The 131,217-nt window shown below is 36.9% G+C and overlaps 8 protein-coding genes and 1 long non-coding RNA gene across 10 annotated transcripts; 6 read left to right on the plus strand and 3 right to left on the minus strand.

Moving 5' to 3' along the window:
• The first annotated feature begins 5,804 nt into the window (after window positions 1-5,804).
• On the plus strand, window positions 5,805-18,547 carry LOC107629520 (pentatricopeptide repeat-containing protein At4g01570-like). Its single transcript, XM_088507021.1, has 2 exons — window positions 5,805-6,126; window positions 15,356-18,547. Exon 2 carries the CDS (start codon window positions 15,499-15,501, stop codon window positions 17,878-17,880), a length of 2,382 nt encoding a protein of 793 aa, XP_088363147.1. The 5' UTR covers window positions 5,805-6,126; window positions 15,356-15,498; the 3' UTR covers window positions 17,881-18,547.
• LOC110269955 (uncharacterized) lies at window positions 12,204-13,976 on the minus strand. The gene is made up of 3 exons (XM_088507843.1): window positions 13,220-13,976; window positions 12,733-13,133; window positions 12,204-12,653 (listed from the first exon to the last, which is right to left on the minus strand). The coding sequence occupies exons 1-3, from the start codon at window positions 13,974-13,976 to the stop codon at window positions 12,204-12,206; spliced, it is 1,608 nt and encodes a 535-aa protein (XP_088363969.1).
• A 1,486-nt stretch (window positions 18,548-20,033) lies between the features above and the next one.
• On the plus strand, window positions 20,034-23,384 carry LOC107629518 (putative disease resistance RPP13-like protein 3). 2 transcript variants are annotated; one of them, XM_088507019.1, is made up of 2 exons: window positions 20,034-20,167; window positions 20,415-23,384. In XM_088507019.1, the coding sequence occupies exon 2, from the start codon at window positions 20,657-20,659 to the stop codon at window positions 23,195-23,197; it is 2,541 nt and encodes an 846-aa protein (XP_088363145.1). In that variant the 5' UTR covers window positions 20,034-20,167; window positions 20,415-20,656; the 3' UTR covers window positions 23,198-23,384. The 2 variants fall into 2 exon arrangements, with proteins under 2 accessions (XP_088363145.1, XP_020973811.2); XM_021118152.2 differs by lacking the exon at window positions 20,034-20,167 and having other exon boundaries at window positions 20,197-23,384.
• Window positions 23,385-25,248: 1,864 nt separating this feature from the next.
• On the plus strand, window positions 25,249-25,808 carry LOC148569856 (uncharacterized). Its single transcript, XR_015907007.1, has 3 exons — window positions 25,249-25,385; window positions 25,516-25,603; window positions 25,692-25,808. It is a non-coding gene; the product is annotated as an uncharacterized LOC148569856 (long non-coding RNA).
• A 648-nt stretch (window positions 25,809-26,456) lies between these two features.
• LOC148569857 (uncharacterized) lies at window positions 26,457-28,792 on the minus strand. Its single transcript, XM_088506678.1, has 3 exons — window positions 27,494-28,792; window positions 27,359-27,409; window positions 26,457-26,669 (listed from the first exon to the last, which is right to left on the minus strand). The coding sequence occupies exons 1-3, from the start codon at window positions 28,790-28,792 to the stop codon at window positions 26,457-26,459; spliced, it is 1,563 nt and encodes a 520-aa protein (XP_088362804.1).
• Window positions 28,793-29,359: 567 nt separating this feature from the next.
• On the minus strand, window positions 29,360-30,100 carry LOC148569858 (uncharacterized protein At4g02000-like). Its single transcript, XM_088506680.1, has one exon. It carries the CDS (start codon window positions 30,098-30,100, stop codon window positions 29,360-29,362), a length of 741 nt encoding a protein of 246 aa, XP_088362806.1.
• Window positions 30,101-40,784: 10,684 nt separating this feature from the next.
• On the plus strand, window positions 40,785-47,848 carry LOC110269956 (putative disease resistance RPP13-like protein 3). Its single transcript, XM_021118153.2, has 2 exons — window positions 40,785-43,548; window positions 47,370-47,848. The coding sequence occupies exon 1, from the start codon at window positions 41,024-41,026 to the stop codon at window positions 43,475-43,477; it is 2,454 nt and encodes an 817-aa protein (XP_020973812.1). The 5' UTR covers window positions 40,785-41,023; the 3' UTR covers window positions 43,478-43,548; window positions 47,370-47,848.
• Window positions 47,849-67,482: 19,634 nt separating this feature from the next.
• On the plus strand, window positions 67,483-70,659 carry LOC107629517 (putative disease resistance RPP13-like protein 3). The gene has a single exon (XM_016332327.3). It carries the CDS (start codon window positions 67,693-67,695, stop codon window positions 70,417-70,419), a length of 2,727 nt encoding a protein of 908 aa, XP_016187813.1. The 5' UTR covers window positions 67,483-67,692; the 3' UTR covers window positions 70,420-70,659.
• A 13,821-nt stretch (window positions 70,660-84,480) lies between these two features.
• On the plus strand, window positions 84,481-114,884 carry LOC107632455 (pentatricopeptide repeat-containing protein At4g01570). The gene is made up of 5 exons (XM_088506681.1): window positions 84,481-84,564; window positions 87,315-87,514; window positions 87,633-88,888; window positions 90,386-91,589; window positions 114,572-114,884. The coding sequence occupies exons 1-4, from the start codon at window positions 84,481-84,483 to the stop codon at window positions 91,528-91,530; spliced, it is 2,685 nt and encodes an 894-aa protein (XP_088362807.1). The 3' UTR covers window positions 91,531-91,589; window positions 114,572-114,884.
• Window positions 114,885-131,217: the final 16,333 nt, after the last annotated feature.

Genomic DNA, 131,217 nt, shown 5'->3' on the forward strand with positions numbered 1-131,217 from the left:
CGTTGAGTTTGATGACAACTGATTTTCAGGGCATTGTTATGAAAGGGCTAAAGAACTCTGGCTGCATGTGTATGCTCCATGTAAATCCCCAGGTATCACTTCATGATTATGCATTTTTTTTTTAGTTATGTTCAACCTGTGAAGCACTCATATCAGCAGTCAGCACTAACACATACTGACAATGGACACGGACACAAACATGCAGACGCACTAAAGTTTTAAAATGATAGGACATCTATGTATATGCCATAATTATAACAAATCAAGGCTTTCTATAGGAAGAACAAAGTTCAAATCTATGATCTAGAAAATTATGGTAGAATTCAGTAACTAATAAATAGCCAAGGTTATGTGTTGTTTGTTGCAAGCATATATAAATAATTGGAAGAGACCTATTGAATATGTGGAAGAAAATGAAGAGAAAGGCTGATTCTCATTGAGTAATACAATTTTAAGTGAGAGATATATTATATATATACAACGACTAAAAAATTTGGATATGGAAGTAGAATGAATGTTATACTTTAACATGATAATTTTGGTGTTTTTTAAAATTATGGGAGGTACACATTCGATTTGTGTTTAAAAAATTTTAAAAGTTTGGAATACACAAATCGGACCCAACGATTTGTGTTGAAAAAATTAAAAAAAATTTGGAGTACAGTACTCCAAATTTTTTTAATTTTTTCAACACAAATGGGACGATTCGAGTACAGAAATCGGACGGTCCGATTTCTGTACCTCTTAAAAATCGGACGGTCCGATTTGTACTCCGTATATTAAATCATCTCACATTTTAGAAAAATATCACAGTAGATCACAATTTAAAAAAACACAATTATTAATCCAATATTAAAAATAAAAAAGTGTATATACAACTATACATTTGAGCTAAAAACAACTAAAATCAAGTTAGGTTAGTCTATTTAAGTAAGTGTAGGTAATTCCAATTTTGTTATGCAACAACTCATTAGAAATGGAACTTTCATCCGTGATCGATTAGTTTATGGCGGTTTATCTTTAATTTGGTTCGATGTTTGGTTCTGTTATAAAAAAAACCCTTGAACTAAATCAAATCAAACCGGTAAATAACCCTAAATCACAAAAATATTATTACTGTTGTAAAATAAAGATGTATAAATAGAAGACTTTAGTATTAAAATAATTAACTCAATAATAATTTATATATATATATATATATATATATATATATATAATAATATTATATGTTGTAATGTATATATATATACAAAGATAGAAAGGAGTATAAAAAGTAAAGAGAGAGAGAATTGCATAAATATATATATAAAGATAGAAAGGAGTATAAAGAGTAAAGAGAAATAGAATAGCATTTGCTTTTATTATTGCTATATGTATAAAGGGAGAGAGAATAATATTCAGTTGTTGTTGTTGTATAAACTGAAGCGAGGCTTCACCTATTTATACAGGTGATAGGCCTTAATTTTCAACCTTCATTAACTACTAATATGTTTTGAAAAGCAATTCCTTCAGTTTAGGAAAAGTTAGCCGCCCAATCTCATAAATGGGCATTCAATTTGTTGTTATCATAACACTCCCCCTTGAATGCCCATTTAGGATTATTGCCTCGTTAAAACCTTACTAAAGAAAAATCCAGTGGAAAAAAACCTTAGTGAAGGAAAAAGAGTACAATATCCTTTAATTATGGGGCTGCCTCGTTAAAAACCTTGTCAAGAAAAACCCAATGGGAAAAAAACTTGACCAAGGAAAAAAGAGTACAGACTCCCCCTCTTGCTGACATTATTTAATGTCTCGAAATCGGCGCATTCCAATCTCATGTACCAGACTTTCAAAGGAGGATTTTGGGAGTGACTTTGTGAATAAATCTGCCAGATTGTCACTTGAACGGATCTATTGGACATCAATTGTCCCTTGATTTTGAAGGTCATAAGTGAAGAAGAATTTGGGAGAAATATGCTTTGTTCTATCACCTTTGATGTATCCACCCTTAAGTTGAGCAATGCATGCTGTATTATCTTCAAACAGGACAGTTGGAGCTATCATATGATCAATCAGTCCACATGATGATAGAATATATTGAATCAAACTCCTGAGCCAAAAACACTCGCGACTAGCTTCATGTATCGCAAGTATTTCAGCATGATTAGAGGAGGTTGCAGCAATCGTCTGCTTCGTGGACCTCCATGATATAGCTGTTCCACCATATGTAAACAGATATCCTGTTTGAGATCTCCCTTTATGTAGATCAGACAAGTATCCGGCATCTGCATAGCCAACTAGTTGTGACTTGGATCCATAGGGATAAAACAATCCCATATCAACCGTCCCATGAAGATATCAAAAGATTTGTTTGATTCCACTCCAATGTCTTCTGGTTGGAGAGGAACTATATCTTGCTAGTAAATTCACAGCAAATGATATATCGGGTCGCGTATTATTAGCAAGATACATTAGCACTCCAATGGCACTAAGATATGGTACTTCAGGACCAAGAATATCTTCATTTTCTTCTTTAGGACGGAATTGATCCTTTTTCACATCCAAAGATCTTACGATCATTGTGGTACTTAAGGGATGTGACTTATCCATATAAAATCTTTTCAATATCTTTTCTGTGTATGTTGTTTGATGAATAAAGATCCCACCTTTTATATGCTCGATCTGCAGGCCGAGACAAAACTTGGTCTTTCCAAGATCTTTCATCTTAAACTCTTCTTTTAGAGTTTTTATAATTGTTGGAATCTCTCCAGGAATCCCAATGATATTTAAATCATCAACGTACACAGCAATTATAATGAACCCAGATGTAGTTTTCTTTATGAAAACACATGGGCAGATATCATCATTTTTGAATCCGTTTTTGGCCAGATACTCAGTAAGACGATTATACCACATTCGTCCAGATTGCTTTAGACCATATAAAGATCTTTGCAATTTGACTGAGTATAACCCTTGTGAATATTCATTGGATGGTTTAGATATCTTCAGTCCTTCAGGGACTTTCATATAGATATCCCGATCTAATGAGCCGTACAAATAGGCTGTTACCACATCCATTAAATACATATGCAGTTTACGATATGCAGATAAACTGACCAAATAACGCAATGTTATCGCATCCACTACAGGGGAATACGTTTCTTCATAATCTATACCGGGCCTTTGTGAAAAACCTTGTGCCACAAGTCGGGCTTTATAGCGCACAACTTCATTTTTCTCATTTCGTTTTCTCACAAATACCCACTTATATCCAACAGGTTTTACATCTTCAGGTGTATGGACTACAGGTCCAAAGATTTCACGTTTTGCAAGTGAGTCTAATTCAACCTTCATGGCTTCTTTCCATTTTGGCCAATCATTCCTTTGTCGACATTCTTCGACTGATCTTGGCTCAAGATCCTTACTTTCATGCATGATATCTAATGCCACATTATATGCAAATATTTCATTGACAATTGTCTTATTTCGGTCCCATTTCTCTCCTGTAAAGACATAATTTATCGAGATCTCGTCATTTTCACAATTTTCAGGTACCTGAACGTCTTCTGGCGTTATATCAGAATTTTGGACAACTGCAGGTGTCCCTACTATGTCTTTTTCAACAGGAATATTATTTACCTCTTTTCTCTTTCGAGGATTTTTGTCTTTGGAACTGACAGGCCTGCCACGCTTCTGGCGTGAATTTGCTTCAGTGGCTACTTGTCCTACTGGGACATCAATTCGAATTGGGGCATTTTCTGCTGGTATATAAGATTTAGTTATCCTCTTTGTATCGGAAAATGCATCAGGCAAATCATTTGCTATTCTTTGCAAATGTATAATCTTTTGAACTTCTAGTTCACATTGCCTTGATCGAGGATCTAAATGCATTAATGATGATGCATTCCAGTTAATCTCCTTTTCAGGAAGCTTATTCTCTCTCCCTAATGTTAGAAATTTTGATTCATCAAAATGACAATCTGCAAACCGGGCTTTAAATACATCTCCAGTTTGTATCTCAAGATACCTCACTATAGAGGGAGAATCATATCCAACATATATTCCCAATTTTCTTTGGGGTCCCATTTTAGTGCGATTAGGTGGTGCAATGGGAACATATATCGCACACCCAAATATTCTTAAATGGGAAACATTTGGCTGCTGGCCAAAAGCTAATTGCATAGGAGAGAATTGATGATAACTCGTTGGTCTCAAACGAATAAGTGCTGCGGCATGTAAAATAGTATGCCCCCAAATCGAGGTTGGAGATTTGTTCTCATAAGCAAGGGTCTAGCAATTAATTGGAGGCGCTTAATAAGTGATTCTGCTAACCCATTTTGTGTGTGAACATAAGCTACTGGATGTTCAACACTTATTCCATTAGCCATACAATAAGCATAAAAAGCTTGGGAAGTAAATTCACCAGCATTATCAAGACGAATTGCTTTAATTGGATTTTTTGGAAATTGTGCTTTTAATCGAATAATTTGAGCCAGTAATCTCGCAAACGACAGGTTGCGAGAAGATAATAAGCACACATGTGACCATCTCGAAGATGCGTCTATCAGGACCATAAAATATCTAAAAGATCCACATGGTGGATGAATAGGTCCACATATATCACCTTGAATCCTTTCTAGAAATTCAGGGGACTCAAATCCAATCTTTACTGGTGATGGCTTTAAAATTAACTTTCATTGAGAACATGCAGCACAACAAAATTCACTAGTTTTAAGAATCTTCTGGTTCTTTAGTGAATGTCCATGAGAGTTTTCAATAATTCTCCTCATCATGGTTGTTCCCGGATAACCCAAACGGTCGTGCCAAGTTATGAATTCATTTGGGCTAGTAAACTTCTGGTTTACAGTGGCATGTGATTCAATTGCACTAATCTTGGTATAATACAACCCAGATGAAAGTGAGGGTAATTTTTCTAATATAACTTTCTTATTTGAATCATGAGTTGTGATATATAAATACTCATGATTTCCCTCATTCATAGTCTCAATATGATATCCATTTCGGCGAATATCTTTAAAGCTCAACAAGTTTCTTCGAGACTTGGTAGACAATAATGCATTATTTATTATAAATTTTGTTCCTCAAGGAAACAAAATTATAGCTCTTCCGGAGCCTTCTATCACATTGCCTGAGCCAATAATAGTATTAACATATTCCTCTTTTGGCACAAGATGGGTAAAATATATATTGCTTTTGAGAATAGTGTGCGAACTTGCACTATCCGCAAGGCATACATCTTCATTACATATCCTTGCCATTCTTCTGAGTCTTCCTAAAAAATTTGATCAGAGTCTCGTGCTGATAACGTGTTGTAAAATAAAAGATATATAAAATAAAGATGTATAAATAGAAGACTCTAGTATTAAAATAATTAACTCAATAATAATTTATATATATATAATAATATTATATGTTGTAATGTATATATATATATATATATACAAAGATAGAGAGGAGTATAAAAAGTAAAAAGAAAAAGAATTGTATAAATATATATATAAAAATAGAAAAGAATATAAAGAGTAAAAAGAGATAGAATAGCATTTGTTTTTATTATTGCTATGTGTATAAAGAGAAAGAGAATAATATTCAGTTATTGTTGTTGTATAAACTGAAGCGAGGCTTCACCTATTTATACAAGTGATAGACCTTAATTTTCAACCTTCATTAACTACTAATATGCTTTGAAAAACAATTCCTTCGGTTTAAAAAAAATTAGCAGCCCAATCTCGTAAATGGGTATTCAATTTGTTGTTATCATAACACATACGTATTATTATCTCTAGCGTCTCCATCCAAACTGCCTAGCCCTCCCCCACTCCTCCAGTCTTCGCCGCCGAGCCCCAGTGGCTCCAGTGCCCTCACTCCTTTCCATTTTTCGCTGCGCTATCGAGCCAGCAGGTAGCAGCATCTTCATCCCCTGCGCTGTCGCGTCAAGCCCCTTCGCCCTGTGTCGTCGAGCCCCTGTGTCGTCGTCCCCTGCGCCGTCGTCGCGTCGAGCCCCGTCCAGCCATCGTCATCTAGCGCGTCTCCCTCTGTGGCAGCCACCGCGTCTTCCTTCACTCCTCCCTGCAGTCTGCCACTCTCTGTCTGCATCATCAAGAATGGAGCCTCTGACTCAGGTTGGTTCTTGATTTTTTTGTCTGATTTTTCACTGCTGCTATTTGTTTTTCTGTTCTGTTCCTGAGTTAATTCTGGTCTGTTCCTAATTATTTCAGTTCTTGAGTTTTGTTATTGATGTGGACCATAAACCTCGGCCCAAACAAACACAACGGCTACCACAATAGCTAGGAATCAGGAAACAGATCATCCAATAACAGAAAAGATTCTAAAAACTAACCACGGAGAGATCTGCGGAAGAGTACAAGATATCAGATGCTGCGCACAACGGCCTCTCTATCTATATAAACAACACCGAAGCAACAGAGTAAAACACACAAGCACAACACAACATCACTACTTCTTCTTTCTTTTACTTTATTTGCGGTTTACTTGAATGCCTCTTCTAACTTGAGCGTCGGAGATTCTTTTGCAGGTGTTCCACCCGCGTTGTTTTGAAAGAGAGCCGACCTATACCTCGCCCAACGAATAGTAGCACTACCAATCTGAAATTACTAAAAGCTCGGATCGCTAGGAGGTCGGCCTGGGTATCTCGGACGGAACATTTGGCGCCCACCGTGGGGCCGAGGAAATAACAACCCCACTAAACCTAAGTTTCTTTTTTTTTTATAGATTTGTGCTCTCTCTCTCTCCCCCTCCCTCTCTTTTCTCTTTTTTCAGGATTCCTCGAATCTCAGAGAATGGCTGACAACGGAATGCAGCAACCCACGCAAGCTGAGCTCTTAGCCCAGATTTCTGAGCTCCAAGCGGAAGTCCGAAGGATAGCCGAGTTGTCGTCCAACAACCGGACAGTAAAACATGGTGAGGGAGACCCCAAGAGCTCAAACCAGAATGACACGGAATCTCAAAAGCTCACCCCACCAAAAGAGAAGCTGACCATAGACAACCCCTTCTCAGAAGACATCATGAAATTTCAAATGCCAAAAAATTTTGTGCTGCCTACTGCCCTTGAACCATACAAGGGGTTCGGTGATCCTCGCGTTCATATCAGAAAATTTCAATCTATGATGTTTTTTAATGGTGCCTCTGAGCCCATACTTTGTCGAGCTTTTCCTACCTATTTAGATGGTTCTGCATTACTCTGGTTCTCTAAGTTGTCTGCAGGTTCAATCTCTTCTTTTGAAGAACTGGCGAGATCCTTCATCGATTATTTCGCTGCGTCAAGAATATATGTGCATGGGACAGACTATCTGAGCACCATCAAGCAAGGGCAGCACGAGAGCCTAAAAGATTACATGACACGGTTTGCTGAGGCAACCATGGAGATTCCAGATTTGAGCCCAGAGGTCCACCTACACGCCCTCAAAAGCGGCCTCAGACCTGGCAAGTTCCAAGAGACGATCGCAGTATCAAAGCCGAAAACATTAGACGAATTCCGAGAAAAAGCCGCTGGCCAAATGGAGATTGAAGAGCTTCGGGAAGCTAGGAAGACAGACAAACAACAACCTAGAAGGGAAGAGGAAAAGACCTTTAGATCACAAAGCAGCAAAGAGCTGAAGAAGCCTTTCAAACTTAACCCAAAGTTTGACAACTATACCCGGTTCAACACAAAGAGGGAAGACATTATAAAAGAAATTCTACACGCCAAGATGATCAAACCTCCAAACAGGGCAGGTAATTATCAAGATCAGAGGTTCGTGGACAGAACAAAGCATTGCGCCTTCCATAAAAAATTCGGCCACACAACAGATGACTGTGTAGCAGCAAAGGACCTACTGGAACGGTTGGCAAGGCAAGGACTCTTACACAAATATGTTGATGGGAGGAAGAATAGAGGAGGAATCAAGACACCAGAAACGATTAATCAAGGGAAGGAGGAGAATGACAAAAAACAGTGGACAAACCAAAGCCAACCACGAGGAGTCATAAATTGCATCTCAGGTGGCTTCGCCAGTGGAGGTACAACAAGCTCGGCTCGAAAGCGAAGCTACAGAGCAATGTTGGCAGTTGAGGGGACGACCTTTATACCCAAGGATGCACCCACTGGAGAAATCACTTTCACAGCCTCGGATTGCAAATCAGCAAGCCCAAACCTCGACGACCCTGTTGTCATCTCAGTGCAAGTGGGAGACCTATTGGTAAGAAAGGTCTTACTAGACCCAGGTAGTAGTGCCGATGTTCTCTTTTACTCCACTTTTCAAAAAATGAACTTATCTGACAAGGCCATTCAACCTTACTCCGGAGATCTGGTTGGATTCTCAGGAGAAAGGGTACAGGCAATGGGAACTATTTGGTTAAGAACTGTTTTAGGAGAAACCCCGCTCACAAAACAGTTGATATTAGATACATCATAGTAAATTGCATAAGCCCATACAACATCATCTTACGCAGACCAGCTTTAAATACTTTTGGTGCAATTGTATCTACTTTACATCTGTGCGTTAAGTTTCCAGTACAGGACGAGCTCATCGCTACAGTACACGCCGACCACAAAGAAGCACGGCAATGCTACCATACTAGCTTAAAACAACAAGAATTGAACAAAGCAATTCCAGCACGGGTACAAGCCGTGTACAGCTCGGACAACCCCCCTCTCCTTAATGAGCTCGACCCAAGGGAGGAATTCCGAGAAAGACCCCAAGCACTGGACGAGCTTGAGAAGGTAACGTTTTATGGAAACGCTAACAAGTTTACATACATAGGTAATGCACTTTCAGGTAAGGAAAAAGCTCGGCTAATAAATCTCCTCAGAGACAACGCTGACCTCTTTGCGTGGACACCAACGGATATGCCAGGCATCAACCCCAGCATTATATGCCATAAGCTAGCTGTGGACCCAACAGTCAAGCCCATGGCTCAAAAGAAGCGCAACTTGGGAGAGGAAAGACGACAAGCATCTTTAGAGGAAACCAAAAAACTGTTGTCAGCAGGATTTATCAAAGAAGTAAGGTTCACAACATGGCTATCTAACGTCGTAATGGTAAGAAAGAACACAGGTAAATGGCGCATGTGCGTCGACTTCACAAACCTTAACAAGGCATGCCCCAAAGATGCATATCCACTACCTTGTATTGACAAGCTGGTAGACAGCGCATCCGGTTTTAATTGTCTAAGCTTCATGGATGCCTATTCTGGATACAACCAGATTCTAATGCATCCTGAAGACCAACATAAGACTGCATTTATAACAGAATTTGGAAATTATTGTTACACAGTAATGCCTTTTGGCCTTAAGAATGCAGGCGCAACATACCAACGACTGATGGATAAAATGTTTAGAAAACAAATTGGGAGAAACATGGAGGTCTATGTCGACGACATGGTGGCCAAGACGTCACAAGGGAACTCACATTGCGATGACTTGACCGAGGTCTTTGGTCAGATCCGAGCATATAACATGAGGTTAAACCCGGAAAAATGTACTTTCGGTATACAAGGTGGAAAGTTTCTGGGATTCATGTTGACATCCAGGGGAATCGAAGCAAATCCTGAGAAATGTGCCGCAATCCTTAACATGACCTCGCCGAAGACTGTGAAGGAGGTACAGAAGCTCACGGGAAGAATAGCGGCCTTGTCGCGGTTCCTGCCAGCAATATCAGACAGATCTTATCATTTTTTCCAAGCAATATCAAAGCATAAACAGTTCACTTGGACAAATGCTTGTGAAGAATCTTTCAGGAAGCTAAAAGCAATGCTGACGTCTCCCCAGATACTACAGAGTCCGGAGGCTGGTAAACCATTATATTTGTATTTATCTGTATCTAGTCACGCTATAAGTTCGGCTCTTGTGCTTGAAACAGGAAAAACACAAAAACCAGTATATTTCGTCAGCAAGGTCCTACAGCCCACCGAGCAAAGATACCCAATGGTAGAGCAATTGGCCCTGGCACTGATCACCACAGCTAGAAGGCTCAGACATTATTTCCAAAGCCACACCATTATCGTGCGGACAAATCAACCACTTCGGCAAATATTAGCAAAACCGGAAGTAGCAGGAAGGTTGATTAAGTGGTCTATTGAATTATCAGAATTCGATATCCAGTATCAACCCAGGCCAGCTTTGAAGTCACAAATCTTGGCCGACTTCATTGCTGAGTTCACCTGTCTACACAACATCACCAGGCCGAGCACAGGGATGATGTATGTTGACGGAGCATCAAACAATAAAGGTAGCGGAGCAGGAATTATACTTGAATATGAGAACACAATCATAGAACAGTCCGTAAGATTCTCTTTTGAAGCTAGCAATAATCAAGCGGAATACGAAGCTCTACTAGCCGGATTGAACCTCGCCATCAAACTACAGATACCAAGGATCGTCGTACATTGTGATTCGCTGTTAATAGTACAACAGGTGAATGGCTCTTTCCAGGTAAAAGACCCCTTACTGGAGCGATATTGGAATATGGTAAGAAATCTTATCTCGACTTTCGATAATTTCAAAATTATTCATGTCCCAAGAGGAAATAACCAAAGAGCAGACATATTATCTAAGTTGGCAACAAGCAGAACGGGCACTTCGCCCAAACTATCACAATTAACGCTAGAAAAACCTAGCGTGAACCTAACATATATTTTAAGCATGTCACAGGAACCAGATTGGAGAGCACCCATTACAGATTACATCCTCCACGGAACAATACCTACCAGTGAGACAAACCCAAAACTATTCCGAAGACAAGCAAGCTTTTATGTGTTGGTCGGCGCCGAGCTATACAGGAGAGGATTTTCACAACCACTCCTCAAATGCCTAAGCAAAAAGGAATCAGCAGAAGCCATGGATGAAGTCCATGAAGGAGTCTGCGGAAATCACATAGGGGGGAGAAGCCTAGCGGCAAAGCTACTCAGAGCAGGTTACTACTGGCCGACCATACGAAGAGATTGCATAGACAAAGTAAAAAGGTGTGACCACTGTCAAAAACATGCAACGATAATGCACAGCCCTGCCGAGGTGTTACACAACACGGAGGTAAGTTGGCCATTTTTTAGATGGGGAATGGACATCTTAGGACCATTTCCAACAGCACCAGGTCAGGTAAAATTTCTCTTAGTATGTATAGATTACTTTTCCAAATGGATTGAAGCACAGCCACTGGCACGAATCACTGCAGAAAAGGTACAATCTTTCCTTTGGAAAAACATCATTTGTAGATATGGAATTCCAGGTGAGCTCATTACTGACAATGGAAGGCAATTCACTGATTCAAAACTTGCTTCTTTTCTACAGAATTTTCATGTTAAACACCATTTTAGCTCCGTAGAACACCCTCAAACAAACGGGCAAGCAGAAGTAGCTAACCGAATTATTTTGATGGCATTAAAGAAAAAGCTCGGAGAGGCAAAGGGCCAATGGGCAGATCTAGTGTCTGAGGTGCTATGGAGTTACAACACCACTATCCATTCGGCCACGGGAGAAACCCCTTTCAAACTAGTATACGGGGCAGAAGCAATGATTTCAGTAGAGATCGCCACTCCCACAATCAGAGCCGAACACCACACACAGACCTCAAACGATCAAGCTCGAGCAACTGAACTTGATACAATAGAAGAAATAAGAAACAGTGCGTCGCTGAAGCAAAGAGCTCTACAACAATTGACTCAAAGACAATATAACAGAAAGGTGATCCCCCGGGCTTTCCAAGCAGGAGATCTAGTCTTGCGGAAAACAGAAGAAGCACGACGAACTCAAGGACATGGGAAGCTCGCGGCTACTTGGGACGGACCATATCGAATCGACAAAGTACTCGGCATGGGGGCTTATACACTACAAACACTAAAGGGAAGCACAATCCCTGGAACCTGGAATGTTTCATCTTTAAAATTGTACATATCATAATCACATAGGCGCATGATGGTACTCTTTTTCCTACTCATGAATTTTTTCCCACATTGGGTTTTTGCTCAAGAGAAGGTTTTAACGAGGCCGGACGCCAACATCAGACTTTGTACGTCTTTTACAATAAAGAAATAAAGTCATAAGGAAAACATAATTCAAATCCTACCATTCTACAATATGCAGTCAAATAAAGCCGAGCTTCTTACTCGGTACACAGTCATTAAACCAAAATAACCGATGATAGTAAATCTCGGAATCAAACATTCACAAGTACAAAAACAAAATACAAAACAAAAAAATAACATATTCAATCATCTTTTTCTCCGATACTGGAATCCTCTATTAACTCTTCAGCTGGAGTCTCATCATCAACTAACTTTCCTCCAACAACAATCTTGGTAGCATCCAGTTTCTCTACATCAACTTCAGGAAACAATACTTTAACCTGGGCCACCGATCTTTCAAAACCTTGAGCAAACGACTCATACACCTCCATCTCCAATTCTCCAACACGAGCAGCCAACTGGTCATTACGAGTCTTCAGATCCTTTATTTCCTCTTCAAGGGATTCTTGCCGGCTTTGAAGATTCTCAACCTCAGACCCTTTTAATCTCAAAGAAGAGGAAAGTTCCTCCACCAACTTTTCCTTTTCCTCTATAGTTCTTGTTAGTTCATTAACAACGACAACATTCTTCTTTTCTGTTTCTAAAGCAACCTCCTGTGTCCGCCCAATAGACACAAGCCGAGCCCCGATTACCTGCAAGTGAAACATGCACAAAAACATATGACAAGATGACAGAAAGAAATAAACAAAAAGGTAAAATAATTCAATTTACCTGTAAAAAGCGACTAACACCAACCGAACCAATCCTGTTGATCATCTCAACATCAACAGGAAATTGACCAAACTGTTCAGAGAGAGTGACAAACGGAAACAGTTTGCTCCACAAAGACTTGGCGTGATCATCAACACAGTACCCATGAAGCTCTTCTTGAGACTTATATGAAGATTCTATCAACTCAAATTTTACCCTGTCATCACTCTTTAAGGTACCCAGGTTAGTCCCTTTCGTTGGCCCTACTCTTTTCCTTTTCACTCTAGGTTGAAGTTCTGATTGAATAACTCCACCTCCGACCTCTTTATCAACATTAGTAGTCGAACTTTCTTTTTCAGCCTTTTTTCTTTGATTAAAAAATGTTTTCAAACCAGCCGAAGTAATAGTAGGAACCTTCTCACCTAACAAAACAAAAAAAAAACAGAACATGCTATTAAAAACATAATAGAACAAGAAGCCATTTTCCATTTTTTTGAAAAAGCTTTACCTAGGTAATCCAATACTGATTGCTCATCAGAATCCCATTTTAGAAGTTCAGCAACAGATAACAATTCTTTAGAATCCATTTCACTAACTAAAAACTCCAAAATGTCATTATCACTAGGACACCGATCTTCCACATCTAAAACCTGTACCGTTTCCGAACACCACGAAATAGGAAACCTCTCTTCCAATGTCTCATTAATAAAAAAGGGAAATTGTTCAGGAATACTCCTAACCTTCACGAACATTTTCTTAAAATCTTTGAAAGAAGATTTGTACAACGCGAAAAGGGACCTACCAGGATGGCTACTTAGGTTAACCCACAAACCCCTACGAACACCCTTAGCTTGAAATAGAGAAAAAAACACCCTCAGAGAAGGAGCTTGCCCCAGAAAATCCATTAACACCTCGAACGCTCTAACAAAACCCCAGGAATTAGGGTGTAACTGTGATGGAGCACAGTTCAACCAACGCAATACACCACATTGAAAATCGGTAAAAGGAAACCTAACTCCAAGCTCTGTAAGAACACAACTATAAACATAGAAATAGGACCAGTCACAAATTTTTTCACAAACACGATCATCAACCCCACACGGAAGCACCTCAATTTTAACTTCACTCCCTTCCCGAACCCATACGTTAGAACCAAGAACCCCTACTGACTCCACATCATTAAAGTAAGAAGAGTGACACCTAACATTTTCATGCACCCAACTATACGGATCGCTCTCGCTAACAATGACTTGAGTTTTCTCCATTTACAGTAACGCATGCAAAGAATAGATACAGCAAAAAGAAACTAGACATTAGTCAAATAGACTAACCTTTTCTGATCATTTTCTTCTTAACACAAAGGAACTTCAGTTTTTGGCAAGGAGTCCACTAAACCACCACAAAAATTTAATATGACAAAAACGGTTCATTGACAAGAAATAGCCTTGAAAAATAATAACCATTCAACATTTAACTTCAAAATCAAAGGAGCTAGATCAAGCGGTCAGGGATACATAGAGGAAAGTGCCACGGTCATGTCCATTAAGTGTTACAGGTGCGAAAAACTAGGAAACATGATAATAATAATAATAAACAAATAAATAAACAAATGAAACATAAATAAAATAACATATCAAACAAAAACAAACACTAAAAGGAAACAGGCCCAGCTTGGGGGCTGAGGAACCACCCAATATAGTCCAACAAAGTTTTAGGGCCGAGATAGTTCCGAAGCTCGACCCGTTTCCTTCCTCCCCCTATTTTTCTTTAACAGGTCAAGCTTAGGGGCTGTGATGTGGACCATAAACCTCGGCCCAAACAAACACAACGGCTACCACAATAGCTAGGAATCAGGAAACAGATCATCCAATAACAGAAAAGATTCTAAAAACTAACCACGGAGAGATCTGCGGAAGAGTACAAGATATCAGATGCTGCGCACAACGGCCTCTCTATCTATATAAACAACACCGAAGCAACAGAGTAAAACACACAAGCACAACACAACATCACTACTTCTTCTTTCTTTTACTTTATTTGCGGTTTACTTGAATGCCTCTTCTAACTTGAGCGTCGGAGATTCTTTTGCAGGTGTTCCACCCGCGTTGTTTTGAAAGAGAGCCGACCTATACCTCGCCCAACGAATAGTAGCACTACCAATCTGAAATTACTAAAAGCTCGGATCGCTAGGAGGTCGGCCTGGGTATCTCGGACGGAACAGTTATGATCTTTAATTTGTTCTTGATTCTTGGTTGGCATATTTTCTGCAGTTCTCTAGTATTCTCTTGGTTGCTATTCTTGATTCTTGATTTTTGTTATGATTTCTTACTGCTTCTATTTTTTCCTGTTCTGTACTCGAGTTGATTCTGTTCTTGATTTTTGGTTCTTGATTTTTCACTGCATCTATTTTTCATTGTTCGTTTCTGTTCTTGATTTTTGTTCTTGTATTTTGTCTGCATCTATTTTTCACTGCCAGTTTCTGTTCTGGTCTTCATTCTTGATTTTTTGTTGATTTTGAATTTGTTCTCTAACTTCTGTGGTTGTGGTTTTTTAATTATTTTATTTTAGTTCGTTGTTTGGTGTTCTCATTTCAATTTTGGTTTAGTGTTCTCTTTTCTTATTTTATTTTATTTTGATATTTCAGTTTGATATTAAAACATTGAACCAAATCGAATCGAATATTTATGTACAATTAGAATGGATGACTTTTCCTCTAAAAACTGAACCAAACCGCATCGCTAACAACCTCTATTGAGTAACTCTGAATGGGCGGCAGGCGGCTGAGACATGGTGGATTGGTGGCAAAGAAACCGTGCATCAAAAAAACTGGGAGACATTCTCATTGTGGCCTCCATCACCAAAGCTCTCTCCGAATCAGGAGGAACACGCAACCTCTCTCCCTCTCTCAAACTCGCACATTCCATCATCCTCAACGTCCTTTCCAACCCCTCCCTCCACCCTTCCAACAAGCTTCATTTCTTCTTCTGGTCTCGTTCCCATTCTTCCTCCCCTCTGCCCTCCGTCACTGCCTACTCCACCCTCTTCTGCACTCTCTCCCACCCCGCCCATCTCCACCATGTCCCAGCCCTCCTCCACTCCCTCAAACAAGGCTCCCTCCTTCTCGATTCCCACTCCTTCAAGCTTCTCCTCGATGCTTCCATCCTCTCTTCTAACTTCGATTTGGCTCTACAACTCTTGGATTACATGCAAGATCTTGGCAGCAACTTGCAACCTCACATCTATAGCTCTGTCCTCGTTGCTCTCGTTAGGAAGAACCAAGTCCCACTGGCTTTGTCCATCTTTTTCAAGCTTCTTGATTCTACTGCGGATGGTTTTGATTCCAACACAGCCAATGAGTTGTTGGTTTCTCTTAGGAAAGCAAGCATGAAGGTGGAGTTCAAACAAGTTTTTGATAGGCTTAGAGAGAAGAAAGGTTTTTATTTTGATACTTGGGGCTACAACATTTGCATCTATGCATTTGGTTGTTGGGGTGATCTTGGTGCTTCTTTGACCCTCTTCAAGGAGATGAAGCTGAAGGATAAAGAGGAGTTGCTGGATTATGGTTCCCGCGGCCACACTTGTTCTTCTGTTGGACCTGATTTGTGCACTTATAACAGTCTCATTAGTGTGCTTTGTAAGGTTGGCAGAGTCAATGATGCACTTAAAGTGTTTCAAGAGCTTAAAGAAGGATCTGGCCATGAACCTGATAAGTTCACTTATAGGATCCTTGTGCAAGGTTGTTCCAAGACTTACAGAGTACATGATGCCACCGTGATTTTCAATGAGATGCAGAATAACGGATTTCGCCCCGATCCTGTTATTTATAATTCTATGCTTGATGGATTCTTGGCCAGGAAGGTTAAAGAAGCCTGCCAACTGTTTGAGAAAATGGTTGAAGAAGGCACGAAGACATCTTGCTGGACATATAACATTCTGGTTGATGGCTTGCTTAAAAATGGGAGACCTGAAGCCGCGTATACTCTCTTCTGCGACCTCAAGAAGAAAGGCCAGTTCGTCGATGGGGTTACTTACAGCATCATTGTGCTGCAATTTTGTCGAGAGGGTCAACTTGAGGAGGCACTACAATTGGTGGAAGAGATGGAAAGCAGAGGTTTTGTTGTTGATCTCACTACGATAACATCGCTCTTGATTAGCATTCATAGACATGGTCGCTGGGATTGGATGGACAGGCTTATGAGGCATGTGAGGGAGAGTGATCTGGTGCTTAGTGTTCTCAAGTGGAAAGCTGGAATGGAGGCTTCTTTGAAGAACGCAAAGAGCAAGAGAAAGGATTATTCGCCAATGTTCCCTTCCAAAGGAGACTTTAGTGACGTCATGAGCTTCATAACTAATGCTCAGGACGTCACCCTTGATTCACAGCACGGTTCAGATTTTCAAGACAAGGAGAGTTCCGATAACAAATTTGATGAGTGGTCATCATCCCCACACTTGGATAAATTGGCCGAGTCCTCGCTTAGCACTTCCCATCTATTTACTCCTTCTCGTGCTCAAAGAGTTCAAGAAAAGGGGCTAGATTCTTTTGATATTGATATGGTGAATACTTTCTTGTCTATATTCCTGGCCAAGGGAAAGTTGAGCTTGGCTTGCAAGTTATTTGAAATTTTCACTGATGCAGGTGTGGATCCTGTGAGTTACACTTTTAATTCTATGATGAGCTCCGTTGTCAAAAGGGGTTATTTCACTGAAGCTTTGGCTATCCTGAACCAAATGGGAGAAAATCTTTGCCCAACTGATATAGCAACATACAATATGATAATTCAAAGTTTAGGAAAGATGGGAAGAGCAGATCTGGCCAGTGCTGTTCTTGATAGGCTGCTGAAGCAAGGTGGCTATCTCGATGTAGATATGTATAACACAGTTATCAATGTTCTGGGAAAGGCAGGCCGAATTGATGGGGCGAACAACTTCTTCGAGCAAATGAAGAGCAGTGGGATAAATCCCGATGTTGTCACATATAATACATTAATTGAAATTCACAGCAAGGCAGGACGGTTGAAGGATGCGTATAAGTTCTTGAAAATGATGTTGGATGCTGGGTGTCCTCCTAACCATGTAACGGACACGACATTGGATTATCTGGGAAAGGAAATCGATAAACTGAGATACCAGAAGGCATCAATTTTGAGTTCAAGAGATGATGCTTCTTGAATGTAGTTCTTGTTTTGGTGTTTTCACCCCTTCTTTGATCACAGGCAGTGTGCTTTGTTGTTATGAAATCACAGCAATATTAATTGAAGCTTAAAGACAAGAATTCAGGTCTCAGAACGACTCAGATTTGATTCTAGTACGTGAGGCCACTATTTAGTCATGTGGTGGAGTTAAGATGAAATTCATGTACTGTTGTTCACCATCAAAAATTGGTTATCCATACTTGTCTATTTCAAGCATAATACAATATTGGGGTGAGACTAGTATCCAATTCAATATGCAGGCCCGGATCCGTAATATCTTTCCCAGTGGCCAATGTGAAAGATGCCTAAAAAGTGTTTGATAATCTCCATCTGCCAAATCCATGATGCAGTGAGGATCTGTGCGAGCAAGGAGGCACAGGTTTCTTTTTCCCTCTGCAAGTGATTAGATTTAAACTCAATACTATGTTTAGAGTACTCATTATCGTGTGTCGTACAAATTATAAGCAAACTTCTTAATTACCATTATCTGGATCCTTGTAATTATTATATCATTCTTTGGTTTTTGTAACTGAATATGCGAAACTGCCATTGATATAGTTACTGCTGTCTTTAGGATATAAATATATATAATATAATGCAAGTGACCATATAATTTGGAGAAGGAACTTTCCTTAGCTGCGTATGTTATGTTTGCCTTTTGAAAATTTTATCAATACATATTGGCTTATCCATTGAAGCCCTTCAATCTCCATGCAAATTTGTTAGCAAGTTTTGATCCGAGACTTGTATTAATATAATGAAGAATGTTAGAGGGTCAGCAGAATTTATTATTTTTGACCCGCAGTTAACTAACAATTAAAAATGTAGGCTAAAAGTAAGTTGTTGGATTGCTAGACTAAAAAGATTGGCCTGAAGGCTAAAAATGTTGATAAAAAATAATAAATTCTGTTGGTCCTTGAGTTTTTCTCTAATATAATCACAACATTATTAGTTACACAGTTGAATTATGTTGCTGGTTTTGGTTTTAGGTAAATAAACCAATTTTCAAATCGTTGTTACACAATTGAATCTCTCAGCCATGCTTTTTATTATTTTTGTTGTATTCATATCCTTGCTTGAGGTAAAATAGGTTAGATTCAGTAGTTTGTAGGTGTCTTCAACCAATCTTATGGAGTCTACATGGCATAAATAGTCAGTTTGTGTGGGATTGAACTTGAAGCTTAGCCATATCTATCTATCAAGTATCATGATCATTTTATTTAGTTCTTGGTTATCACTTTTCGGCCAAGATTTCTTATGACCTTTTTTGCAGCACTTTTAATCTATTGTTTATGAATTGTTGAAAATTGCTGGGAATTTGATATTTAACTAAGATGATGTGAACAATTTTATGAATTGTTAAAAAATTGCTGCAGAAACTTGGTGACCAAAGAATTTGTTGTAGTGATAAGATGATTCCCAAATAATTTGTGGCCTTTGGTTGCTCTAAGACAAGTGCATATTTAGCTACCTTCTGAAGCATTGTGTATGAGACTAAAAGATATGGAAATGAAGGATGGGCATGAGCTCATAATCAGAGAGGGTAATTCCTATTTTTATGGAATTCAGAACCAGAGATTGTTGTGTTTGAACCACTTTTCTTTCACTTTCATTTTCTTTTCTTTTTTATTTTGGGCCAGAATCAATAACATATGTATTATGAATTCTTGATACATTTATTAATGCATTATGCATCCCAGGAACTCATTATTTACCTGCGTGTTGCTATGGAATGGTTCTTTTCAATGTTCACTTGAAAATTCATCCTTAATTTTGCTCGTTTATTTATACATATAAATAGATATACTATAATAGTAGTGTACTATTATTTCAACCCCCCCCCCCCCCCCCCAAAAAAAAAAAAAAAAAGTAGTGTATAAAATATAATGCGAAAAGTAAAGTAAGTGCGATGATCCTACTCGCACATTTGCTTCAATTTGTTCTTGTTATGATGTTAATTTAAATAAATCAATCTTACAATCTATCTATCTATCTATTTTTATTATATACAAATTAATACTAAATTATTATGAAATAAACTTATGCCATATAGTTACTTTCCATTGTGTCATATCAGCTATTTTAAATAAGTTGCAATTATGAAAAAAAAATATTTCTTATTATTGGTCCCTATCATCTATTTTAAATGTGCCAATTATCCAGAAAAACAACACTCTGATATTTAAATGTAGAAGGTGCAATAATGCAGCTTAACGTTTTGCATAGTTGACGCAGAGTCAATGAGGATTGAGGAGAAGACAAAGGTATAATAAAGCTGTCTGGAATAATTTTATCAACTGCATTATTGCATTCCACTTTAATTTCCATCACCTTTTTTCTCCTTAATTCAACCTTAACTTGACAAAGATTTTAAGAAAAGATTTTATTAGATCGCTCCTCACTTTTGAGTCTTTCCCAAACATCAGTTTCCTACATCAATCATCATCAGTTCAGTTTCTAAACACAAATCAATCCGTTCCTTACTTACATACACACCCCCTCCAATGGCAGATAGTGTGATTTCCTTTGTCCTGGACAACTTCTCCCAATTGCTAGCACGTGAAGCCAATCTGCTATGTGGCGTGGATGACAGGGTTAGATCCCTTCAAAGTGACCTCAGCATCATAAACGTGTTCCTCAAAACATCTGAAGGGAAAACCAAGAAAGAAATTGACAAAGAAGTTTTTCGTCAGATTAGAGATGTTGCGCACCAAGCTGAGGATGTCATCGACACCTTTGTGGTAAACGTGGCTATGCACAGACGTCGAACCATGCTGGGGAAGATGCTCCGTGGTTTTGAACATGGAAAGTTGCTCCGTGATGTGGCTGTGAAAATAGACAGCATAAAAGCCACTGTCAATGACATAAGAGACAACAAGATCAAGCTCGGCGATGTCTTTCAACAAGAAGGTGAATCATCATCAGCAAGAGAGGAGGAGGAGAGGGTGCTGTTGCTGCACAAGAGAAGAAGAAATGTGGAGGAGCATGATGTGGTTGGTTTTGTTCGTGAATCCAAGGCAGTCATTCAGCTGCTTAAGGAAGAGAGTTCCCAAAGCAACGTTGTGTCCATCATCGGTATGGGTGGCTTGGGCAAAACCACCCTTGCTCGAAAGGTCTATAACAGCGATCAGGTAAAGTCATATTTCAAATGTCGTGCATGGGTTTATGTTTCAAATGACTGCAATGTCAAGAAGCTTTTGCTTGGCCTCATCATGTGTTTGATGCCTAACGCTGAGAACGAGCATAGGAGGAAAATGAAGGGAAAGAAACAAAAGGGAAGAAAGAAACCAGGTGACCTCTCTAACTTGAATGTTGACGAACTAAAGCTCATGATGCGGAATTTCTTGACTATGACAAGGTATCTGGTAGTCCTTGATGACCTCTGGAATACTCAAGACTGGGATGAGGTAAAAGATGCTTTTCCAAACGACAACAATGGTAGCAAAATACTAATTACTAGCCGTTTGAAAGAGGTGGCATCCCATACGAGTCCATGTCCTCCTTATTACCTTCAATTCCTTGGTGATGATGAAAGCTGGGAACTCTTTTCTAGGAAAGTGTTTCGAGGAGATGAGTGTCCTTCTGATATAGAGCATCTTGGAAAACTGATGGTCAAAAGTTGTGGCGGTTTGCCACTCTCCATTGTTGTTTTGGCAGGGTTACTTGCAAACAAGGGGAAGTCATACAAGGAATGGTCCAAAGTTGTGGGACATGTCAACTGGTATCTTACTCAAGATGAGACCCAAGTCAAGGACATTGTACTCAAACTCAGCTACCACAACTTGCCTTCAAGACTAAAGCCCTGCTTTCTGTATTTCGGGATCTACCCTGAAGATTTTGAGATCTCTGTAAGGCCATTGCTACAAAAATGGGTTGCTGAGGGATTTATTCAACAAACTGGGACCAGAGATGCAGAGGATGTTGCTGAAGATTACTTGTATGAGCTCATTGATCGTAGCTTGGTTCAAGCATCACAAGTGAATGTTAATGGAGATGTGAAAGCATGTCGCATCCATGATCTTCTTCGTGATCTTTGCATAACTGAGAGCAAAGAGAACAAGCTTTTTGAGGTTTGCACAAATAGTAACATTTTGGAGACATCAAAACCACGCAGGCTTTCAATCCAATGCGGCATGCATGGCTACGTTTCTTCAAGCAACAATGACCATTCATGTGTCCGCTCTTTGTTTTGCCTTGACCCAAAAGGGTATGATGTTACCCCCAAGGAATTGAAATGGGTTTTCAAATTCTTCAAACTGGTTCGGGTATTAGATCTTGGGGAAAACTATTGCAGCAAAGTCCCTTCCAACTTGGGCTTATTTATCCATTTAAGGTATTTAAGAATAAGAAGTGGTGAAGTCATTCTAGATTCTATATGCACACTAGGAAATTTACAAACTTTGGACATATACGGGCCGGCGCTGCCTCCAATATATCTCCCTAGGAGAGTATGGAACCTCAAACAACTTAGGCATTTAAAGAGTAATGGAACCATCATCCTACGAGGCCACCATGGTTCAAAAGCAGGTGATCAAGTCATGTGGAATCTTCAAACCATTCATTCCATTAAATTCAATAGTGAGATTGCACGCATGATAGAGAAAGGAAGGTTTCCGAAGCTACGAAAGTTGGGTTTGCACATCTGGGTCGAGAAAAATAATGTGCATGAGTTGTTATCAACCCTACGGCGATTAACTCATCTGAACAAGTTGACACTTGTCTTTAGAAAGAAGAATTATGGACGGCGACCAGGGCCTACAAAGTACGAGCACATGGAATGGCACATCGGGCTCAAAGCAATTGAATTGTTACAAAGCCTGCAGCACTTGTCCAATCTGAGCACTTTAAAAGTTGATGGAGCTTTGGACCTTGCAACGTGTGATATTGCGTTTCCTGCATGCATTACAAAATTAACCTTGAGACACATTAGCTTCATGAATGCTGGTGGGGTGAATGCCATTGGTAATCTTACTACACTCCGATGTTTGAAATTGCATGGAACACATGACTTTGATGATCCCTTTGAGATTAATTGCAGTGCAGGCAGTTTCTCACAGCTCCAGGTTTTTGAGATGGAGTGGCTGAATGTTCACAAATGGAAATTAGGCAATGGTGCAATGCCATGCCTTCAAACTTTGCTTATCAGAGACTGTGAAAGATTGGACGATCTCCCAGATGAACTGTGGTCTTTGACTTCCCTGAGACAAGTACAAGTTGTGGAACCCTCCCAAGCATTGTCTCGTGCGCTAGCAAATTTGGAAATGAAGGATGAATGTGAGCTCATAATAACATAGTGGTATCCAGAAGTAGTAGAGATGTTGAGTTTCCATCAAATTTGGCCTTAACACTTATCATTATAATTGGTATTTAAATGTTATTGTTACCATTAAAATCTTCTAAATGATTATGATATTTGTCCATTTAAATCATATTATGACTATTAACTTTTTTGTATGACCATATATGACAGAGTGTTCTAGTAATAGTTCTTGTATTACATGTTTCATTCTATAATATAATTTATGATTAGATAATTAATTTAAAAAATTATGACATCCAATACTATTCTCTATCTTATTACAAAATAGATGCAGTATTGATATATAAAAGTTTATAGTAAACTTAGTTTATATATTACTAGAATGAGATTTGCGCTATGCATAGGGAGATAAATTAATTATACTATATAGTATATTTTAATATTGTTTAGAGATTGATTAGATAATATATAAATTAATATTAAATTTAAATTATTTTATATTAAAAATATTTTATAAAATATTTATTTAGTAATTTGTATATAATTGTTATATATTTAATTATTTATTCCACTAAAATTTAATACGAATTAGATTATAATTTATTATTTCAGAAATTTAAATTTATTTATTTAAAAAACCATATTTTTTATTATATTTTTTTCTTTATTTGTTATTTTTATTGTTTGTAAATAATAAAAAAAAAGTTAAGAAAAATATATCAGAATAAAAAACACTAAAAATATGATATAAAATTATGAAATAAATTTATTATTATAATATATTTGAATGTACTTAATTAAGAGATGTTATGCCAAATTTAAACTTGTTTGGAAGAGTTTTCAGTAATTGGTATGAAATTAAAATATAAAATAAGAGTATTATGCAACATACTTTATAAATAGACCAAATAGTGAAGTAATACGAGTCTTATACAATATATAAGTAGACAAAAAATATAAAACTTAGATATTTATATTTTATAATTGAAATTTTTTATAGTTATGATTATTATGACACTTTTAATATATATATATATATTTATTGCATTCAATTAGTCATTTATATTTAAATAATAATAATAAGTAAGAGTGTTTTTTAGTTTTAGTCTCCTATATTGCCATGTGTTTAAGAGTGCCTATGTAGGCATGTAGCCAGGGGCGAAGCTCGAACCTCTTTTAGGAGGGGGCTAACATGCAAAATACAATTAAATAGAGAATAAAAAATAAAATTAGGGAGAGGCCAAATTATAAATTTAGAGGATTTTATAAATAAAATTTATTTATTTGGGAGGGGCCATTGCCCCCTTCACATATACTAAGCTTCGCCCCTCCATGTAGCATCATTAGAAAAAAAGTAGATAGCTAAAACTTATTGGATAGAGAATTCATATAAACTTTTATAGATTATAAATAAATTAATGATGTTATGTATACACTAAAATCAGTTACTAATATAAAATACATGTTAAAATATAAATATATATATTGAAAATAAATTAAATCACATATATATTTATATACAAATATATTGATGCTTAATTTTAGTAGTTAATTTTAGTGTATAAATAATATTTTTATAAATAAATAGATTAGCTTCTTATAACATTACTTTATTCTTATTTTTTATATATTATAATAGAAGTGGAGCCTCGCATTTAATTTATAATTATTCAACTTTATATATACTTATAGGACGCAATTTAAAGAAATCAACCGAATGTAAAGAACAAAATTCAAATCCATGATCTAAAAAATTACGGGAAGTATTAGGTAAACAATGACCATTTTAAACAACATGAACAACTACCAATTAAATAAAAATATACTACACTCTAATTTAATACTATTAATTAAATTTAAGATTAATTTTTTTTCCAAAGATAACATTTCATTTAATGAAACTTAAGGATGGGTCCACGGTGAACTCCTTACAAAATTCATGATGGGCTTTCCCATAAAAAACCAATATGTTATTACTTAGACAAGAAAGAAAATGCTTAAGAAAAAGAAAAAGAGAAGAGCTTTATGAAGGATAACGTGGGCTTCCCCTGTACGTGGTAATAGAAAAAAAATATCTTTCTTCTAAACACCTCAACTTCCTTCTCTTTCCAGTGCTTGAAAGTCATTCTCCAATTTGGTAGCTGCTTCCAAATTTGCCGGTGACAAATTCTCTCACCCTCAAAAATTAGTTTATTTCTTGCTATCCACAATTGCTACAAAATGTGAGCTACAAATCGAATCTGCTTCTTTCTATTTCTGCTTTGTTCCAAGTCTTCTTTGAATTGAAGCCACCATTTCCATATTTCATCATCATCACTCATGTTGGTGGGTGTCACACTTGAATTTTGCCAGGTTGCCATCGCTTGTGGGCAGGTTAGCAAGCAATGTCGTAGTGATTCCTCCTCTTGGCCACATCTCAGACAAATTGGGGAGATCTCAGGTAACCTTTCAGAGATTCTTCTTGCAACCGGCAAACCATTGTGAAATAACCTCCATAAAAAAACTCTGATTTTTGGTGGACATTTCAGACCCCACAAGGAGGACCAGAGCTTCTTTGACTTGCATTGAGCCGGAAGTACCTTATACCCCGAAGCAACAGTATATAGGCCTCTCCTCTCCAATGACCAGGTAGGCTTGTCTTCTCCCTCTATAATTTCTGTTTGTAAGATGGCTTGGGCAATTTCTGGACTGAATTGTGTTATTATTGATTGGTGGTTCCATTCCTTGTGCTCTGTCATTAGTTGTTCAACCCATTCTACTGGTGGATAGTCGGTTGTTTGAATTATTGTAGCCAATGTCGGAAACTGTTTAATCCAAGAATCTGTCATTACCTTCACCGAGTTGCCCCTTCCTATCTTCCAGATAAGCCCTTTTTCTATGACTTTTCTCCCTTCCAGCATGCTTCTCCACCCCCAAGAGGGGTTGTTACCTAATTCGGCTCTTAGAAAATTTGAATACTTGAAATATTTACTTCTGTATACTCTGGAAATTAGCGAGTCAGGTCTAGTCAGCAGCCGCCAACCCTGTTTTCCGAGCATAGCCATATTAAAAGCCCTGAGGTCCTTAAAGTTTAAGCCTTCTTGGGACTTTTGTCTACAGATTACAGTCCATTTAATCCAATGCATCTTCTTTTCCGTTCCTCTCTGTCCCTACCAAAACTGCATTATCATCTTATGAAGTTCTTCCATTAAGATCTCTGGGAGCTTAAAACAACTCAAAGTATAAATAGGGATAGCAATTGCTACTACTTTAATTAGCACTTCTCTGCCACTGGCTGATAGCAAAGATCGTTTTCACTGCTGAAGCTTCTTGGACACTCTATCCTTAAGATAATTAAAGGTAGCCTTCTTCGATCTGTTAACCACGGAGGGAAGTCCTAAATATTTGTCCTGATTCCCTACATGAGGCACCTGTAATACATCCGCCAGCTGATTTCTTATGACCTCTGGTGTGTTATGGCTGAAAAACACTGATGATTTATCTAAATTAATGACTTGACCACTAATCTGGGAATAGGTATGTAGCACACTCAATAAGTGTTGGCAATCCTCAGCTGTAGCTCTGCTAAATAGGATTGAGTCATCCGCAAAAAATAGGTGACTAATAGTCGGACATCTGCGATTAAGTCTCAAGCCCACAATTTCTTGCCTCTGTTCTCCTCTGTGGAGCAGATGGGAGAGCCCCTCTGCGCAAAAAAGAAATAGATAGGGGGAGAGAGGATCGCCTTGCCGCAATCCTCTACTTGGTTTGAAAAAACCATATGGTTGTCCTTCCACAATAACAGAATAAGAGACTGTCATCACGCACTCTTTTAACCAGTCCACCCACTTTTTGTAAAAACCCATCTTCTCCATCATAGCCCAGACAAAACTCCATTCCACTCTGTCATATGCCTTACTCATATCTAATTTGAGAGCCATCTCCTTTTCTCTAAACCGCTTAGTTTTTAGGAAGTGCATGAATTCATGAGCAATTAGAACATTATCACTAATAAGTCGGCCTTTAATAAAAGCACTCTGATTGTTGCTAATGATTTTATCCATGACATTCTGTAACCTATGCACTAGGATCTTAGAAATAATTTTATAGAAAATACTGCTCAAACTAATAGGCCGAATTTGCTTCATAGTATCAGCATTAGAGACCTTTGGAATCAAACAAATATTGGTGTGATTAAAAGCTCTCAATAAATGACCCCCCGAAAAGAAGCTAACCACTGCCGTATCACATCAGTCCTTATAACATCCTAAAAAAATTGATAAAATTTGGCAGTAAAACCGTTATCTCCAGGAGTAGAAAAGGGATTTATTGAAAAAACAGAATCTCTTACCTCCTTTTCTGTAACTGGTCTAGTGAGTCTTCTATTGATACTGGCTTCAATTTTTACTGGTACATCCTCTATTTCATCCGCAGGGTCCTTCGGATCAGAGGATTTGAATAAATCCTCAAAATAATTTTGGACAATGCCTGCTATTCCTTCTGGATCTGCTCTACTCTCCCCTTCATCATTTGTCAATCTAGATATACGATTCTTTCTATTCCGTGTTTGGAACTTGGAATGAAAGAACTTTGTGTTGTTGTCACCCCACTTAAGCCACTGAACCCTGGGTTTTTCCTTCCAGTACCTTTCCTCCATCATGTAGGCCTCCTCCAGTTCCTCTTCCAATTGACGTATAACCAGTCCATTCGCTCCTATACCCTTGCTTTTCTCCGCTTCCAGCTTACCCAATAATAGAGCAATATGGGTTTGTGAGTTTGAGGTCGTCGTCTTCTGCCAATTGACAATAGCATGCCTGCATTGTTTTAATTTCTGGAACAATTTATACATTGGGGACCCTTCACCTTCCACCGCCCATATTGCCTTTACTAAGTTGACCACTTCTTCCTTCTCGCACCATCGCTCTTGAAACATGAATCTCCTCTTGGTTTTAATTAGCGTTGCCACAGAATTTAGGAGCAAAGGACAATGGTCTGATCCGACTTCACTTAGATGCGATATTAAGGCCGTCGGATAGGAATTTCTCCACTCATTAGAGACCAATCCCCGATCCAGTCTCTCCTTGACCAGTGCACTACCGAATTGTCTATTAGACCAGGTGTACTTTGGCCCCTCATATCCAAGATCACATAGGTTTCCTCCATTAATAAAGTCTATGAAGTTCTGAACTGAAGTTGCTGGCTTAACTCTTCCACCTTCTTTCTCATGTTGTGCCACTATTGCGTTAAAATCTCCTATTACTAATTTGAGTTCACCACACAATTCCAACACCTCTAGTAGTTTGATAAACTGCTCACTTCTTAGCCTGTCATCTGTGCTCAAATACACTCCAATTACATCCCACACCTTCTGCAATTTAGGGTCTTCCCATTTGTAGTGAATGTAGAAGTCATCATGTTGGCAAATCTGCACATCGACCTCATCCTTGCAAGCTACCACCAAACCTCCGGCCTGTCCTCTTGGTTCAACACAGAATAGATTAGTGAATCCAGCTCCTCGAATAGTCCTTTCCACATTCAAGGTATTATTTTTAGTTTCACTCAAAAATAACACCTCGGGGGAATGGGTTTTACAAAACCCTTTCATGCTGTGAATTGTCAGGGGTTTCTCCAAACCCCGACAATTCCACATGATCATCTTCATGGAGTGGTGGGTGCCTCTTGTCGGGTGGCACTTTTTCCCATCTCCATAGGTTGTTCTTCTGATTGACAGAGCTTTTTATTTCCAGCTACTATTTTCCTCCCCTCCATATCCTCCGTGCTTCTTTTAGATCCGGCAAAGGAACTTTGTTTTTGATTTTTCCTCGCCATTTGTTTCAATTTCTGCCTCCCTCCAATTTCAACATTCTCCTTATTTCTTCTGCTAGTAAAACAAAATTGATTTTGCTGCTGTAATATCTGATTCTCCTGCATCTCTGTTGCATTTTCCAGCAGGAAGTTATCTGAGACATTCTCATTTACAACAATTTCCTTCAGCAGCTGCATTTTTACCCTTCCCCCTTGTATCTTCAGCTGGCTTTGGATCTCCTCATTCTCCTTACACTCCTTATTAGTCTCTTCCCTCATAGATAAATTTGATAGGCCTTTAAGCAGGTTAACTGGTGTAGGATTCTGATTTCGGGATACTCCTTCTGTCTCCTCCTTACTGTTATAGCAGTTGGTGTTTTGCTTCTCGATACCTATCCTCCTTCCGCTCTGTTCAGCTCGCAGCCATCCCCCCCCACAACTCTTCCTCCACTTCTCCGTTCACAGCGTCCTTCAATTGCTCATGACATCCGCGTACCTCATGTCCCACCTGTCCGCAATAATTGCAAAAATTACTGATTCGTTCATATCGTAATTTTAATTCAATAACTCTCTCATCCGGACCTGCTATCTTCAGAATTCTTCTTAGCGGCCTTGTTACATCTAAATTGATCTGGACTTTAACTATTCTATACTCCTCCTTCCCCTTTATAATAAAAATGTCCACATCCAAAACCTCTCCCAAGGCACCACCCACCTTTCGTCCTAATTCTTTGATTTTGCAGTATTCTGGCAAACCCCAAAGTTGGATCCATATTGAAACATATGCAAATTCTTTTTCCTCGATTGCTACTCCTTGCCTCCATCTCCTTAGGTTCAAGATATAGTTCTTAAATAACCAAGGTGCTCCTTTTTCAATTCTTAGCACATCCATTTCATTTGCAAAAAAGAATTGAAAGAGATTACCTCCATGACTTTGCACTTTGAAACCTGCTGGCTGTCCCCATATAGAAAACAGTGCTGATTCCATTGTTCCAACACTAAATGCTCGGTCTGCTAATATTCTCCCAACAAGACTTTGTGAGCATTTCTGTAGCCCTTCCGCAATGTCTTTGTCTTCAAAACCCACCACAACCTCCTCTTCCTCCAATCCCCGTGATCTTCCTTTCCTAGATGAACCTCCAAGGTCCGCCATTAATAGATAACTATTTGCAATCACTAGTCACTGGTCAAAGTATGAAAACTTCACTCGAGGGTTGACTTGTGTGAAAATAAGGATTACTCTACTAACCCTAGCAGAGCATAGTTTGAAAAGCCCTAATAGAGCCACTTATCTACAGCGATATTTTTAAGATTAATTTACTCTTTTAAATTTATTAATTCACATTGTTCATATATTGTTCAAAAATGTTGTTGGTTACTTATACTTTTACTTTTCCAAAAATTATAGTAGTAACTAATAGTAATATATACTTTCTGATTATGTGTTGTTTGTTGCAAGCATAAATAATCAGAAGGAGATGAGATGATGTTTTATGGCAGCATCTCTAACACCTTATACTTAGTCATCATCTTCTTCATTTTTGTGCCGTCCGGGCGATTCCTCAACTTCAACGTTTCAACCACTTGCCTTTTACTTAATCACTTATGTTAGCTATCTTGACAAGGAAGTAACTGAATCTGTTATTTTAATAGGATCAGTTTTTACATGATTAGATTGATTTTGTGTATAGTAGTCTCTATAACACTAAAATATAATACTTATCTATAACAAATTTAACACCATTTAAGAATTTATCCTAAAAAAACAGCCAAATAATTAGGACATTAACATTTTCCCTTAAAAAGTTTGGCACCAATTTATTAATATCTTTATTAAAATTTAGAATTTAGAATTTAAAATTTGAATCAAGTTTGATGTGTAAACTGACATGATGATAATATTAACATGACACATGATGACAAAAATACAAGAAATTCTAGCACAACCATTGAATTCACAGCTTCAATTGTTGTAAATAATAATGCAAGTGACATCGGAAGCCAAAAGCCAACTTCATTGTATCCTTTTGCATAATGAATTATTATGGCAACTTCCTTCCTTTTCTGAATTGGGACCAGTATTTTAGTAATTTCACCATATAATATTCTTATTTCCATAGGTGTGTTTGTGTTTGATAATGCATAAGTTGATGTGACTTGAGCCTCCAAGTCCAACTTACGTCTACTCATCTACTGAATGATAACAAACTTGCTGCATTGCTCTCAGGTAGGTCCTCAACTACAATAGAAATTCATACAAAATAGCATCCTATTTAGACTTCACACAATAATACACACCTTAGCGTTTTGCATAGTTGACTCGGAGTCAATGAGGAGAAGACAAAGAAACCAACTATTCATCTTTCCAAAAGATACAAAACAATTATCAACTGCACTTTTCTATTTCACATTAATTTTCGTCCACTTACAATCTTATCGTGATAAAGATTTTATAAATCGCTCCTCATTCTGTCAGGAACAATTAGAGCCGGATACACTCTTTAGCGGATTAAACACTATAAGTGTGAGTGAAAGCTCACCAAAATTGACGTAAAGTATCTGTTGAATCTAAAAAATAATAATTATATTTTTAGTGATGACAGGCACATTGCATATGATTAGATTAAAAGTCTAAAATTATTTAGTGTGTTTTATTGTATAGGCCCATAATAAAGTTTAATATATTAAATAAATTGGGCTGAACTTGGCCCAACATAGACAATTGAAAAAGGTTTTTGGACAAAAGAACTTATTGTTGAACTATGCCCAACATTGCAAAACGTCAAGTAAACTAGTTTAGAACTCATTCAATTTGAAATGAAAAAGTGCTTCACTTTTTTATTAAGCATCAAAGAGAAAAATAAAGAAAAAAAAATTGGAGACTAAGTCAAATCAATTAAAGAACGTTTAAAAAAAAAACTAATTTATTATTTTTATGCACACATAATAATTTGTTGAAACTACTTTTGGAGAACAAACACCATTCAAATAAGAAGAAAAAAAAAGAGAGGTTGCTTTTTCTTATTTATATCCAAGGATTAATAATGAAATTTGGGAGATAAAGTACAAAATTAAGGATATAGATTTGCCAAACACATTGAAATTTTCAGAACATTAACACTACTTTTGTTGTTGCCCATCTCTTTAGTGACTCTGCGCTCTTTAACTCTGATTTTCAACTCTGATTCTCTGCTTAAATTTTTTGGGAGAAGAAGAAGAACTTAAATGGTTTAATATTAAAAGTGTTGACTCATATTTTTAATTAAGTTTTGGAGACATTATTCCATACAAAAAGAGAGTAATCAGCTAAAGATTGAGACAAGGAGAGAGAATCCATAAATCTAAACCCCCCAAGCAACTTTACCACTAAGGTCTGAAGTTTTGAAAGCAATATATCTATATTAAAAGAAGCATTCTGTCAAGACGAAAGGCAACATTTGAGAGTTCTAAAATTGAATTATGCTTATAGCTTTCGAGTTGTTTCATTTTTTCTTCTTCATGTTTCTCTATTGAATATTCTGGTTCTTCAGTTATCTTTCTTTAATTTTATTCAATGAAAAAGATATGAGCAATGCTAGGGAACCAAAAGGGTATTAGCAAAAAACCAGCCAAAATATCTTTGGTGAATCCAAAATTTATACGAGTTAATATATATGGATGTTTCTTCTGTTAAGTATCAGAATGTTTCTTTTTCATACTAAATGGATGTTCTTTTATATATTTTTCGAATTTTTTTGTATTGCAAATGTGAATGTGTCTATTTCTTTAAAAATTTTATATTTTTTTTAAATTTTATAGATAGTTAATTATTTTTGCTAAAATACAATTGAATATTTCTTTTGTTAAGTATTATGATGTTTTTTTTCATATTAAATGAATGTTTTTTTTTTATATTTTTCGATAAAACCGTCCTCGAGTATTGCTTCCACGGCCTACCAAGGTACGTTTTCACAACACCAACGCGAGGGGCCAAATCGTCAGCGGGTCGAATCGTTGCGTTGTGTATGGAGATTCCGGTATTTTGGTTGGGATCGGTTCTGCCTTGTGCGGTAATTGAGTTGAATTGGCCGGTCATAGGGAGGCGAGGGAAGATGTTGCAATTTTGGAAGACTACGGCGGCGTTACCGAAAATAAAATCAACGGTGCCATAAATGTGGCAGTCGCTGTAGAATTGACGCATGGAATGGGCGTAGAGTGTGTCTTGGTAGCCCTTGAAGCTGCACATGTAGAAGGCTGATAAGTCGGCTCCGCTTCTAAGGGCAACTGCTTGGTGCTTGCTTGTCCTTGCTGTGTTTCGGAATGTTATGTTCACTGCTACAAAATAGAAGCGGAAGCCATCGGAGGAGTGGGTTGCGGTGGAGAGGCGGAAAGAGCTTGACGGTGAGAGAGAGAGGTCTGTGTGTGATTGTTAGAGGTGGATAGATTAATGTGAGAGAGAGGAGGAAGGTTTTTATAGGTTTCAATTAGGTTTAGTTAATGAATTTTAAATTTTTTAAATTTTAAATTTAAAAAATTTAAAATTAATTATTAATATAAATTAATATAGTTTTGTTTAGTTTTTGGCTGGTAACCTCTTGGTTCCAAATACTTTTCCAAAAGATATATATGTGAGGATTTAGAGAAAACTATTGAGAAAAAAAACAATGAAAGTTAGCTTGGAAAAAAAGTCAAAGATTATGTCAATCTCTTTTGTAATTTGTTTTTATTTTGTTTTTTGTACATGAGAGATATCTCTTGCTAAGTTGGGTGAGTACTTAGTGTTGGAAGTCTAGGAAGTGAATCTAGTTAAACCAAGCTTGATTAGAAAGTTTAATTTATCTCGAATAGGATTAGAAATGATCATAGGAAATTGGTGAATGTAAATCTTTTAAAAGATAGTAAAAATTCTACTATAATTATGATAAAAATTGAATATAGACTATATTACGTACATAAAGTGGTTGAACTAAGATATATAATTGTGTACTTTTTTCTTTTCTATTCTATTTCTAATTCGTTCGTTATGAGTCAAAAAAATTTTATCTCCTATATAATCACTTTTATAGACTTAACAGAATCTATTTTAAAATTAAAAATTAAAAGAACTTAAAAGTAACCATAGATTCAAACTCTTTAGGTCATTAAATACCTTCAGTATCTCTAGTAAGTAACTATAACAAATAAAACTGTGGATGCTGTAAAACTACATAAATAGACAGTAATCGTATAGGTGAATAATACTGAATAATACTTATACAATAGACAATAAAATATGTACTATATCAAAAACAAAAGTATAGTATACAGTGAACAGTAAATTATGTTATGACTATTAATTTTTTGTATGAAAAAAAAAATCTTAAAATAAAAATTAAATTGTTTCTGTATAATTTTAAAGTTACGGATTTAAGTCATAAAAACAACATTGATATAATTATTAAGTTAGACAGCGTACATTAACACAAAAATACTTATGCATTAAGTTGCCATTAACTTTTTGTATGATCATATATGATAATAGCAGTGTGTTGTAGTAATACTTTTAACTTTAATATTGCAAGTTACATTTTATAATATAATTTAATATATAATTTAAAAAATATGATATTTAATGTTATTCTCTATCTTACTAATTACTACAAAATAGATTTAGCATTGATATATAAAACCGTTTATAAAAAAACTTAAGAATTAAAATATTGTTAGTTTATTATAATATTATTTTATTCTTACTTTTATATATTATAATAAAAGTGATGCCTCGCATTTAATTTATATTTTTTCAACTTTATATATATTTATAGGGTACAATTTAAACAAATCAACAGAGTTTGAAGAACAAAGTTCAAAACCATGATCTAATATATTATAGAAGTAACTAGTAATTAAGTATATAACTAATTAAGATTATGTGTCGTTTGTTGCAAACATAAATAATTAGAAGGAGATGAGATCATGCTTTGATGATTGGTGGTGGTTGGTAGGATCATCTCCAACACCTCTTTTGCCAAAAATCATCTCATCAAGATCATGCATCATGTCATCATGGCTCAATCCAACCCTTGAATCACTTGGCTTCCTAATCAAGGCATCATCATCATCATCATCATCTTCAGTTGTGTTCCGGCCGGGTGATTCCTCTGCCTCGACCGGTTGGAGTGGAGTAAATGTAGGCAGAGCAGGAGGAGCTGTAGGCTTGTTGAATTCTTGATACTTGGTTAGAACCTTTTGAATCTCATCATTCAGATTCAATGCCTCAAAAAGAAGTGCTTCATTGTCCCCAGAAGTCTCAGCTATTCTTTGCACATCACATTGAGACCTTTGACACTGTTGTACTAATGACGTTGTCAGTTCATCCTGTACAAACAAGTTCTGTTAAATAACTGAATTTTTCAATTCAGATGGTTCACTAATGTGTAAAGGAAAAATCATGTGAACCTATATTTAACTAACGGTTTCTATTCAATTGGGATTATGCAATGAACTTTGTATTTATTTTATGAGAAATTCTCCACATACAAGTCTTTTCACATACAAGTCATACAAGTCATTTATTTCTTCTTCTTTCTCTTTTTCCATGTCTCCTCTTTTTCTTCTCCTTCTTCTTTTTTCGTGCCTCTTCTTCTTCTTCGTTTTTGAAGTGTTTCATCTTCATCGTCGTGTTTCTCCTCGTTCTTCTTGACCACACGTTTTTCATCTTCTTCCTCCTCATCTTCTGCACCTTCTTCTTCTTCTTGCTACACGTTCTTCTTCCTCTTCCACTTCTTCTTCTTCTTCTTTTTCTTTTCTTTCGTTTCTTGCCTTCTCTTTCTCCTTCTTCTTTTACGTGCTTTTCTCTCTGTTTTCTTTCTTCGTTATTCTCGATTTCCATTGTTTTTTGACATCAAACCCTGAAATCGTTTTTGAAGAAGAAGAAACAGCAGAAAATGAGGAGGAGAAAGAGAAAGAGTTCTGAATTATGCATAAGGTGTACTTCAACGAATTTTGGGTGTATTTCTTAAATCCTTTGGGTGTATTTTCGTAATCCTTTGGGTGTATTTCTGTAATCCTTTGGTGTATTTTTATAATCGTTTGGGTAAATTCCTGTGACCGTTTGAGTGTATTTCTGTAATTGTTTGGGTGTATTTCTGTAATCGTTTGGGTGTATTTCTGAAGTTCCATTATCTTCAAAACGATTTCAAAGCTTGATTTCAGAAATCATGAAAATAAAAAAAAAAACGAAGCAAGAATACCAGTGATAAACACAGATAAAACAACGAATGAAAGACAAAGAGAGAACGCATGAAGGAGATCAAATTTGACAAGAAACTCGTTTTCATAGAGGAAGAAGAAGAAGAGTAGGAGAAGAAAAAGGAGAAGAAGAAGGAAGAAGAGGAGAAGAAGAAGAAGAAGAAGAAGGAAGAAAAGGAGGAGAAGGAGGAACACGCCATGAAAATCGTATATGGGTCAGCGTGTTTTTTGTTAAGTTTCTCCCAACTTGTATAATGACTTATAAACCAAATGACTTGTATGTGTAGCACTCATTTTATTTTATATTAATGATTGAACTCTATTATATTTTTGTGAAAATCATGTTAATAGACTTAGAGTCCATTTGAAAAATTTTAAAAGTTACTTTACTCGTGCAGATCGTAGACTCATTGGGTCGACAATCTGTCAAATGGACTTTCGATCTTTATTATAATGGAAGTGAAGCTTCACATTTATTTTTTTTTCAAAGATAAATGTTATTTTATTAATATAAAGTAAAAGTGTTTTCATAAGGAAGTACAAAAGAATTGGGTATTCCCATTTATCACCAACTGTGACTGAAAGACTAAGAGTTTAAAGAAGAGTAAAGTAAGAGTAAAGAAAATTAGTAGCATCTATCAGGTATGGCTCACGAGTTCACACACTAAATTGCTGGCTTCTTTCACTATCTCTGGTGCCGGGCTTATTACCTTCTCAAAAACACACCGATTCCTCGCTTTCCAAGTGCTCCAACACAGCGCCGCTATGAGGAGGGTCTTTTGTCTACCGTCAAAAAGGTTCTTCTTCTCTCATCCATAGGTCAGGGGTTATTAAGCTTAGGCTCCATATTATTGAAGACAGGGGGCATTGAAACAAAGCATGAGAAATTGATTCAGCCTTCAACATGCATCTTGGACAAGTGGCAGGAGTGGATGCGAACCGGCTGTGAACTTGTTGCAACACTGGAAGCTTTTCATGAAGACTTTTTCATAGAAAAATCTTAATTTTATGTGGTAATTTCAACTCCCAAATGCTATTCCAGACTCTGTTGTGTATGTTTTGGAGCCTCAATGAAGTAGGAGAATGAAAGAATCCATAAGCAATTTTGTATCCTGACCCAACTTCATATATACCAGATTTTGTCTAGCACCAATTAACTTCATCCTCCTCCTCTCTTGGTTTGATTAAAAAATTTTTATTGCATATATCAACTGAAAAAATCGACTCAATCAGATTTCTATTCCAGCTTCTATCAGGATTTAGTAACGCACTAACGTAATACACTTGCAGATTTGGCGGGATTGTGAGTGCATTTTGAGGGACATTAAGGGAAACTAGTGGTGGGAGCCAAGGGTCATGGAAGATGCGAACATTAGTGCCGGAGCCTATTTTCCATAACAAGCCTTTCTCGATCACCTTGCGCCCTTCAAGAACACTTCTCCAACCCTACGACGGTACGCTTCCTATCTCTGCATGTAGGAAATCTGTATATCTGAAATATTTAGCTTTGAGCATTCTTGATATAGTAGAATTAGGGTATTTCATTAGACGCCAACATTGCTTGCCCAATAAAGCCAAATTTTGCGTCCTTAGATCCTTGATCCCCAGCCCTCCATCTTTCTTCGGTCTCATCATTGTGTCCCATTTAATCCATACAATTCTTCGTTCTGCGCCTTTTTGACCCCACCAAAATTGCGAGAACATGCTATGAATCTCAGTCAACAGCGTGTCCGGGAGCTTGAAACAAGAGAGTGTATAAATAGGAATCGCCTCCCCCACCGCTCTCAATAGCGTGTGCCTGCCACCTGATGACAATAGACTTCTTTTCCAACCCATAATCCTCTTCTGAACTTTATCCTTGATAGCTCCAAAGGTTGCTTTCTTTGATTTTTGAACTATAGAGGGCAGTCCCAGGTATTTGTCTTGTGCTCCGATATGTTCAATATTTAGTGTCTGAGCAACTGCTAGTCTTGTGTTCTGAGGTGTGTTGTGACTGAAAAAGATAGCCGACTTATTCAAATTGACTTTTTGCCCACTGAAACCCTCATAGGTCTCTAGCAATTCTAGAATGCTTTGACTTGTATTAGGTGCGCTCTTGCAAAAAATGATTAAATCATCAGCAAACAAAAGGTGATTAACTGTTTGGCATCTCCGATTAACTTGAACTCCTTGAATTAATCTGTTTTGCTCTGCCTTGTGTAGCAAGAAGGAAAGCCCTTCTACACAAAAAAGAAAGAGATATGGAGATAGGGGGTCACCCTGTCGAATGCCTCTATTTGGCCTAAAATAGCCAAAAGGTTGACCTTCCACAACAACAGAGTAAAAAACAGTCGTTACCAATTCCTTAGTCCAGTTAATCCATTTAGCATCAAACCCCAGTTTATCCATAATATACCATAAAAAATGTCATTCAACCCTGTCATAAGCTTTGCTCATGTCTAGTTTAATAGCCATCTCATGCTCTGCCCCACTTCTCTTATTTTTCAAATAGTGCATACATTCGTGGGCAATTAGAATATTATCTGAAATGAGTCTTCCTTTGAGAAACGCACTCTGGTTTGGACTTATAATTTTATTCATAATACCTTGTAATCAGTGCACCATAACTTTAGAAATAATTTTATACATAACTGAAGACAAATTGATCGGTCGTACCTGAGTCATGTCACTGGCATCTGGCACTTTTGGAATCAAACAAATTTGAGTATGATTGAAGCTTTTTAAAATTCTGCCACTGTGAAAGAAACTTCTCACTGCCTTAAAAACGTCACCTCCAACTATATCCCAAAAAAAGTGAAAAAACTTAGCTGTAAACCCGTCATCACCAGGAACACTCTGAACATGAACACTAAATGTAGCTCTTTTGATATCGTCCATAATTACTGGTCTTTGGAGCCTACGGTTTATGGAAGCTGTAATCTTAGGCTCCAAATCCTCTAAGTATGGATTCGGATCAGCCGAACAAGATGATTCTCAAATAATTTGTGGCCTTTGGTTGCTCTAAGACAAGTGCATATTTAGCTACCTTCTGAAGCATTATGTATGAGACTAAAAGATATGGAAATGAAGGATGGGCATGAGCTCATAATCAGAAAGGGTAATTCCTATTTTTATGGAATTCAGAACCAGAAATTGTTGTGTTTGAACCACTTTTCTTTCAGTTTCATTTTCTTTTCTTTTTTATTTTGGGTCAGAATCAATATATGTATTATGAATTCCTGATACATTTCATCCTCCGAAAATGAAAGGTTTGATGTACTACATTCAACTCTGGAATTTAATGATTAACAAAATTGCTGGTTTTGTTTTTCACTTGATGCATTATGCATCCCAGGAACTCATTATTTACCTGTGTATTGCTATGGCATGGTTCTTTTCAATGTTTCACTTGAAAATTCATCCATAATTTTGCTCGTTTATTTATACATATAAATTATACATATAAATAGATATACTATAATAGTAGTGTATAAAATATAATCCGAAAAGTAAAATAAATCAATCTTACAATTTGTTCTTCTTGTTATGATGCTAATTTAAATAAATTAATCTTACGATCTATCTATCTATTTATCTGTCTATTTTTATTATATAAAAATTAATACTAAATTATTATGAAATAAACTTATGCCATATAGTTACTTTCCATGTGTCATATCAACTATTTTAAATAAGTGGCGATCATGAAAAAAATATTTCTTACTATTAGTCCATATCATCTATTTTAAATGTGTCAATTATCCAAAAAAAAAAAAAACTCTCTAATATTAAAAAAAAATCCTTAATCAATACTCTTAATTAATTAAATTTACTACTTATCATTAAACATTTTAATTATAAAGTAACAGTTAAATGCTATTAAATGCTATTAAAATAATAATAATAATAATTTTTAATTAAAAATATTTAAATTACATATAATTATGATCTACTTATTATATTATCAACAACACTTTTACTAGTATTACTTAATTGATCTCATAATTTCGCACATGAGTTTTTAAAAATCTCTCCAATCACTTTTAATTTTAACATAACATCAAAATTACACCATAGAGTATATCATTAAAGAAACAAACCAATATTCATATTTGATTTGTAAGTTTGTTTAGTGTTATATGTACAAAATAATCAAATACAACAATACTAAGAAAATAACTACAAAACATTACATATGACGAACTTTAATTATTGATTTTTAATTATTATTCTGTAATATTGCAGGAATTATTTTTCATGTGACTGCAAAAAAATATATATTTTACAATACTTTATTTTAAGAGTTACATTGATTAATTATAAAATAAAAAATCATCTATCATGTAAATTATCTAAAAAATTATATATAAAAAGTTTATAATATTAATTTTGTGCGCGGATTTGAATCATATACCTGTGTATAATTCCATATTCAATCTAAGATAGATCCTCAAGTACATGTAGAAGCGCAGGATAAAGTTATAGAGTGGTTAAAGAAAACAATGGAAAATAGTAAATTTGAGAAGATATAGTAATAATGCAGTAAAAGTAAACTGGAAACAGCATCCTATGTAGAAGGTGCAATAATGCAGCTTAACGTTTTGCATATATAGTTGAGGCATTGAGGAGAAGACAAAGGTACAATAAAGCTGTCTGGAATAATTTTATCAACTGCATTATTACATTCCACTTTAATTTCCATTCACACTTCACACAGTGTTTCTCCTTACTTCAATCTTAACTTGACAGAGATTTTAGGAAAAGATTTTATTAGATCGCTCTTCACTCTTCAGTCCTTCCCAAACATCAGTTTCCTACATCAACCATCATCAGTTCAGTTTCTAAACACAAATTCAATCCGTTCCTTACTTACATACACACCCCTTCGATGGCAGATAGTGTGATTTCCTTTGTCCTAGACAACTTGTCCCAATTGCTAGCACGTGAAGCCAATCTGCTATGTGGCGTGGATAACAGGGTTACAACCCTTCAAAATGAGCTCAGCCTGATAAACGTGTTCCTCAAAACATCTGAAGGGAAAACCAAGAAAGAAATTTACAAAGAAATTCTTCGTCAGATCAGAGATGTTGCGCACCAAGCTGAGGATGTCATCGACACCTTTGTTGTCAACGTGGCTATGCACAGACGTCGAACCATGCTGGGGAAGATGCTCCGTGGTTTTGAACATGGAAAGTTGCTCCGTGATGTGGTTGTGAAAATAGACAGCATAAAAGCCACTGTCAATGACATAAGAGAGAACAAGATGAAGCTCAGCGATGTCTTTCAACAAGAAGGTGAATCATCATCAGCAATAGAGGACGAGGAGAAGGTGCTGTTGCTGCACAGGAGAAGAAGAAATGTGGAGGAGCATGATGTAGTTGGTTTTGTTGGTGAATCCAAGGCAGTGATCCAGCTGCTTAAGAAAGAGAGTTCCCAAAGCAACGTTGTGTCCATCATCGGTATGGGTGGGTTGGGCAAAACCACCCTTGCTCGAAAGGTCTATAACACGGATGAGGTGATGTCATATTTCCATTGTCGTGCATGGGTTTATGTGTCAAATGACTGCCGAGTTAAGGAGCTTTTGCTTCGCCTTATCAACTGTTTGATGCCTAACGCTGAGAGCGAGCTTGGGAAGAAAAAGAAGGGAAAGAAACACAAGAGAATACAGAAACCAGGTGATATCTCTAGCTTGGGTGTGGACGAACTAAAGCTCATGGTGCGGAAAATACAACCAGGTGGCCTCTCTAGCTTGGGTGTGGACGAACTAAAGCTCAGGGTGCGGAATTTCTTGAGCATGAAAAAGTATCTGGTAGTCCTTGATGACCTCTGGAAGACTCAAGACTGGGATGATGTAAAAGATGCTTTTCCAAATGACAATAATGGTAGCAAAATACTCATTACTAGCCGTTTGAAAGAGGTGGCATCCCATACAAGTCCATATTATCCTCCTTATTACCTTCAATTACTCGGTGATCATGAAAGTTGGGAACTCTTTTCTAGGAAAGTGTTTCGAGGAGAAGAGTGTCCTTCTGATATAGAGCATCTTGGAAAACAGATGGTCAAAAGTTGTGGCGGTTTGCCACTCTCCATTGTTGTTTTGGGAGGGTTACTGGCAAACAAGGGGAAGTCATACAAGGAATGGTCCAAAGTTGTGGGACATGTCAACTGGTATCTTACTCAAGATGAGACCCAAGTCAAGGACATTGTACTCAAACTCAGCTACGACAACTTGCCTAGGAGACTAAAGCCCTGCTTTCTGTATTTGGGGATCTACCCTGAAGATTGTGAGATCTCTGTAAGGCCATTGCTACAAAAATGGGTTGCTGAGGGATTTATTCAACAAACTGGGAACAGAGATGTAGAGGAAGTTGCAGAAGATTACTTGTATGAGCTCATTGATCGTAGCTTGGTTCAAGCATCGCGAGTGAATGTTAATGGAGATGTGAAAGCATGTCGCATCCATGATCTTCTTCGTGATCTTTGCATAACTGAGAGCAAAGAGGACAAGCTTTTTGAGGTTTGCACAAATAGTAACATTTTTTGGAGATCAAAACCACGCAGGCTTTCTATCCAATGCGGCATGCGTGGCTACGTTTCTTCAAGCAACAATGACCATTCATGTGTCCGCTCTTTGTTTTGCCTTGACCCAAAAGGGTATGCTTTTACCCACAAGGAGAAGAAATGGCTTTTCAAATTCTTCAAACTGGTTCGGGTATTAGATCTTGGGCAAAACGTTTGCAGCAAGGTCCCTTCCAACTTGGGCTTATTTATCCATTTAAGGTATGTAAGAATATGCACAAGAGGCAAAGTCATTCCAGATTCTATATGCACACTCGAAAATTTACAAACTTTGGACATATATGGGCCGGATGATGCAACATATCTCCCTAGGGGAGTATGGAACCTCAAACAACTTAGGCATTTAAAGTGTAGAGGAATCATGATCCTACGAGGCCAGCATGGTTCAAAAGCAGGTGATCAAGTCATGTGGAATCTGCAAACAATCTCTATGATTAAATTCAATAGTGAGATTGCACGCATGATAGAGAAAGGAAGGTTTCCCAAGCTACGAAAGTTGGGTTTGCACATCTCCTCGGTCAAGAAAAATAATGTGCATGAGTTGTTGTCAAGCCTACGGCGATTAACTCATCTGAACAAGTTGACACTTTCCTTTAGGAAGAGTGAATGGCCACCAGTGCGTACAAAGTACAAGCACATGGAAAGGAAGATCGGGCTCAAACCAATTGAATTGTTACAAAGCCTGCAGCAGTTGTCGAATCTGAGAACATTAGAAGTTCGTAGAGCTTTGGACCTTGCAACGTGTGATATTGCTTTTTGTTAATTATTTGCTTTTGGACTGCATTAAGTTTTTCTTTATTTATTATTGTTTCAGTTTGTTGTTTTAGTCAATTAGTGGTTCCTGCACTTTAGGAGAAAAGTAGTTTTTGTTATTCCACTTCCTTATCTAGTAGGTATGTGGCAGTTTCTGTTCATCCCACTTCCTAGTTTAGTGGTGATGTGGTAGTGTCATGGATTAAAATCCTATAAATGTACTGCTTCAGTAAAGTAAAAATGTGTGATTCCCATTCCTTTCACCTACGTATTTTTCTTATATCTCTGTCCTAAATATTTCTGGTTATACCATAAACCAACAAACTGGTATCACAGCATTCTTCTTACGGGGCCTGTGAAAATGGAAGGTGAAGCAAGTCTCTCACAAATTGCTCCGCCCACCTTTGATGGAGAAAACTATGACCTTTGGGCAGTTAAAATGGAGTCTTATTTGGAGGCATTGGACCTTTGGGAAGCCGTGGAAGAGGATTACGAAATTTCTCCGCTGCCAAACAATCCTACCATGGCTCAAATAAAATTGCACAAGGAGAAAAAAACAAGGAAGGCAAAGGCAAGATCATGTCTCTTTACTGATGTTTCATCAATAATCTTCACCAGAATCATGACTCTCAAAACACCAAAAGCAATTTGGGACTATTTAAAGGAAGAATACGCAGGGGATGAGAGGATTCGAGGCATGCAAGTGCTCAACTTGATGAGGGAATTCGAGATGCAGAGAATGAAAGATTCTGAGACAATCAAAGAATACTCTGACAGGTTGCTTTCTATTGCAAACAAAGTTAGATTACTCGGCACTGAATTCACTGATTCTAGAATTGTGGAAAAAATTCTAGTTACAGTGCCAGAGAGATATGAAGCATCAATAACTACTTTGGAGAATACGAAGGATCTGTCCAAAATCACCTTAGCAGGAGTGTTACATGCCTTGCAGGCCCAAGAGCAGCGAAGGCTTATGAGACAAGATCACGTGGTTGAAGGTGCTTTACCAGCCAAGCATCATGAAGTTGGAAGTAGTCAAAGCAGCCAAAGCAAAGACAAAGGTAAAAAGAAAAATTACCCACCTTGTGAGCATTGTGGCAAAATGGGTCACCCACCCTTCAGATGTTGGAGAAGACCAGACGCAAAGTGCAACAAGTGCAATCAGCTTGGACATGAAGCTGTAATTTGCAAAGGCAAATTTCAACAACATGAAGCTAATGCCAATGTTGTAGAGCAAAATTAAGAAGATCAAATCTTTGTGGCAACATGCTTCTCAGCAAGGAGTAGTTCTGAATGCTGGCTGATTGATAGTGGTTGTACAAACCACATGACATATGATAAAACTCTTTTCAAGGATTTGAAGCCTGCTAAATTCTCAAAAGTCAGAATTGGGAATGGTGACTATATTTCTGCAAAAGGAAAAGGAACAATTGTAATTTCAACTAGCTCAGGTATGAAAACCATTTCAGATGTTCTGTATGTGCCTGACATTGACCAAAATCTGCTTAGTGTGGGTCAATTGTTAGAAAAGGGATTTAAAGTTTTTTTCGAAAATCTACATTGTCTTATCTTTGACACTACCGGTCGGGAGATTTTAAGGGTTAAAATGAGAGGAAAAAGCTTCTCATTTGATCCAATTGTGGAGGAGCAGACAGCTTACATCACCCAAGTCAGTCCCACTGAACTCTGGCATAAGCGACTTGGTCACTGTCATATTCAAAGGATGCTGAACATGAAGAGGAAAGATATGATTGAAGGTCTACCAATACTCTCTGATCATTTGCCAAATCGTAATGCCTGTCAATTTGGTAAACAAAACAGAGTGTCATTTCCCAAAACAGTTTGGAGAGCCTCTCAAAAGCTGCAACTCATCCACACTGATGTGGCAGGACCTCAAAGAACTCCATCGTTACAAGGTAGTCTATACTTTATTCTTTTCATAGATGATTTTACAAGAATGTGCTGGATTTTTTTCTTGAAATTCAAGCATGAAGTGGCTGGAGTCTTTGTAAAGTTCAAGAATATGGTGGAAACTCAAAGTGGGTGCAAGATACAATTTCTAAGATCAGATAATGGGAAGGAGTACACCTCAACACAATTTGATCAATTTTGTGAAGAAGCTGGTATTGTACATCAACTCACAACCCCATACACTCCAGAGCAAAATGGAGTTAGTGAAAGGAGAAATAGATCAGTAATGGAGATGGCCAGATGCATGCTGCATGAGAAGGAATTGCCTAAAGAATTTTGGGCTGAAGCGGCCAACACAGCCGTTTTTCTTCAAAATCGACTTCCATCCAAGGCTTTGAAAGACAAAACTCCTTTTGAAGCTTGGTATGGATATAAGCCTTCACTAACCTTTCTTAAAGTGTTTGGTTGTGTTTGTTTTGCACATGTTCCACAGGTTAAGCGCGACAAGCTTGACAAGAAAGCAATTCCGGGTATTTTTGTGGGTTATAGTTCTGTTTCAAAAGCCTACAAAGTGTATCATCCTCAATCTGGAAAGTTGACTGTGTCTAGGGATGTGCATTTCAATGAAGATCAACAATGGGATTGGAAGAACCCACGAAAAACAATTGAACCTTGTAACAATATTGAAGATGATTATGGCGGAAACCAAACAACAGAGTTGTGTCAAAATGAATTAGAAGATGATCATCCCATCAGAGGCACAAGACTGCTGTCAGACATTTATCAAAGATGCAATGTAGCAGTATGCGAACCTAGTTGCTGTGAAGAAGCACTCAAGGATCCAAAATGGAAAAAGGCAATGGAGGATGAGATTTCAATGATTCAAAAAAACAACACATGGGAAAAGGTTGACAAGCCTCAAGACAGAAAAGTTATTGGAGTTAAATGGGTGTTCAGAACAAAGCTTAATGCGGATTGCTCTATCAATAAATACAAGGCCAGACTTGTAGTAAAAGGGTATGCACAAATTTTTGGTGTTGATTATTCTGACACGTTTGCACCAGTGTCCAGATTAGATACAATTAGATTGGTGTTAGCAGTTGCTGCTCAACAAGGCTGGAAAGTATTCCATTTAGATGTCAAATCAGCTTTTTTAAATGGAGTTTTACAAGAAGAGATATATGTGGAGCAGCCAGAGGGATTTGTTATGCATGGAGAAGAAGATAAAGTCTATCTACTAAAAAAAGCCCTTTATGGATTAAAACAAGCACCAAGAGCTTGGTACAGTAGGATAAATGAACACCTATTGAGCATAGGCTTTGTAAAAAGCTTGTCTGAGGCCACTCTTTATGTAAAACATAAGGAAAAAAATTTTCTCATAGTTTCCCTCTATGTTGATGATCTTTTAGTAACTGGAGATGATACAAGTTTGGTTGAAGAATTCAAGCAAGAAATGATGCAAGTTTTTGAAATGACTGATCTTGGTCTTATGTCTTATTTTCTTGGAATTGAGATCAAACAAAATGAGGATGATGTGTTCATATGTCAAAAAAAATATGCTAAGGAAATCTTAAAAAAATTCCAGATGGAGGAGTGCAAAGCGGTTAGCACACCAATGAACCAAAAGGAGAAGCTGAGCAAAGAAGATGGTGCTGATAAAGTTGATGAAGGCTATTACAGGAGCTTGATTGGATGTTTAATGTATCTCACTGCAACAAGGCCGGACATTTTGTTTGCTGTAAGTCTTCTCTCTCGATTTATGCATTGTGCTAGTGAAATGCATTTAAAGGCAGCAAGAAGGGTATTGAGATATATTAAAGGTACTGTTGATTATGGTGTGAAGTTTGAGAGCTGTCAAAATTTCAAGTTGTGTGGATTCTCTGATAGTGACTGGGCTGGATCCATTGATGACATGAAGAGCACTTCCGGATATTGTTTCAGTTTAGGCTCAAGAGTTTTTTCATGGTGCACAAAGAAGCAGGAGACAGTAGCACAATCCACTGCAGAATCTGAATTCATAGCACATAGATTTCGTTTTTCCTTTGAGATTAATTGCAGTGCAGGCAGTTTCTCACAGCTGCAGGTTTTTGAGATGGAGTGCCTGAATGTTCACAAATGGAAATTAGGCAATGGTGCAATGCCATGCCTTCAAACTCTGCTTATCAGAGACTGTGAAAGATTGGACGATCTCCCAGATGAACTGTGCTCTTTGACTTCCCTGAGACAAGTAAAAGTTGTGACACCCTCCCAAGCATTGTCTGATGCGCTAGCAAATTTGGAAATGAAGGATGGATGTGAGCTCATAATATCAGAGAATCCAGAAGTAGTATAAATGTTGAGTTTCAATCAAATTTAGCCTTAACACTTATCATTATAATTGGTATTTAAATGTTATTGTACCATTAAAACCTTCTAAATGATTATCATATTTGTCCATTTAAATTATATTATGACTATTCACTTTTTTCAATCACCATATATGATATAGTGTTATAGTAATAGTTCTAGTATGTTACATTATGTTTCATTCTATAATATAATTTATGATTAGATAATTAATTTAAAAAATTATGACATCTAATACTATTCTCTATCTTATTACAAAATACATCTCGTATTGATATATAAAAGTTTATAGTAAACTTAAGAATTTATATATTACTAGAATGAGATTTACGCTATGTATAGGGAGATAAATTAATATTACTATATAGTATATTTTAATATTGTTTAAAAACTGATTAGATAATATGTAAATTAATGTTAAATTTAAATTATTTTATATTAAAAATATTTTATAAAATATTTATTTGATAATTTATATATAATTCTTATATATTTAATTATTTATTCAACTAAAATTTAATATGAATTAGATTATAATTTATTATTTTAGAAATTTAAATTCATTTATTTAAGAAAAAAGCCACAATTTTTTATTATATTATAATTGATGGTTTCAGTGGCTAAGAGAATGGGGGGTTGAATCTTAGCCCCTTTTTGCTTGCTAACACTTGCTGGATTTAGAGGAGACTTTTCTGTTTTTAGCTCGTCCCTAGCCACGAGACATTTTCATTTTGTCTCGTCACTTGGCACGAGAAATTTTTTGTTTTTTGCTCCTGTGCAGTAGAAAACAGAAATGGAGTAGGATAGAAGGAAGATTACACCCAGATATATCCTGGTTCGGCTGCTAAGTGCAGTGCAGCCTACATCCAGTCTCCATCACAACAGTGATGGAATTTCACTTTAATCAACCTGATTACAAACTGTAAAGTGCTAACCCAACTTACAAGGGGATTCCCACAGAATCATGAAACACAACATAGATGAACAAAGGAACTCTAAGACATCTATGGCTTTTTCTTTTAATTTTGCACTCTCTGCCTTTTTCCGCTCTATGGGTTTTTCATACAAACCTCACTGTTTGCCTTTTTCCATGAGACTCAAGACATGACAAAATTAAACAGAAAAATACAAAACAGAATACATTGAAGGAGAAGAAAATCTGTAAGCTTAGGTAGCTCTGAGAATCCTGTGTCTTGCACTCTCAATGCTTACTTCTAACTCCTTGCTTCAACCAGTGGCTGTTCTCCCTTTTTATAGAAGAGAGAAGCCTCCACACTTGAAGCCAAAAACCCAAGCCAACTTCTTCTTCCTTCAAGAAAACGGTTCGGCCACACAGAGAGAGAAGAGATAACCATGTAAAACCCAACATGCAATTACCTCTAGTCCTTTCTTGATCATCACCCTTCATCAATCCGAGCTCTCCATCCTTGGTTTGCTCTCCAAGATGGATTTCTGGCCCTTGATGCTTCATGATGATAATGACTTCATCTGCTTTAATCTCTGCCTCAACCATCACTTCGCCACTCTAACTACTTCCTGTGGTGGTTGAGCAGAATCAAAGACAAGCCATGCTTCAAGAATCTCCCTGGCTGGCCGTGATCTTCTTCTTCCTTTTTGAGCATGGAGAAGCCAAGATTACCTCACCAAATCTATCCAAAATTGGTGACAATCTCAGCCACAGCTCATTTTTATTTTAGTATGTTTTCTTGCCATCATTGTGATGGTCTTTAGGCTTGCTTTCTCTTTCTTTAGGTAGCTTATTTTTGCTTCCATGGCTACCAATGTTTCCTGTGTAATAACCGAAGAGAGAAAGGGATGAGAGAGAAGAAAGAATCTGAAGAAAAGCAATTCAAAGTGGTTAAACTAATTAATTGAGAATAGCTTGCTTTTGCTTCCCTTAGTTGGTGTGTAGCAATGATGCCTTTAGTCAAATCAATCTTCTCTCACTTGCTTATATTCCCAATGCTTAAATTAGCTTTGAAATCCTTCCAAGAGGTGTAATGGAATCCGTTGGAAGCATTGAGGCTTTTTCTTTGCTTCATGGATTTGGACAAAGCATGAGGGAAACTCATCTTCAAATGAAATTGGGCTTGGTTGCTATGATTATTAAATTTATGGCCCAATTGCAACATTTGCTTTCCTGATGAGTTTTGGAACGGATCAAGCATAGGAAAACATTCATCAAAATTAAATATGGGCTTGGTTGCAATAACATTGAGCTTGGCCCATTAATTCAACAATTCAGCCACCACATAATAGGAAACATGTAGCAGGGCTGATTGTTGCTTTTAATTTGGGCTAGCAACATTTTATTTTCTGGCCCAATTAAAAACATGCATCACAAAATTATTAATTAACATATGTTAAGTGAAAATCAAATTAATAATTTTGTAATTAAATATTTCAATAATGTTTGTTCATCATCAAAATTAAATTAGAGTTTTCCAAACTCATCAATCTCCCCCTTGATGACAAACATTATTAAAATGGAAATGGAAAGAAATTTGAGAAAAATTGAGTATGAGTACTCCCTTTGAAGATTGAATTTCTCTCCCTTTCTAAATGTCACATGGCTCCCCCTTAATATATACCATTTTTACCAAGGGAAGCACTAACCTGTAACATTTTAATCAAGCTTCCAAAACAATGTTATTTAGCATGTTATATGATGCTAAATGCTTGATTTATGAGCAGTTTTAATTGATAATCAAAACTCATTTGATATCATAAACTGATTTACTACTCAAACATTTCATCAACTGATTCCAAAACAATGTAGTTCAAAAGTTTTAAATATTTTCCAGTCAAGATATCAGAGCCATTTTATTCAAGTAAGGAAAATATTTTTGAATCACATATGATCACATCAAAACATGGCAGCTGTTAGATATCACAATTTAAAGGAACTGCCAAAAATAAAATTTCAAACCAACATATTTACCAAGATGAATAAGAATATTCCTGTTTCAATACAAGCATGTTCATCAAGATAAATCAACAATCAGGCATGCATATGATCAATACAAACATATTATCAAACATTAACATAAACCAAGTGCCAAGTGCATTTCTAACAGCAGTAACCATAGTGAAACAAATAACAAGGGAGATCATGAATTTTCAATTTGAAAATTTCATCCCCTGTTTCAGCAAATCCTCCCCTGTTTCATTAGTTTCAATTTCAATTTTGGAAACTAATTTTCCTCCCCCTTTTGGCATCAAGGGGCACCTGCACAAAATATGAACAACATAACAAAATATCCATAATAAAGTAACAAGAGAGTAGCAAAGTATCATAGAGCAGTGAGTATCAAGTCATGCTCCTACAAAAAACAGATTGAGCCTAATGGAGCCAATATCAAATAAAGTAAAGAAACAGTCATTAAACATCAGAAAGATTGATCTCTGAACCGGAATCATCATCATAATCCCCTGTTCCCATGTCATCATCAAAGCTTTTGATCATGAAACCAACTCTTTCGTGACATTTCTTCCAAGCCCTTTCCTGTTCATATTCCAATTTCCGGGCAGCCTTGTGAGATTTACACATGAGCTTGGCTATGTTGCGAAACTCTTTGAGAACTTCCCGGATTGATTGAGTGACATCTGAGGGTTCAGGACGGCTTTCCAGATCGCTGAGAGATAGTTCAGAGGGAACAGACCGCTTGCCTTTCTTACCCGAAACTCCTCCTCCTTTAATCATGGAAATCTTGTTTTCAACAGATTCATTAGATAAATCAACCTTAAAGTACTCAAATATACATGTGAGAAACATGCCATATGAAAGATTAGCCTTTTTAGTACTCTTTACTGCTTCCCACATATGACGTATCATAATATAAGCAAATGAAATTGGGGTGGAAGTAATGAGAGCAAAAAGGATAATAGAATCAGAAACTGTTACTCTATGATGAGAACCACTTTGAGGAGTGAGGATATGAGTGATGATACGGTGCAATAGAGAGTTTTCCGGGCCGAGTGCCTTGTGAGTTGGGATTAATCCATCTAGTCCAGAAAGGTTTGCACAGATGTGTTGTAAGACAGCTTGTTGTGTGACTCCTACTTGATCATCCCATTTATCAATCATGTAAACTTTTAGTCCTTCATCTTCATACCCAAGAGCAGCACCTATAGTTTGAGGATTGAGAGTGATGTAAACACGCTTGACGTAAGAATGGATTGAGCCATCAATCAAACGCATGTTTGCATAGAATTCCCGGACCAGCCCCGGGTAAACCAGTTTCTGAATATGAACCAGAGGAGTCCATTTCAGAGCATCAAACAGAAAAGAAAAGTTGATTCCTTTGGTGGCCAGATTTTCAAGATTCACCAAGTAAGAGGGGCAGAGATGGCGTTTCAGCAAGACCTCTTTGTGAAATTCATAGAATGCACATGAGTAGAACCTAGAGGGATCAAAATGGGAATGAGGTTTGTGAAACTTGTTCTTGAATTCGAGTGACTCCAAATTCGCGGGTTCATTAGTATCATGCAACACAAAGCTTTTCTGCCTCTTTTGAGAGCTCCTTGCATGTGGGGTGGATCTTTTTGGCGATGATTGAGGGGGTGAGGTGTGAGACTCGTCTTCATCTTCTTCAACACTAGGTTTCTTGGCCTTTCCAGATTTGCCTCTTCCAGACGTTTTCTTGGCAACAACCTTACGGCGCATGGTTTTGGTCCTTTTGGATGGAGGTGATTGAGTAGAAGATGAGGTAGAATGAAGATGGATATGTGTATGGGTTGGAGGTGATGAAAAAGGTGGGTTTTTTGGAATGGGGGTTCGGTTACTTCTCCTAGGTGCAGTTTTCTTTTTCATGGTAAGAGAAATGGAGAGGTTGAATATGAAGAGATGCGGGTCGAAAGAGAATGAGGGTGGAAGGAGGTTAGTGGTGCAATAAATGAGGATTGGAGAGAGATGATGGGGAAGTTAATGACCATAATGGCGCAGTTATTAACCAAATGGGTGTTTCAAAAAGTGATGAAGAGGAAGTTTCTTTCCTTGAATCAAGGGATTAGTTGGAAGGAAAAGATATGATTTGACAACATACTTCTTCCAACAAGATTTGAAAAGACAATCCAAGGGATTTTGTGATTTTATTTTTCAAAAAAGGAATAACTAACTAAACTGCCATGGTGGGGTCAGGAATTATTAGGTGGGGCCCATGAGAATTTAAATCTGCGTTGCCTCCCCCTTGATCATAGCTCCTCCATCAAGCTTGCGTTTTTATCTCGTCCAAACCTACAAGACAAAACTGAACAGAGTTAAAAATTCACAAATTTTCAATGAAACTTAAATCAAACATTCCCAAACTTTTTCTCAAGGTGCAGAATCTGTCTTCACAGAGAGGTTTTGTAAAAATATCAGCAATTTGGTCTTCAGATTTTACAAATTGAATATCAATAGTTCCCTTTTGCACATGTTCTCTAATGAAATGATATTTAATTTCAATGTGCTTTGTTCTTGAGTGCAAAACAGGATTTTTTGAAATGTTTATAGCACTCATATTATCACAAAATAAGGGTATACTATTGATTTTTAATTTGTAATCTTCTAATTGTGTTTTTAACCAAATTAATTGAGTGCAACATGCAGATGCGGAAATATATTCTGCTTCAACTGTGGATAAAGCCACTGTGGCTTGCTTTTTGCTTGACCACATATTGAGTGAGCTTCCAAGGAAGCAACACATGCCGGATGTGCTTCGTCTATCCACTCTATCTCCCGCAAAATCTGCATCACAAAATCCTACTGCACAAAAGTCATCAGATTTAGGATACCATAATCCATAATCACAAGTTCCCTTAATATATCTAATGATGTGCTTAACAGCCGTGAGATGGGATTCTTTTGGGTGAGATTGGAATCTTGAACATACACCCACACTTTGGACAATGTCCGGTCTAGAGGAGGTAAGGTACATGAGTGAACCTATCATTCCCCTATACCTTGTTTCATCCACATCTTGACCATCATCATCCTTTTCAAGTTTTGTGTTGGGATGCATTGGTGTACCCATTGCTTTGGAATTTTCTAGGCCAAATTTTTTAATAAGTTCTTTTGCATACTTTCCTTGGTAAATAAAAGTACCACTAGGAGTTTGTTTAATTTGGAGGCCAAGAAAGAAAGTAAGCTCTCCCATTAAATTCATTTCAAACTCACTAGTCATGAGTTTTCCAAACTCTTCACATAAGGAAATGTTGGCCGATCCAAATACAATATCATCAACATAAACTTGAACAAGGAGTATGTCATCATTAGATGCTTTAATAAATAAAGTAGTGTCGGTGGTACCCCTTTGAAATTGATTTTCTAACAAGAAGGCACTAAGCCTTTCATACCAAGCTCTTGGAGCTTGTCTAAGACCATAAAGAGCCTTAGTTAACTTGAAAACATGATTTGGAAACTCTTTTTGTTCAAAACCGGGGGGTTGTGCCACATACACTTCTCTATCAATAAAGCCATTAAGGAAAGCACACTTAACATCCATTTGAAACATTTTGAAACCTTTATGGGCGGCATAGGCAAGAAGCAATCTAATTGCTTCCATTCTAGCTACCGGAGCAAAAGATTCATCAAAATCTATACCCTCTTCTTGATCATAACCTTGGGCCACTAATCTAGCCTTGTTATGAACAACTTGTCCATCCTCACCAAGTTTATTTTTAAATCCCCATTTAGTACCGGTAACTTTCTTACCATCCGGATGAGGTACTAGTGTCCAAACCTCATTCTTGTCAAATTGAGCAAGCTCCTCTTGCATTGCTTTAACCCATGATGGATCCTCAAGAGCTTGTTTGACATTGTTGGGCTCTATTTGTGACAAGAGAGCAAGATTTCTAGGTTCGGCTTGCCTTTTGGTGGATGATCTTGTTGTTACACTATGAGAGGGATCACCAATGATGAAGTCATGAGGATAACCCCTCATAGACTTCCATTCTCTAGGCTTTCAGACAGGTGTAAGTCTTTGATGATCTTCTGGTGGTCTCATTGTTTCAGTTGCTCGTGCCTGCTCAGGAGCCAAAATGGAAATGTCTCCTCTAATTTGACGAGACAAAACCGGGCTGACAGATTCTTCACTTTGCACAGATTTGGGATTTTCTTTATTTGTTCCAGCCTCTTCACAATCTGAATCAATATCCTTCACAATACTGGGAATTAAGTTAGAATCACAAAAAGTAACATGTATGGATTCCTCTATTGTCCTATGCTCCTTGAGATAAACTCTATAGGCCTTACTTGTGGTGGAATATCCAACAAACATTCCTTCATATGATTTTGGATCAAATTTTCCAAGGTTTTCCTTATTGTTAAGTACAAAACATTTGCATCCAAAAATATGAAAATACTTAAGATTTGGAGGGGTTCCTTTCCATAGCTCATAAAGGGTTTTCTTTAACCCTTTTCTAATGATTGTTCTATTAAAAATATAACATGCTGTGTTCACAGCTTCAGCCCACAAAAATTTAGGAATCTCATTCTCACATAGCATAGCCCTAGTCATCTCTTGAAGACTTCTATTTCTTCTTTCAATCACCCCCATTTTGTTGGGGGGTTCTAGGACATGAAAAATTATGAGAAATTCCTAAGTCATCACAGAATTTTTCAAAATCTTGATTTTCAAATTCTCTTCCATGATTACTTCTCAAATGGGCAATTTTCAAATCCTTTTCATTTTGAATTTTCTTGCAAAGGGTGGAAAAAGCATGAAAAGCATCATTCTTATGAGCAAGGAAAAGTACCCAACCAAATCTAGAGTAATCATCTACCACCACAAGACCATAATATTTACCTCCCAAACTTTGAGTTCTAGTAGGACCAAAAAAATCAATATGTAACATTTCCAATGGCCGTTTGGTTGAAATTCCATCTTTTGATTTAAAAGATGATTTTACTTGTTTGCCTAATTGACAAGCGTCACAAGTAAGATCCTTATCAAACTTAATGTTTGGAATTTCTCTAACCAAGTTTCTTTTGACTAGCTTAGAAATTTGATACATGCTAGCATGTCCCAACTTTCTATGCCAAAGCCATTTTTCAGATTCAAAAGATGTAAAGCATGTTACATTTTGTTCCTTTAAATCCTCAAGAGTTAATCCATACACGTTGTTGCATCTTTTAGCTTCAAGAAGAACATTCCCAGTTTTCTCACACACAACTAAACAAACAAATTTCTTAAAAATAACTTCAAAACCCAAATCACAAAGTTGACTAACACTAAGTAAATTATGTTTCAAGCCATGTACAAGGAGAACATCATTTATACAAGATGAGAAATTTTTACCCACTTTCCCAACAGCCACAATTTTTCCTTTTGCATCATCACCGAAAGTGACAAGCCTTCCATCATATTCATCAAGCTTTATGAAGAAGGTTGTCTTTCCGGTCATATGCCTAGAGCATCCGCTGTCCATATACCACATATTTTCCTTCCTTTTGGATGCTAGGCACACCTACAAAACAAGCTCAAGTAACCTTAGGTATCCAAATCTTTTTGGATCCTTTTACGTTAAACCATCTTCTATGTCCTAAGCCATTGTAATCAAAAACAATTTTATAAACCTTGTCACCGACCATTCTTTCACCGAAAAAGCATTGAATGGGAAAGTGTCCATTCCGATTGCATAGTCTACAAAATCTTGGAGTTGATGTTTTGTTAAAGTAGGTGGGATCTTGAAATCTTGTATCATTAGAAGATGAAGCAATATTTTCAAAATGTGAATTTTCAGATTTATAGAACCCCAACCCAGCTTTATCATAAAGAGGTTTTTGACTAGCCAAGATGTGATTTAAACTTTTGGAACTTTGTGTAAACTTGGCTAAGTCTTCCTTAAGTCTTTTAACCTCTTTAAGAAACTCTTCATTTTGCTTAAAACAATCCACATATGCAAGGACAGAATGGTTACTTTCACAGCTTCTAACTTGGGCTCTTAACTGCTTATTCTCTTCAACAAGGTCACAAGCAGTTTCAGCCTCTCTTACTTTTTCTTTAAAAAAACTGTTTTCAGCCTTGAGAATGGTGATTTGTTGTTCAAGTTCTTGATTTTCTAGTAAAAAACATCTTATTTTTTCAGAGAGATGGTCTATCATAAGATGAAGATCTTCAGTGTTAGGGTTATGAAAGACTACCTGATCTATGTGGTCTGCCATGAGACATGTTTGTGACTTGGTCTCAGTTTCTTCATCATCATCATCAGAGTCATTCTCCAAGTCTTCCCATGAGGCCATCAGTCCTTTCTTCTTTCCTCTTTTCGGCTTTTCCTCCTTTTTCAGCTTGGGACAATCAGATTTGAAATGCCCCATTTCCTTGCAATTGTAGCAAGTTACTTTGCTAAGGTCTCTCTTCACTCTCCTTGAGCTGCTGCCTTTGCCTTTGAGCTTAGCCATTTTTCTGAATTTTTTTGCAAACAACACAAACTCATTTTCAGAAGAGTTATCACTGGATTCATCATCCAGAGGGTTAGTCACAGAAGAAAAAGCAATTCCTTTCTTTTTTGTATCTTTTTTTAAATAGGTATTTTCAAAAGCAAGAAGATTTCCTCTCAAATCATCAAGTGTCATGGAATCTAAGCTACTGCTCTCAGAAATAATTAAAGCTTTAGTTTCCCATTCTTTTGTGAGACATCTCAACACTCTTCTCACTAGCACAGAATCAGAATGTGTAATTCCCAGAGCATCTAAGCCAACAATGATAGCATTGAACCGTTCGAACAGTTCATCAATGGACTCTCCTTCCTTCATTGCAAACATTTCATACTCTCTATTCAACATGTCTGTCTGAGTCTTCTTTACAATGGTGGTTCCTTCATGGGTGATTTGCAATTTGTCCCAGATTTCCTTTGCCGTTGTGCATCTTGATACCCGTCGGTACTCCTCGAAGCTTATAGCACAGTTGAGCAGATTTATTGCCTTGGCATTTAACTCTACCTTCTTCCTATCTTCTTCTGTCCATCTTGTTTCAGGTTTGAGAGAAACAACTCCTTCGGCACTTGTAACAGTTGGATATTGTGGTCCTTCCAAGATGATTTTCCATAGTCTGTAGTCCACTGCTTGTACAAATATCTTCATCCTCTCCTTCCAATAGGTATAATTTTTCCCATTGAAAAGAGGGGGTCTGTTGCTTGATTGACCTTTAGTTAGATTATAAGACACTAGATTTGCGTCACTATTTTCTGCCATGAGGATCTTTGCTCCAAGCTGCAAAGCTTGATCTCTTTGAGACCAAGCTCTGATACCAATTGATGGTTTCAGTGGCTAAGAGAAGGGGGGGTTGAATCTTAGCCCCTTTTTGCTTGCTAACACTTGCTGGATTTAGAGGAGACTTTTCTGTTTTTAGCTCGTCCCTAGCCACGAGACATTTTCATTTTGTCTCGTCACTTGGCACGAGACATTTTTGGTTTTTTGCTCCTGTGCAGTAGAAAACAGAAATGGAGTAGGATAGAAGGAAGATTACACCCAGATATATCCTGGTTCGGCTGCTAAGTGCAGTGCAGCCTACATCCAGTCTCCATCACAACAGTGATGGAATTTCACTTTAATCAACCTGATTACAAACTGTAAAGTTCTAACCCAACAGTCTCTATGGCTTTTTCTTTTAATTTTGCACTCTCTGCCTTTTTTCGCTCTATGGCTTTTTCATACAAACCTCACTGTTTGCCTTTTTCCATGAGACTCAAGACATGACAAAATTAAACAGAAAAATACAAAACAGAATACATTGAAGGAGAAGAAAATCTGTAAGCTTAGGTAGCTCTGAGAATCCTGTGCCTTGCACTCTCAATGCTTACTTCTAACTCCTTGCTTCAACCAGTGGCTGTTCCCCTTTTTTATAGAAGAGAGAAGCCTCCACACTTGAAGCCAAAAACCCAAGCCAACTTCTTCTTCCTTCAAGAAAACGGTTCGGCCACACAGAGAGAGAAGAGATAACCATGTAAAACCCAACATGCAATTACCTCTAGTCCTTTCTTGATCATCACCCTTCATCAATCCGAGCTCTCCATCCTTGGCTTGCTCTCCAAGATGAATTTCTGGCCCTTGATGCTTCATGATGATAATGACTTCATCTGCTTTAATCTCTGCCTCAACCATCACTTCGCCACTCTAGCTACTTCCTGTGGTGGTTGAGCAGAATCAAAGACAAGCCATGCTTCAAGAATCTCCCTGGCTGGCCGTGATCTTCTTCTTCCTTTTTGAGCATGGAGAAGCCAAGATTACCTCACCAAATCTATCCAAAATTGGTGACAATCTCAGCCACAGCTCATTTTTATTTTAGTATGTTTTCTTGCCATCATTGTGATGGTCTTCAGGCTTGCTTTCTCTTCCTTTAGGTAGCTCATTTTTGCTTCCATGGCTACCAATGTTTCCTGTGTAATAACCGAAGAGAGAAAGGGATGAGAGAGAAGAAAGAATCTGAAGAAAAGCAATTCAAAGTGGTTAAACTAATTAATTGAGAATAGCTTGCTTTTGCTTCTCTTAGTTGGCGTTAGGGGTGCACAGATCCGGCCCGGCCCGAAGGCACGGCCCGGTCCCGAACACTTTTGGGGCTAATTTGGTGTGATTTCATCGGGTTTAGGGTCGGGTAAGGGTCTCAAAAATAGACCCGGTCATTATTTCGGGTCGGGTCCGGGTCATATCTCGGGTCACCCGAAGTCGGCCCGGTGACCCGGTCATCATACACAATTAATATTTTGTGTTATTAGTGATGGATCATGACTATTCTTATGTGGAATTTAAGTATTGTAAATCTTAATATTTTGTGTTATTAGTCATTATAAAACTATAAGTTAATGTTTTATGTTTATAATGCATAAGACCTTAGACTAATGCATAATATTGTGTTATTTGTATTGATTTAAATATTTGGTATTATTAGACAATATTAGTATTGATTGTGGTTATACTTTAGTATTGATTGTGGTTATGCTCTAATTTTGAAGAAGGGTTGGTTCTTGTTATATTTTTCTAAGTGAATTTTACCATGTTAAATAATGGTTGGAGTCTTGGAAATTTGGATATTTTTACATGCTAGCTTACAAGAAGGTATCAACGTAATGTAATGTTAACGGCCCGGTTTTCACCCAGTTTTTACTCGGTATAATTGTAGCCCGAAAGTGTATTGGTTTCATCGGGTCTAGGGCCGGGTTCGGGTCTAATAAATAGACCCGATGTATATTTCGGGTCGGGTCTGGGTCACATCAAATCCGGCTTCACCCGACCCATGTGCACCCCTAGTTGGCGTGTAGCAATGATGCCTTTAGTCAAATCAATCTTCTCTCACTTGCTTATATTCCCAATGCTTAAATTAGCTTTGAAATCCTTCCAAGAGGTGTAATGGAATCCGTTGGAAGCATTGAGACTTTTTCTTTGCTTCATGGATTCGGACAAAGCATGAGGGAAACTCATTTTCAAATGAAATTGGGCTTGGTTGCTATGATTATTAAATTTCTGGCCCAATTGCAACATTTGCTTTCCTGATGAGTTTTGGAACGGATCAAGCATAGGAAAACATTCATCAAAATTAAATATGGGCTTGGTTGTAATAACATTGAGCTTGGCCCATTAATTCAACAATTCAGCCACATAATAGGAAACATGTAGTAGGGCTGATTGTTGCTTTTAATTTGGGCTAGCAACATTTTATTTTCCGGCCCAATTAAAAACCTGCATCACAAAATTATTAATTAACATATATTAAGTGAAAATCAAATTAATAATTTTGTAATTAAATATTTCAATAATGTTTGTTCATCATCAAAATTAAATTAGAGTTTTCCAAACTCATCAATAATTGTACAAATCTACATCTTTATTATTATTTTTATTATTTGTAAATAATAAAAAAAGTTAAGAAAAATATATCAGAATGAAAAACACTAAAAATATAATATAAAATTATGAAATAAATTTATGATTATAATATATTTGAATATACTTAATTAGAAGACGTTGTGTCAAATTTAAATTTGTTTGGAGGAATTTTCAATAATTGGTATAAAATTAAAGTATAAAATTAAAATATAAAGAGTATTATATACAACATACTTTATAAATAGATCAAATAGTGAAGTAGTACAAATCTTATACAACATGTATGAGTAGACAAAAAAAATATAAAATTTAAATATTTATGTTTTGTAACTAAAATTTTTTATAATTATAATTATTATGACATTTTTATTGTATATGTTTAGTGCATTTAATTAGTAATTTATATTTGAATTATAATAATAGGTAAAAGTTTTTTAGTTTTAATCTCCTATATTGCCGTGTATTTAAAAGTATTGATGTAGCATCATTAGAAAAAATAGATAGCTAAAACTTATTATATAGAGAATTGGTATAAATTTTTATAGGTTATAAATAAATTAATTATATTATGTGTACATTAAAATTAATAAATAATATAAAATATATGTTAAAATATAAATACATATTAAAAATAAATTAAATTATATATATTTATATACAAATACATTAGTGACTAATTTTAATAATTAATTTTAGTGTACGAATAACATTTTTTAAATAAATAATTTAGCCTCTTATAACATTACTTTATTCTTATTTTTTATATATTATAATAGAAGTGAAGCCTCGCATTTAATTTATAGAGTTATTAAAGTAAAGTATCGTTTTTGTCCCCAACGTTTGGGGTAAGTTTTAAAGTTGTCCCTAACGTTTCAATCGTCCTATTTAAGTTCCTAACATTTCAAAATTGACTCAATGTTGTCCTGCCGTTAGGAATCCGTTAACAGAATTGATGGCGGGACAAAATTGAGACAATTTTGAAACGTTAGAGGCTTAAATAGAACGAAAACGTTGGGGACAAAAACGATACATAGAAATAAATTTTAATTTTATCCTTCAATAATATCAATTTTTTACTATGCATAGTATTCAATTATTTTTTAATCATATTTAAATAAATTACACTTAATCATATTACTTTCATTCTAAATAAATAAATTTTTTTTTGTAGTTTTACTCTTAAAGATTTTTAGTTATCAAGAAATGTTTGTGGAATGACTAGTATATAAACTAGCGAAAAAAAAAAATAATATATATACAATAAAATATAAATTATACCTTTTGTCTCTAATGTATCAAAATTCTTTAAAATTAAAAAAAAAATTAATTTATTTAAAATAAAAGTAATGTGATTAAGTGTAATTTACCTAAATATAATTAAAAAATAATTGAATATTATATATAGTAAAAAATTGATATTATTGAAAGATAAAATTAAATTAAAATTTATTTTTATGTATCATTTTTGTCCCCAATATTTTCATCCTATTTAAGTCCCTAACGTTTCAAAATCGTCTCAATTTTGTCCCGCCGTCAATTCTATTAACGGATCCCTAACGGCAGGACAACATTGAATCAATTTTGAAACGTTAGGGACTTAAATAGGACGATTAAAACGTTAACAACTTTAAAACTTATCCCAAACATTGGGGACAAAAATAATACTTTACTCTAATTTATAATTGTTCAACTTTATATATACTTATAGGACACAGTTTAAACAAATCAACCGAATGTAAAGAACAAAATTCAAAACCGTGATCTAAAAAATTATAGTAGTAACTAGTAGTAATATATAATTAATTAAGTTTATGTGTTGTTTGTTGCAAGGAAGGAGATGAGATCATGTTTTATGGCAGCATCTCCAAAAATCATGTCATCGTGGCTCAATCCAACCTTTCAACCACTTGCCTCCTAATCATCATCATTCATCTTCATCTTCTTCTTTTTCTTCTTCTTCATTATGTGCTGTGCAGACGATTCTTCCACTTCAGCTACTTGTTTTTTATTTAGTTATAATTTGGGTAAATAGCTTAATTAAATTTATTTTTAAAAAATAAATTTAAATAATAAATACTTATATTAAAAATAGCTTATAAATAAATTATTATGTTTAATTCTTTAATTCTAAAAGTACTTATTTTTAAAAAAAATTTGATAAAAAAATTTATTACGAGAGAAGTCATTTTTTTAAATTCTCCATAAATACTTAAATAACTTTTTAAAAAGCTACAATTTAATTTTAAAAATTGTACCAGATATTAAATCATTAATATTATATCTTTTATAAGTTAAAAATTAAAAAAATAAAGTGTTGAATTAAGAAATTAACTAAATTAATTAGTGATGACAAACATTATTTTTGGACAAAATAAATAATTAGTGTTGAATATTAATAATTGTATGTTGCTAATTATTTATTAAATATTGCAGGCCAAAACTTAGTTTACAAGCCCAATTGGAATGAAAATAAAATAGCAAGGACAGAAGGTCAATAACAAGGTTGCGAGAACTGGACCGGTCAATGAACCGGTAAGGCAACTGGTTCACTGGTTCAATGGTCCGACCGGGGTTCAACCGGTTTAATTAAACATTAAATAAAAATTAATGTATGTAATGCTTGATCACTATCTAGTTGTTCTATCTTCAAAAATAAAAATTTCTAATTAGTAATAACTACAAGTTACAAACACAAATTTACACAAATTAAATTCAGTTACAGCCAATGACTAAATATTGATAGTTAAATAGATTTACAGAATTTTTAATCACATCAAAAAGCAAACAATACATGCAGCACCAAAAGTTCAAAACAGAAAATTATCAATTACATTCGACATCAAAAATTCAGAAAATAAATTCAGAAGTCATAATCCAAACAATTAGACAATTAAATCAACAATTAATAAAGAGAAAGAGAGGGCTAATTCCATAATTTATAGCTTTGAAGATGCCCACAGCCTCATCAAGAAACTTAGCAAAGAAAGAGAGAACCTGAAGAACAAAGGGAAGAAACTCGACTGCTCAAGCGTTACACAGAGGTGAAAGCAAGGTTCCTAGAATACGCTCTTGTGAAAGTTAAAAGAACTCCTCCTATGAAATAAGAACGATTATCCGGCTAACCCATGCTCTTGGAAGAAGAACTAAAAGGGCTAGTGCAGACAAATACATCAATTCATACAATTCATACAGTATTCAACATAATTAAATTCATCAATTCATCAGTTAATTCACCAAACTCAATATAGCAGAATTCAATACAACAGAATTGAACTTATATAGCAAAGTTCAAAATTTCAAAATTGAATTTACATCAAATTTATTCAAAATTACAGAACCTTTAATCCATATAATTAACAAAAAAAATTGAAAAGCAGAACAAGAACTCAAAAGAAAAACTGAAAAACTCTGCATCTGCCATCTGAAGCTCTAAACTAAAATCTGCCCTAAATTCTTCACTGAATAAAAAAATCAATTGAAAATAAAAACCAAAAAATCCATGAACTCAATAACATCAGCAAGTCAACAACCCAGTTCATACAGAAAAACAAAATTCAGCAAGTCAACAAGTCAGCAACCCAAACTAAATAAACAAAATTCATTGAAAAACAAAGATGTTATGTTAGAGACTTAGAATACTCACCGCGGAAGAGCACAGCCAGACGACGACGACCAGATGCCTGACGACGACCAGAAGATCCCTCGTCTGCGACAGTGAAGCTTCGATCAGGCGTTTGTTGGAGGTGACAGTGGCGAGCTCACAGAACAAGATCAGAACCTCGGAAAATCAAAATCAAGAAGCATAGGTGAAAGAACAGAGTCTTACCGAATTCAGAAGGAGGCGGGCTCGGCCGGTGGTGGTCGCTGTTGCTGTCAATGGTTGGTGGGTGAACGGAGGCTACCGCCGAATGCTCAATTAGGTTAGGGGAAAGGGGAAGAAAGGGGAAGGAAAGGGGGGGGGGGGATAACTCAGATTAGGGTTAGTGGCTTAGGAGACTTTCGCGAACGCCTTTCTCCTTTTTTTTTTTTTTTTAAAATGCCAAAACGACGTCGTTTGGCGTCTAAAGTTGCAAACCACTGAACTGCCAAAAAACCGGACGGTTCTTCCGATTTGCCGGTTAACCGTCGGTTCGACCGGTTTTTTTACCGGGTTTTTGCCAGACGGTTTTTAACATTATCCGGACCGGCTAGGTAACCGGTTTCCGGTTTTTCCGATTGAACCAGCTGGTCCGGTCCGGTTTTCAGAACCATGGTCAATAACATAAACGGAGCCCAAAAGGAAACAAAGCTGAGAAATCAAAACGGGCCAAGCAAATCATATCCATATCCAAGCCCGATTTGAATTCAGCAAGCAAACCCCTCTCACTTGCTTTCACCAACTCAACGTACACCTTTTTCTCTTTGTCAGAAAATACAGAAGAAAGAGAAAGAGCTTCTTCCACACGCCATTCACAGAAGAAGAAAGAAAGAGAGAGATTAAGCTTGAAAGGCAGAAGTCTAATCATCCATTTCAAACCAAATCAAGCTTAGGTAAAGGTTAAAGGTAACCCATTTCCGTTTACATGCATCATATCTTCTTCTCCTCTTCCCAACTCTCTGCTCAGTACGAAATGGGATACAAAAGAAAGTTTTTTTCTATTCCTCACTGCTATATATCCACGGTCACAAGTAAGCCTTAGGGACCAAGTAGCTTATCAATGGCTCAGATCCATTTTACCTTTGGAAGATTTTTGTGATTGCTGTTTTATGACTTTCGGTCAACTAAGAAAAGTCAGAAGTAAAGTTTCTACTCTGAGGATTAGTGAGAAAAAGTGAGTTTGTGGGTTGGTGAAGTACAGTGCTCAAGGAGTTGACCTAGGAAGATGAACCCAGCAATATGCAAGGAGATAAAAGAAGTCTTGCTGTTCCTTCAGAAGCCAAGGAAAGAAAACCAGAGTTTGGTGAGTTGTGTTCTGTGAAGAGTTCCCTGAAGAAGTTCCTCTACTTGGATAATGCTTTCTTTCAAAGAAGCATTCGGCCAATACTGAAGAACTAAATCAAAGGCTTGCAGGTCTGGTTTATCACATAGCAAAGAGGCTGTTGATGAAGTCAATCTCCTTCATGTTTTACAGATTGTAATGTACTTTTCAATGTTTATCTTTTTATAATTTCTTGAGAGAAAAGGCATATTGAGAGAGTTTAAGTAAAAGCCATGAGTAGAAAAAGGTTGAGAGATACACTTGAGAGAAAAACCTAGAGTTATTTTCAAATTTCTTTAGGCATGTATGTGTCTTGTATATTGTACCTGTGAGGTATTCCTTTCTTAGTTGGGTTAGCACTAAGAGTGAATAGTTATGTATTAGCATAGCCAATGTCAAGTTAGGTTAGAACTTGAGTGTGAAAGGATTGTGTCAATCCTATGGAATTGGTGTATGTAATACGTTTAACTATAGTGAAATTCCTCCATTGTTGTGGAGGAGACTGAACGTAGGTTGCATAGCACAAGGCAACCGAACTATGATACATGCTGGTGTTAGCTTCTCTCTTCTCTGCAATGTTCTATTTTCTAATATTCATGAGACAAAAATAAATTATCTCATAAATTTCCACTGTTGAGTTCAAACAGAATCAGAATTCAAAGTTTATTTAAAGGGTCAGTTCAGTAACTTAAAAGAAAGACATAGATTCAACCCCCCTTCTCTAAGTCTACCACAACCTTCACAAAGTTACTCATAAACTTATCTAAACAGGCCATTAGTCACTTGTATTAGCTATCTTGACAAGGAAGTAACTGAATCTGTTATTTTAACAGGATCAGTTTTACTTTTTACATAATTAGATTAATTTTGTGTATTAGTAGCTTCTACAGCCCTAAAATAGTAAAATATAATACTTATCTAAAACAAATTTAACACCAATTAAGAATTTATCCTAAAAAACAGCCAAATAATTAGGAAATTAACATTTTCCCTTAAAAAGTTTGGCACCAATTTATTAATATCATTATTAAATTTAGAATTTACAATTCAAAATTTGAATCAATCTAACGTATAAACTGACATGATGATAATATTAACATGACACATGATGACAAAAATACAAGAAATTCTCTATTATTACTATACTTGAGTTTAAAATTCAGACTGTCATAGTTATTAATGTAAATTATAAAGATGAAGACAAAAAAAAAAATAAATACAGCTAGTGGCGAAAGTCATGAAACACAGAAGAGAGAGAAAAAGGAGGCATTGTGACATTGTGAATAGGTTTAGTATTGTGACATTGTGATTGTTGAAATAACTGTTTGTACTTGTCAAGCTTGATATATATCTCAAGATATTCTATGATAGAGGTATCCTCATAGAAGAAACAAGGTTCTCCAGAATCACAGATGGAAAAAAACATTGAGTTTGATGACAACTAATTTTCAGGGCATTGTTATGATAGAACCAAAGAAATCTTGCTGCATGTGTAATCTCATTCATCCATTTATAACTTCATGATTGTGCATTTTTCTGCTAAGTTATGTACAACCTATGAAGCACTAATATCAGCACTAACACTGATACTGAGTTATGTTCAAGCATTTATAAATATTCAAGCATTTAGAAATGTAAAATTCCCAATATTCACTGCTACTATGTTCTGCCAAAGTTTTTTGAACATTTTTAACATATATCATTTGTGTCAAACTTGTTACTACTAAGTTTATTTGAATACTTTTTAGTTCACAAACAGCTTGCTTGAATGGTGTGTTTGTGTTTGATAATGCATAAGTTGATGTGACTTGAGCCTCCAAGACCAACTTACATCTACTCATCTACTGAATGATAACAAACTTGCTGCATTGCTGTGGAATTCCATTTTCAACCTCAGTAGGTCCTCAACTACAATAGAAATTCATAGAAAATAGCATCCTATTTAGACTTAGAAGATGCAATAATACACCTTTAACGTTTTGCATAGTTGATGCAGACTCAATGAGGAGAAGTCAAAGAAGGCAACTATGCAACTTTTCAAAAGATACAAAAACAGTTGTCCAGAATAATAAAATAATTATGGAATGCATTATTGTGTTTCTGCCAACTCCAATCTTAACACTCAAAGTCCTCAACAAACATCAAATATCAGTGTCCTACATTGAGCATCATCAGTTCAGTTTCTAACCACAAATCCATCTGTTTATAATGGCAGATACTGTGATTTCCTTTGTCCTTGATAACTTGTCCCAATTGCTAGCACGCGAAGCCAGTCTGCTGTGTGGTGTGGATGACAAGGTTAGATCCCTTCACAGTGAGCTCAGCATGATAAACGTGCTCCTCCAAACATCTGAAGGCAAAACCAAGAACGGAATAGACAAAGAAGCTCTTCGCCAGATCAGAGATGCCGCTCATGAGGCTGAGGATGTCATCGACACCTTTGTTGTCAAAGTAGCTATGCACAAGCGTCGAACCAAGCTGGGGAGGATGCTCCATGGTTTTGAACATGCAAAGTTGCTCCGGGATGTGTCTGCGAAAATAGACAGCATCGAAGCCACTATCAATAAAATAAGAGACAACAAGATCAAGCTCACCGATGTCGTCCCACAAGAATGTGAATCATCGACGTCAACAAGAGAAGAGGAGGAGAGGATTCTGTTGATGCACAAGAAGAGAAGAATTGTGGAAGAACATGGTGTAGTTGGTTTTGTTGGTGAATCGAAGGCAGTGATCCAGCTGCTTAAGGAAGAGAGTTCCCAAAGCAACGTTGTGTCCATCATCGGTATGGGTGGGTTGGGCAAAACCACCCTTGCTCGAAAGGTCTATAACACGGATGAGGTGATGTCATATTTTCATTGTCGTGCATGGGTTTATGTTTCAAATGATTGCAGAGTTATGGAGCTTTTGATTGGCCTTATCAAGTCTTTGATGCCTGATGAGATGAAGGGAATTGACCTCTTTAGCTTGAGTGTGGATGAACTAAATCTCAAGGTGCAAGATTTCTTGACCATGAAAAGGTATCTGATAGTCCTTGATGACCTCTGGAATACTCGAGATTGGGATGAGATACAAGATGTTTTTCCAAACGACAATAACGGTAGTAAAATACTCATTACTAGCCGTTTGAAAGAGGTGGCATCCCATACGAGTCCATATCCTCCTTATTACCTTCAGTTCCTCGGTGATGTTGAAAGTTGGGAACTCTTTTCCAGGAGAGTGTTTCGAGGAGAAGAGTGTCCTTCTGATATAGAGCAACTTGGAAAACAGATGGTCAAAAGTTGTGGCGGTTTGCCACTCTCTATTATTGTTTTGGCAGGGTTACTTGCAAAGAAGGGGAAGTCACACAAGGAATGGTCCAAAGTTGAGGGACATGTCAACTGGTTTCTTACTCAAGAAGATAAGACCCAAGTCAAGGACATTGTACTCAAACTCAGCTACGACAACTTGCCTACAAAACTAAAGCCGTGCTTTCTGTATTTCGGGATCTACCCTGAAGATTTTAAGATACGTGTAAGGCCATTGCTGCAAAAATGGGTTGCTGAGGGATTTATTCAACAAACTGGGACCAGAAATGCAGAGGATGTTGCTGAAGACTACTTGTATGAGCTCATTGATCGTAGCTTGGTTCAAGCATCGCGAGTGGACTTTAATGGAGATGTGAAGGCATGTCGCATCCATGATCTTCTTCGAGATCTTTGCATCTCTGAGGGCAAAGAGCACAAGATTTTTGAAGTTTGCTCAGATGTTAACACTTTGGACAGATCAAAACCACGCAGGCTCTCTATCCAATGCCCCATGCATCGCTATGCTTCTTCAAGCAATGATGACCATTCATGTGTCCGCTCTTTGTTTCACTTTGACCCAAGAGGGTATTGTGATTTTACCCCCGGTGAGCGGAAATGGCTCTTGAAATCGTTCAAACTGGTTCGGGTATTAGATCTTGGGAACAACTTTTTCAGTAAAGTCCCTTCCAACTTGGGCTTATTTATCCATTTAAGGTATCTAAGAATAGAGACAGTGATAGTAATAAGTCCTCAACACATTCCAGATTCTATATGTACACTTGAAAACTTACAAACTTTGGACATAGATGGGGTGCCGATTCCAATATTATTTCCTAAGGGAGTATGGAACCTTAAACAACTTAGGCATTTGAATACAAAAGGATGCGTCGTCCTACAAGACCACCATGGTTCAAAAGCAGATGATCAAGTTATGTTGAATCTTCAAACCATCTCTTTCCTTGCATTCACTACAGAGATTGCAGGCATGTTAGAGAAAGGAAGGTTTCCCAATCTACGAAAGTTGGGTTTGAACATCTTGCCGTTCCTCAGAGACCACGTGCATGAGATGTTGTCAAGCCTACAACAATTAACTCATCTGAACAAGTTACGACTCTTCTTTGACATGAAATGGCAGATCGGTTGCAAGCCAATTGATTTGTCACAGAGCTTGCAGCAGTTGTCAAATCTGACCACATTAAAAGTTAATAAAGCTTTTAACCTTGCAACGTTTGATATTGCATTTCCACCATGCATTACAAAATTAACGTTGACAGGCATTAGCGTCATGAATGATGATGGGATGAATGCCATTGGTAATCTTACTAGACTCAGACTTTTGAGATTGTTCGGAACATATGAATTTGATATTTCCTTTGATATCAATTGCACTGCAAGCAGTTTCCCACAGCTCCAGATTTTTGAGATGGGGAACCTGAAAGTTGACAACTGGAAATTAGGCAATGGTGCAATGCCATGCCTTCAAACTCTGCTTATCAGAGACTGTGAAAGATTGGACGATCTCCCAGATGAACTGTGGTCTTTGACTTCCCTGAGACAAGTACAAGTTGTGAGACCCTCCGAAGCATTGTCTGATGCGCTAGCAAATTTGGAAATGAAGGATGGATGTGAGCTCATAATAACAGAGTGGTAACTACATAATTTAGAAGTAGAGTTGTTGAGTTTGAATCAAAATATATCCTATGAATTCTTCATACATTATCATCCACTGGTCATTCATCTGGACAAGTATTGATATTTAGTTTCATCTCTATTGAGTCATGTTAATGATTTCTGATTTATTCTATTATGCCTCCAAATCCAATTGTGAGTACAATCGGAGTTACTTATGTTTTTATATATCATGGTTATTCCATCTTACTTGGTGATTTCATTCAGAACTTTTTCTTTTGATAATGGCCTCAATCTTCTCTCCACTTTATTTAGACCAGATATACTAAAAGAGAAAGGCTAGGAGCCAACAACTTTTGTATTTTGTGGCCAACACTTAACCATAAAAAAAAAAGTGAGTGATCTCCCATCATTGAATGTAATCGCACCCCAATTGATGGTTACAAAACACAAAAAATGCTGGTCTCCTAACACTCCTCATACTAAAATATAAAAATCAAAATAAGATCACTTGTTTTAGAAAAGAAAAAAAAAAGTAAAGCAATTTAAATTTGTTTAGTTAGACTTTTTCTACAGAATTATTTTTTATTCAATTTTAAAAATATATTAATAAATGTTATACTGCATAAAATTTCTTTTACATATTTTATAGTTTATACAATACTCTATAGTATCACACACTTGGCCTTCATTTCTTTTCTCTCAAATATTTACTATTCAAATAATGACAAGTGAAAAAATGAAATTCAATGTTTTTAATTTTACTCATCTTTAATCATACATCAAATTCTTAATTTTATTTGATATTTTCGGTTTTTACACTTAGAAATATAATTAATATTCAAATGCCATTGCCATGGTTAAAATCTTCAAAATAATTACAATATTTATCTATTTCAGGTATGTTATAACTTTTTGTACGACTGTATCTGATAAAATATAAAGTTTTAGTAATAATTTTAATATTGCATGTCCATCCCGTTTTATATTATAATTAATATATAATTGGACAATTTAACATAAAAAAAATCATGATATTATGTCAAATTAGTTATATATAAAAAACAAATCATCTATCGTGTCATCATCGTTCAATTCATCCTGCACATACAGATTCTATTAATTAGATAAGTGAATTTTTCAATTCAGATGATTCACTCAGTAATGCCATTTATAGAGACTTATGAAGTAACCAACTAATAACTAACCTATAAAAAGTTAAACTGATACTAATGGGTGATTCAACTTATATAGAACGGTTTCTAGACTACTCATATTCATATTTTAATACATATTCATCATTGGAAATAATCAGACACGGGAGAAAGGCTAGAGAGATAGTTGATTGCTGTTCTTGTCCAGATTGGTTGCCTTTTTCAGAATGAACTTGTATTGGGTTGGGTTTTTTTTGAGTCACAAGAAAGAACATAATGTCACTTAAAGCATCTCAAATGTGGTTTTGAAGTTTCACTTCTGACAAAATCAGTAAAGATAATTTTCCAACATTTTATTGTGCATTGGAAAGCTAATTTGAAACTAAGATCAGTCTTATCATGGAGAGACCGTATTACTTCTGTGGATAGTCAATAAATAACTGCCACTTTGCCATAATTTTTAGTCTGGTCTTTCCCTTTTCTTTTTTTTTTTTAATTTACTTCATATTAAATAGTTAAAATTGAAAGTTAAAATCAAGTATTAGAATGAGGAATCTCACATTCAATTTTAAATAATTGTTTATAATATATGTTGTTTTTACAAATATTTATTTATTAGCACCTTGTGAGGTTCAAAATGAATCAACCAATTAAGAATTTATTTACCCCAAAAAAAAAAAAAACAACCAAATAGTTCAGCATCAATCTATCAATATCATTACTAATAAAATTTAAGATTTAGAATTTAAAATTATTACTTGCTAAATGAACTAATAGGGTTATAATATTGATATGGCACAAGATCGCATAGACAGAAAAGAAATTGTGAGAATGAACACAAACAATGCAGCTAGTGGTGAAACACAGCAAAAACTGATGGTTTCAGTGGCTAAGAGAAGGGGGGTTGAATCTTAGCCTCCTTTTCGTTTGCTAACACTTGCTGGACTTAGAGGAGACTTTTCTGTTTTTAGCTCATCACTTCACACGAGACTTTTTTTCTTTTGTCTCGTCCCTAGCCACGAGACTTTTCTTTTTGTCTCGTCACTTGGCACGAGATATTTTTGGTTTTTGCTCCTGTGCAGCAGAAACAGAAATGTAGTAGAGAAGAGAAGAAGATTACACCTAGATATATTCTGGTTCAGCTGCTAAGTGCAGTGCAGCCTACATCCAGTCTCCATCACAAACATGATGGAATTTCACTATAATCAATCTGATTACAAACTGTAAAGTGCTAACCCAACTTACAAGGGGATTCCCACAGAATCATGAAACACAACATAGATGAATAAAGGAACTCTAAGACATCTATGGCTTTTTCTTTTAATTTTGCACTCTTTGCCTTTTTCCGCTCTATGGCTTTTTCATACAAACCTCACTGTTTGCCTTTTTCCATGAGACTCAAGACATGACAAAATTAAACAGAAAAATACAAAACAGAATACATTGAAGGAGAAGAAAATCTGTAAGCTTAGGTAGCTATGAGAATCCTGTGCCTTGCACTCTCACTGCTTACTTCTAACTCCTTGCTCCAAACAGTGGTTGTTCACTCTTTTTATAGAAGAGGGAAGCCTCCACACTTGAAGCCAAAAACCCAAGCCAACTTCTTCTTCCTTCAAGAAACCGGTTCGGCCACACAGAGAGAGAAGAGATAACCATGCAATAACTAAAATGCAATTACCTCTAGTCCTTCCTTGGTCATCACTCTTCATCAATCCGAGCTCTCCATCATTGGCTTGCTCTCCAAGATGGATTTCTGGCCCTTGATGCTTCATGATGATGATGACTTCATCTGCTTCAATCTCTGCCTCTACCATCACTTCGCCACTCTAGCTACTTCCTGTGGTGGTTGAGCAGAATCAAAGACAAGCCATCTCCTCCAAGAATCTCACCTTGCTGGCTGAATCTTCTTCTTCCTTTTTTGAGCATGAAGAGCTCAAGATTATCTCACCAAATCTATCCATATTTAGTGATAATCTCAGCCACAGCTCATTTTTATTTTAGTATATTTTCTTGCCATCATTAGCTTAATGGTCTTGATGCATGCAGCTTCTTCTTTCTTTTGGTAGTTGAACATAGCTTCCATTGTTTCCTGGACAATGACCAAAGAAGAAGAAAGAGATGAGAGAGAATGTAGAGTTAAAGTAAAAGTAACTAGTTGTAATGAAACAAATTAATGTGAATTGCTTTTTCTTCCCTTGCTTGAGTGGCGTGTTGCATTGATCACATCAATCATGTCACCCATATTCTCTCACTTATGTTTCCAATGCTTGCATATTAAAATTTGAAATCCATCCCAAAGAAAAGAATGGAATCCGTTGGAAAGCATGAGGCAAGTGATAACATTTGCTTTCCTGATGCATTTTGGATTCGGATCATGCATGGAAACATTCATCAAAATTAAAATTGGGCTTGGTAGAAATAATATTGATTTTGGCCCAATAATATTTTGATTCAGGCTAAGTATTGGATCACTTAGCAAAAATTTATAATTGGGCTTGTAACCACAAGCATTAAGTCTGGCCCAACACAAGAACAATAATTCAGCCAAACTTTATTGATTAATATTTGAACCAATGCTAAGCAAAAATTCACACTTGGGCTTGTAATCATTTATATTTTATTTTCGGCCCAATTAAAAACTTGCACAGCAAAATTAATTTAATTAATATATCAATCAAAATTGGATTAATAATTTTGCTGTTAATAATGTTTGATCATCATCAATTTAATTTAGAGTTTTCCAAACTCATCAATCTCCCCCTTGATGACAAACATTATTAAAATTGAAATGGAAAGAAATTTAAAAAAAATTGAGTATGAGTACTCCCTTTGAAGATTGAATTTCTCCCCCTTTCTAAATGTCACATGGTTCCTCCTTGATGTATACTTATTTTACCAAGGGAAGCACTAACCTGTAACATTTTAATCAAGCTTCAAGAACAATGTTATTTAGCATATTATATGATGCTAAATGCTTGATTTATGAGCAGTTTTAAATTGATAATGAAAACTCATTTGATATCATAAACTGATTTACTGCTCAAACAACACCATAATCAACCAAAATCTGTTTTTGGCAAAAATCTTGCTGTTCAAAAAATATTTTTCAATAAATCAGAGCTGTCTTAGGAAAAATATTTTTCAATCATGATCAAACACAGCAATTTTCGTCATTAAAGACTAAAGAAACTGCCAAAAATAAATTATTTTATCAAGGTAAACAAGATGTATTACAAGCACAGCAAACACATTTTACCAACATCAAACAATGGCATTGTTAGTCAATTGCATTATCAATCAACATAAACCAAATGCATAAACTGAATGCATCATCATGCACCAAAAACAAGTGCATTAATCATCAACAGAGGTGATCATGAATTCTCATAGAATTTCATCCCCTGTTCCAGTTTCAATTTTGGAATTTTATTTTCCTCCCCCTTTTGGTATCAAGGGGCATTATGTACCTGCAGCAAGAAAACATTGGCAATGCAACAAAATATTCATAAAATGCCAAATATGTCAAAGTGTCAAGGAGCAGTGAGTATCAAGTCATGCTACTACAAAAGAAAGATTGAGCCTAATCATGCCAATATCAAAGAACATAAAACAACAGTCATCAATCATCTGATAGATGAAAGGCAGAGTCCTCAGCGCCTTCTTCACTATTATCGCCCAGATCCTTCTTAAGACTTTCTAGCATCAGGTCGACCCTTTCTTTGTAATTTTTCCAAGCTTTCTCGCTCTCATAAGCTTGCTTGCGAGCCTCTTTGTGAGATTGAATCATCATTTCTGCCATGTTTGAGAATTCACCCAAAATCTCTTTGATGGATTTGACTGTTTTGGAAGACTCTGGCCTGGTCTCATTGTCATTATCCGATGCAACAGATTTTCCCCCTTTGGTTCCCTTAGTCGCTCCTCCTCCTCTGATTGAGGATACTTTGTTCTCTACTGCCTCATTCAACAGATCAACTTTAAAATATTCAAAAATTCTAGTTAAAAATATACCATAAGGCAGGTTAGCCTTTTTGGTGCTTCTAACAGAATCCCACATATGCCTAATCATAATATAGCCAAAGGATATCGGAGTGGAGGTAACCAAAGCAAATAATATGAGACAGTCAGAAAATGTTATTCGGTTGTGTGAGCCGCTTTGGGGAGTCAGAATATGGGTGATAATTCGGTGAATCAGAGAGTTGACTGGTCCTAGAGCTTTGTGGGTTGGAATCGTTCCATGCAACCAGAAAGATTCTCGCAAATGTGCTGAAGAACCGTTTTGTATGAAACGCCGACTTGTGTATCCCATTTGTCTACCATGTACGCTCGCGGTCCTTCATCCTTGAAGCCCAGGGCCGCTCCAATGGTCTCAGAATCAATGGCTATTTGAACCCTTTTGACATAGGAATGAAGAGTGCCGTCAATGAGTCGCATATTGGCGTAAAACTCTCAGACTAGGCCAGGATAGACTGGTTTCTGAATGAGAAGAAGTGGCTTCCAGTTGAGGATTTCAAACAGAGAGGAGATGTTGATGCCTTTGTTAGTGAGAGTATCGAGACTGACAAGGTAGGTTGCACACAAATAACGTTTTTCCATAACCTCATTGTGAAACTCAAAAGAGGTACAAGAGTTGAATCTGCTCGGATCAAAGTGGGAGTGAGTCTTGCCATACTTGTTTCTGAATTCCAAGGATTCCAAATTTGGAGGTTCGGTGGTGTCATTTAGTGCAAACCCCTTGGTCTTCTGTGAGCTTTTTCCGGGGGTAGTTTTCTTTGGTGATGAAGGTGGTGGTGAATGAGTGGGCGAGGTATGAGATTCTTCCTCTTCTTCAATGCGGGGCTCCTTATTTTTTCCGCTTCTTCTTCTTCCGGAACTCTTCTGTGCTATTACTTTCTTCCTCATGGCTTCGGTGTGCTTGGTTGGGGGTGAGGGAGAAGATGAAGAAGTAGAATGTATGTGGATGTGAGTGTGGGTTTGAGGGGTTGATGGTTTTTGAGAGAGAAGGATTCTTTCACTCTTTCTTGGCGCGGTTTTCTTTTTCATGGTGATGGAAGAATGAAATATGAAAGGTTGATGAAGTAACGGAATTGAGTGAGGGAGAGGCAAGGTGAGTGACACATTAAATGTGGATTAGAGAGAGAGAATTTGGTGGAGGTAATGACCATTAGTGGACGATTAATGACCATTATGGTGTAGTTATTACCCAAAATGATTCCCTTTCTAATTTTTGAAATCAAAAACTGAAAAGTTGTTGCCTTAAATCAAGGGATTAGATGGAAAGAGGTATTTGATTTGACAATAACCACTTCCAAAAAGATATGAAAAGACAATCCAAGGGTTTTTGTGATTTTATTTTTCAAAGAGAGAATGACTAACTAAACTGCCATGGTGGGGTCAGGAATTATTAGGTGGGGCCCATGAAAATTTTAAATCTGCGTTGTCTCCCCCTTGATCATAGCTCCTCCTTCAAGCCTGCATTTTTATCTCATCCTAACCTACGAGACAAAACTAAACAGAGTTAAAATTTCACAAATTTTCAATGAAACTTAAATCAAGTATTCCCAAACTTTTTCTCAAGGTGCAGAATCTGTTTTCACAGAGGGGTTTTGTAAAAATATCAGCAATTTGGTCTTCAGATTTTACAAATTGAATATCAATAGTTCCCTTTTGCACATGTTCTCTAATGAAATGATATTTAATTTCAATGTGCTTTGTTCTTGAATGCAAAACAGGATTTTTTGAAATGTTTATAGCACTCATATTATCACAGAGTAAGGGTATACTATTGATTTTTAATTTGTAATCTTCTAATTGTGTTTTTAACCAAATTAATTGAGTGCAACAAGCAGATGCGGAAATGTATTCTGCTTCAGCTGTGGATAAAGCCACTGTGGCTTGCTTTTTGCTTGACCACATATTGAGTGAGCTTCCAAGGAAGCAACACATGCCGGATGTGCTCCGTCTATCCACTCTATCTCCTGCAAAATCTGCATCACAAAACCCTACTGCACAAAAGTCATTAGATTTAGGATACTATAATCCATAATCACAAATTCCCTTAATGTATCTAATGATGCATTTAACAGCCGTGAGATGGGATTCTTTTGGGTGAGATTGGAACCTTGAACATATACCCACACTTTGGACAATATCTGGTCTAGAGGAGGTGAGGTACATGAGTGAACCTATCATTCCCCTATACCTTGTTTCATCCACATCTTGACCATCATCATCCTTTTCAAGTTTTGTGTTGGGATGCATTGGAGTACCCATTGATTTGGAATTTTCTAGGCCAAACTTTTTGATAAGCTCTTTTGCATACTTTTCTTGGTAAATAAAAGTACCACTAGGAGTTTGTTTAATTTGGAGGCCAAGAAAGAAAGTAAGCTCTCCCATTAAACTCATTTCAAACTCACTAGTCATGAGTTTTCCAAACTCTTCACACAAGGAAATGTTGGCCGATCCAAATACAATGTCATCAACATAAACTTGAACAAGGAGTATGTCATCATTAGATGCTTTAGTAAATAAAGTAGTGTCGGTGGTACCCCTTTGAAATTGATTTTCCAACAAGAAGGCACTAAGCCTTTCATACCAAGCTCTTGGAGCTTGTCTAAGACCATAAAGAGCCTTAGTTAATTTGAAAACATGATTTGGAAACTCTTTTTGTTCAAAACCGGGGGGTTGTGCCACATACACTTCTCTATCAATAAAGCCATTAAGGAAAGCACACTTAACATCCATTTGAAACATTTTGAAACCTTTATGGGCGGCATAGGCAAGAAGCAATCTAATTGCTTCCATTCTAGCTACCGGAGCAAAAGACTCATCAAAATCTATACCCTCTTCTTGATCGTAACCTTGGGCCACTAATCTAGCCTTGTTACAAACAACTTGTCCATCCTCACCAAGCTTATTTTTAAATACCCACTTAGTACCAGTAACTTTCTTACCATCCGGATGAGGTACTAGTGTCCAAACCTCATTCTTGTCAAATTGAGCAAGCTCCTCTTGCATTGCTTTAACCGATGATGGGTCCTCAAGAGCTTGTTTGACATTGTTGGGCTCTATTTGTGACAAGAGAGCAAGATTGCTAGGTTTGGTTTGCCTTTTGGTGGATGATCTTGTTGCTACTCCTTGAGAGGGATTACCAATGATGAAATCATGAGGATAACCTCTCATGGACTTCCATTCTCTAGGCTTTCGGACAGGTGTAGAGCTTTGATGAACTTCTGGTGGTCTCACTGTTTCAGTTGCTCGTGCCTGCTCAGGAGACAAAATGGAAATGTCTCCTCCAATCTGACGAGATAAAACTGGACTGGCAGATTCTTCATTCTGAACAGATTTGGAATTTTCTTTGCTTGTTTCAGCTTCTTCACCCTCTAAATCATTATCTATCACAGTACTGGGAATTAAGTTAGAATCACAAAAATTAACATGTATGGATTCCTCTATAGTCCTATGCTCCTTGAGATAAATTCTATAGGCCTTGCTTGTGGTGGAATATCCAACAAACATTCCTTCATAGGATTTTGGATCAAACTTTTCAAGATTTTCTTTATTATTGAGCACAAAACATTTGCATCCAAAAACATGAAAGTACTTAAGATTTGGAGGGGTTCCTTTCCATAGCTCATAAAGGGTTTTCTTTAATCCTTTTCTAATGATTGTTCTATTCAAAATATAACATGCTGTGTTCACAGCTTCAGCCCATAAAAATTTAGGAATCTCACTCTCACATAGCATAGCCCTAGTCATTTCTTGAAGGCTTCTATTCCTTCTTTCAACCACCCCATTTTGTTGGGGGGTTCTAGGGCATGAAAAATTATGAGAAATCCCTAAGTCATCACAGAATTTTTCAAAGTCTTGATTTTCAAATTCTCTTCCATGATCACTTCTCAAATGTGCAATTTTCAAATCCTTTTCATTTTGAATTTTCTTGCAAAGGGTGGAAAAGGCATGAAAGGCATCATTCTTATGAGCAAGGAAAAGTACCCAACCAAATCTAGAGTAATCATCTACCACCACAAGGCCATAGTATTTACCTCCTAAACTTTGAGTTCTAGTAGGACCAAAAAGATCAATATGTAACATCTCCAATGGCCTTTTGGTTGAGATTCCATCTTTTGATTTAAAAGAGGATTTTACTTGTTTGCCCAATTGACAAGCATCACAAGTAAGATCCTTATCAAACTTGATGTTTGGAATTCCTTTAACCAAATTCCTTTTGACTAGCTTAGAAATTTGGTACATGCTAGCATGTCCCAATTTTCTATGCCAAAGCCATTTTTCATATTCAAAAGATGTAAAGCATGTTACATTTTGTTCCTTTAAATCCTCAAGAGTTAATCCATACACATTGTTGCATCTTTTAGCTTCAAGAAAAACATTCCCAATTTTCTCACAAACAACTAAACAAACAAACTTCTTAAAAATAACTTCAAAACCCAAATCACATAATTGACTAACACTAAGTAAATTATGTTTCAAGCTATGTACAAGGAGAACATCATTTATACAAGATGAGAAATTTTTACCCACTTTCCCAACAGCCACAATTTTTCCTTTTGCATCATCACCGAAAGTGACAAGCCCTCCATCATATTCATCAAGCTTTATGAAGAAGGTTGTCTTTCCGGTCATATGCCTAGAGCATCCGCTGTCCATATACCACATATTTTCCTTCCTTTTGGATGCTAGGCATACCTACAAAACAAGCTTAAGTAACCTTAGGTATCCAAATCTTTTTGGATCCTTTTACGTTAAACCATCTTCTATGTCCTAAGCCATTGTAATCAAAAACAATTTTATAAACCTTATCACCGATCATTCTTTCACCAAAAAAACATTGAATGGGAAAGTGTCCATTTCGGTTGCATAGTCTACAAAATCTTGGAGTTGCTGTTTTGTTAAAGTAGGTGGGATCTTGAAATCTTGTATCATTAGAAGATGAAGCAATATTTTCAAAATGAGATTTTTCAGCAGATTTATAAAACCCCAACCCAGCCTTGTCATAAAGAGGTTTTTGACTAGCCAAGATGTGATTCAGATTTTCAGAACTTTGGGTGAACTTGGCTAAGTCTTCCTTAAGCCTTTTAACCTCTTTAAGCAACTCTTCATTTTGCTTAAAGCAATCTACATATGCAAGAACAGAATAGTTACTTTCACAGCTCTTAATTTGGGCTCTTAACTGCTTATTTTCCTCAACAAGATCACAAGCAGTTTCGGCCTCTCTTACTTTCTCTTTAAGAAAACTATTTTCAGCTTTAAGAATGGTAATTTGTTGTTCAAGCTCTTGATTTTCCAGTAGAAAACATCTTATTTTTTCAGAAAGGTGGTCTATCATAAGATGAAGATTTTCAGTGTTAGGGTTATGAAAGACTACCTGATCTATGTGATCTGCCATGAGACATTGTTGTGACTTGGTCTCGGTTTCTTCATCATCATCATCTGAGTTATTCTCCAAGTCTTCCCATGAGGCCATCAGTCCCTTCTTCTTAACTCTTTTCGGCTTCTCCTCCTTCTTTAACTTGGGACAATCAGATTTGAAATGCTCCATTTCCTTGCAGCTGTAACAAGTTACTTTGCTAAGGTCTTTCTTCACTCTCCTTGAGCTGCTGCCTTTGCCTTTAAGCTTCATCATTTTTCTGAATTTTTTGGCAAACAACACAAATTCATGTTCAGAGGAGTTATCACTGGATTCTTCATCCAGAGGGTTAGTCATAGAAGAAAAAGCAATTCCTTTCTTTTTTGAATCTTTTTTCAAATAGGTGTTTTCAAAAGCAAGAAGATTTCCTCTCAAATCATCAACTGTCATGGAATCTAAGCTACTGCTCTTAGAAATAATTAAAGCTTTTGTTTCCCACTCTTTTGTGAGACATCTCAACACTCTTCTCACTAGCACAGATTCAGAATTTGTAATTCCCAGAGCATCTAAGCCAACAATGATGGCGTTGAACCGTTCGAATAGTTCATCAATGGACTCTCCTTCCTTCATTGCAAACATTTCATACTCTCTATTCAACATGTCTGTCCGAGTCTTCTTTACAATGGTGGTTCCTTCATGGGTGATTTGCAATTTGTTCCAGATTTTCTTTGCCGTTGTGCATCTTGATACCCGTCGGTACTCCTCAAAGCTGATAGCACAGTTTAGCAGATTTACTGCCTTGGCATTTAATTCTATCTTCTTCCTATCTTCCTCAGTCCATCTTGCTTCTGGTTTAAGAGTGACTACTCCTTCTGCACTTGTGGTAGTTGGAAATTGAGGCCCTTCCAGGATAATCTTCCAAAGTCTGTAATCCACTGCTTGTACAAATATCTTCATCCTCTCCTTCCAATAGGTATAATTTTTTCCACTGAAAAGAGGAGGTCTGTTGCTTGATTGACCTTCAGTCAGATTATAGGACACCACATTTATACCACTATTCTCTGCCATGAGGATCTTTACTCCAAGCTGCAAAGCTTGATCTCTTTGAGACCAAGCTCTGATACCAATTGATGGTTTTAGTGGCTAAGAGAAGGGGGGGGTTGAATCTTAGCCCCCTTTTCGCTTGCTAACACTTGCTGGACTTAGAGGAGACTTTTCTGTTTTTAGCTCATCACTTCACACGAGACTATTTTTCTTTTGTCTCGTCCCTAGCCACGAGACTTTTCTTTTTGTCTCGTCACTTGGCACGAGATATTTTTGGTTTTTGCTCCTGTGCAGCGGAAACAGAAATGTAGTAGAGAAGAGAAGAAGATTACACACAGATATATCCTGGTTCAGCTGCTAAGTGCAGTGCAGCCTACATCCAGTCTCCATCACAAATATGATGGAATTTCACTATAATCAATCTGATTACAAACTGTAAAGTGCTAACCCAACTTACAAAGGGATTCCCACAGAATCATGAAACACAACATAGATGAACAAAGGAACTCTAAGACATCTATGGCTTTTTCTTTTAATTTTACACTCTTTGTCTTTTTCCGCTCTATGGCTTTTTCATACAAACCTCATTGTTTGCCTTTTTCCATGAGACTCAAGACATGACAAAATTAAACAGAAAAATACAAAACAGAATACATTGAAGGAGAAGAAAATCTGTAAGCTTAGGTAGCTATGAGAATCTTGTGCCTTGCACTCTCACTGCTTACTTCTAACTCCTTGCTCCAAACAGTGGTTGTTCACTCTTTTTATAGAAGAGGGAAGCCTCCACACTTGAAGCCAAAAACCCAAGCCAACTTCTTCTTCCTTCAAGAAACCGGTTCGGCCACACAGAGAGAGAAGAGATAACCATGCAATAACCAACATGCAATTACCTCTAGTCCTTCCTTGGTCATCACTCTTCATCAATCCGAGCTCTCCATCCTTGGCTTGCTCTCCAAGATGGATTTCTGGCCCTTGATGCTTCATGATGATGATGACTTCATCTGCTTCAATCTCTACCTCTACCATCACTTCGCCACTCTAGCTACTTCCTGTGGTGGTTGAGCAGAATCAAAGACAAGCCATCTCCTCCAAGAATCTCACCTTGCTGGCCGAATCTTCTTCTTCATTTTTTGAGCATGAAGAGCTCAAGATTATCTCACCAAATCTATCCATATTTAGTGATAATCTCAGCCACAACTCATTTTTATTTTAGTATGTTTTCTTGCCATCATTAGCTTGATGGTCTTGATGCATGCAGCTTCTTCTTTCTTTTGGTAGTTGAACATAGCTTCCATTGTTTCCTGGACAATGACCGAAGAAGAAGAAAGAGATGAGAGAGAATGTAGAGTTAAAGTAAAAGCAACTAGTTGTAATGAAACAAATTAATGTGAATTGCTTTTTCTTCCCTTGCTTGAGTGGCGTGTTGCATTGATCACATCAATCATGTCACCCATATTCTCTCACTTATGTTTCCAATGCTTGCATATTAAAATTTGAAATCCATCCCAAAGAAAAGAATGGAATCCGTTGGAAAGCATGAGGCAAGTGATAACATTTGCTTTCCTGATGCATTTTGGATTCGGATCATGCATGGAAACATTCATCAAAATTAAAATTGGGCTTGGTAGAAACAATATTGATTTTGGCCCAATAATATTTTGATTCAGACTAAGTATTGGATCACTTAGCAAAGATTTATAATTGGGCTTGTAACCACAAGCATTAAGTCTGGCCCAACACAAGATCAATAATTCAGCCAAACTTCATTGATTAATATTTGAACCAATGCTAAGCAAAAATTCACACTTGGGGCTTGTAATCATTTATATTTTATTTTCGGCCCAATTAAAAACCTGCACAGCAAAATTAATTTAATTCATATATCAATCAAAATTGGATTAATAATTTTGCTGTTAATAATGTTTGATCATCATCAATTTAATTTAGAGTTTTCCTAACTCATCAAAAACAAAACTAAGAAATCATACCCGCCAAACTTGGTGATGTGGGGAGGAAGATAACAGTAAAGAGGAGCTCAATGGTGTTTCTTGCAACATCAAAAGCTTCCTTTGTTGTTCGTTGAGAGGTGAAGCTTCTGATTGGAATATGATAGCAAATGGGATTGGTAAAATAATATCAGAGGCTGAACAAGGGGGAGGAGTGAAAATAGGAGCCAAGCTTTCATTGTCTCCAACAGGAAATTCAAGGCCCTTTGATTTCAAACTCCGCTTAAAAGAAGAGTAATAATGGTCAAGGCACCTTCTAAAACAACAATAAGGCACATACCGTGCATGGGTTTATGTGTCGAATGAGTGCAGTGTTAAGGAGCTTTTGCTTGCCCTCATCAAGTGTTTGATGCATAACGGTGAACACTCTAGAGTCTCTAGCTTGAGTGTGGATGAACTGAAGCTAATGGTGCGACAATTCTTGACCAAGAAAAGGTATCTGGTAGTCCTTGAATACCTTGGAAAACTCAAGATTGGGATGAGATACAAGATGCTTTTCCAAACCACAATGCGGCATGGATCGCTATGCTTTTCCAAACCACAATGACTTTCCTCCCAGTGAGTGGACATGGCTTCTTAACTTGTTCAAATTGGTTCGGGTACTGGATCTTGGAAAAAACAGTTGCAGCAATGTCCCTTCCAACTTGGACTTATTTATCCATTTAAGGTATTTAAGAATATGCCCAAAAACTGATTCCTTCAACGTTCCGGATTCTATATGCGCACTTCAAAATTTACAAACTCTCCACATATACGCTTTATATCCCTGAAGAACTCTGGTCTTTGATTTCCCTGAGACAAGTAAAAGTTGTGATACCCTCCCCTGCATTGTATCTTGCGCTACAAAATTTAGAAATGAAGGATGGATGTGAGCTCATTGTCGAATAGTAGTAACTATAGTTGAGTTTGAATCAAAATATATGTACTATAAATTCTTCATACATTATCATCTACTGAGTCATTATTCTTCTAGACGAGTATTGCTCTTCAGTTTGTTTCATCCACTGAGTCATTGCTAATGTTTTCAGATTTGTTCCGTTATGCCACTAGTTGTGAGAAGTGAGAACAATTGGGAGTTATTTGTGTTAATAGATCATTGTTGCTCCATCCGGTTTTGGAGCTTTTAATCTAAGATTATTACATTGAAATTATCGGGTGGGTCATTTCACTTGGCCTCGTCAGGTGTCTATACATTCGTTGGGACTTGGGAGGTCTCATTACGTGGGGACACCTTGACTTAATCGGGTTTGGAATTCGCTGGGTCGGAAGTGTATCAAGTGGGTCTTTGGTTCTAATTGTGTTGGGCTAGAACATATTATGATGATGTGTTACAATAATAATATTAATATTGGATGTCTCATTCTATAATATAATTTTGTGTATATAATTAGATAATTTCATATAAAAAATTATGATATATATTGATGTCAACTTAATTATAGATAATAATCTCTTTTATACTATAGATCTAGTATTAATGTAACAAGTTTATTAAAACAAAAATCTTGTAAATTTAGGTATAATAGCTCATTATAACAATATATTCTTCTTTTCTATATATTATAATGAAAGTGAAGCTTCACATTTAATTTATAGCTTGTCAACAATTTTATATCTATGTATATGCCATAATTTAATCAACGACTTCTATCGGAAGAACAAAGTTTAAATTTATGATCTAGAAAATTATGGTAGCAATCAGTAACTAATAACTAACCAAGGTTATGTGTTGTTTGTTGCAAGCATATATAAATAGGCGACCACTCTGATAAACATATCAAAAATGTCTTTTTTTAAAGACAGTATACGTGTTACATTACTATTGGACAAAATATTAAACTGGTCAATAAAATATTTTGAATAAATCAAAATAAAATCAATTTATTATAATTATCATATCCGATTCAATCCGATCGGTTTACATAATCTGAACCAAATCATATTTAAATTTTTTATGAAAATGACAAATATATCCTTAATTTTTATTTGGCAAACATTTAAATCTATAAAAATGTAAAATTACAATTAAATCCTTAAAAAAATAAAACCTAACCCTAGACTCTTGCTAACCCAAACCCAAGCCCAAGCCAAGGCAAACCCAATCTCAATGGCTCACCAATCTCTCAATCTAACCCCAAAAAAGCCCTACCCTTTCACTACCCACCCCACCCAGTAAGAACTTCATTCTCGTTCTCCTCTCTTAGTAGCAATCTAATGAAAGCTAGAAATCAATTTCATAAGAGCTTCATTCATATAGTGCGTTATCCTCTCCTTTTTCTCGCGAAGTCAATTGTGTGAGGGCGCAAACCACTTCTTTGGAATCCTCACCGCCGTGGTGCTCCCCCTCCGTCAATTCCAGTAGTCTCGTCATCCCCATTGTTGTATCCATCACTGAGCCACTTCCCCGCCCTTCCTCCATGATTGCGCGCACCACTTCATTAGGTTTGCTAATCCCTCTTCCAATTTGGTTGAGTTTTCTTCTTGGTTTCACTTTTCAGTTTAGCTCAGATTGATGTTTTTCTTCTTGATTGGGTATATATAGTCAAGAATCAGATTTGGAATTATAAAACGACGTAGTTTGGTGGATTGAAGAAAAGGGCAAAAAAGGAAAAGACTCGGACCAGTTTATTTAAACCAGCTAGGTCAAACCGGATTTAAAGTATCTAGTTTAAAAATAAATTTTATTAACCGGTTTTATAAAACACCAATCATAAAGTGACACGTCAGTAACTTTAAAAAAAGTTGTTTTTGTCAACTTTATGTGAGTCTCCCCCATATAAATAATTAGAAGAGATGCATTGAAGATGTGAATGAAAATGGAAAGAAAGGTTGATTCTCATTGAGTAATACAATTTTAAGTGACGAATAGTCGAATATGGTAAAAATTGGGGCAGTTGACTTCATGTGAATTTGATAGTTGAGAGCCGTTAGATAAAAATTTAATTAAATAAGTTAAATTATTTAACAACTCTCAATTATCAACTTCACGTGAAGTCGACTATACCCGAGTTTTTACCAAAAAACATATATACAACTATACAAGTGAGCTAAGAGCAACTAAAATCAAGTTGGAAGAGTCAGTTTAAGTAAGTACCAGCGATTCAAATCTCGTTATGCAGTAATTTATTAATCATTAAATGGAATTTTCATTCAGTGAGGGAACAGTCTTTCGTTGTTTGCTTTCAATTTGGTTCGTTTTTTGGTTTTGCCATAAAAAAAAGTAAAAAACCTTGAACTAAACCAAATCGAACCGGTAAATAACCCTAAATCACAAAAATACCCTTGCGTATTATAATCCCTAGCGTCTCCATTAAAAGTCAAAACTGCCTAGCTCTCCTCCACTCTCCAGTCTTCGCCGGCGAGCCCCAGTGGCTCCAGTGCCCTCACTCCTTTCCATTTTTTGCTGCTATCGAGCCAGCAGGTAGCAGCATCTTCACCCCTGCGCCATCGCGTCGAGCCCCTTTGCCCTCCATTGTCGAGCCCCTGTATCGTCGTCCCCTGCGCCGTCGTCGTGTCGAGCCCCGTCCAGCCGTCGTCGTGTCGAGCCCCGTCCAGCCATCTTCGTCCAGCGCCTTTCCCTCTCTGGCAGCCACCGCGTCTTCCTCCACTCCTCTCTGCACTCTGCCACTCTCTGTCTGCATCATCAAGAATGGAGCCTCTGACTCAGGTGGCAAAGAAACCGTGCATCAAAAAAACTGGGAGACATTCTCATTGTGGCCTCTATCACCAAAGCCCTCTCCGAATCAGGAGGAACACGCAACCTCTCTCCCTCTCTCAAACTCACACATTCCATCATCCTCAACGTCCTCTCCAACCCCTCTCTCCACCCTTCCAACAAGCTTCATTTCTTCCTCTGGTCTCGTTCCCATTCCTCCTCCCCTCCGCCCTCTGTCGCTGCCTACACCACCCTCTTCTGCACTCTCTCCCACCCTGCCCACCTCCACCATGTCCCGGCCCTCCTCCATTCCCTCAATCAAGACTCCCTCCTTCTTGATTCCCACTCTTTCAAGCTTCTCCTCAATGCCTCCATCCTCTCTTTTAACTTTGATTTGGCTCTACAACTCTTGGATTACATGCAAGATCTTGGCAGCAACCTGCAACCTCACATCTATAGCTCTGTCCTCGTTGCTCTCATTAGGAAGAACCAAGTCCCATTGGCTTTGTCCATCTTTTTCAAGCTTCTTGATTCTACTACTGATGGTTTTGATTCCAATACAACCAATGAATTGTTGGTTTCTCTTAGGAAAGCAAGCATGAAGGTGGAGTTCAAACAAGTTTTTGATAGGCTTAGAGAGAAGAAAGGTTTTTATTTTGATACTTGGGGCTACAACATTTGCATCTATGCATTTGGTTGTTGGGGTGATCTTGGTGCTTCTTTGACCCTCTTCAAGGAGATGAAGCTGAAGGAGAAAGAGAAGGAGTTATTGGATTATGGTTCCTGCGGCCACACTTGTTCTCCTGTTGAACTTGATTTGTGCACTTATAACAGTCTCATTAGTGTGCTTTGTAAGGTTGGCAGAGTCAATGATGCACTTAAAGTGTTTCAAGAGCTTAAAGAAGGATCTGGCCATGAACCTGATGAGTTCACTTATAGGATCCTTGTGCAAGGTTGTTCCAAGACTTACAGAGTACATGATGCCACCATGATTTTCAATGAGATGCAGAATAATAGATTTCGCCCGGATCCTGTTATTTATAATTCTATGCTTGATGGACTCTTCAAGGCTAGAAAGGTTACAGAAGCTTGCCAACTGTTTGAGAAAATGGTTGAAGAAGGCACGAAGGCATCTTGCTGGACATATAACATTCTGGTTGATGGCTTGCTTAAAAATGGGAGACCTAAAGCTGCATATACTCTCTTCTGCGACCTCAAGAAGAAAGGCCAGTTCGTCGATGGGGTTACTGACGTTAGGATTTTTGCTAGTAAAAAATTTTATAAAAATAGTCGCGTTGTAGATATAGATTCTAAACCAACAGAAATCCCTTCGTACAAACGTTTTGGTTGTCACAAGTAACAAACCCCTTAAAAATTGTTAACCGAGTATTCAAACCTCGGGTCGTCTTCTCAAGGAACTGCAAGAAAGTATGTTCTTATTATTGGCTATAAAGGTTGTAATCGGAGTTTAGAAGGTGAGAGGCTAGTGATTTAAATGACAAGTAAAGTAAATGGCAATTAAAATAAATAAAACTGTAAAGCAAACTTTTGGCAAGGTAAGAGAAATTGGAAGTCCAACTTAGTTATCTCTCTCAACAATAATGAAAGTTGAATCTAAATTCCACTTAGTCAACCTTTAAGGCAAAGAAAAGTCAAGGGACTAATTAGTTTGACCTTCGAATCCTATTTATTTCCTAAGAAAAAGTTGGGATTATTGAAGTTCAGTTCAATTAGCAAGATAACGATTATCAATTATGCTGCGTTGGTGACTGTTGAGTTACTAATTTCTTAACCAAGACCAAAAAGGGAAAAGTAAATTGCTGGAATAAGAATATCCTTAGATGGAAGCCAATAGGAACATGAATTAAAGAGAGCAATCATAAACTGGAATACCTCAAATATCATTAATTCAAATAACAATTTGTAACATGGAATAATTCATAAATTAAATTATAAAAGTAAATAATCAACTCAAGTGCTGGAATAAATACATAAAAGTGAAAAGGGAAGTTTAAAACAAAGAAACATAAAACCTGGATCGAGAGTCACTCTTACAAACTAAGAGAAGTCCTAAATCCTAAGAGAGAGAGAGGAGAGAACCTCTCTCAAGACTAAATCTAAATCATGGGAAGTAACAAAAGATGCGAGTTCTCTTTGAATGGATGCATTCCTACACTTTATAGCCTCTAATCTGTGTGTTCTGTACTTGGATCTGGGCCAAAAGGGCTTCAGAAATCGCTGGGGGCGTATTCTGTGAATTCTGGTACGTGGCCTCTGTCACGCGTCCGCGTGGGTCACAGGGTCGCGTCATTCGGAGCATTTCCTTGCCACGCGGTCGCGTCAGTCACGCGTCCGCGTCATATACGTTCTGCTTAAGGCACGCAGTCGCGTCAGTCATGCGGCCGCGTCGCTGCTTCTTTGCTTCTGGCACGCGATCGCGTCAGTCATGCGATCGCGTGGATGCCAGTTCCTTCAGGAACTCCGTTTCGCACTTCCCTTCCATTTTTGTACGTTTCCTTTTCCATCCTTTAAGTCATTCTGCCTTAGAAAATCTGAAACTACTCAACACACTAATCACGGCATCGAATGGAAATAAAGGTAATTAAAATAATTAATTTTAAAGCTTAGGAAACATGTTTTTCACATACATCACATAATAAGGAAGGGAGAGTAAAACCATGCAATTAATATGAATAAGTGGGTGAAGGATTGAATAAATCACTCAAACTAAGCACAAAATAACTCATGAAATATGGGTTTATCAGTTACTTACAGCATCATTGTGCTGCAATTTTGTCGAAAGGGTCAACTTGAGGAGGCACTACAATTGGTGGAAGAGATGGAAAGCAGAGGTTTTGTTGTTGATCTCACTACGATAACATCGCTCTTGATTAGCATTCATAGACATGGTCGCTGGGTTTGGACGGACAGGCTTATGAGGCATGTGAGGGAGAGTGATCTGGTGCTTAGTGTTCTCAAGTGGAAAGTTGGAATGGAGGCTTCTTTGAAGAACCCAAAGAGCAAGAGAAAGAATTATTCGCCAATGTTCCCTTCCAAAGGAGACTTTAGTGACGTCATGAGCTTCATAACTAATGCTCAGGACGTCACCCTTGATTCACAGCACGATTCGGATTTTCAAGACAAGGAGAGTTCCGGTAACAAATTTGATGAGTGGTCATCATCCCCACACTTGGATAAATTGGCCAAGTCCTTGCTTAGCACTTCCCAGCTGTTTACTCCTTCTCGTGCTCAAAGAGTTCAAGAAAAGGGGCCAGATTCTTTTGATATTGATATGGTGAATACTTTCTTGTCTATATTCCTGGCCAAGGGAAAGTTGAGCTTGGCTTGCAAGTTATTTGAAATTTTCACTGATGCAGGTGTGGATCCTGTGAGTTACACTTTTAATTCTATGATGAGCTCCTTTGTCAAAAGGGGTTATTTCACTGAAGCTTTGGCTATCCTGAACCAAATGGGAGAAAACCTTTGCCCAACTGATATAGCAACATACAATATGATAATTCAAAGTTTAGGAAAGATGGGAAGAGCAGATCTGACCAGTGCTATTCTTGATAGGCTGCTGAAGCAAGGTGGCTATCTCGATGTAGATATGTATAACACACTTATCAATGTTCTTGAAAAGGCAGGCCGAATTGATGAGGCCAATAACTTCTTTGAGCAAATGAAGAGCAGTGGGATAAATCCCGATGTTGTCACATATAATACGTTAATTGAAAGTCACAGCAAGGCAAGACGGTTGAAGGATGCGTATAAGTTCTTGAAAATGATGTTGGATGCTGGGTGTCCTCCTAACCATGTAACGGACATGACATTGGATTATCTGGGAAAGGAAATCGATAAAATGAGATACCAAAAGGCATCAATTTTGAGTTTAATAGATGACGCTTCTTGAATGTAGTTCTCCTTTTTGGTGTTTTACCCCTTCTTTGATCACAGGCAGTGTGCTTTGTTGTTGTTGATGAGTTTGGAAAACTCTAATTTAAATTGATGATGATAAAATATTATTAACAGCAAAATTATTAATTTATTTTTGATTAAAGTATATTAATTATAATAATGTTTGCTGTGCAGATTCCTTTATGGGCCGAACAGAACAAAAAATATTAAAGCAAGTCCATTGGAATAATTTTCATTCAGCCTTGATGTTAAACCATTGTGATCATAAAGACTGAAACAATGTTTTGTTTTTATTGGGCCAAATTGATCCATTATTGGTACAAGCCCAAGTTAATCATATTTTGCTATTCCCCCAATGCATGATCTGAAAATAATCCATCAGGAAAGCAAATGTTGCTATTTGCCCTATGTCTTCAACGGATCTCTTCTTTAAGCATGAGATGGAACTCAAAGTTTTATTGAGAAGAATTAATACATGCATTAGAAACATAAATAAGAGAGAGAGTATGAGTGACATGATTGATTTGCTTTGTGATGCACGCCACTCAAGCAAGGGAAGTAAAAGCAACTTTTTCCACTTAATTTGTTTAATTCATTTAATTGCTTCTCTTCCATTTATTTTTTCTCTTTCATTCATTCTTTCTTTCCTCTCTTTCGGACAATACCCAGAAAACCATGGAAGCTACATTGAGCTACCGAAAAGAAGGAAAGGCACGTCTAAAGACCATCTCAATGATGGCAAGAAAACATAAAAAAAAATGCAGTGGCTAAGATCTTTAAACCATGAAAGGAAAGATATGGTGATGAGATCTCAGCCTCTCCATACCAAAAATGGTTAAGGAGATTCGGCCAGCAGGAAAGAAGATCTTGAAGGGATGGCTTGTCACTGCTTTTGGGTTCACTCATCACAGAAGGTAGCTAGGGTGGCTACGTGAGGGAGGAAGCAAAAGTGGAGCAGAAGAAGCCATCATCATCATGAAACATCAAGGGCCAGAAATCCATCTTGGAGAGCAAGCCAAGGATGGAGTGCTCGGATTGATGAAGAGTGATGACCAAGGAAGGACTAGAGGTAATTGCATGTTGGGTTTTGCATGAGTTATCTCTTCTCTCTCTCTGGCCGAACCGGTTCTGTTTCTTGGAGAAGAAGAAGTTGGCTTGGTTTTTGGCTTCAAAATTGGAGGCTTCCCTCTTCTATAAAGAGAGGGAACAGCCACGGTTTGGAGCAGGGAGAAAGTTTGAGAGTGCAAGGCACAGTGTTCTCAGAAGCTACCTGAGCTAACAGATTTCTCTTTTCCTTCAATGTATTCTATTTTGTATTTTTTTTCTGTTTAATTTTGTCATGTCTTGAGTCTCATGGAAAAAGGCAAACAGTGAGGTTTGTGTGAAAAAATCCATAGAGCGAAAAAAGGCAGAGAGTGCAAAATTAAAAGAAAAAGCCATAGATGGTCTCAGAGTTCCTTTGTTCATCTATGTTGTGTTTCATGATTCTGTGGGAATATCTTTGTAAGTTGGGTTAGCACTTTACAGTCTGTAATCAAGAAGATTATAGTGAAATTCCATCATGGTTGTGATGGAGACTGGATGTAGGCTGCACTGCACTTAGCAGCTGAACCAGGATATATCTGGGTCTAATTTTCTCTCTTCTCTACTCCATTTCTGTTTCTACTGTACAGAAGCTAAAACTGAAAAATATCTCGTGCCAAGTGACGAGACAAAAATAAAAGTCTCGTGGCTAGGGACGAGACAAAAATCAAAAGGTCTCATGAAGACCAGCAAGTGTTACTTTTCAAAAAGGGGGCTAAGATTCAACCCCTCCCTTCTCTTAGCCACTGAAAACCATCAATTGGTATCAGAGCTTGGTCTCAAAGAGATCAAGCTTTGTAGCTTGGAGTAAAGATCCTCATAGCAGAAAATAGTGGCTGACTGAAGGACAATCAAGCAACAGACCTCCTATTTTCAATGGGAAAAACTATACCTATTAGAAGGAAAGGATGAAGATATTTGTACAAGCAGTGGATTACAGACTTTGGAAGATCATCCTGGAAGGCCCTTAATATCCAACTGTTACAAGTGCCAAAGGAGTTATCTCTCTTAAACCAGAAGCAAGTTAGACGGATGAAGATAGAAAAAAGGTGGAGCTCAACGCCAAAGCTATCAATCTGCTCAACTGTGCTATCAGCTTTGAGGAGTACCGATGGGTATCACGTTGCACAACAGCAAAGAAAATCTGGGACAAACTCCTAGTTACTCATGAAGGAACAACCATTGTGAAAAAGACCAAGATAGATATGTTAAACAGAGAGTACGAAATGTTTGCAATGAAGGAAGGAGAATCCATTGATGAGCTGTTTGTGCGTTTCAACACCATCATTATTGGCTTGGATGCTATGGGAATCAAGTATTCTGAATCTGTGCTAGTGAGAAGAGTGTTGAGATGTCTCACAAAAGAGTGGGAAACAAAAGCGTTAATTATTTCTGAAAGTAGTGGTCTTGATTCTATGACCTATGATAATTTGAGAGGAAATTTACTTGCTTTTGAAAATAACTATTTGAAAAAAAGATTCAAAAAAGAAAGGAATAGCTTTTTCATCTGCCACTAACCCTCTGGATGATGAATCCAGTGATAACTCATCTGAAAATGAATTTGTGTTGTTTACAAAAAAATTCAGGAAAATGGTAAAGCTCAAGGAGAGAGGCAAAGGAGACAGCTCAAGAAAACAGAAGAGAGATTTCAGCAAGGTGACTTGCTACAACTGTAAAGAAACAGGGCACTTCAAATCTGACTGTCCTAAGTTGAAAAAGGAAGAAAAACCAAAGAAAGGGAAGAAGAAAGGACTGATGGCTTCATGGGAAGATTTGGAAAATGACTCAGATGATGATGAGGAGGAATCTGAAATAAAGTCCCAACCATGCCTTATGGCTGATCTTGTTGAGCAGGTAATTGTTCCCAACCCTGATACTGAATCTCTTCATCTTATGATAGATCATCTTTCTAAAAAAATAAGATGCTTTTTGCTGGATAATCAAGAACTTGAACAACAAATTATCATCCTTAAAGCAGAAAATAGATTTTTAAAAGAAAAGCTAAGGGAGGCCGAAACTGCTTGTGATCTTGTTAAAGAAAATAAGCAGTTAAAAGCCCAACTTAGGAGCTGTGAAAGTGACCATTTGGTCGTTGCATATGTTGATTATTTTAGAAGAAATGAAGACTTGCTTAAAGAGGTCAAAAGGCTTAAAGAAGACTTAGCCAAGTTTACACAAAGTTCTGAAAATCTGAATCAAATTTTGGCTAGCCAAAAACCTCTTTATGATAAAGTTGGCTTGGGGTTTCATAAATCTGTTGAAAAATATAATTTTGAAAATATTGCCTCATCTTTCAATGATACAAGATTTCAAAACCCAAGAAGCTTTAACAAAACAGCAACTCCAAGATTTTGTAGACTATGCAACCGAAATGGACACTTTCCCATATAATGTTTTTTTGGTGAAAGGATGATAGGTGAAAAAGTTTACAAGGTTGTTTTTTATTATAATGGCTTAGGACATAAGAGATGGTTTAACGTGAAAGGATCCAAGAAAATTTGGATACCTAAGGTCACTTGAGCTTGTTTTGTAGGTGTGCCTAGCATCCAAACGAAAAGAAAATATGTGATATATGGATAGCGGATACTCTAGGCATATGACCGGAAAGACAACCTTCTTCATAAAGCTTGATGAATATGATGGAGGACTTGTCACTTTCGGTGATGATGCAAAAGGAAAAATAGTGGCTGTTGGGAAAGTTGGTAAAAAAATTTTCATCTTGTATAAATGATGTCCTTCTTGTACATGGTTTGAAATATAATTTACTTAGTGTTAGTCAATTGTGTGATTTAGGCTTTGAGGTCATTTTTAGGAAGTTTGTTTGTTTAGTTGTTTGTGAGAAAACTGGGGATATCTTATTTGAAGCTAAAAGATGCAATAATGTGTATGGATTAACTCTTGAAGATTTGAAAGAACAAAATGTGACATGTTTTACATCTCTTGAATCTAAAAAATGGCTATGGCATAGAAAGTTGGGTCATGCAAGCATGTACCAAATTTCTAAGCTAGTTAAGAAAAATCTGGTTAGAGGAATTTCAAATATCAAATTTGATAAGGATCTTACTTGTGATGCTTGTCAATTGGGCAAACAAGTAAAATCCTCTTTTAAACCAAAAGATGGAATTTCAACCAAAAGGCCATTAGAGAAGTTGCATATTGATCTTTTTGGTCCAACAAGAACTCAAAGCTTAGGAGGTAAACACTATGGTCTTGTGGTGGTAGATGATTACTCTAGATTTGGTTGGGTACTTTTCCTTGCTCATAAAAATGATGCTTTCCATGCCTTTTCCACTCTTTGCAAGAAAATTCAAAATGAAAAGATTTAAAAATTGCCCATTTAAGAAGTGATCACGGAAGAGAATTTGAAAACCAAGATTTTGAAAAATTCTGTGATGACTTAGGAATTTCTCATAAGTTTTCATGCCCTAGAACCCCCTAACAAAATGGGGTGGTTGAAATAAGGAATAGAAGCCTTCAAGAGATGACTAGGGCTATGCTCTGTGAGAATGAGATTCCTAAATTTTTATGGGCTGAAGCTGTGAATACAGCTTGTTACATTTTAAATAGAACAATCATTAGAAAAGGGTTAAAGAAAACCCCTTATGAGCTATGGAAAGGAACCCCTCCAAATCTTAAGTATTTTCATGTTTTTGGATGCAAATGCTTTGTACTTAACAATAAAGAAAACCTTGGAAAATTTGATCCAAAATCCTATGAAGGAATGTTTGTAGGATATTCCACCACAAGCAAGGCCTATAGAATTTATCTCAAAGAGCATAGAACCATAGAGGAATCCATACATGTTACTTTTTGTGATTCTAATTTAATTCCCAGTGCTGTGATAGATAATGATTCAGATAGTGAAGAAGCTGGAACAAGTAAAGAAAATCCCAAATCTATTCAGAATGAAGATTTTGCCAGCCCAGTTTTATCTCGTCAGATTGGAGGAGATATTTCCATTTTATCTTCTGAGCAGACACGAGAAACTGAAACAGTGAGACCACCAGAAACTCATCAAAGCTCAACATCACTTCGGAATCCTAGAGAATGGAAGTCTATGAGGGGTTATCCTCATGACTTCATAATTGGTGATCCCTCTCAAGGAGTAACAACAAGATCCTCCACCAAAAGGCAATCCGAACCAAGCAATTTTGCCCTCTTGTCACAAATGGAGCCCAACAATGTCAAACAAGCTCTTGAAGATCCATCTTGGGTCAAAGTAATGCAAGAAGAGCTTGCTCAATTCGACAAGAATGAGGTTTGGACACTAGTACTTCATCTGGATGGTAAGAAAGTTACGGGTACTAAGTGGGTGTTTAAAAATTAACTTGGTGAGGATGGACAAGTTGTTCGTAACAAGGCTAGATTAGTGGCCCAAGGTTACGATCAAGAAGAGTGTATAGATTTTGATGAGTCTTTTGCTCCGGTAGCTAGAATAGAAGCAATTAGGTTGCTTCTTGCCTATGCTGCCCATAACGGTTTCAAAATATTTCAAATGGATGTTAAATGTGCTTTCCTTAATGGCTTTATTGATAGAGAAGTGTATGTGGCTCAACCCCCCGGTTTTGAGGATAAAGAGTTTCCAAATCATGTTTTCAAACTAACTAAGGCTCTTTATGGTCTTAGACAAGCTCTAAGAGCTTGGTATGAAAGGCTTAGTGCCTTCTTGTTGGAAAATTATTTTCAAAGGGGTACCACCGACACTACTTTATTTATTAAAGCATCTAATGATGATATACTCCTTGTTCAAGTTTATCTTGATGACATTGTATTTGGATCGGCCAATGTATCCTTGTGTGAAGAGTTTGGAAAACTTATGACTAGTGAGTTTGAGATGAGTTTAATGGGAGAGCTAACTTTCTTTCTTGGCCTCCAAATCAAACAAACTCCTAGTGGTACTTTTATTCACCAAGGAAAGTATGCAAAAGAACTTATCAAAAAGTTTGGCCTAGAAAATTCCAAACCAATGGGTACACCAATGCACCCTAACACAAAACTTGAAAAGGATGATGATGGCCAAGATGTAGATGAAACAAGGTATAGAGGAATGATAGGTTCACTTATGTACCTTACCTCCTCTAGACTGGATATTGTCCAAAGTGTGGGTGTATGCTCAAGGTTTCAATCTCACCCAAAAGAATCCCATCTTACGGCTGTTAAACACATCATTAGATACATTAAGGGGACTTGTAATTTTGGATTATGGTATCCTAAATCTGATGACTTTTGTGCAGTAGGGTTTTGTGATGCAGATTATGCGGGAGATAGAGTGGATAGACGGAGCACATCCGGCATGTGTTGCTTCCTTGGAAGCTCACTCAACATGTGGTCAAGCAAGAAGCAAGCCACAGTGGCTTTATCCACGGCTGAAGCAGAATACATTTCCGCATCTGTATGTTGCTCTCAATTAATTTGGTTAAAAACACAATTGGAAGATTACAAATTAAAGATCAATAGTATACCCTTATTTTGTGATAATATGAGTGCTATAAATATTTCAAAAAATCATATTCTGCACTCAAAAACTAAGCACATTGAGATAAAATATCATTTTATTAGAGAGCATGTGCAAAAGGGTACTATTGATATTCAATTTGTAAAATCTGAAGACCAAATTGCTGATATTTTTACAAAACCCCTCTGTGAAGATAGATTCTGCACCTTGAGAAAAAGTTTGGGAATATTTGATTTAAGTTCTATTGATAACTTATGAATATTTGATTCTGTTCAGTTTTGTCTCGTAGGTTTGGACGAGATAAAAATGAGGGCATGATGGAAGGGCTATAATCAAGGGGGAGGCAACGCAGAATTTAATCTTCATGGGCCCTACCAAATATCTTTGACTCCACCATGACAGTTTTGTTAGTTCCTCTTTTTTTTGAAAAATAAAATCACAAAATCTCTTGGTTGTCTTATCAAATCTTGTTGGAAGAAGCATGTTGTCAAATCAAATATTTCCTTTCAACTAATCCCTTGATTCAAGGAAACTCCTTTTTAGTTTTTTGAAACTTCCCTGGTTAATAACCGCGCCCTTAATGGTTAATAACTCCCTCCACTATCTCTTTCCAATCAGCATTTAATGTCCCTCTAACCTCCCTCCACTCACCTCACCCTTCGGCCTTCTCTCTCTCCAACTTCCATCACCATTCATCTTCTTCATAATGAAAAAGAAAATAGCACCAAGAAAGAGCGAAAGAATTCGTCTCTCTCAAAGCCTTCCACTCCCCAAACGTACACACACATACATATTCACTCCACTTCTTCATCTTCTCCTTCACCTCCCACCAAGAAATCTGAACCAATGAGGCGCAAAGTAATAGCCCAGAAATCTTCTGGAAGAAGGAAAAGTGACAAGAACAAGGAACCAAGCATGGAAGAAGAGGAAGAGGAATCTCATACATCACCTCCTCCATCACCACCGAAGAAGTCCACCCCACATGCGTCTGGAAAAAGCTCTCAGAAAACCAAAGGTTTCGTGTTTCATGAGACCCGGGAACCCGCAAACCTTGGATCAATGGATTTCAAGAACAAATTTCATAAACCACATTCTCATTTTGATCCTTCAAGGTTTTCTACATGTGCATTCTATAAATTCCACAAAGAGATTTTGGAAAAGCGGCATCTGTGTCCCTCATACTTGGTGAATCTTGATTCTCTGGCTGCCAAAGGGATTAATTTACATCCTCTGTTTGACAATCTCAAATGGTCTCCATTGCTCTTCATTCACAAAATGGTTTACCCAGGGTTGGTAAGACAGTTTTATGCAAATCTGAGATTGATTGATGGTAGTCTTCACTCCTACGTAAAGCATGTGCATATCACTCTGAATGCTGAAACCATTGGCTCTGCCCTTGGTTACACTGATGAAGGGCCGAGGGTTTACATGACTGACAAATGGGATGCACACGTTGGGGTCACATACAAGCAAGTTCTTCATCAAATCTGTGAAAATCTGTCTAGCCTAGACGACACTGTTCCCACTCACAAGGCTCTTGGACCAACCAACTCACTACTGCACCGCATCATAACTCACATTCTTACCCCACATAGTGGCTCTCATAATAGGGTAACAGTATCTGATTGTCTCATAATATTTGCTCTCGTTACTTCATCTTCTGTTTCATTTAGTTATCTCATGATTAGACATATGTGGGAGTCTGTAAAGAGTACAAAAAAGGCTAATTTACCTTATGAAACGTTTCTCACGTGTATTTTTGAGTACTTTAAGGTAGATTTAACAAATGAGGATGTAGAAAACAAAGTCTCTATGATCAAAGGAGGGGGCGCTGTTAAAAAGGGAAAGAAATCTATGGCTTCTGATGATGATTTTGAAAGTCGGCCGGAATCCTCCAAGGCAACCGAATCCCTCAGAGACATTCTCACAAAATTCTCAAACATGTCCGAACTCATGGTTCAATTTCATAGGTCTGCACGCAAACTAGCATATGAAAATGAGTCAGCCTGGAAGAAATGCCAAGATAGGGTCGGTCTAATGCTGGAAAGCCTTGAAGATGAAGTGGGTAGTGAGGCAGGGGCCGAGGAATCTAACTTTCATCTCTCTGATGATTAAACTTATGTTTACTGTTTGATATTGGCACACTTAGGCTCAATTTGTTACTTTATTTTGTTGGGTTGGATACTGCTAGTAGTATAACTCTGTGATACTTTGTGAAACACTTTTAGATTATTTTTTGGGTTATATTTTGCATACTCTATTTTCTATGTTAAAACTTCTTGCAGGTGCCCCTTTGATGACAAAAGGTGGAGAAAGCTGAAAATTGAAATCTGAAAAAACAGGGAAAGAAAACAGGGGATGAAATTTTCTTTTGAAAATTTATGATCACCCTTGTTAAAAGAGATACATCTAATGCTTGATAAAGCATGTTGATAATATTGATGTCTATTGGAAATGAATTTGGTTTATGATGTTTGACAATACATTTGTTTTGATTATATGACTGCCTGGTTGATTTATCTTGATGAATATGCATGCTTCTATCGAAATAGGAATATTCTGATTCATCTTGGTGAACATGCTGGCTTGATAATTTTTTGGTAGTTCCTTTAAACTGTGATATGTAAAATCTAACAGCTGCCATGTTTTGATGTGATCATGTGTGGTTCAAAATATTTTTCTTACCATAATAATATTGCTCTGATATCTTGACTGGAAAATATTTAAAAATCTTTTGAACAACATTTTCTTTGTACTCAATTGATGTGTGTAAAGTTTGAGCAGAAAATCAATTTATGATAACAAATGAGTTTTGATTATCAATCCAACTCTGCTCATAAATCAAGCATTCAACATTTCAAAATTAACATGTTGAATAACATTGTTACTTTGAGCTTGATTAAAACTGTTACAGGTTAGTACTTCCCTTGATAAGAATGGCATATATTAAAGGGGGAGTCTTGTGACAATTTGAAAGGAGGAGAAATACAAATCTTCAAAGGGAGTACTCTATACTCTAATTCTTAAATTTCCTTCCATTTAAATTTTAATAATGTTTGTCATCAAGGGGAAGATTGATGAGTTTGGAAAACTCTAATTTAAATTGATGATGATCAAACATTATTAACAGCAAAATTATTAATTTATTTTGATTAAAGTATATTAATTATAATAATGTTTGCTGTGCAGATTCCTTTATGGGCCGAACAGAACAAAAAATATTAAAGCAAGTCCATTGGAATAATTTTCATTCAGCCTTGATGTTAAACCATTGTGATCATAAAGGCTGAAACAATGTTTTGTTTTTATTGGGCCAAATTGATCCATTATTGGTACAAGCCCAAGTTAATTATATTTTGCTATTCCCCCAATGCATGATCCGAAAATAATCCATCAGGAAAGCAAATGTTGCTATTTGCCCCATGTCTTCAACGGATCTCTTCTTTAAGCATGAGATGGAACTCAAAGTTTTATTGAGAAGAATTAATACATGCATTGAAAACATAAATGAGAGAGAGAGTATGAGTGACATGATTGATTTGCTTTGTGATGCATGCCACTCAAGCAAGGGAAGTAAAAGCAACTTTTTCCACTTAATTTGTTTAATTCATTTAATTGCTTCTCTTCCATTTGTTTCTTCTCTCTCATTCATTCTTTCTTTCCTCTCTTTTGGACAATACCCAGCAAACCATGGAAGCTAGATTGAGCTACCGAAAAGAAGGAAAGGCACGTCTAAAGACCATCTCAATGATGGCAAAAAAACATAAAAAAAAATGCAGTGGCTAAGATCTTTAAACCATGAAAGGAAAGATATGGTGATGAGATCTCAGCCTCTCTATACCAAAAATGGTTAAGGAGATTTGGCCAGCAGGAAAGAAGATCTTGGAGCGATGGCTTGTCACTGCTTTTGGGTTCACTCATCACAGAAGGTAGCTAGGGTGGCTACGTGAGGGAGGAAGCAAAAGTGGAGCAGAAGAAGCCATCATCATCATGAAGTATCAAGGGCCAGAAATCCATCTTGGAGAGCAAGCCAAGGATGGAGCACTCGGATTGATGAAGAGTGATGACCAAGGAAGGACTAGAGATAATTGCATGTTGGGTTTTGCATGAGTTATCTCTTCTCTCTCTGGCCGAACCGGTTCTGTTTCTTGGAGAAGAAGAAGTTGGCTTGGTTTTTGGCTTCAAAAGTGGAGGCTTTCCTCTTCTATAAAGAGAGGGAACAACCACGGTTTGGAGCAGGGAGAAAGTTTGAGAGTGCAAGGCACAGTGTTCTCAGAAGCTACCTGAGCTAACAGATTTCTCTTCTCCTTCAATGTATTCTGTTTTGTATTTTCTGTTTAATTTTGTCATGTCTTGAGTCTCATGGAAAAAGGCAAACAGTGAGGTTTGTGTGAAAAAATCCATAGAGCGGAAAAAGGTAGAGAGTGCAAAATTAAAAGAAAAAGCTATAGATGGTCTCAGAGTTCCTTTGTTCATCTATGTTGTGTTTCATGATTCTGTGGGAATCCCCTTGTAAGTTGGGTTAGCACTTTACAGTCTGTAATCAAAAAGATTATAGTGAAATTCCATCATGGTTGTGATGGAGACTGGATGTAGGCTGCACTGCACTTAGCAGCTGAACCAGGATTGATGGTTTCAGTGGCTAAGAGAAGGGGGGGTTGAATCTTAGCCCCCTTTTTATGTTGCTGACACTAGCTGAATACAGAAGAGGTTTTTCTGTTTTAGCTCATCTCTGGACACGAGACTTTTTGTTTTTGCTCGTCACTTGCCACGAGACATTTTGTTTTGTCTCGTCACTTGGCACGAGATATTTTAGTTTTTGCTCCTGTGCAGTAGAAAACAGAAATGAAGTAGGAGAGAAGAAATATTACACCCAGATATATCCTGGTTCAGATGCTAAGTGCAGTGCAGCCTACATCCAGTCTCCATCACAACCATGATGGAATTTCACTATAATCAATCTGATTACAACTTGTAAAGTGCTAACCCAACTTACAAGGGGATTCCCACAGAATCATGAAACACAACATAGATGAACAAAGGAACTCTAAGACATCTATGGCTTTTTCTTTTAATTTTGCACTCTCTGCTTTTTCCCGCTCTATGGCTTTTTCATTACAAACCTCACTGTTTGCCTTTTACCATGAGACTCAAGACATGACAAAATTAAACAGAAAAATACAAAACAGAAAACATTGAAGGAGAAGAGAAAAACTGTTAGCTCAGGTAGCTCTGAGAACTCTGTGCCTTGCACTCTCAAATTTTCTCCTTGCCTCAAACAGTGGCTGTCCACCCTTATTATAGAAGAGGGGAGCCTCCACTTATTGAAGCCAAAACCGAACCAACTTCTTCCTCCTTCAACAAAACCGGTTCAGCCACAAAGAGAGAGAAGAGATAACCATGCATTAACCAACATGCAATTACCTCTAGTCCTTTCTTGATCATCACCCTTCATCAATCCGAGCTCTCCATCCTTGGCTTGCTCTCCAAGATGGAATTCTGGCCCTTGATGCTTCATGATGATGATGACTTCATCTGCTTCAATCTCTGCCTTCAACCATCACTTCGCCACTCTAGCTACTCCCTGTGGTGGTTGAGCAGAATCAAAGACAAGCCATGCTTCAAGAATCTCCCTTGCTGGCCGAGATCTTCTTCTTCCTTTTTGAGCATGCAAAGCTCAAGATAACCTCACCAAATCTGACCACATTTGGTAAGTATCTTAGCCACATCTCATTTTTATTTTAGTATGTTTTCTTGCCATCATTAGCTTGATGGTCTTGATGCATGCAGCTTCTTCCTTCTGTTGGTTAATGAGCATTTTGTCCATGGTTTACTGGACAAAGACCAAAGAAGAAGCAAGAAAGAGATGAGAGAGAGGAAAGAGAAATAGTAGTTAATGAAACAAAAGATAAAAGTGAATTAATTTCCCTTTCTCTTTTTACTGACAAACGTGTAGCCTTGGTGCTTGCAATCACATCACTTTGTCAATTTCTCTCTCATAGTTCCCATGTAATAAATGATAGTTGAGTGTAATTTAAAATCCAACACATGTTTGAATTTTTGGCTCTGTTGAAAACAATTTGGGTTCCTTCTTCATTGTTTTCGGGTAATGCATGAGGAATTAGCATTGCATATAATTGGGCTTAGTTGCATCAAATATTAAATCTGGCCCAATTAACAACATTTGCTTTCCTGATGGATTTGGATCAAGCATAGGAAGCTCTCATAGAAAATTAACCATGGGTTTGGTTGTAATCAACATTGAACTTGGCCCATTTGGTTAACATTTGCTTTCTTGATGAAAATTGTTTCGGATCAAACATAAGAGGCTCTCATAAAAAATTAACCATGGGCTTGGTTGTAAGCAACATTAAGCTTGGCCCAACAATATAAAATTTCAGCCACTTAGTATATAATTATGCAACAAGGCTGGTTTTTAATTTGGGCTTGCAACATTTTATTTTCCGGCCCAATAGAAAAATCCTGCACAGCAAAATTAATTAACACATGATTAGATTAATAATTTTGCTGTTAATGATGTTTGATCATCATCAATTTAGTTTAGAGTTTTCCAAACTCATCAATCTCCCCCTTGATGACAAACATCATTAAAATTGAAATGGGAAAAATATTAGAGATTGAGTAAAGAATACTCCCTTTGAATTTGAATTTCTCCCCCTTTCAAAATGTCACAATGCTCCCCCTTGATGTATGCTTATGTTACCAAGGGAAGCACTCAACCTGTAACATTTTTAAATCAAGCTTCAAGTAGTAATGTTATTTAGCATATTTTATGATGCTAAATGCTTGATTTATGAGTAGTTTTAATTGATAATCAAAAAACTTATTTGATATCATAAACTGATTTACTGCTCAAACATTTTCATACAAACAAAAATTTATCCAAATATTTTCCAAACATTTCTTGTAGTATATCAGAGCAAAACAAAATGATGTGAAAAATATTTGAAATACACATGATCAAAACAAGGCAGTTTTAATACATTGCACAATTTAAAGGAACTGCCAAAAATAAGTTTTCAATCCAACAAATTTATCAATGATGAGTCAACAGCCAGGCATCAAAATCAAACATCATCATAAACCAAATGTAGTTCAAGCAATATAGTGAATGCACTAACACATGCATTCTTTGAACAAGGGTGATCATAAATTTTCAATTTTGAAAATTTCATCCCCTGTTCCCCTGTTTTTTCAGCCCCTGTTTCGTTCCAATTTCAATTTTGGAACTAAAATTTCCTCCCCCTTTTGTCATCATGGGGAGCACCTGCACAAAACATGATCAAAACATAGCAAAATATTCAAAGCAAAGTAGCAAGAGTATATCACAATATCCTAGAGAGTATCCTAGAGCAGTGAGTATCAAGTCATGCTCATACAAAAAATAGATTGAGCCTAGTGGAGCCTATATCAAACAGAGTAAAGAAACAGTCACTAATCATCTGAAAAATTAAGTTGTTCTTCAGCATCTCCGACACTATCATCTCCCAAATCTTCTTTAAAATGTTCCATCATCAGATTGACCCTGTCTTTGCAATTTTTCCAAGCTTTCTCACTGTCAAAGGCTTGCTTACGGGTTTCTTTGGCTGACCGATACATCAAATCTGCCATGTTCGAAAATTCTCCCAAAATCTGTTTGATGGACTTCATTGTTTTGGAAGATTCTGGTCTGCCTTCATGGTCACTATCCGATGCACCAGTTTGTCGCCCTTTGGTTTCCTTAGTTGCTCCTGCTCCTCTGATTGAAGACACCTTGTTTTCTACAGCTTCATTTAACAAATCAACTTTAAAGTACTCAAATATTCTAGTTAAAAACATACCACAAGGCAGGTTAGCCTTTCGGGTGCTTCTAACAGAATCCCACATGTGCCTAATCATAATATAACCGAAGGATATAGGAGTAGAGGTAACCAAAGCAAATAAGATGAGACAGTCAGAAAATGTTACTCAGTTGTGTGAGCCGCTTTGGGGAGTCAGAATATATGTGATGATACGGTGAAGCAGAGAATTGACCGGTCCTAGAGCTTTATGTGTTGGTATGGTGCCATGCAATCCAGAAAGGTTTTCGCAAATGTGCTTGAGAACAGTCTTGTATGGAACGCCAACTTGTGTGTCCCATTTTTCCACCATGTATGCTTGCGGTCCTTCATCCTTGAAGCCCAGGGCCGCTCCAATAGTCTCAGCATCAAGGGCTATTTGAACCCTTTTGACATAGGAATGAAGGGTGCCATCAATGAGCCGCATATTGGCATAAAACTCTCGAACAAGACCAGGGTAGACTGGTTTCTGAATGAGAAGCAAAGGTTTCCAGTTGAGTAGTTCAAACAGAGGAGAAACGTTGATGCCCTTGTTGGTGAGATTTTCAAGGCTAACAAGATAAGTTGTGCACAAATGACGCTTCTCCATAACCTCCTTATAAAACTCAAAAGAGGTGCAAGAGTTAAATCTGCTTGGATCAAAGTGGGAGTGAGTCTTGCCATATTTGTCTCTAAATTCCACGGATTCCAAGTTTGGAGGTTCAGTAGTGTCATTGAGTGCAAACCCCTGATTCTTCTGGGAGCTTTTTCCAGGAGTAGTCCGCTTCGGTGATGAGGGTGGAGGTGATGGAATGGGAGAAGTATAAGATTCTTGCTCTTCTTCCTCTTGGGGGTCCTTGTTCTTCCTGTTTCGTCCTCTTCCGGAACTCTTTTGGGCCACTACCTTTCTTCTCATGGCTTCGGTTTGTTTGGTTGGAGGTGAGGGAGAGGATGAGGAAGTAGAATGTATGTGGATATGAGTGTGCGTTTGGGGTGTTGATGGTTTTTGAGAAAGAAGAATTCTTTCACTCTTTCTTGGCGCGGTTTTCTTTTTCATGGTAATGGGGAGTGGAATATGAAAGGGTAGTGGTGATAACCGAATTGAGAGAGGGAGAGAGACAAGGTGGGTGAACGCATTTAATGGGGTTTGGAAAGAGAATATGGAGAGTAATGACCATTAGTGGACGGTTAATGACCATAATGGGTGGTTATTATCCAAAAAAATGATTTCCCTTTTAACTTTTGAAATCCAAAACTGAAAAGTTGTTGCCTTAAATCAAGGGATTAGATGGATATAGGGATTTGATTTGACAATAACCACTTCCAAGGAGATTTGATGACACAAGAGGAAGATTCTTATTTGTAGAAAGATAACTACCATAACTGTTAAGGTGGGGTCAAGGAATTTTTGGTGGGGCCCATAAAATTTTGAATTATGCGCTGCCTCCCCCTTGACCACAGCTCTTCCATCAAGCCATGATTTTTTTTATCTCGTCCAACCCTACGAGCAAAAACTGAACAGAGTCACAAATTCACAGATTTTCAATAAGACTTAAATCAAACATTCCCAAACTTTTACTCAAGGTACAGAATCTGTCTTCACAGAGAGGTTTTGTAAAAATATCAGCAATTTGGTCTTCAGATTTTACAAATTGAATATCAATAGTACCCTTTTGCACATGTTCTCTAATGAAATGATATTTAATTTCAATGTGCTTTGTTCTTGAGTGCAAAACAGGATTTTTTGAAATATTTATGGCACTCATATTATCACAAAATAGGGGTATACTATTGATTTTTAATTTGTAATCTTCCAATTGTGTTTTTAACCAAATTAATTGAGTGCAACATGCAGATGCGAAAATGTATTCTGCTTCAGCTGTGGATAAAGCCACTGTGGCTTGTTTCTTGCTTGACCACATGTTGAGTGAGCTTCCAAGGAAGCAACACATGCCGGACGTGCTTCTTCTATCCACTCTATCTCCCGCATAATCTGCATCACAAAACCCTACTGCACAAAATTCATCAGATTTAGGATACCACAACCCATAATCACAAGTTCCCTTAATGTATCTAATGATGCGTTTAACAGCCGTAAGATGGGATTCTTTTGGGTGAGATTGAAATCTTGAACATACACCCACACTTTGAACAATATCCGGTCTAGAGGAGGTAAGGTACATGAGTGAACCTATTATTCCTCTATACTTTGTTTCATCCACATCTTGACCATCATCATCCTTTTCAAGTTTTGTGTTGGGATGCATTGGTGTACCCATTGCTTTGGAGTTTTCTAGGCCAAACTTTTTAATAAGTTCTTTTGCATATTTTCCTTGGTAAATAAAAGTACCACTAGGAGTTTGTTTAATTTGGAGTCCAAGAAAGAAAGTAAGCTCTCCCATTAAACTCATTTCAAACTCACTAGTCATGAGTTTTCCAAACTCTTCACACAAGGAAATGTTGGCCGAACCAAATACAATATCATCAACATAAACTTGAACAAGAAGTATATCATCATTAGATGCTTTAATAAATAAAGTAGTGTCGGTGGTACCCCTTTGAAATTTATTTTCCAACAAGAAGGCACTAAGCCTTTCATACCAAGCTCTTGGAGCTTGTCTAAGACCATAAAGGGCTTTAGTTAATTTGAAAACATGATTTGGAAACTCTTTATGTTCAAAACCGGGGGGTTGTGCCACATACACTTCTCTATCAATAAAACCATTAAGGAAAGCACATTTAACATCCATTTGAAACATTTTGAAACCTTTATGGGCGGCATAGGCAAGAAGCAATCGAATTGCTTCCATTCTAGCTACCGGAGCAAAAGACTCATCAAAATCTATACCCTCTTCTTGATCGTAACCTTGGGCCACTAATTTAGCCTTGTTACGAACAACTTGTCCATCCTCACCAAGTTTATTTTTAAAGACCCACTTAGTACCCGTTACCTTCATACCATCCGAATAGGGTACTAATGTCCAAACCTCATTCTTGTCAAATTGAGCTAGCTCCTCTTGCATGGCCTTGACCCATGATGGATCTTTAAGAGCTTGTTTGACATTGTTGGGCTCCATTTGTGACAAGAAAGCAAAGTTGCTAGGTTCGGTTTGCCTTTTGGTGGAGGATCTTGTTGTTACGCCATGAGAAGGATCACCAATGATGAAATCATGAGGATAACCTCTCATAGACTTCCATTCTCTAGGCTTTCGGACAGGTGTAGGACTTTGATGAACTTCTGGTGGTCTCACTGTTTCAGTTGCTCGTGCCTGTTCAGGAGACAAAATGGAAGTGTCTCCTCCAATCTGACGAGACAGAACAGGGCTGACAGATTCTTCATTCTGGACAGATTTGGGAATTTCTTTGCTTGTTCCATCTTCATAATCTGAATCAATATCCTTCACAATACTGGGAATTAAGTTAGAATCACAAAAAGTAACATGTATGGATTCCTCTATTGTCCTATGCTCCTTGAGATAAATTCTATAGGCCTTGCTTGTGGTGGAATATCCAACAAACATTCCTTCATATGATTTTGGATCAAATTTTCCAAGGTTTTCCTTATTATTAAGTACAAAACATTTGCATCCAAAAATATGAAAGTACTTAAGATTTCGAGGGGTTCCTTTCCATAGCTCATAAGGTGTTTTCTTTAACCCCTTTCTAATGATTGTTCTATTCAAAATATAACATGCTGTGTTCACAGCCTCAGCCCATAAGAATTTAGGAATTTCACTCTCACATAACATAGCCCTAGTCATTTCTTGAAGGCTTCTATTCCTTCTTTCAACCACCCCATTTTGTTGGGGGGTTCTAGGGCATGAAAAATTATGAGAAATCCCTAAGTCATCATAGAAATTTTCAAAATCTTGATTTTCAAATTTTCTTCCATGATCACTTCTCAAATGGGCAATTTTCAAATCCTTTTCATTTTGAATTTTCTTACAAAGGGTGGAAAAAGCATGAAAGGCATCATTCTTATGAGCAAGGAAAAGTACCCAACCAAATCTAGAGTAATCATCTACCACCACAAGACCATAGTATTTACCTCCTAAACTTTGAGTTCTAGTAGGATCAAAAAGGTCAATATGTAACATTTCCAATGGCCTTTTGGTAGAGATTCCATCTTTTGATTTAAAAGAGGATTTTACTTGTTTGCCTAATTGACAAGTGTCACAAGTAAGATCCTTATCAAACTTGATGTTTGGGATTCCTCTAACCAAATTTCTTTTGACTAGCTTAGAAATTTGATACATGCTAGCATGTCCCAACTTTCTATGCCAAAGCCATTTTTCAGATTCAAAAGATGTGAAGCATGTTACATTTTGTTCCTTTAAATCCTCAAGAGTTAATCCATACACATTGTTGCATCTTTTAGCTTCAAGAAGAACATTCCCAGTTTTTTCACACACAACTAAACAAACAAATTTCTTAAAGATAACTTCAAAACCCAAATCACAAAGTTGACTAACACTAAGCAAATTATGTTTCAAGCCATGTACAAGGAGAACATCATTTATACAAGAAGAAAAGTTTTTACCAACTTTCCCAACAGCCACAATTTTTCCTTTTGCATCATCACCGAAAGTGACAAGTCCTCCATCATAGTCATCAAGCTTTATGAAGAAGGTTGCCTTTCCGGTCATATGCCTAGAGCATCCGCTGTCCATATACCACACATTTTCCTTCCTCTTGGATGCTAGGCAAACCTACAAAACAATGCTTAATTAACCTTAGGTATCCAAATCTTTTTGGATCCTTTTACGTTAAACCATCTTCTATGTCCTAAGCCATTGTAATCAAAAACAATTTTATAAACTTTGTCACCAACCATTCTTTCACCGAAAAAGCATTGAATGGGAAAGTGTCCATTCCGATTGCATAGTCTACAAAACCTTGGAGTTGCCTTTTTGTTAAAGTAGGTGGGATCTTGAAATCTTGTGTCATTAGAAGATGAAGCAATATTTTCAAAATGTGAATTTTCAGATTTATGAAACCCCAACCCAGCCTTATCATAAAGAGGTTTTTGACTAGCCAAGATGTGATTTAAACTTTCAGAACTTTGTGTAAATTTGGCCAAGTCTTCCTCAAGTCTTTTAACCTTTTTAAGCAACTCTTCATTTTGTTTAAAACAGTCCACATATGCAAGAACACAATGGTTACTTTCACAGCTCCTAACTTGGGCTCTTAACTGCTTATTTTCTTCAACAAGATCACAAGCAGTTTCGGCCTCTCTCACTTTTTCTTTTAGAAAACTGTTTTCGGCCTTAAGAATGGTAGTTTGCTGTTCAAGTTCTTGATTTTCCAGCAGAAAACATCTTATTTTTTCAGAAAGGTGGTCTATCATAAGATGGAGATCTTCAGTGTTAGGGTTATGAAAGACTACCTGATCTATGTGGTCTGCCATGAGACATGTTTGTGACTTGGTCTCGGTTTCTTCATCATCATCATCAGAGTCATTCTCCAAGTCTTCCCATGTGGCGATCAGTCCTTTCTTGTTTCCTCTTTTTGGCCTTTCCTCCTTTTTCAGCTTGGGACAATCAGATTTGAAATGCCCCATTTCCTTGCAATTATAGCAAGTTACCTTGCTAAGGTCTTTCTTTATTCTCCTTGTGCTGCTGCCTTTGCCTCTGAGCTTAGCCATTTTCCTGAATTTTTTTGCAAATAAAACAAACTCATTTTCAGAAGAGTTATCACTGGATTCATCATCCAGAGGGTTAGTCACAGAAGAAAATGCAATTCCTTTCTTTTTTGTATCCTTTTTTAAATAGGTATTTTCAAAAGCAAGAAGATTTCCTCTCAAATCATCAAGTGTCATGGAGTCTAAGCTACTGCTCTCAGAAATAATTAAAGCTTTAGTTTCCCAGTCTTTTGTGAGACATCTCAACACTCTTCTCACTAGCACAGAATCAGAATGTGTAATTCCTAGAGCATCTAAGCCAACAATGATAGCATTGAACCGTTCAAACAGTTCATCAATGGACTCTTCTTCCTTCATTGCAAACGTTTCATACTCTCTGTTTAGCATATCTGCCCGAGTCTTCTTGACAATGGTGGTTCCTTCATGGGTGATTTGCAATTTGTCCCAGATTTCCTTTGCCGTTGTGCATCTTGATACCCGTCGGTATTCCTCAAAGCTGATAGCGCAATTGAGTAGGTTTACTGCCTTGGCATTTAACTCCACCTTCTTCCGATCTTCCTCGGTCCAGCTTGCTTCTGGTTTGAGAGAAACAACTCCTTCGGCACTTGTATCAGTTGGATATTGAGGTCCTTCTAAGATGATTTTCCACAGTCTGTAATCCACTGCTTGCACAAATATCTTCATCCTCTCCTTCCAATAAGTATAATTCTTCCCATTGAAAAGAGGAGGTCTATTGCTTGATTGACCCTCAGTCAGATTGTAGGACACCACATTTGCGCCACTGTTTTCCGCCATAGGGATCTTTACTCCAAGCTGCAAAGCTTGATCTCTTTGAGACCAAGCTCTGATACCAATTGATGGTTTCATTGGCTAAGAGAAGGGGGGGTTGAATCTTAGTCCCCTTTTTATGTTGCTGACACTAGCTGAATACAGAAGAGGTTTTTCTGTTTTAGCTCATCTCTGGACACGAGACATTTTGTTTTTGCTCGTCACTTGCCACGAGACATTTTGTTTTGTCTCGTCACTTGGCACGAGATATTTTAGTTTTTGCTCCTGTGCAGTAGAAAACAGAAATGAAGTAGGAGAGAAGAAATATTACACCCAGATATATCCTGGTTCAGCTGCTAAGTGCAGTGCAGCCTACATCCAGTCTCCATCACAACCATGATGGAATTTTACTATAATCAATCTGATTACAACTTGTAAAGTGCTAACCCAACTTACAAGGGGATTCCCACAGAATCATGAAACACAACATAGATGAACAAAGGAACTCTAAGACATCTATGGCTTTTTCTTTTAATTTTGCACTCTCTGCCTTTTTCCGCTCTATGGATTTTTCATTACAAACCTCACTGTTTGCCTTTTACCATGAGACTCAAGACATGACAAAATTAAACAGAAAAATACAAAACAGAAAATATTGAAGGAGAAGAGAAAAACTGTTAGCTCAGGTAGCTCTGAGAACTCTGTGCCTTGCACTCTCAAATTTTCTCCTTGCCTCAAACAGTGGCTGTCTACCCTTATTATAGAAGAGGGGAGCCTCCACTTATTGAAGCCAAAACCGAACCAACTTCTTCCTCCTTCAACAAAACCGGTTCGGCCACAAAGAGAGAGAAGAGATAACCATGCATTAACCAACATGCAATTACCTCTAGTCCTTTCTTGATCATCACCCTTCATCAATCCGAGCTCTCCATCCTTGGCTTGCTCTCCAAGATGGAATTCTGGCCCTTGATGCTTCATGATGATGATGACTTCATCTGCTTCAATCTCTGCCTTCAACCATCACTTCGCCACTCTAGCTACTCCCTGTGGTGGTTGAGCAGAATCAAAGACAAGCCATGCTTCAAGAATCTCCCTTGCTGGCCGAGATCTTCTTCTACCTCTTTGAGCATGCAAAGCTCAAGATAACCTCACCAAATCTGACCACATTTGGTAAGTATCTTAGCCACAGCTCATTTTTATTTTAGTATATTTTCTTGCCATCATTAGCTTGATGGTCTTGATGCATGCAGCTTCTTCCTTCTGTTGGTTAATGAGCACGGCGTCCATGGTTTACTGGACAAAGACCAAAGAAGAAGCAAGAAAGAGATGAGAGAGAGGAAAGAGAAATAGTAGTTAATGAAACAAAAGATAAAAGTGAATTAATTTCCCTTTCTCTTTTTACTGACAAACGTGTAGCCTTGGTGCTTGCAATCACATCACTTTGTCAATTTCTCTCTCATAGTTCCCATGTAATAAATGATAGTTGAGTGTAATTTGAAATCCAACACATGTTTGAATTTTTGGATCTGTTGAAAACAATTTGGGTTCCTTCTTCATTGTTTTCGGGTAATGCATGAGGAATTAGCATTGCATATAATTGGGCTTAGTTGCATCAAATATTAAATCTGGCCCAATTAACAACATTTGCTTTCCTGATGGATTTGGATCAAGCATAGGAAGCTCTCATAGAAAATTAACCATGGGTTTGGTTGTAATCAACATTGAACTTGGCCCATTTGGTTAACATTTGCTTTCTTGATGAAAATTGTTTCAGATCAAACATAAGAGGCTCTCATCAAAAATTAACCATGGGCTTGGTTGTAAGCAACATTAAGCTTGGCCCAACAATATAAAATTTCAGCCACTTAGTATATAATTATGCAACAAGGCTGGTTTTTAATTTGGGTTTGCAACATTTTATTTTCCGGCCCAATAGAAAAATCCTGCACAGCAAAATTAATTAACACATGATTAGATTAATAATTTTGCTGTTAATGATGTTTGATCATCATCAATTTAGTTTAGAGTTTTCCAAACTCATCAAGGATATATCTGGGTGTAATTTTCTCTCTTCTCTACTCCATTTCTGTTTCTACTGCACAGAAGCTAAAACTGAAAAATATCTCGTGCCAAGTGACGAGATAAAAATAAAAGTCTCGTGGCTAGGGACGAGACAAAAATCAAAAAGTCTCCTGAAGACCAGCAAGTGTTACTTTTCAAAAAGGGGGCTAAGATTCAACCTCTCCTTCTCTTAGCCACTGAAAACCATCAGTTGTGAAATCACAGCAACAATAATTGAAGCTCAAAGACAAGAATTCAGGTCTCAGAACAGCTCACATTTGATTTTAGTACGTGAGGCCACTATTTAGTCATGTGGCAGAGATAAGAAGAAATTCACGTCCTCTTGTTCCCCATCAAAAATTGATTATCCATAACTTGTCTATTTCAAGCATAATACAATATTGGGGTGAGACTAGTACCCAATTCAATATGCAGGCCCGAATCCCTAATATCTTTACCAGTGGCCAATGAGAAAGATGCCTAAAAAGTGTTTGATAATCCCCATCTGCCAAATCCATGATGCAGTAAGGACCTGTGCGAGCAAGGAGGCACATGTTTCTTTTTCCCTCTGCAAGTGATTAGATTTAAACTCAATACTATGTTTATAGAGAACTCATTATCGTTTGTCATACAAATTAAAAGCAAACTTCTTAATTACCATTATCTGGATCCTTGTAATTATTATATCATTCTTTGGTTTTTGTAACTAAATATGCGAAACTGCCATTGATATAGGGGTGTTCAAAACCGAACCAGACCGATCTAAACCGACTGACCGAACCGAAAAAACCAAAAACCAAACAAATCAAAAACAAAAAAAACGAAAAAAATAAGTTTTGCTGTTTTTATTGCGGTTCGGTTCGGTTTTCGATTCTGACCATAAAAACCCTAACCGAACCGAACCGAACCGAACCGGTTTATGAAAAACCCTAAAAACCAACCCCCATCCCCTCCCAGACGCCAGACCCCAAATGCGAACACCCCCAGCCCCCAACTCCCCAAGTCGTGACCTAAAGTCACATAACCCCCATCACCCCCAATTTCGAAACCTAGCTTCTCTCGCTCTCTTCTCTCAGTCTCGCCCTCGCAGAGTCGCAATCTTACAGTCGCTCTCTGCTGCTCTTAGTCTTGCCCTCGCAGTCGCTCTCTGCTGCTCTCAATCTCGCCCTCGCAGTCGCAAAGTCGCAATCCCACCAGCCACCAACACCCGAAGCCTTCTTCCCAGTTCCCAGCGAGCACCAACCCAGCAGGCAGCAGCGTTCTCTTCCCAGCAACGCCCAGCGTCGCCAGCGAGCACCGACCCACCGACCCAGGAATGTTCTTCCCAGCAGCGCCGAGCCACCGACCTCAGTTTCCACCGAGCCTCCATCGTCTTCTGTAATGGAGGCTAAGCGGCTATGCCTCATGTTTGGTTTGTTGTTCTGAATCTATTTTTATTTTTAAATTTTGGTTTAGTCTTATTGATTCTAATTTATAATTAATACTTGGTTGAATTGTTCTTGATTTTATGGTTGAGTTGTTGATTCTGATTTCGTTTTTTAATTTTAAACTTTTTGTTCTGTTTTGATTTAGGGGTTTAGGGTTAATTCTGATTCATGATTTTCAATTCTATTTGTATATTTTGGTTCACAGGTTTAGGGTTGTTGGTTCTAATTTTTTGGTCGAAGGTTGTTAGATTTTTATTCTCTATTCGGATTTTATTTGTTGTTGATTTACTAAAATTGCTTATGATTGTTGTTCATTGTTCATTGTTCAATGTATTGTTACGGCATAGCCTGAATAGTTGTTTTTTCAATTCCCACTGTATGGAATGGATGTTAGCAAGCAAAGTTGTATTTACTGATCATGATATCTGAAAAGTTGTTTTTGGTTTGAAGACCATATATTTAGAACTCTCCATGGATGAATCATAGGCCACAGTATGAAAATCAATTATTTCCAATGGCCTTTTTCATCCTTCCTTCTAGTCTATTCTAGAGTATACTAGATGTTTTGTTTTGTTTGTATGCTTTAGAACTCTATGAGCTAGTGACCCTTTTCCTCTATTAATTTTAGGACTTTATTGCTGGGTTCAGTGTTCATTGTTTTTTTTGTTGTTCATTCTTTAGGGAAATTGCTTCTGATTGCTGGATCACTGGTTCAGTGAGTTTCTCTCCATGCATCAATCCTAGACCACATGTTTCACTGGTTCAGTATGATTTTTTACTTCTTGATTTACTGTTTTCTCTTCTTCTAATTTTTGCTGGCTGCTGCTACTATTATCTTTTTTATTTAATTTGTTAATTATTAATTTTAATTTGTTAATTAATCATTATTATTTCTACTGCTACTATTAACTGTTATGGTTTATTGTAGGTTCATATTGTAGGTTCATATTTGTTCACTAGTTTGAAATTGATATAAAGCAAATCATGAATAGTGGTTCTTGCTACAGGAGTCAGGGTAAGTGGCGGGTTAGACCAATGAATTTGTTTAATGCTTCTTTTTAAATTGTGAAGTAAGGGGAAATGATTGCGATTTAAAGAAAAAATGAATTTATGCACACTGCTATACTGCTCTGAATCCCATTTCTTATAGTTTTAAAGCTATATCATATTTAATGTTGTATCTTAATATTTTTGCAGTTTGGTCATAGTATGAGGGATAATATTGGTGAAAGTGAAGGTGGAACTGATGGAGTGGTGGACATGTAATGCTCCTCCAAACAAATCTGCAAATATAAGATCACCAACAAAATGATTGATTGAATCATTTTTTTTCACTAATCTAGTTTTTTTTATAAATATTATTTGTTATGATTGTTCCTTGTTTTATAGAAGTTGCATCCACTCCTATCCTTTTTTATATGTTTTATATGATTCTTTTTTTTTTAATTTTTTATCATTGTGAATTTATGATGAGCTATGTGCTCATATTGTTCATTGTTTTTGTCTGAATTAATTAAAAACACGAACAAACCGAACCAAACCGAACCGATTTTACTTGGTTTAGTTTGGTTTGGATGGTCTTGGAAAAAAACTGAACAAAATCGAACTGCAGTTTTAATAAACGATCGGATCGGATGGCTTTTTCTTAAATAACCGAACCAAACCGCACCGCGAACACCCCTAGATAGTTACTGCTGTCTTTAGGATATAAGTATATATAATATAATGCAAGTGACCATATAATTTGGAGAAGGAACTTTCCTTAGCTGCGTATGTTATGTTTGCCCTTTTGAAAATTTTATCAATACATATTGGCTTATCCATTGAAGCCCTTCAATCTCCATGCAAATTTGTTAGCAAGTTTTGATCCAAGACTTATATTAATATAATGAAGAATGTTAGAGGGTCAGCAGACTTTATTATTTTTGACCCACAGTTAACTAACAATGTTTAAAATGTAGGCTAAAAGTATATCGTTGGATTGCTAGAATAAAAAGATTGGCCTAAAGGCTAAAAATGTTGATAAAAAACAATAAATTCTGCTAGTGCTTGAGCTTTTCTCTAATATAATCACAACATTATTAGTTACACAGTTGAATTATGTTGCTGGTTTTGGTTTTAGGTAAATAAACCAATTTTCAAATTGTTGTTACACAATTGAATCTCTCAGCCATGCTTTTTATTATTTTTGTTGTATTCATAGTCCTTGCTTGAGGTAAAATAGGTTAGATTCAATAGTTTGTAGGTGTCTTCAACCAATCTTATGGAGGCTATATGGCATAAATAGTCAGTTTGTTTGGGATTGAACTTGAAGCGCAGCCATATCTATCAAGTATCATAATCATTTTATTTAGTTCTTTGTTATGACTTTTCGGCCAAGATTTCTTATGACCTTTTTGAAGAATTTTTAATCTATTGTTTATGAATTGTTGAAAATTGCTGGGAATTTGACATTTAACTAAGATGATGTGAACAATTTTATGAATTGTTAAAAAATTGCTGCAGAAACTTCGTGACCAAAGAATTTGGACAAATCTAGATTATTCTATATGTAAGTTGGTGATCATGTTGACATTAGTTTACAAGGTTCGTTAGTTTACTGAAGGCAACCCATTTCCAGGCTTGCCACAAAAAGAACGCCCTTTGATGCAACAAAATGTCAGCCTCAGATCGAAGCTACAGACTATATAGACAACCCAAAAAGTGTTACATTAGGTCAAAGGCATGGCTTTTCACATGTTTTGGCAATACTTTTGAAGGATTGTTTTAGCGCAAATTTTTTGTAACGATTGGCGGTAATGCTAGAGAGATAAAAAAAACAGTCAGAACTTACCTTATTTAGCATTTATTAATTACTACAACAAACATTTTTTGGCAATTAATGAATGCTAAATAAGACAAGTTCTGGCTGATTTTGGCTAAAATTTTTTTGTTAGCAAATATTTTCGAGTGATTAGTAATGCTTAGATGATTCCCAAATAATTTGTGGCCTTTGGTTGCTCTAAGACAAGTGCATATTTAGCTATCTTCTGAAGCATTGTGTATGAGACTAAAAGATATGGAAATGAAGGATGGACATGAGCTCATAATCAGAGAGGGTAATTCCTATTTCTACGGGATTAAGACCCAGAGATTGTTGTGTTTGAACCACTTTTCTTTCACTTTCATTTTCTTTTCTTTTTTATTTTGGGTCAAAGTCAATAATATATGTATTATGAATTCTTGATACATTTCATCCTCTGAAAATGAAAGGTTTGATGTACTATATTCAAATCTGGAATTTAATGATTAACAAAATTGTTGGTTGTTTTTCACTTAATGCATTATGCATCCCAGGAACTCATTATTTACCTGTGTATTGATTGCTACGCCATGGTTCTTTTCAATGTTTCACTTGAAAATTCATACTTAATTTTGCTCTTTTTTTTTTGGAACAAAAAGAGCTCAACACAAATGTGGAGCATTAGAGGTATAAACCAACATAAATATTTATAGTAACCACCTAAAATTTTCAAGCAAATGCGTATCCCTATGTCATCTCCGGCATTGCCATCAACAACAAAAGGGATTGTCGCTCCTCCACTCCTTGTAGCTAAGCATAGTCATGTTGATGATGTCTTCAGCACGTTTTCCTGTATTCTGAAATAATATCCTATTCCTTTCCAACCAGACGTTCCAAATTACCGCGAAGAAGCTTGTAAACCACTTCTTACTTTCCTCCTTCCTCGTGACACCAGTCCAGCTTTGAAAGTGTTCCTTTAAAGTACCCGGAACGGACCATTTTTTGCCAAATTCTAATAGCCAAGCTGTAGTAATCAAAAGAAAGAAAGAAAAAAAAAAACAAAGGGAGGAGGGGCACGTGAAAAGCACGTGACCCACTTTAATTCCCCTTATTTCCGTCAGGAAGGCTCCCGAAGCCCTTCCCCTCCCTTTCTCAATCTCATCTCTCTCCTTCCTCATCCCTCCTATCTTCCTAATCTCTTCCATATTCTTATATTTTCTTATTTCAATCATACACTATTATTAATCTCACCTTTCTTCATCACACTTCCTTCTTCTTTTCTACTCTAACTTCATTCATCTAAATTTCATTTAGTACAACTCTAAATCATGTGATTTCAACTTAATGAGTGAAGGAAGCATTCAACTTTGAGTTCCGAGAATTATTGAGGCTTAAAGGTAACTCTTTGACTCAATAATTAGCTATATCTCAAATTTTTAGCATCCCTATACTTGTGGGCATAGAAAAATCCGAAATTAGGGTTATTAGGGTTAGAAAATTTGGGGCTCCTATCAAATTGAGTAAGATTATGTTAATTGACAACATTAGTAGCTCACAAATATTATTATTGTCATATTTCTAGAGTTGTAGAGTTATTGGACATCATTTGGTAGCTCGTTGACGCGCTCAGAGTTGCTTCTGGTTCTTTGGAATCAAGTTGTGAATGGATATTATATCTATAATTGTTTTTAAATATATTATTATCAATATTTTTGTTGAATCATCAATTTTGGAGTTTGAAAATATTTTGTTATTGTGATTTTTGAATTTTTGAAATAAATATTGATTTGTGAAATTTACAATTTTACAAAAATACACACGAGACGATATTTATATATTTTGTAAAGTATACATGTTTTCTTAATTGACTTTATTAAATTTTAATTAAATTTTAGTATGCAATCTTATATATATTGGTTTGCTATGGAATTTAGTAGTACGTTATAAGCATTAGAGATTTGTTATAAATGATTTGGTTTGGATTGGTTTGGGAGACTCTGACTAGAAAACCGTAGTTAACGGCGGTTATGACGTTAACTTAGATGCATCTAACTCAGACCTCAGCTAGCAGGGGCGTTGCTAGCCCAACGTGTAGGCCACACGTTGGATCTGTTATACCGTACGGGCACACTAGAGGAAAGGGCTACCCTTAGAGGTGGAGCCGCCCTAGGTGTGTAATATTTGATTTGATTTGACTTCTGGAATGAGAACTCCCATTTCAGTTCATCCGCTTAACTACTTATTTATCTGTTTGCATAAATAATTATTATAAATTTCTCATCTCTGAAAGGAAATATAATCTTCAAGGTAAATTCTGTATTGTCTCGTGTGGGTTATAGATGTAATGTTTGCTCACTGAGTTGCAAAACTCACCCTATTATATTCCCATGTTTTTCAGATACATGAGTCATTCCAGGTTCCATTCCACCTGCCCCTCAGTAGATCTTAGTCATTTTGGTGAGCCCTTCTTCTTTCCAAGGGCTAAGTAATTATGTAATGGGACCTTTGCTCAAAATTTAGATTATGTCAATGCTCCATATGTCACAGGCAGGATCCTCGTGTGGGTTATGTTATTTTGAATCTTGAACTGTTTAGGTAGTAATTATGATTTGGTGATGTAAGACTTATGGTTTTAACTATATACTCTAGTTATCAACTTGATATATATATATATATATATATATATATATATATATATATATATATATATATATATATATATATATATATATATATATATATATATATATATATGATGCGTATTCTGGGTATATTTGGTTGTGGATATGATTAGAGCATGTTGTTGTTGTCTTTGGAAATGGATGTTTATTGTTGATACAGGGAGTTAATATTTATGTGGGTAAGGTCCTAGAAACAGAGGAGATTCTGTCCATTTTTCTGAAAATTTGGTCGTTTGGCTTGCTGAGGGACGTGTCCCTTGAGCACCAGTCATGGCTGGGTTCGGGCCATGACAAAGTGGTATCAGAGCCTTAGGTTTTCCTGTGTAATATGGAGCAAGTGTTCTTTAGTAAGATCACAATTGTGCAAATGGAAGCCGGCCCATTTTCACAAAGTGTGATGTTACTAGAGGCCTATAGGAAGTTGTCATCAATCCTTTGTTCTCATGATTCTTTTTGTCTGTCCTATTCTCTTTGAACTTCATATACATATGTCGTTGGTGATTCAATCGCTTTCCTTACTCGATAGGTGGAAGATGCCATCTAAGAAAAGACGTGGTGGAGCTGTTGGTGCTCCTGATACTGCTGAATCCAATAGGGCAACTTCTCTGCTACTTGGAGCACTTCGACAAAGGCCAAGGAGCCAAAGAATAGCTGATAGGCGCGAAGGAGAGATACCCCGCGAGAGAGTTCAAGAGAACCCCGTAGTAAGAGAGACTCAACCGGACTTAGCAGCTGAATTAAGGGGAATGAATCAAACCCTTAATGCGGTATTACATGTTCTAACAAATCAAAATAGGGGCAGAGCAGGAATTCCTAATATGCCAAATCCGCAGCCTCATAGAGTTCATCAATTGTTCGGGGATCAAGAGCCGCCAATTGAAAAGTATTTGAAGTTAAATTCGTCCACTTTCAATGGAGATTCATTGGATGAAGATCCACAACAATATCTAGAGGATGCAAAGAAAGCTATTCAAGCTCTCAAGTGCACCAAGGAATGGACAGTTGAGTTAGTATCCTACAACTTGCGTGGTTCAACAAGATATTGGTATGAGTCTCTTCTTGAGAGCAAAGAAGCAGCTGAACTTCCTCCTCCTTCTTGGGAAGAGTTCACTGAAGAGTTTCTCGCTCGATTTTATCCAGCTAACAAGCAAGCAGAAGATGCAATTGCCTTTGAAAGATTAAGGCAAGAGAATATGACAGTGACTGAGTATGCTAAGGAGTTTACTAGACTTTCTAAGAGTGCTCCGTACTTAGTGAATTCAGAAGAGATGAAGGTTCGTCGTTTCGTTCGTGGATTGGCAGAACCTATGTTCACTACCCTTATGCCTGAAGTTGGACGCATGTCTTTTAAGGATGTCCTAAACTCTGCTTATGGAATTGAAGCTGGGATAGCGGAGAGAAATGCTTTTAAGGATGTTGGTAAGAAGCCCAAGATGAAGGGACAATTTTCTGGTGGATCTAGTTCAGGAGGATTTCAGTCTCATCATGGTCAGACTAATCAGCAAGGTTATTCGGGTTATCGAGCTCGTCCTCAAACATCTTTTGGTGGGGTTGCTTCTTCTGGATCTGTTCCTATGAGTGTTTCAAGTCCAAGACCTTTTGTTGGAGGCACCCCTCAATCTAGCGGACATGGTTCTAATCAGACAAGACCAACTAAATCTTACTATCAGCAGTGTGGGATTTACCATTTCGGTATATGTTTTAAGGCTACTGGTGCATGTTTTGGTTGTGGTCAATCTGGTCATCTTAGGAGGGATTGTCCAAATCCTAGAGGAGGCTTTACTCCAGGTATTGCACGTCCTACCACATCAATGCCATCATCTTCAGCTATGTCTATTGGAAATTCTTCTAGTCCTAGTGGCAGAGGAGCTGGTGGCAGGGGTTAGACTTATAACAGAGGAGGGAGCCAAAGAGGAAGAGGTCAGACACGTGTGTATGCTTTAACACGTCAAGATGCTCAAGCTTCTAATGCTGTGGTGGCAGGTACTTTACAAGTTTGTTCTTTAGATGCTCGAGTGTTATTTGATACGGGTTCTCACTATTCATATGTATCTCCACATCTTGCATCTCGTTTCGATAAACAACCTGAACTGTTATCCCACCCATTTCATGTTGGCACTCCACTTGGAGTCTCCACGGTAGTTCGAGTCATGTTTCGGTCTTGTGTTGTTAGAATTAATACGGTTGAAACATTAGCTGATTTGATCCTTTTAGAACCAATGGAAGATATTGATGTCATCCTAGGCATGGATTGGTTAGCAGCTTGTCATGCTGATGTGGGCTGTTACTCCAAAACCGTGAAGTTTGACATACCGGGTATCTCACCTTTTGTTTTTAAGGGTGATGGCTGTCCCACTTTAGCTAGCATCATCTCATCTATGAGTGCTATGCAACTGATGGATAAGGGAAACCAAGGATTTCTGGCAGTTGTTAGAGATGTTGATGCCGAAGTGCCTAGTCTTGATCAGGTCCATATTGTTAGAGAATTCCCTGACGTGTTCCCTGATGAGCTACCGGGGATGCCGCCTGACCGTGAAGTTGAGTTTTCCATAGAATTGGCTCCGGGAGTCCAACCTGTGTCCATTCCTCCCTATCGTATGGCTCCAACTGAGTTACGAGAATTAAAAGTTCAATTGGAAGATATGCTAGAGAAAGGATTCATTCGTCCTAGCACTTCTCCGTGGGGAGCTCCTGTTCTATTCGTAAAGAAGAAAGATGGAACGATGCGACTATGTGTGGATTATCGTCAACTCAATAAGATAACTGTTCACAACAAGTATCCATTGCCAAGGATTGATGACTTGTTTGATCAACTTCAAGGAGCTACCTGTTTCTCAAAGATCAACTTGCGCTCAGGGTACCATCAATTGAAGATAAAAGAGGAAGACATTCCAAAAACTGCTTTTCGTACTCGCTATGGGCACTATAAGTTCTTAGTAATGTCCTTTGGTCTGACGGATGCGCCTGCAGCTTTCATGGACTTAATGAATCGAGTCTTCAAACCTTTCTTAGATCGCTTTGTTATCGTTTTCATCGATGATATCTTGGTGTATTCGAAAAGTGCTACGGAGCATGAGTATCATTTGAGGATTGTGTTACAAACCTTAAGGGATCACAAGCTTTATGCTAAGTTTTCTAAATGTGAGTTTTGGCTTGATCAAGTGACATTTTTGGGGCATGTGGTATCAAAAGATGGAATCATGGTGGATCCAAAGAAGGTTGAAGCCGTTCAGAAGTGGCCAAGGCCTACTACAGTGACAGAAATTCGTAGCTTTCTAGGGTTGGCCGGCTACTATCGGCGATTCATCAAGGACTTCTCGAGAATTTCGGCACCATTAACCAAGTTAACTCAGAAGAATATGAAGTTTCAATGGTCAAAAGCTTGTGAGGAAATTTTCCAGACACTTAAGGCTTGTCTAACCTCAGCACCAGTTCTTATTTTACCCTCTGGGTCTGGGGGATTCTCAGTCTTTTGCGATGCATCTCGAATAAGACTTGGTTGTGTATTAATGCAGCATGGCCGCGTTATTGCCTATGCCTCGCGACAACTCAAGAAGCATGGGCAGAATTATCCAACTCATGACCTGGAGATGGCAGCGGTCGTCTTTGCTTTAAAGATTTGGAGACACTACCTTTATGGTGAGACCTGTGAGATCTATACGGATCACAAGAGTTTGAAGTATATATTCCAACAGAAAGATTTAAATTTGAGGCAACGGAGATGGATGGAGTTTTTAAAAGATTACGATTGTACTATTTTGTATCATCCTGGAAAGGCAAATGTTGTAGCAGATGCCCTCAGTAGAAAATCTATGGGTAGCTTGGCCCATATCACTCTTGCAAGGAGACCAATTGTTGAAGAAGTCCATCAATTGGAGGCTGGTGGAATTCAATTTGACCTTGGAGAATCAGGAGTTTTCTTAGCACATGTTCGAGCCTAATCTTTCCTAATAGAACAGATCAAGGCTGCACAACATGATGACCTGAAACTAAGGAAGCTTATAGAAGATGTTCGAAATGGGAGGAACTCAAACTTTTCTCTTGATCAAGATGTTTTGCATTGTGGTCAACGCTTATGTGTGCCAGATAACCATGACTTGAAGAAAGCTATTTTGGAGGAGGCTCACAATTCTAAGTATACCGTTCATCCAGGCTCCAATAAGATGTATCAAGATTTGAAACAATTGTTTTGGTGGGAAGGCATGAAGAAAGACATAGGAGTTTTTGTTTCTCATTGCTTAACCTGCCAACAGGTTAAAGCTGAACATCAAAGACCTGCTGGGTTATTGCAACAAATTGAGATACCTGAATGGAAGTGGGAAAAGATTACGATGGATTTTGTAACAGGTTTACCTCATAGTTTTAAAGGTTTTGATTCAATTCGGGTAATTGTCGATAGAATGACGAAGTCAGCTCATTTTCTTCCGGTGAAAACAACTTTCAGTGCAGCTCGATATGCTCAACTTTATGTTGATGAGATAGTTAAACTACATGGAATTCCAGTGTCCATTATTTCAGATCGCGGGCTCCAGTTTACCTCTCATTTTTGGAAATCTTTTCAAAAAGCGTTAGGAACTCGTCTGGATCTTAGCACAGCTTTTCACCCTCAAACCGATGGACAATCAGAGAGGACGATCCAGACATTGGAAGACATGTTAAGGTGTTGTGTTCTAGATTTTGGTGAAAATTGGGACAACTATCTACCTTTGATCGAGTTCTCTTATAATAATAGTTATCAAGCCAGCATTCAAATGGCACCGTTTGAGGCTCTTTATGGGAGAAGATGCAGGTCACCTATTGGGTGGTTTGAAGTTGGTGAGGTTAAGCTTTTGGGGCCAAATTTGGTACAAGATGCAGTTGAAAATGTTCGCATAATAAGAGAACGTTTATTAGCAGCTCAAAGCAGGCAAAAGGCTTATGTTGATAATAGAAGGTGTAACTTAGAGTTTTCAGTGGGTGATCAGGTATTTCTTCGAGTGTCGCCTATGAAAGGAGTGATGAGGTTTGGGAAAAGAGGCAAGCTTAATCCTCGTTACATTGGTCCATTTGAGATTTTGGAACGAATAGGTGCAGTTGCTTATCGCTTGGCATTGCCGCCTGAGTTGTCGATGATTCATCCAGTCTTTCACATATCAATGTTGCGCAAATACCTTCCCGACCCATCTCATGTGCTTGCACCACAAGCCATAGAGCTAAAGGAGGATTTATCAATTGAAGAGGAACCAGTGGCTATAGTTGATCGCCAAGTAAAGAGACTACGTTCTAAAGAGATAGCATCTGTGAAAGTTGTTTGGAAGAATCATTCGGTAGAAGAAGCAACTTGGGAAGTGGAGGACGCTATGCGCGACAAATATCCATATTTGTTTGGGTCTGAAGGTAACTATCACACTTATCACCGTATATGAATTTGAAAAAATTCGGGGACCGAATTTTATTAAGGGGGAGAGAATGTAGTAACCGAAAGAAAGAAAGAAAAAAAAAACAAAGGGAGGAGGGGCACGTGAAAAGCACGTGACCCACTTTAATTCCCCTTATTTCCGTCAGGAAGGCTCCCGAAGCCCTTCCCCTCCCTTTCTCAATCTTATCTCTCTCCTTCCTCATCCCTCCTATCTTCATAATCTCTTCCATATTCTTATATTTTCTTATTTCAATCATACACTATTATTAATCTCACTCTTCTTCATCACACTTCCTTCTTCTTTTCTACTCTAACTTCATTCATCTAAATTTCATTTAGTACAACTCTAAATCATGTGATTTCAACTTAATGAGTGAAGGAAGCATTCAACTTTGAGTTCCGAGAATTATTAAGGCTTAAAGGTAACTCTTTGACTCAATAATTAGCTATATCTCAAATTTTTAGCATCCCTATACTTGTGGGCATAGCAAAATCCGAAATTAGGGTTATTAGGGTTAGGAAATTTGGGGCTCCTATCAAATTGAGTAAGATTATATTAATTGACAATATTAGTAGCTCACAAATATTATTATTGTCATATTTCTAGAGTTGTAGAGTTATTGGACATCATTTGGTAGCTCGTTGACGCGCTCAGAGTTGCTTCTGGTTCTTTGGAATCAAGTTGTGAATGGATATTATATCTATAATTGTTTTTAAATATATTATTATCAATATTTTTGTTGAATCATCAATTTTGGAGTTTGAAAATATTTTGTTATTGTGATTTTTGAATTTTTGAAATAAATATTGATTTGTGAAATTTACAATTTTACAAAAATACACACGAGACGATATTTATATATTTTGTAAAGTATACATGTTTTCTTAATTGACTTTATTAAATTTTAATTAAATTTTAGTATGCAATCTTATATATATTGGTTTGCTATGGAATTTAGTAGTACGTTATAAGCATTAGAGATTTGTTATAAATGATTTGGTTTGGATTGGTTTGGGAGACTCTGACTAGAAAATCGTAGTTAACGGCGGTTATGACGTTAACTTAGATGCATCTAACTCAGATCTCAGCTAGCAGGGGCGTTGCTAGCCCAACGTGTAGGCCACACGTTGGATCTGTTATACCGTACGGGCACACTAGAGGAAAGGGCTACCCTTAGAGGTGGAGCCGCCCTAGGTGTGTAATATTTGATTTGATTTGACTTCTGGAATGAGAACTCCCATTTCAGTTCATCCGCTTAACTACTTATTTATCTGTTTGCATAATTAATTATTATAAATTTCTCATCTCTGAAAGGAAATATAATCTTCAAGGTAAACTCTGTACTGTCTCGTGTGGGTTATAGATGTAATGTTTGCTCACTGAGTTGCAAAACTCACCCTATTATATTCCCATATTTTTCAGATACAGGAGTCATTCCAGGTTCCATTCCACCTGCCCCTTAGTAGATCTTAGTCATTTTGGTGAGCCCTTCTTCTTTCCAAGGGCTAAGTAATTATGTAATGGGACCTTTGCTCAAAATTTTGATTATGTCAATGCTCCATATGTCACAGACAGGATCCTCGTGTGGGTTATGTTATTTTGAATCTTGAACTGTTTAGGTAGTAATTATGATTTGGTGATGTAAGACTTATGGTTTTAACTATATACTCTAGTTATCAACTATATATATATATATATATATGATGCGTGTTCTGGGTATATTTGGTTGTGGATATGATTAGAGCATGTTGTTGTTGTCTTTGGAAATGGATGTTTATTGTTGATACAGGGAGTTAATATTTATGTGGGTAAGGTCCTAGAAACAGAGGAGATTCTGTCCATTTTTCTAAAAATTTGGTCGTTTAGCTTGCTGAAGGACGTGTCCCTTGAGCGCCAGTCATGGCTGGGTTCAGGCCATGACACAAGCGCACCATACCTGCCATGTAAAATCACAACCAAGAAACAGGTGGTAGACATATTCAACATCCTTATTATATAACACACACACATTATCACCCTTATTAATAATGCCGAGTCGACCCAGTCTTTCTTTTGTATTCACTCTACCTATCAATACAAACCATATAAATAACTCAACTCTTGGAGGGGCTAAACCTTTCCAAACAGTCTTAGTAAAGCTATAGCTTGTTACGTCCTCCGGAAGCGTCTCCACCTGTAGTACCTGCACAAAGGAGTTAGTAGAAAATACACCTTGCCTGTTAAATTTTCAGACAATTCTATCCTCTCTGTCAGAGGCTAGTTTAACCGGCCTCAATGTTTCATGTAATTGATTCAGAAGTTCCAACTCCCATTGGAATAGCTCACGCTTCCATTGGAAGTTCCAAATCCACTCAAACCCATCCCAGAACCCACAAACCCCTATGACAAAACCTTTTTGGTTTGAAATCGAGAATAGCCTTGGGAACCTATCCTTTAGAGAACCGCAACTTAACCAGACATCTTCCCAAAAGTGAGTCCTTCTGCCATCACCAACCTCCATTGCCAAGCCAGTTATCATCTTATCTCTTATAGATTTCTCCTTAAACTGTATCTGACAAATGTCCTTCCATGGCCCCCCTCTAGTAGGTAAATCTTAGATTGATAACAGCTGGTTAGGGGAGAGATTATTACAAGAGCAAACCACTTTCTTCCACAACGGACACTCCTCTTTATAGAACCTCCACCACCACTTAAATAGCAGGGCAGTATTGCGGAGCATCGCATCACCGACTCCTAGCCCGCCTAGCCTCTTCGGGGCTTTGACCACTTCCCATCTAACCAAAGCCATGCCATTCCCCCCATCCTCCTTTCCCCACAAGAATCTCCTTTGTAATGAAACAAGTTTCTCCGCAACAGCCTTCGGCATCTTATATAAGCTATGTCATGATACCACTCATCCCAAAAGCGTCAGCTGATGGGAAAAGGTAACACTAATGTTTATATTTCTAATATTCCCTAAATCTCCATTGTACACATTGTACAAATATTCCATTGGTTCCTCATACTTTTCCTTTATACATATAAATAGATATACTATAAGGATTTTGCTAGGTAGACAATGACTTTTATAAATAATGGGCTCTAGAATTGATCTAATAAAGTAAAAAAATTATTCCACTTCTAAATTACCTCTTAAATCTTAATATAAGAATAATCATCTGCACACCTAGTGAATTGAACATCGAGTCATTATTAACTGTACATGAGTAAATTGAATCAAAAGAAATAACCATCTAATTAAAAATAATGAACATAATCATCTGCATACCTATTGAATTGAATATCCAATATATCTATTGGTCACATTATTTAATAGAAAAAGTCTAGGGGGCCAGCAACTTTTGTGTTTTCTGGCCAACACTTAACCATCAAAACAAAGATGAGTGATCTCCCACCATTAGATGTAATCTCACACCATTAAAAACACTATTAATGGCCAATTGATAGTTACAAAACACCAAAATTGCTGGCCTCCTAGCATTCCTCTATTTAATATTCTCATTGTCTACCTATACTTTTCTATATTATAATTATAGCGTATAAAATATAATCCGAAAGGTAAAATAAGTGTGATCATCCTACTCGCATTAAATAAATCAATCTTACAACTTGTTCTTCTTGTTATGATGCTAATTCAAATAAATCAATCTTACAATTTATCTATCTATTTTTATTAATTATTATATAAAAATTAATACTAAATTATTATAAAATAAACTCATGCCATATAGTTGCTTTTCATATCAACTATTTTAAATAAGTGGCAATCATAAAAAAAAATATTTCTTATTATTGATCCATATCATCTATGTTAAATATGTGTAAATTATAAAAAAAAAAAACACTCTGATATTTTAAAAAAAATCCTTAGTCAATACTCTTAATTAATTAAATTTACTACTTATCATTAAACATTTTAATTATAAAATAATAGTTAAATGCTATTAAAATAATAATAATAATAATAATTTTTAATTAAAAATATTTAAATTACATATAATTATAGTCTCCTTATTATATTATTATCAACAACACTCTTACCACTATTACTTAATTGATCTCATAATTTCGCACATGAGTTGTTAAAAATCTCTCCAATCACTTTTAATTTTAGCATAACATCAAAATTACACCACAGAGTATATCATTAAAGAAACAAACCAATATTCATATTTGATTTGTAAGTTTGTTTAGTGTTATATGTACAAAATAATCAAATACAACGATACTAAGAAAATAACTACAAAATATTACATACGACGAACTTTAATTATTGATTTTTAATTATTATTCTGTAATATTGCAGGAATTATTTTTCACGTGACTGTGCAAAAAAATATAATTTACAATACTTTATTTTAAGAGTTACATTGATTAATTATAAAATAAAAAATCATCTATCATGGTAAATTATCTAAAAAATTATATATAAAAAGTTAATAATATTAATTTAGTGCGCGGATTTAAATCCAGTATGGAGAAATAGGAATGAAGAGTACATAAGAGTTGAATCATATAGCTGTGTGCAACTCCATATTCAATCTCAGATAGATCCTCAAGTACATGTA

The sequence above is a fragment of the Arachis ipaensis genome, chromosome B3 (assembly GCF_059453495.1).
Source record: "Arachis ipaensis isolate K30076 ecotype BB chromosome B3, ASM5945349v1, whole genome shotgun sequence".
In the NCBI taxonomy this organism is placed as follows: Eukaryota; Viridiplantae; Streptophyta; class Magnoliopsida; order Fabales; family Fabaceae; genus Arachis; species Arachis ipaensis.

What these genes read in the sequence shown, in the direction of transcription:
- LOC110269956 (XM_021118153.2), top strand. Translation starts at nt 41,024, where the DNA reads ATGGCAGATAGTGTGATTTCCTTTGTCCTAGACAACTTGTCCCAATTG.
- LOC107632455 (XM_088506681.1), top strand. Translation starts at nt 84,481, where the DNA reads ATGGATCGCTATGCTTTTCCAAACCACAATGACTTTCCTCCCAGTGAG. An exon ending in ACTTGTTCAAATTGGTTCGG is followed by an intron (nt 84,565 to 87,314) that starts GTACTGGATCTT and finishes TCCACTCTCCAG; the next exon opens with TCTTCGCCGGCGAGCCCCAG. An exon ending in CCGTCGTCGTGTCGAGCCCC is followed by an intron (nt 87,515 to 87,632) that starts GTCCAGCCATCT and finishes CCTCTGACTCAG; the next exon opens with GTGGCAAAGAAACCGTGCAT.
- LOC107629518 (XM_021118152.2), top strand. Translation starts at nt 20,408, where the DNA reads ATGGCAGATAGTGTGATTTCCTTTGTCCTGGACAACTTCTCCCAATTG.
- LOC107629517 (XM_016332327.3), top strand. Translation starts at nt 67,693, where the DNA reads ATGGCAGATACTGTGATTTCCTTTGTCCTTGATAACTTGTCCCAATTG.
- LOC148569857 (XM_088506678.1), bottom strand. Translation starts at nt 28,792, where the DNA reads ATGTGGAATTGTCGGGGTTTGGAGAAACCCCTGACAATTCACAGCATG. An exon ending in GACCAGTTACAGAAAAGGAG is followed by an intron (nt 27,410 to 27,493) that starts GTAAGAGATTCT and finishes CAATTTTTTTAG; the next exon opens with GATGTTATAAGGACTGATGT. An exon ending in GGTTAGCTTCTTTTCGGGGG is followed by an intron (nt 26,670 to 27,358) that starts GTCATTTATTGA and finishes ACCTATTCCCAG; the next exon opens with ATTAGTGGTCAAGTCATTAA.
- LOC110269955 (XM_088507843.1), bottom strand. Translation starts at nt 13,976, where the DNA reads ATGGAGAAAACTCAAGTCATTGTTAGCGAGAGCGATCCGTATAGTTGG. An exon ending in ATCAGTATTGGATTACCTAG is followed by an intron (nt 13,134 to 13,219) that starts GTAAAGCTTTTT and finishes TTGTTTTGTTAG; the next exon opens with GTGAGAAGGTTCCTACTATT. An exon ending in GTGTTAGTCGCTTTTTACAG is followed by an intron (nt 12,654 to 12,732) that starts GTAAATTGAATT and finishes TTTCACTTGCAG; the next exon opens with GTAATCGGGGCTCGGCTTGT.
- LOC107629520 (XM_088507021.1), top strand. Translation starts at nt 15,499, where the DNA reads ATGGTGGATTGGTGGCAAAGAAACCGTGCATCAAAAAAACTGGGAGAC.
- LOC148569858 (XM_088506680.1), bottom strand. Translation starts at nt 30,100, where the DNA reads ATGGCGGACCTTGGAGGTTCATCTAGGAAAGGAAGATCACGGGGATTG.